Here is a 144179-nt window from a genome sequence, read left to right as displayed (position 1 = left end):
AGAAAGTTTCAGTAATTAAGAGTGATGACAAACAACATACAGTGCTGAAGTCATATTAGTGAATTCTTAGCCTCCTACTGATCACTGAAATAATTAGTCCACTGCATAGGATTCTGGCCATTGACAGTGCTATACAAATATATACATATCATAGGGAAATCCTTGTTGTGAACAACATACGTGACTTCTCTGTGTTTGGATGAAAGTAAGAGGCAGAAAATACACTATCAGTGTTTTATCTGTGCTTGTTTCATGGCCCCTGCATTCCATGGAGTTCTTGAGTAGGAGTGGACCTCAGCGTGGAACAGACCTGGGCTATGTGGCAGAGAGGACACACTCAGAACCAGGCACCAACTGATGAAGGTTTTAACCTCTAATAAAAATAGATACCTTTCAGGAATAACTAAACCTGGAAAGTTTCTGTCCAATAAAGAGAAAGAATGCCACAATAAAGAGAAAGAAATACAGAATGCAATCATTATTTACCTTTTCACCTTTATGCCCTTTCTGGCCTGGCAAACCAGGTACTCCTGGTAATCCTGCTTCTCCCTGATTTTAAAAGAAAACAAAACAAAACAAAAATAATCAACAAAGAAGCATATCCAAAATATATAATTGGTTTGAATACTTTGTCTTAACTACAAAAGCCTAACAAAACAAATGGGATGGAATAAATATAGCACCACATTCAAGAGGATTTAAAACAAGTAGTATGTAAAAAGCAATCTATTCTGAAGTAAAAATATTGACACTATATTTACTCTAATACATTAGTAGCAATTCTCATTTTTACTACTGATCCTTGCTTTTTGTTTGTCTTCATCCTTCAAAATCTTACAGCCTCCTGAAACTGTAATTTAAAAATTAAATCTAGAATGTACTGTTTCATAACTGTAAAATACAAACACATGCATTATAATAGTCTAAGATTTTTTATACAATAGTCTACATATAATATATGATATATAATAGTCTAACATTTTTTAGTAATTATAGAGAGGAACTCAAGTGCTTTCTTTTTTTTTATTATTATTTTTTAAATACCTAGCAGAATTAAGTAGAATAATGAATTAAAAAGCAATGGGAAAACATCATACTTTAGTTGGAAAGCAGTGGCATCTGTCTCTAGATTCTTGCTGTGTTCCTGGAAGAGAGTATATTTTGCTGGCATGAACAGACTCTGGTGATGAAGTAGTAGCAAGTAATCTATCCTCATGTGGGCACTAAAATAAAAACAAGATTTGTCTGATTTTTGGTCCACTGTTGTTAATAGATGAATACCAGCCAAATGCTATTTTAACTTACTTTGTTTTAATATTACTGCACATACCATGCTACAGAAAAGCCACAACTGCCAAACAAAGGAAAAAGCTGTAGTAAAACGAAGTCTAGATATTATGATCCTTCTGTACTGAAAACTGTCCTGGTCAAAACAGAACTGACTGCCTCAATTCTTTCTTCCTAAAGAGCCAAACATAGGAAGAAATATTCCAGGAACTATAAAAAAGTGAAAGCAAAAGATGAGGGGGAAAAAATATTCAGAGGCTCTCATTAAGATGCAATAAAGTCTCCCGTGAGCCTTCTTGTCAAAGAAATTCTGACATGACTTACTTCTTAGTGTAGAAATTTGTGATTAAGGAATAATTATTTTCCCTAAATTACGAAAAATTTAGCTCTTACGATTGGTAAGGGAGGTAATGAAAAAGAATAAAAAAAAGTGATGCTGAATTCAATATGAAAGTCATCAACAAGTACTCCATTATTTTTATACCTTCAATATAAGACATGCAAGTGAAACAAAGAGCTTTATTCTTCATAGCTGAAGGAACATTTAGGATGCTATCAATAAAGCATATCCTTGTTCTTCTTATGTTCATGTATAGTTCGGGTTTATTTTTTCTTTTCTGTTTCTGTATAATAACGGCAGATATTTTTTTCCATGTACAAAGTAAAACTTACAGAAAAAATTCATTCTTTTCAATTAGCCATGAGCCTATAAATTCAAAAGAAAGCCTGTGCTATGAACAGGAATATATTTTGAAGTACGTTTGAACAAGAATTTATTACTTAAAATTGAGATTTCCTTAGGTAATTTAGATTCAGTCTCTTTTATGCTTCTGATCACCAATCAGTTGTCAGTTCCCACAAAGTATTCTCAGTGAGTGAAGATCATAGTGCTCATGGTCTAAGAGAAGCCTTTTCTGAGAGATTGTTCATAACTAACAAACCAATATTTTAACCTGTTCGTTGTTTTGTTTTGTTTTTCTGAGGGATTTGCTTTTCTTTCCCTTCCCCCCCCCCCCAATTCCCATCCAAACAGGCTTAATTCAGCAAAACAATCACACATATAACTACTAGCATTTCTGTAGACTAAATGAACATTTTCCATTATGTACTATAATGAAGCTTTTGCCAATCACAATACATCTGTTTTCCCATGTTTTCCCATGTCATAATATTGAAATAAGGGATATGCCCTTAACACCATCCTGTTTTTCTTCTCTTCCACTGTCACATGGAGTCTTTCATGGGCTTTCTTTGTTTACCAGTTATAAAGCTAAAGCAGATACAACAGTTATTAAAGTAGCCTAAATTATGTGAAAGTGATGGCAGTGAATGTGTTTCCTGCTCTCTGAATCTTCCTCAATTACTAATTAAACAATAATCAATGTTAAGATAGGCATTTAAAAAGCACTAGCAGCACCTAGTGCCTTTTAATGAAGTTCCACTAAGCCATTTGATTCAGTGATAAGAAACAATGCACCTTGAGTCCAGATACATTCATTTTCAGAGGTTGAACACCTGAGTTGGACACTTTCACTGAAATTTCTTTACAACACATTATAAAGAGAAAATTAAACATTTTCTTTTATAATACCATTTTTACTTTAACAAATAACTTACCAGGTCTGCAGATATGTCACAACACGTATCTTCTGTTGCAACTTTTGGATTACAATAAACTGTTATGCGGTAAAGTTCAATCTATTAATAAATAGAAGAGAAGACATTAATATACAATATAAAAAATGTGCTATGGAATGTATTTCCAAATTTTTGCACAAGAAACTTTCTCTCTGAAACAGTGCATATTTCTGAAAAACTGCAGAAATTGAAAAATCCCACAACAAATGCTTAATTCCTCACTTAAGGAACAAACTCCACAAACTTTCAACTGAAACACGCTTTAGATTTCATTTTTCTTCATGTAAATTGCAGTCCTTTGTGCTGCTCTTGCTATGACTACATGGGCATTTTAGCCCAATGGATCTTCTCTGCAAATGTTCTTTTCAGGAGTGTAATGCAAAGGTTTGACAAGTTCTATGTAATATGTAACTTCCATCACTTTTGACAGGCCACCTGGACCTTGCCACTAAACCACCCTAAGAGAAAAGATGCTGAGCATAAGATTTCTATTTTACAAATTCATAGTGGATGAACAATGTCTAATTTTAACTAGTTAATCTTGCACTGTCCAGCTTTTACACAAGTCTGTAAATATTAGAGACTAAACCAACTTATTCACAGGAAAGTCTTGGAAAAGCCTAATGTCAGAGAATAGTTTTGCTACAATACACCTTCTGCAATTCTCTTTTTTTGTTACTTGCACTTGGCACAGAGAAAAATGGTTATGAGTGCAGGATTTGCTTTGCTGTCTTCATCAGCTTTACACCCACAATGTTTTTCCCGCAAGTGTGGAAAACTCTACTTCCAACTTTTACTTGGGATTATCCAACCTCTGCCATTAAATAACACAAGCTAAAAAGCATTTGTTTCTTTTCCTCCATGCTACTTGGAAATAAGGGGATGGTACATACAAAATTTGAACTCAATTTTACAAAATAAATAGTAGTATGAGCTTGGCCCATGAGCATCTCACAGAACTGATTCCTCTTACAATGCTAGCTTGTAGCCGCAGTGTACTGTTTCCATCTCAAACTGTATAAGGTACATAATATAACTGAAGCATTCAAATGGCCACTATAAACTTCAAGCCAAATGCTTGAATCTTGGTAATGGAATGTCAGTATACTTCAATCAAACTGCCATTTCCTGGAACTTCCCAATCACTTGCTCTGATCTCTCTATTCGAGGAAACAGGAGAATATTTATGGGACAGAACAAAGCCCATAATATTAAGGGACTGTCTTGAGTAATTCCACATTGCCCCATTTATCTGCAGATGAGGCAACAGCTTGCTTTCTTCAGGAATACCCCACAACAGCTCGCTTTCCTTGCATTTGAATTTCATTCTGAAGATCTTGTCCACTGTCTTTTGATAGGAAGGGATGGAGGAGAGGGACTACTTCACAACTGCCAGCTGCACCTGCAGTCAGTTACTTGTAGCAAAGGCTGCAGGAAATGTACCTTCATCCACTTCCTCAGAAGGTTCGTCTTAGCAGATACTACAGCATTAAATATTGTTTAGAAAAAAAGACCTAAGGACTGTAAATTAAGAATTCCCACTGAAAATTAATAACCTGATTTGAATCCTTCCACCTCCCCCCCCCCCCCACATAATTCGTCACAATTGTTTCAGTAGAAGTATGGATAACACACCACTTGAATTTTTGAGTTTTTCTTTGGTACTACTCACATCCACGGGCTTATCATCTGCAGCACGAGAAGCAATCAGAGTCCTTCCCTGAAAGTCAATGGTGAATTTTTCATCAGTCTGCTTTCTCTCAATTAAATTACAATCCAAATAGAGGGAAATGATCCCCGACTGCACGCTAATACCAAGTTTATGCCACTGCCGATCGAACAATGGATAAATTTCTCGACTCTTAAAAGTGTAATGTAGTATATTCCCCTGGGCAGATTTGGTCATATACTCCACAACCTTTTTTGAACCATCCAGAAGCACAGAGATCTGAAAGCAAGATGAAATAGAAGAAATAGAAGAAATGGTCAATTAAAGGTGAGAATAGGAGAGTTATACACTTTTACAAACTATATATAATAAAAATACTCCTATTAAACACATTGAGAAGGAAATACGAAGCTTTCTTTTATGTAACTTTTTAAAAATATCAGCTATAAATCAAGCATGCCTTCTACCCTACTTTGCAGTCTTAACAGAATAAATTTCCTTAATTTTTTGTCATTCCTACAATTAATTATCAACTATTTCAGAGTAGTCTGCCTATTCCATGTAAACTATAGCTAAATTCAACGGTAAAACATCTAGTAAGTTATATTTGTCATATTACATGGGGGAAAAAACCTATAAAAACTAAATAAAGGATAAATAAATCAAAGACAACTCCAACCTCGGGAGTATCGCGCCGATTTAAGATTTGCCATATATACCAACGCTCTTTCTTGGTATTTCGTCGTATCCGGAACGTAGCAACTAGAGAGTATTCCTCAGGTAGCCCATTTGGAAATACTTGCCTACAATAGAAAGAAAAAAAGGGGGGGGAAGGGGAAGAAGAAAAAAGAATCTTCATTATTTTTATGTACAGATCAGCATTTTTCAAGAGGAATGAACAGAAGTAATACCTGGTGAAATCCAATCTCGCTCCCATTCAAAGAATTTCACTGGCTTCAGTATTCAGAAACGTTACCTCCTACTTCCTCATGCTCAAAAGTGCAATTCAATTTATTTAAAAGAATGACTGAAAAATTACCTAATAATTTCTCTTTTTGTTTTTCTTTTTGAAATCATAAGATACTATAAATGGATGTTGTAAAACAACTGTTACAAAATCAGTGCCTTACATAAACAAACTTTAAAGCACTACTTTCCCAAAATTTTTCTTTTTTTTGGTACACTGAAATAAATTTTCCAGAGAATTTGTGGAATAATTTGTGAAGGATCTGTGGGATAATCTTCATCCTTGGATGCTTGTGAAACTCAGCAGGAGATGGCTCATAATAATATATTCTAACTTGTTGGTCCTGCTTTGAATAGCAGATTAGATCCTGTAACCTCCACTGTCAATGACTTGGATGTTTTGAATATTAGAACAACTGAAGCAAAAATAAGGAATATCTTTCTGAATGCATGTCTTGCTATGCTCAATTTCATCTTCCCATTTTTACTTGAGATATGCCTCTAAAAACAGGTCTGACTTGCTACCCACATCACAGAATGTGGCACAACACCACTTCTGTGAACTTCTGGAAAAGTTTGCATTTCAAAAACATGTTATTGAAATTACTCTGCAACTCAGTTGTACAGATTGGTAATTATTAAATACATACTAATTCTGAAATAAATTAAGATGGTGTCATCAATATTTTGTTTTTTGTTTTTTGTTTGTCCTGATTATTTATTTTCTAAAACCGAGGTGAAACAAAACTATATAAAGTGTTAACACTGATGGTTTTTTTACATCTGAAACAATGAACAACAACACTCCATGTTGCCCAACTAACTGCAACCAACTAATTACACTGCAAAAGGTATGCCATAGATCAGAATGGAGGAAGCTTGAGAGCCCCACTCAGAAAAGAAAAAAAAATTACTCTGGTTTTCATCCCCTGATCATTTGAAGTAAACGAAACTACAAATGGGATTATTATCACACAGTAATGTGCTATAGAGGAAAGAGAAAACCACCAGCTGACAAGACAATAACTGCACCACCATCCTGGAAGGCAGGATCACTTCACTTAGGATCTCAGGAAAAACGCCCTCTGTCAAGAGAGGCCTGCTTTAAATCCTCCCAAAGAGCTTCTTTATTGACTAACACCTCCTTAAAGTCCTTTATCCTGGAATCACATTTCTTTGGCATATTTCCATCACCTGATTCCTGTTTTGATCCCAGGACCAAATTGGCTGCTCTCCCACATTGTCAGCAGACCCATACGCATTGTTGCACAGTTACAGATGTTTCATTGTCAAAAGGCAAGGCAGAAGTGAACAGGATCTGCAGTACTTACATCTAGATTTCATCCTACTCCATACTTTCTTTATGACATGAGAATTATCTATGATTTCTTACAAAGTATACCTTCACTGAACATTACTGAAACACAAGTGCATCTCAGTAAACTATCTGATTGTAGGATTGGCCCTATGGTTTACCACATCTTGGGCAGACTGAGGACATGGCAGCTCAGGTTTACAGCTGTAATTTACACAGGACATCTGGCTGTAGAAGCATCTGTTTAGCTCTCCAAAAACAATCAGCATTCCCAGTTAAGTTCTTTATTAAGAGACACGTGGGAGTTCATATTAATGGGCAAAGGGCAAACAACTGCGGGAGGGAAATAAACAGAAGTCTTCATCAAATGAAAGGAGGAGAAACCATGATTGGTATGACATGTCTACAAAACAGACGGAAGTAATTTCTGGACTTGCTAGGTATTCTAGTAAATACGGAACACTTCTTTTCCCTTGTCTCCTATTACTGCAAGCCTCCCTGATGCTTAAAGTGTTATCTAAACAAGTAATGGTATTAATCCTCTAAAGTTCTGTTTCTTTCACAATATTCTCAAAAACTGTATGAGTGCAAATAATACAAAGTAACCTATGTGAAATTTTTATCAGATTATTTGAAAGCAGAAAAGTTCTCAGGTACAGATCAGTACTATTAAGGAAGAGTAGGAGTTGATTCACCATTAGAGCTGATAGAGAAATTTGCTTTGGGAAAAATGAAAAAATTACAAAAGGTTAAATTAATTCCCAGTGGTACTACGATAATTTCAGTGAAGTCAACTGACGAAGGAAAGAAGTAAGTAGAAACAGACCAAGGATAAATTTAGATAGATTAACAAAATAATTCACTAGCTCAGGAGGCCAATGGATCCAGTCTCCTGCTCCGAGCAAGGTAACTTGAAAATCTGCTCCAATTACTATGAGTTTTGTCCAGATGAGCTTTGGAAGTCTCCATTGACACAGATTATTTTACTCATCCTCTGGGAAATTTGCTCCAGTGCCTAGCCATGCACACAGTGAATTTATCTTATTTTAACCAATATCTAGCAGGAATTTCATTTACTATATCTTGTGCCTATTGCCTCCTGACCTTTTACTATGAACCTTTGATGGGAGCCTGTTTCTGGCCTCTCTATAACATGGATGTAGGGAGCAATGAGGATCCCTGAGGTTCCTCTCTCCCAGACCAGACAAGGTCAGCTCTCCTGGCTTCTCCTCACATACCATGGGTTCCAGCCCTGCAAAAATCTTGGGCCTCCCACTGGATTCATCCCAGTGAGCTCTTCTCTGCTTTCCTCTCCAGGGAAGCACTAAATTGGACACCAAACTTCTGATACAGTCTCACAAGTGACAGTGATCTCTTTCCCTGACCTACCAGACCTAATCTGGAGGTGTTAGTCGACAGCTGGCTGAACATGAGCCAGCAGTGTGCCCAGGTGGCCAGAAAAGCCAATGGCATCCTGGCTTGCATCAGAAATAGTGCAACCAGCAATACTAGGGAAGTTACCATCACCCAGTACTGTTGAGGGCACACATTGAGTACTGTGTTCAGTTCTGGGCTCCTCACTCCAAGAAAGACTATCATGCCCTGGAGCATATCCATTGAAGGGAAACAAAGCTGGTGAAGGGTCTGAAGCACAAGTGTTAAGAAAAGCAGCTGAAGGAACTGGCGTTATTTAATCTGGAGAAGAGGAAACTTGGGGGAGACCTTATACTTATATACCTCTACAATTACCTGAAAGGAAGTTGTGGTGAGATAGGTGTCAACTTCCCAAGTAACTAGTGAAAGGACAAGAGATAATGGCCTCAAGTTCTGCCAGGGAAGGTTCAGGTTGGATATCAGGAAAAAAATTATTCTCCAAAAGACTGATAATGTATTGGAATGGGCTTCCCAGGGAAGGGGTGGAGTCACCACCCTGGAGGTGTTCAAAAAATGCTTAGATATTGCACTAGGGTTTCAGTAGGTGTGATGGTGATAGGTTGATGGTTGGATGTAACGATCTTAGAGGTCTCACCCAACCTTAACAATTGTATGACCCTATCTTCCTAGGATGGCTGAAAATGTAGTTAGCCTTTTCACCACAAGGGCACTCAGCACTGGCTGCAGCTCTTGTTCTACGGGGCCACTATCTGAGCAGACATTAATCCAGCATGTAACATCCTATGGAGAGAGTCCTTCACAGGCACTGGACTTTGTGTTTGCTTCTGCTGAACTTCCATGAGGTCTCCACTAGCCTGTTTCTCCAGTTTGCCAAGATCTTTCTGAATGGCAGCATTGTCATCAATCACTATTTTCAATTTAGATTCTATGAAATGCTGCAAAGAATTTTAGATTACTAAATGAAATTATTACAGCATGGTTAGAATTGATGTAAACAAATAGCAAGTCAATACTGTTAGATAAACCTATACTACAGGTATAGTACACTTCAGAAACAAACAACACGGAATACCACTCTTGGCATAGAGGACAGTCTAAGACCATGCTTTACAATTACCTGCACAGTATAATGCTAAATACCACATATTTTATATAGAACTATTGTATACTGAAGACCAAACTGAATAGAAACAATATCTTTATTCTCCAATTAGTGTTTCCATTGTTTAACAACGCAAACAGGCCTTGCTTACCAAAATAATTAAAGGATGTTTAAAATACATGCTTTACATTCAGCCCTTCAGTCAGATAGTGAATGCTATGAGGTAAAAAAACAAATTGTAAAATACTCAGAAAACAAGCATGCTATCTATTACTATATGCAGTTTCCTCTAGGTTATTCTTCCTTGAATGACTTGAATTGAATGAAATAAAACAAAAATCATGTATCTAGCTTTGAAATTACACAGGTACAGATGATCAGTAAAGTGGTATAGAAAAATTTCAGTATTCCTCCCATTATATCCTCTACTCTGTAAGGCTCAATTATAGACTTTTCAGAAATACAGACAGAATGTATATGTTCTAAACGATAAATATAAAATGACAACTGATAGAAGGGGAAAAAAGCTGGAATAGAAACATCAATATAGAATCTCTTCCTCAAATATGAGAAAAGCAAAAAAAAAAAAATCTCAGAATATTGAACTTGAACTTCAGTCTTTGAATGTTTAATATGCTGTTTCACTCGGTTGCATCTGTCAACATTTAAAAAGGATTGATATGAAAAACTAACAAGGCATCACCAGCAGAGTAAAAACGATAAAGAAGTAGCATTAAACATTAATGAAAAAGACAAAATCAAGTTGTTCCGCATGTCCACAGATGAATAAGTATTTCCTTAAGTTTTTCCTCTTCCTACAAGTATTTCCTACTTGCTCTAATCTATGTGGCACAGTGAAAAGAGCAACAGAAAAAAGAAGAGAATAAGGGTGAAAGAAACCTGAACCAAATTCACCTAAGAGTCTACAGATGTAAAGCACAAATATAGAGATTGCTAACTTAGGTTAACACTCCCTGTTATCTAAGCCAAAAGCAGTAAGGGAAATAACAGGTCTTAAGTAAGATTCAACATGTGCTCCAATGTTGCAGAAACATGAGTAGTATAGAAAATATCTAAAATAATCTATGAAGAAGAGGGCAAAAGAGAATTTACAGGTTAAAACAAACATGTAAATATGATCGTCAATCCAGGGGATGCTTACAGGTTTTTTTTTGGATGCAAGTGCTTGAATTATCTGCATGATCAAACTTGAGAGAAAAACTTTCACAGGAAACATCCTTAACACTGAGATGAGAATCAAGTTTCCCATTCCTATTGCGCCTTCTCAGCTCAGGACAACCCAAATCAGGTATTATTCCTGGATGATCTGGACTACTTTAACCTTCAAGAGTGCTTAACGGACCTTATTCCCCTCTTCTACACTGAAGCTGATTGTGACTACTGGGACTGTTGAATTCAGTGCTGTCCAAGTCCATTACGTGCAATTTAAGCATAGACAATGGCTTAGGCACCTCTGGGATTACAGGCATAGCCAAAGCATCTCTATGCACTTCCAAGCTAGAATAAAATTTGGGTGGGAGCTAAATGCCTGTTCTGCTTCAGCCATGGTGCTTCTGAGCTTTACTGGAGCTAATGTCCAGATGCCTAGGAAAATTTTGTCCCCAAATGATTCATTTTAGGTGGCACCAGGGATTAGGTGGTGCTTCAGAACAGACATTTTGAATCATTCTCTGAGACTCAGGCGCCTGAAGTCTGACTAAATTACATGTTGGGTGGAATTTAGACAGTTTTAATTTCTCTCTCAGTCTGCATTGTCAGTAGTATATAATAAAAATAGGAAAGTTAATGAATGGAGCACTCTGTTCTCAAAGCAAAGCACACCCTTGGTGGAAACTGCTGAAAACAATTGCAGGAATTACAGCACATGAACTGAACTCATGAACTGAATTTCTACCACCCTAGCTTGCTGGATTGAGGTGTACTGTAAATTACAGACAACCCAGCTGCCAGACTGGGGAGGGAAAAGAAAACAAGAAGGAAAATTGCTAACGATACAAGAATGTAGATACGTTGCAAATTCAGGTGGCCAGGTTTATCATGATATTCTATAGGCTGAAGCATCAGGTAGATACATCCAGAGCAGTAATAAATAAACAGTGATGTCACAGCACCATCCATGTGCTGCTCTATCAAACTGTATACTCTTAGTTGCAAAGAGTTTTGTTGCATTCTCCTCTTTTTAATTGAATAAATTTAGCTATAGTTTTCCCTAAAAACAAGTACAGCGGTGCAAGTACAGCACAGACCATAAATTATTAGATTATTAGAAAAGTATTTTACATGAACTTAGCAATCATTTTTGTGCATACCTTCTAATGTTTGTCATGATCAAGTACTGATAGATTTTTGACAAAAATACTTGTTCATTTGTTTCCTCAGAAGTTCTCAAAATCTCTGAAACCATCTGGTTCTCCTACTGTTACCATACTAAATGAAGTAATTATGAATGAATTAACTGTGTATTCACTGTGCTATAAACAGTTTTAGTTCTATCTTGGTAAAGCAGCATTGAGTTACCCATATCAAATTTAGTAAGGCAATCCTTTATTTACCTTTTGTTTTTATTTTTAAAAAAGCACTAATGGAAAAGTAGCATCTATTTTTAAGTCTTATGAACTCTAATTGTTCCGTATCAAATGAGAATATACTACAGTATACGACAAACTTCCGTATTTACAAGTATCAATGAAACCTCCAGCCTGCTGAATATCTTCCAGGAAGAGAAAGATGAGCCAACTTACATTTCCTGAGATTGAAGTGAGAGATGTTTAGAGTTTATGGCAAGACATATCTTTTCCAGCTGACATATACCATTACCTGCTATATGTCACTTGTAACATGACAATGTTACAATAATTTGGAGACCAGAGCTCAAGGAGTTAGTTTAACTTTCCTATCATGGGTGATGACTTATGTAGCACTACATTCTCTCAGATTTTGAAGTCTTAACCTTTTTGTGTTCACTAAAGGAACTCAAGCTGAGATCAGTTATGAAGAAAAAAGCAAAGTAATCCAAATTTTAAAAATCCATATTATTCTCAGTATTTTCATATCAAATTGCTACATTCCTGATTCACATTTTCTTGCCTAACTTCACTAGTACAATAGAAAGTGGAAATTGGAAATAACTGCCTAAAAAAATTTACCTATTTCTGCCTATAAAGGGTATTATAAATTCTTCACAAATAAAAGTTAAGAACAGCTGTTTGTCACCAAAAATAAGAAACAATTTCCCTCCCATCCATCTTCCTCAAATCACACTAAGATGCGCTGTACAGTTTCATGTTACATTAGGCCTCAAGTTGTTTTCATATGACACGTTATATGATGCAACTTAAGGGAAACTATTCAGACAGCTTAAGAGTTATTAATTACTTAGGCAGAGAACAACCCACTCAGAAAACGTACCACTGAATGCAAAGCTGCAGATTATTTTTACACTTAGAAAGGATATTGACGTAAAATTTTATAAACTTTATCATGTTTCTGTTTCTGTCTTCTGAACAGGTAAATCAACTGCTTATTTCTAAAACATAAGTGGTTTAGATTTATTAATTTATTTTGCTGAAAGTCCATGTTGTTATTAAGGAAATTTTGAAGGACATTTAAATAAGGGGAAAAAAAAAGTTTGAAATAGAAATAGAAGACCTATTAGTCCTAATCAGAAAAGGTTTTCCCTAGTCTTTCCAGCAGTATTCTGTAACCTTATTTATATGAACTACCAACTTCTAGTAGAGTCAAAAGCTTCTCTTCCAGTGATTTTAAAGAAGTCATGCTAACTACATCTGCTTTCAAGTTTGATCAATTTTTCAACATTTCAATTTGTCTGGAAAAACATCCAGAAGTAGTAATAGCTACAGACTTGTAACAGTGAAAATGCAAAATGTAACTTCTTTTTTCTCATTTTCCCAACTAGAATTTTGCAGACTGATAACGATTTGAGATTATTCAAACCAACATTTTGTCTTTTGCAGTCTTGTGGAAAGCAACTTTCAATACTTCTAATGCAGTTATAAATACATTTGCCTTGTTCACTTTGGATATATTTTTCAAGAATCAAATAGGTCTGAGAGTAATACAATAAACTTTCCTCTCATCTGGAAAACAAAACTAACCCCATATAACAAATATAACATCTTATTAATAAATATTAAGAAATTAAAAATATGATTAAATACGTTCAGAAAATGCACAATAATTTTTTTTCAAACAGCATGTTTCCATTTCAAAAATATGACACCTTTTTGAATGCTGCACACTAAATTAGGCTGCTCTAATCAGCAGTAAACATCTCTCCGTGTTAGAGGAACACAAGGTGACAAAGAATGATAACTAGTGAACATGGTGATGAGAGATGAAGAAGGTAAATGATGAAAGCCAGAGCCTGACTAGTTGAGCAAGCTAAAATTTTACTCAGAAGACCTCATAGCCTGCACTGTCTCACAAGACTCACAGACTCACAAGTCTGCACTGGCATAGACTCAAGAAAAACCAACGCAACAGAGTGGATCCAGTGCATACATTGCAGTAAGCTGTCTTCTAATGTGCAAAGCCAGTAAAGGAAACATATTTTGTGCAGGCATCGAGATATTTCTCTAGACACTTTTGAGCTAATACAACTTCAAACAGCGTAGTTACTTGTGATTCAGAAAGACTAAAGTCAATCTATATGATTTGCTCAGGTCTCATACTGACTATTTTTCTTGGGATATGATCAGAGACAAATAAACATACTGCTGTTGGTGTCTGAGGAACTGAAAATTCCCCAAAATCTGCTTTCTCCTACTCATGCAATTACATGACTCTTTCTGGTATCCCTCTGCCTCGTGCTCTCAAACTGGCTTTCAATCTGTCAGCATCACTTAGTGACAGAGAAACATGCAGGGACTTTCTAATGTTGGTAGCAGAAAGCAACCAAACCCACTCTGTTGTTCCAGTTCGTTTTTCCATCCCAATGCCTCACATATATGTGCTCATAGCTGCAGAAGTGTGGTGACACCTCTAGAGCTGATACTGATGCATCAGCAATTTATATCTTCAGTTCCACCTGCCCCTTCTCACAAGGAAGTTTCATTAAGAAGTTACATGCATCCTACACTTTTAGAGTCTTGACAGTAATTCTACAAACACAAAATGCCCTTTCATGAAACATTTCCCTGTAACCCAAAGATGCTAAATTTGTTCACATATGAAAATTTAAAAAGTTATGTAGAGATTCCTCCAGTACCAGCATCCATCTCCCTACCATTGTGAAGCCACATAGAAAATATAAAATAATTCAACAGAAAACTGTTCCTTTGCACTCTTATCATCACCTGTCAGGAATAATGTTCTTGTTAGGTATACATCTCTTTCTTCTTTCCTTTCTGTAGCTAAATGTTGGAAAAAAAAAAAAAATCTAACTGGTTCATACATAGGAGCACAGTCTTTTTGTCCAGTACGAATGTCTCAGAAATCTTAAGTGCTTTCCTTTTTCGGAGCCACATTAGTAAACTGATAGCGTCTATAAGAGAAGCACAGAGAGCCTGACAAAGTTTTTGCAAGTAATACACAAAAACTGAATAAAGCTTTTGTTTCTCAAGGAAAATATGAATGGTTGAATTTGAAGAAATGTAATGAACTGTCTATTACATAGATGGATTCTGTGCTAATTTAGTCTTTCTAGTTTACTCCCAGAAATGGAACAAAGATAACAGATAGTTATTAAAAAAGTCTATTACTTGGCAGTCTTTGAATTGAATGAGAGATTAACTTCTTAATGTTAAATATGATTATCTATGGTGGACTTCAGTTATTCAGCTGAGCAAGAAACCCTCTGAAGATGTCACAAAAAATAATAATTACTATAACCTCTGAGAGTCAACTGGCAGCAAAAAATTTTCTGCATGCATTGTTATGTGCTTCTCACACTGAAGCTGAACAGATGATGCACATCATACGCTGGAGTAGAGTATGGAAAAAAGGAACGATGCTCCTTTTTCCTTGGCCTGGATATATTTTTCACTACAGGACATAGAAAGCTAACCATTCATTTTTCCTTGAATATTTTCACAGCCAATTTACCAGCACTATTATACAATTTACCAGATTAACTTGGGTTAATCTGCTCAAGAAGAGCCTCACTCTGAGAACCTTGCATTGTACCTAGCATTCACATGCTAGCACTGTGAGAGCTACCTCATATTTCTGCATGACCTTGTGCTATCCAACCTAAAGATGTTGTTTCTTTATAACTCTCAATTTCTAGCTGTTTAGTCTCTCCCACTTCCATCCCAAACTTTTGCTAGTTTTTAGCAGTGAATCAGCGGAATAAGTTCTAGTGAAGTGAGTTACTGATTACATTTGAAATAGGTTCACCCCTTCCTTTTCTAGTACATGCTGCCAGGTCCTAGACAACCTGGGGAGAGGAGATAAGACAAAGCATCTCACAGGCTAGGATCAATAACATGAAAACTGTGGGTGGTGATCACAGTGAACATAATATGTTGGCTGGTGGTGGAAAGGGAGAGCTAAAAGGAATTATGTGTGGAATTAAGCTGAGTGAAAGCAAAGGATGTTCTTTTTCCTAACCACTTCAAATAATGTCTTGGATAACTATCCTCCTCCTCAGCACTCAGTAATGCCTACTAATAAATTCAGTCCAGGCTGCAGCCGCAAGCAGCTAAAGCGTTTTTGAAAAGACACAGGCAACACTGAAGATACTGCAGCCTATGACATTGTTTGAGATGGATACGCCTGTCCATCAGAATTCTCCCCAAAAAAGAAAGCGTAAGGGGTGAAGATTATATTACCAACAGAAGAGATTGGAATAGGAAAGGTTAATGATACCAGATACCAGAGGACTGACCCGAAATAAGTAGCTCTGTCAGCTGCAAGTGTGAAGGTACAGAGACAGAACATGCCTTTGCTTTAACACCCCCTACATACAACATGTCTAGTCTATGAATATTTAAGCCTAGTGTTCAGCTTATAATTTCAAGGATAAATAATGAGTTGTTTTTTTACAGTCTGTAAAAAACAGTAATATTCATGGATTTAAGTGAATGAATCTGAAAATTAAAATCAATAATAAATCTGCATCACATAGAAAGACCTAACAGAATTTTAATAAACTGGAGATGAATACTTCTCTGAAGTCCCAGGACTCTGATTGAAGTCAAATAAATTAAAAATAACAACCACCAACATAAAGTACATACAATTTGTCCTACAACTCACACTTTCTGTAACAATGAGATTTTAGCACCTTGCAGATTAAATGGGGTTAAAATATATCAAGCTAAATAAAATCAACATTGCATTACTATCTGCTGAGTCATAACCATGTTTAACAGGATGGGCTGTGGACTCGCGACTTGCCAACCCTGGGACCATCTGACCCAGCTGGGAAATGGCCAGGTATTCTCTTTAAAGGACTAGGAAAAAAACAAAAAAGCTTAAACAGTGACAGGGTCTTGCATTAGACCTGACACAGAAGTGTTGAAAGGAGACTTCATGCAGTGGTGACTGTGGATAAATGAAGCAGGTTCACTCTCTCCTTTATTTAGGTTTTTCTTAATCATCACATTAAAAAAAGCCAGCACCAAACACGCATAGAAAGAATACTGGATGTTACAGAGCCCTTCTCAGACTGGGGACACAGGCCAGATGCCTTATATCCAAATAACTAAGTTTGAGATACTGTGTATTTACAAATGTCTCAAAACAGTGCAGGCTCCAGTCTGCAAAAAACCTTTTATTAAAACTATGCATGTTATTCTGTTAACTGTAGCTTTATTTCATATTGAATCATCTGTGCCACATCTGTGTGAAGTTGACAGAACTAAAATAAAAGCTAATTTATTTTTTTTAATAGAAGGACGAGACTGAAATCTTTACTGCTGATTAAAATTCCATAAACACTAAATTATTTACTACAAACCACAGTCTAAACTGTTAAAGACTTACAACAGTAAAGAAAACGTCACTGATATTTCACAGAGTAAAAAACTATTCCATATAAGCATTTTCAATGTTTTCCTAATTTTAAAAAGGAAATACCTGCTCATAGTTTTATGACAAAATAATATCAGTATTATCATTATTGAATCACTTGAGTAATTAAGTATCCAAAGTAATGAGAATCTGTATTCTTCAGGTAAAAAAAAAAAGATATTTCTAACAGCAGAGTCTACAACTGAAATACACATTTACTTCTGTACATATTTATACTTAAGAGAAGCCCACGAGCAGAATGGAGAGTGACTTTTTTACACAGTCTGATACTGATAGGACAAGGGGGATTAGCTTTAAAAGAGAGGAAAGGCAGATGTTAAGAATAAATTCCCTACTTGGAGGCAGAGATCTCCGAGGTCCTGGCACAGGCTGCCCAGCAAAGTTGTGGATGCTCCATCCCTGGAGGTGTTCGAGGCCCGGATACATGGGACCCCGGGCAGCCTGATCTAGCTGTTGCCAACCCTGCCCATGGCAGGGGGGCTGGAACTGGATTGTCTTTAATGTCTCTTCCAACTCAAGTCATTCTATGACTGCATGAGAACAAAAATCAAACTGTTCACAGAAGTTGCAATTAATTGCAATACTAACCAGTAGGATACTGTTGAAAAAATAATGTAACATTACTTATTATGTGGATTCATATCAGTAGTGAGAACTGAAGCAATGAAGTAAGGCTGCGTTGTAACTCTCCAGAACTACCAAGAACTCCAACCAGTTAATGAGTCATGACTTTCCGTGAAATCATATCAGCTATCTTTAATCACAAAGTGTTTTTTGTATTCCTCTTAATATTTTCACAACAAACCAGTCTTAAGCTTATGTAATTTCCTGGCAGCATAGCCTGCTTTCACACACTAATACAGTCATTTAACATTTCCTAAATGTAGAGAAACTTCTGCGAAAAGAGAGTTAACCTATGAAAAATAAGAAATCATGCCCCTTTTTGAGTAAAAATGCCCCCTGTCCCTTTTTGAGTAAAAACAATTGTCTGATAGCATTTCTTGTATTTAACATTTTCAGACATTAATCATATGCAATTTAATTACTGAACTACCCCTACATTGTATCTTCTATCTATTTTGGTCCTGTTCTGGTGTATATTCTACCAATGTCTCTGACCACATGATGATTCTTATGAGCTACCACCTTTATCACATGCTGTTCACATAATAATTGAACTTCCTATGTTAACCTCCTATTGTCAATTCCCAGTAACTAACCAGACTTCCATACTTAAAAAAAAGCTACTTTCCACGAAAGATTTGTTTCCATGTAGTACCTTTACCCAGGAAGTATGAAAACATTATCAATCCTGCAGATATCAGCTGCTAAATGTCTATCTTCCACATCAATAACTTACTGCAGCAATTGCAGATGCTACACTCCAGCAAAAGTACATCCAGCATGACGAACGCCCAAGTACAAGGTTGGACCTGGAAGTACACTTCTTACACTTCTCACTTCACATTTTGACCAGCAATTCCTTTTATAATATTCACCAGGAGCATATCATAGAATCATACAATCCTTAGAGTGAGAAGGGACCCTAAAAGGCTGTCTAGTTCAACTCCCCTGCAGTGAACAGGGATACCGCAGCTAGATCAGGTTGCCCAGGGCCTGATCCAGCCTTGCCTTGAAAATCTCCAAGGGCTGCGGCATCCACCATATCTCTGGGAAACCTGTTTGTGGGCCCCATCATCCTCACTGTAAAAGATTTTTTCCTCATATCCAACCTAAGCCTACCCTCTTTAATCTTGAAACCATTTATCCTTGTTCTATCACCACAGTTCCTGAATGAAGAGTCTGTCCTCTATCTAGCTCTAGCTCCCCTTTAGATACTGAAAGGCTGGTATTAGGTCACCTCAGAGACTTCTCCAGGCTGAACAGCCCCAGCTTTCTCAGCCTGTCCTTGTAGGAGAGACGTTCCATCCCTTGGATTATTTTTGCATCCTTCCTCTGGATGCGCTCCACCAGGTCCATGTCTCTCCTGTACTGAGGACTCCACATCTCGATGCAGTACTCCAGGTGGGGTGCCACGAGAGCAGAGTAGATGAGCAGGATCACCCCCTTGCCCTTCTGGCCACACTTCTTTTGATGCAGCCCAGGATATGGTTGGCTTTCTGGGCTGCAAGGGCACACTGCTGACTCATGTCCAGCTTCCCATCCACCAGTACCCCCAGGCCTTTTATTGGCAGGGCTGTGCTCAATCCTTTCACCCCCCAGCTTGTACTGCTAGTGAGGGTTGCCTTGACTCAGATGCAAGGGCTTGTATTCGGACTTGTTGAACCTCAGGAAGTTCACCCAGCCCCACTGCTCAAGCCTGTCTATGTGTCCATACATTTATACATGGATATGTATACCAGCTATATTTCCTTTTTTATTTAGGTTCATAGATTAGTTTAAATTGATACTCATTTAACCTTCTGAAGTGCTTACTTAGAGATGAAGACGGATTCTGTAACACAGAAGTAGGGCAAGTGGAGATGCTATCTATATGGCCACTTCTCAAAACTAACCCAAGGCTGCAAAGGACTCCGTACAATTAAACTCCAGTTGATACCCAGCTCTCCAAGCGAAAAATCCATGGCATCAATCATAGAGTTCATGCAAAATTAAAATAGTATTTGTAAATATTTGGTTATTTATCTTCATCTGTATGTTTTATGATTAGAAACTGCAAAGAGCTAAGCACACAGAAATGCTAGAGGGCAAAAGTCTTTCACAAGCAACTGGAAATAAATGAAAATCAGTATAATGATAAAAAGCACCAGGGAACTTTACAAGAGCCCATAAACTATTTTTAGATAGGAAGGCTAAAAATCGAGGAGTGAGGTGGGGGAAGCGGATGATACTTTTTATGACATCTTTAAACTCCAAAGCACCAGTGTAGACACAGCTGTATCAGCACAAATATCTTTTTGTAGGTACAATTTTAGTCACTGTGAGAAATGCCTGACAGCGTAGCTCATGCAAACTACATTTCTCAAAGCGTTAAATCACAAAAGCCGCAGAATAAGCTCTGATTTATAACAGGCTTTTTTTTTTTTTTCAGTCTGTTGATAAATGACTTATGAAGCACATGGCACCACTGCTGCTGCTGAAGAAATTATATGCATTTGACAAAGGCACTTGAATTCTCTCAGTACGATCAGCCAAACTAATAAATTATCTTTCAATCTCTACTTCTATCACACAACATAAAGGAGAAATAATCTATCATCAGCTGCATGCATTATAGGTAGTATATTTCATTCAGTTTTGCATGGTTGCTTGTAACATCGCTGTGCATGCCAGTATTTATTCTTGGCGCCAACAAAACTTTAAATTATATTAATTTTGCAACTGTATTTTTGGTCTTAGACCATTCTTACTGGAATTCTTATCAATCGCAGTTCTCTTTATACTTAGTCTGCAGCCTCTTTATTAGTTCATACTATTACCTTGCCCTAGACTTTGGAGATTGTTTAAAAAAAAAAAATCCAAAGGAAAAATCAGAACACAAAGCAATATCACAAAGGCTTTACAAGTCAACTTGTCTAGCAGGGAGAAAAAGATGAACTCTTTCAAGAGTTCCCCACAGTAAGGCTTCACTTCAGGTTCTCTTTAGCTAGCATACCAGTAAGTTAAACTGCATCCAACTTTTTGAACAAAGATCATCCAGAAGTGTCCAGGTAAATTGCTTTTGTTGAATCTGAAAACTAATACCACAATAACTTTGTCTAGCAATTGCATCTATGACAGTATGCTTTAATCTTCTCTATCTGATCCAATAAGGAACATTAAACACAGTTTCAACACTCATAGCAGATGAAAATAAAGCAGAATTCCATACAGAAGTATATAGGAAAAGTAAAATTGCTCGGATACAACAGTTTTGTTTCTTTTAAAACAGAAAAATAGAGCAGAGTTGTTTTCTACAGAGCAGATTAAACCATTCATTGGAAGATACAATTTCAGCATTTGCTTAAACTAACCGCAGGCTGCTGAGAGCAGGAGTTGCATGGAGTCCCTGCGTGCCCCTCTCCAGCACTGCATTCCCACTCCTTCCCCTGTGACTAACTGAGATCTCACAGCCACTGTGACAGCCAGTGGCCTCACAGACCAGTGTGACTGATCCTGGTGTAAGACAAGGCCGAGAGCAGAAGAGAAGCACCCTAAAGATGAAATAAGTTTTTTTTTCTGGCAAATAATCTTGGCCAGAAAGATCTTAGGAGGAAAAAAAATATCTAACACTAATTCAAACTGAAATACATGTTTTTCAAATTAAGGAAAGCTTTTCACGTAAGGAAATTAAACTGCTTGGCTATTTGGTCATTCAGTGCTTCTGTGGTTTCCTTATTGCTTATCTGAAGTTTCATCCTAAACTGTGAAGCACATAAGTCGTCTGGATCCACAAAAAAAATACTTGTTGGTCCCCAGTACACACATTATGGACAAATCCTCTTGAGATCCACATTTTCCAAAGACTCCTTCCTTTGATCTCTGAGAGCTTTCCGGCCTGAAAACATTGCTGGGAGATTTAAAAACAAAAAACAAAACAACAACAACAAAAAAAAAACACAGACAAAAAAAACCACTCAAAAAATCCAATCAGAACAGTCTGCCTCATCCAACATTGCCTTACTAACTCAACCGGTAAGATGCTCTTCTGCCTGGGGAATTTGCAAAAGGCTAAAAAATTCAGATTTTCTACAGTCAGTGGTATAATTAAAATAGTTTTTGCTGATCTTTGTTCCTTCACAATCTGCTTTTAATGTAAGTATTAAATACTTTTGTCTATATTCTTCTCCTTTGCTTGTATCTGTCTTTACTTTTGCTTTCCTGACTCTTCCTGCACAACAAATCACATGTTGATTATATAATTCAAACTCAGCTCAGCATTTAAAATCAATTAGTGTCTGAAATTTAGCTTTGGGGTTTTTTTATTGTTATTTTTTAAAGCTGTTGGCAGAGATCTTGTAAATTGTCAGGTAGAAACAAGCCCAAATATGGAGAAAAAGGAAAGACATTGTGTTATTGTTCTTTAAAAGAAGCACAGTCCTATCTTTTTTCATCTCAAGAGGCAACAGTTTTCTTCTTAGATATGAAAAGAAGGAACTGGTGTTTATATGATAGGAAAAGCTCCAATATGTTTTTTTCAATTGTTCAATTCAATTTATAAAATGCAGTAAGTTTTCATGTTTCTAGAAATAGATACAAAATATATTATTTCAGTACCCTTAAGCAGAATTGGAGGGGAAAAAAAGAAAAATAAATTATGTCACCACAGCTTCTGATCCACTATTTTGGAAGACCCAAAGAAAGCATCAGGATTGATACTAAATTCAGGCTCCCACACTTGGGTAGTAAATTCCAGAGACAAGGCCCTTTTCTTGAAAATACCCTACAACCAAAATACCAGACATTGCAATCTTAGCGTTGTTGGCTCAAGCAGCTCTAATGATCCCAAATAAATACACGATATAGGAAGGGAGAGGTGGCTTTTCCTAAATAGCTATTTAATATTTAAATAGCCGGAAGGCTAACAGGATTTCAAATAAGTACATAAAAGCTAGTTAGCATAGCTATAATTACTGCTACCACACAGAGGTGCCATCTCATCGCCATTCTAATGCTTAACTGGATTATTATAGAAATGTTTGATGAAACCTTTTAAAAACTGTCAAACTGCATAGCTAACCAATCTGTATCACATTTAAGAAATATATATTAAAAAGTAGTGTACATATATACATATATATATATATATACACATAGATATTAATATTTTTCAAGAAGATGGCTGAACCAAAATACACGCAATACAAAGCAAATCAGAAGTCATACCCATGTACATGTTCAATGATGGCTGAATTCTATTGTGAATCACTGGGCTTTTTTTTTTTTTTTTTTTGGAGAAGGAAGTCATAGAATCACAGAACAGCTTGGGTTGGAAGGAACCTTAAAGAACATCCACAGTTCCAACCCCACTATAGGATGCAGGGCTGCCACTCGCTTGTTTAGGCAGCCACACAGAGATGGGTGCCTTTGGGAGCAAAGTGCTAGCTATAAAAAGGCTTCTACAAGTGAGCATAGAAACTGACTTGCTACATGCCAGCTGGGTTCAGGAAATTTAACTCTGTATTACAGATACTGCAATTTTAAAAGTTTCCATCGAAACCAAACAAAACACATTCATAGATACTCTTCTATCGTTTATTTCTGTTTTTAGCCTGGAGAGGACTGACAAAAGTGGTAACAGTACTTCTGCACTTGGTAACTAGACATCACTAAAGGGTGAAAATACTTTGTCTGAAACACAGCCCAAGCTGCAGTCACTGCTCTTTCAGCAGCAATAAGTGACAGCAGTGCTGATAGCGCTCAGTGGTCCAAATACAGTCAAAATCCAAGATCTTCTCATTATTTTAGACCAAATGTGGAAGGATTCCTAAAAAAGTCATGAGTAATTAAATTGCTGTAAATCTGAGAACATTCTATCAGCCAGCTCCTGCAATCACATCAGTAAATTAATATGATTTAATCAAACCAAAATATAAAATAAGAAAACAATGACACCGTTAAGATTTCATAAGCAAGTGAAACCCATCTTAAAAATATTCTGAAACTCAGATGAAAGCAATTTACTATTTCCCTTTTTGGCTTTGGACAGAAATTGCAGAGCAGAAAGAATGGGCCCACCAGCAAGCCCAGTGGGCACAACCAACACCTGAAACACTTTCAGAGAATGACAGTGAAACTACTTCAGCATCTCACTTATTACTCTGAGACAACTAAAGAGCAAAGCCCAGTCTAAGAGGCCTCACCTCAGAAGTCCTGAATATTGCCAGCAAATCTGTGAGTTGCTATCTGCATAGAACCTTGCATGGCTGTCAGTGGGCACAAAGCCAAGCTAACATACACTGCATAGGCAGCATACATTAACCTCTAGCTAACAAAATGTGACTCCATAATGCATGTATTGAAATGAAATTAAAATATTTAGTATCATTATTATTGAATAACTAGATTGTTTGCATTTCTGTATTTTAGAGTTAATTTCTTTAGGATTCAGAGGCTCACATATTCCTGACTGAAGTAATGATGCATACTAATGTTCACATAACAATAACAATATATAACTAACAGTATTTTAATTAAAAAGTCACTCATACTGAAAATATTCACAGATTAGAATTAGTTACATATATGGAGCATAAAAAAATTATCCACCTCCTACCTTAAGGCAAAACATGAACAGAATTTCCTTTCCAGAAAAGATAAAGAAATTAAACTAAAATTCAGCATAAATAGACATAATCGTTTTCTCAAGCTGACACTTCATTGTAAGTTATTTACAACATATAAATAGGTGCAACACTACTCCAGGTCCATTGAGAAAAAATTAAAATGGCATCACACAAGAAAAATGGCACAGCATAGCTTGCTATTACCCACACTACGACTGAATGAATGAAATGCAAGAGGAGACATACCAAGTTACTTGATACTTGCTAGTCAGCTTAATCAGATACTCTGAGTTTCCTGCATGATGGATAACAAACACTGCCCTTCTACTTACTGCACACCACGTCTACTAACATATTTTCTGAGACAGAACGGTCCTAAAAAACTCTGAGCATCTAATAACACAACTGCCCTGGAGCTACACAATCTGAACAGAACCAGGAGAGGATTTAAATAAAATAATACGCTTGAAGATATTGGACATGGATATCTGAGATAAAGTAGATTATAAAATTATGACCAGGTATTTAAGTTCTTGCTTCTTGGTAAACCCACAATGTCAAAGACTGACTTTGTACTCCTAACTGCCATATGCCCTTATTTAAAAAAAAACATCAATAAAACAATGTCTAAGTTCAGAAGATAATCAGAAGTACTATGAAGAAATACTTAAAAAAGGTCTGAATTCTTATCTCAGTAACAAAAAGCTGTTACATATACAACATTTTAAATAAAAAAGTAAATTCTTAATTATGAAATGCATTTCCCTCTGAGAACAGATTTGAAAAAGCAAAAGCAAGGCTGTGCCATTAAGAAATAAGATTTAGAGCAAATTCTGTAATATTTTCAGCAATGTTAAAACACTTCAGCTCTTTTATTTTTTGTTCAAAGTAATTTGTATAAAAGGTGTCATTCCAAGGGAGCTGGCAGAATAGCTCATGTCGTATATTATTAGCATCAGTAACGCAATATTGTTTTTCAGTCTAACTACATTCAAACATCAACACTTATGTTCATTTCGGCTTCATCCAACTTTCAGTTATCATTTCAGCTTCATCCAGCTGAAGCATCTATTGGATACTGATTTTTAGGGGAAAGGAAAGACTTCCACTTCAGTTTTTCTCAAAATATATATACAGAAGAAAACAATGGAGAGGAAGAGGAATATGAGAAGCACAATAAAAAGTAGTAAGGCCAAACCACCTGCCCTCCAGGCATTCCTTTAACTTGGGCAGGGAACAAAGAATTTTGGGACATTGGTACTTGGGAAATAAAGGAAAACTAGCCATTTCCATTTTCCCTACTTCTGTCGCAAAGAGTCATCTTACTGTCAAAAAGATGAACAGATAAACAACAACAAAAAATAATCTGTTAAATTTCTCTCCCACTCATAAGGAAAGTAAAAATAGAAGCATTCTTGCTTTCTACCGTATTTCCTTCCAACTTCTGGGAGTTAAGGCTTTGCTAAGCAGCAGCTATCAACCATAATATGACTTCACCATTTTTTCATTGCTTTCATTAATAATTGCTTTTGAAAGACGAAATAAAATAACACAGACATCGGTATTCAGGCTTATTAATAATAGCAAGTAAAGAACTTCATGTTTTTCAGTCTTACCATCATGGATTGGACAGCTTCAAAAATATCAAACTCTTAGGAATGACTTTCCTCCAAAAAGTAATATGAATTAAAAATAAAATTCTTTATTCCATTCTCTTAATTTTTATTTTCTTTTATTCCAATTTTGTTATTTTCCTGGAATTTCATAAAAAAAAATCAGCTTGCATTATGCATTTTTGATTATACACTTAGCTCTACTCAATTTCCTATTTCTAAAGAAGAAAAATTGTCCCAAATTTTCTGTTACTGTCTTGATTTTCTACTTTTCTATATTCTTATTTTTATCTCAAATAATAGTCCCAAAATAAATCTATAAAAATCTGGAAGAGAGGAAGATGCTAATTAGAATAGAGCTCTGTCTGCACCAATTTTTTGTAGTCATTTTTCCTTCAATAGAAAACAAAATATACTAGAAAGTGCAGTTATGATATAATTTTAAAGAATTACACAACCCACAAATTTAATATTTACAGAATCCAATACCTTAAAAAATAAAAAAATGACTATAGTAAACTAGAAAAAAAAAAAAAAGTTATATTTCTTCAACCATTCTTCGCTCCCGAGGATTACTTTAGTGTCTGGGCCTCTCCAATTCTTCTTTTGACTTTCTCTTTCAGTTCCTGATCTTCTGGTGCTCACATCACTTTTCCCAGGATCCAACCAAAGGGGAATTCTGAGGGCTTGGGTGTATTTTTTCCTTACACAACCAAGAGTCAGAACTCTTGCACCAGAGAATACCCAGTACTCAACACAGTTGCTTCCCACATTATCACAGGAACACACTGTACTGAAACTGCAGTACCATGACTCAGAGCACATCACAACCACGAAGCTCTGAAAAGATTCTCTTCACTGTCCAAGGATGTGGAACTTGAAACTACATTTCTAACCGTATCTCACCATTTCCTTGCCCCAGCGAAATCTTAAGTCTTTCCAGTTCCATTGTACCTTTGTACCTTGTCCCTCTGCACCTTCCTTTTGACTTTTCATGCAGCTTCAGCCTTTCATCCTGTGTCAGAATAGCACACTACCAAGTTTCACCTCTACACTGAGTACCAGCCATTTTGTTGGTGAACAAAGGAAAGATGTAAAAGTCACTGAAAGGACACAACTATAAAAACAGCGCTTAAGGAAACAGTGACTCATTTTAACCCTGCAAACATTGAATTTCATAAAGGGAAGACTAGTAAACACTTCATGTCATACTATGAAACTTATCTGTTTCTTTTGGTTTTGTCGACCTTTAAATATAAACAGTAGAGTTTTCTGTATTCGAATCACAGGTTGAGAACAATACAATTCCAATTGACTCTCTACTAGATACTTCTGGTTTTCAGAAAAGGAAACTTCTGAATCAGACTGCTTCCCAAAATAAAAACTGTAATGGATGCAAATGCCTAAAAATTGACATACTTATCTTTCTGTGGTATCCTTGGATATATTGCTTAGTGTTCCAGATCATAAGTAGTACCCACTTTGAGCTCCATCTATTAAAGACTCTAGGATGAAAGCAATACCTTACTTACTTTGTTTCTCTGATGAGAGGAGCGCTTCCCAGTTTAAAACAGACTTTTACCCCTCCACAAGACGTTTGTCGCAAAGAAAAGCTTTCTGTGAGATCAAACCCTGCAAAGTATGATACACTGATTTAGTTTATTTTTGTTTTAATCAACAGAAGAAACTATCACTGCAAAATTCACACAGTAGTTGAAACTAACTTTGCTACCTGATAAATGATCAGTTATTTCCTATTATTATTTGCACTGCCATTAACAAAGACCATTAGGAAAAAAAGAAAATGGAATGAAGCATGTCTTCATGAAAAGAAAATGGAATGAAGCATGAACTTCAACCAATAGTTTCCAACTTTAATATCACTTTCCTAACAACAGCTGTTTTTGGAGAATGATGATAACAAGTTGTATGATGTTTTTTAAGCCAGCAGCATTAGAAACTATCTTTATTTCCACTCCTAGTCAATGGATTTAGGTATTTTGCTCTTGATATTAACTGAAACCATTTACCTGAAACATCAAGACTGTCTCTGTTGATTTGCTTGAGATGATGAATAGCTGTTTTCATTAAAGGACACCCAGAACCTTGAAGAGAACACAATTTAAAATCATAAAATTCTATCAAATAAAAATGAATCAGAACAAACCACCATGACAGTGACAGTCACAGTAACAAGAAAGATTACCTGGTTCCTTTATCTTTTGAACATAGGACATAAATTACAAAATTTAAATGACAGCAGTAATATTTCAGATTTCATGTATACTTCCATTAATATAAGCAGACATAAATTTTACCCTGTTTTAATTCAGCTGTTTAGGATTGATGCTCATGCTGTCATGAATGACAGCAGAAGTAAAATACAAAGTTCTTACTAAGCTCTTTCCATCCTCAGTAACATATAAAAGTAGAAACAACTAAGTTCTTGTTGCTGTTGTTGTTTCCTCCCGGTTATATCATCAGGAAAATTCTTTTTCATTGTAATATTTTCTCGATCAAGAAACATGCAACAGTAAAGAATAAATGCACGATTACCATGGCAATAATCAATTGTTACTCCAGCGAACATTAATTTCAAAATGTGGATTAACAAGGATATGAGCATATCATATAATGAACAATGCAAGCAACATTTAGACTTTGAAAAAAGTGGTTGAAAATTAAGCAGCTTTGCAGGGGATTAAGTCTGAACCAAAGTATTTAGGTAAACAAACAATGTTCTATAAATTTGGAACATGGTAAATTCTAAGGTTATCTCCAGCTAAATGCTTAGAATAAACAATGTGTTATTATACTGCATTCAATTTGCTCAAAGAGGTTTTTTTTTTTTTTTTTTTTTTTATAATATTCAGTGGAATACACACTTTTTAAGAAGCAAATACAAAGAAACATTCCTTTAATGTATGAGTCAAAAATAGGGCTTTTTCTTCAAGCTTTTTAAACAACACAACTAAATTCTAACCATGAAACAAACAGGATTTGGCCTATATGCTTATTAAGCTCAGATCTCCATGAAGACATTTTATGCAAGATGAATCAAGTGCCACTTGATACCACATCCTTGATGTCTACACTACAATCTACAAGAAACATCACCTATAATTTGATTTATTTCAAAGGCAATAAGGCAATTTATTCTTTTCTTCTTTCGTGCTTATATGTACTTACAGAACTAAGCATTTTACTTATATAGATATATATACACATAGGAAGAAACTTTTATGAGAAATAAGAAACATACATGTTGAAAATAATTGTAACTCCCATCATAAATTCCCTTCCCCAAGCAAAGGATGCAGAAGCATTAAAAATATTAATGCAAAATCTCAGAAACTGAAATGAAATCTTTCATCACTCTTGGACTGGGGGAAGCTTTATGTAGTGTGAAATGCATTCACTGGAATTACGTACTAACATAGCAGTCTGAATACACCACTTACTATACACACGCTAACGGTACAGAAACAGGTTCACCTTAAATACTCCGCAATATACAAATCTGATATTTCAATCATTCATAAAGATTATTAAGCTTATATTTTTCATCCATAGATACTCTAGAGCTATGAACATTTTTCCTGTAGATTTATAGAAGTATAGCTACAATAAGCATGTTGGTGTAAAGAAAGCCTGTTATGGCTGAAGGCAGAGTAGCATGCATACTCTAATAACCATTTTGATGAGGGTTTTTTTTGTTTGTTTGTTTTATTTTTTTAAATTAACATGAAGACTGTAGGAAGATTCTGTTTTCAGCTGAATTACTCTACAGTATTTACAAGAAAAGCAGCCAGATACAACCTGTTTTAGATTTTACTTCAAACTGCTATGAAATGTGCTCTTTTTCCTCCACTGTTAACTTTCATGAGGGATGCGGAATTTATTTTATTCCCACCAGCCACTTTCCTACAACTCCAAATAAAGAATAAAAGCCTTAATTTCTGTTATCCAGATGATAGCAATGATTCCTTACATGCCACAGACTGGACTGTGGACCTATTTTTATCAGTTTCATAACAGTCCATAGACAGGCCATGCAAATGTTATTTATTTGGTTGTTTTCCATATCCTCAGATAAACTGAAAGAGTTACTATCATTTTTCTTCCTGTTTATGCTGCTGGTACACTCTTTTTGCCTAATACTATTTCAGCAGAGAGTTAAGACAAAGTCATAAAATATTAAAATCCAAAAAGCTCTCCATATCAAGACTCATAACTGTAATTGCTATAGATTGATGGAAATTCTTTCTATAGTTTGTGCAGTCAAAAAGTTAGTCTCTTCCAAGATTTTTAGTACTGCTGGCAGACTCTTAAATTCTTTGGCCTGAGACAAAGCAGTCAGTTTACACATTCAGCCTGTGGGTTACTGAATTAGAAGATTCACATGAAGGCATTTAGGAAAGAAAAAGAATAAGACAAACCCCTTATCAGGCATACAAACCACACACAACTACCACCTCCATTATAATACATGAGTGCAAAACTAAGGTAGTAGTAAAAATAACAAGCTTAGATTTATACAATAGACTCCTCCACACGTGGTAGAACTGAGCTTATATGGATAAGCCCATATTCATATTATTAAGCCCAATTCATACTATGAGAATGGTGAAACTGAAGTTGAAGTTAACATACCTATAAATTAACTAGATCTTCCCATACAATAAATTGCAGACTTTCATCCTTAGAAATCACTGAAGTCTACATAGAAAGTTATTATAAAAATCAACATAATCAATTCAAAAACACGTATCTGTGTGGGTCAGGCAGGCCTATCACAAATTATTGCGATCATCTTGTTCTCCACTGAGAAGCTAACAAGGAAAACATTTTTCTAACAGCTTCATACAACAAACAAACAAACAAACAAAAAAAAAAAACTAAGTTCAAAGTAACAGGGTTACATCTACATTTCTCTTCTGTAACATGCTCGTCATATTCTAAGTTCTTGCTATGATCAGAGCCCTTGCTGAAGCTCAGGATAGCTTCCCCCTGAGTCCCATGCTGAACACTGATTTCTATGAAAATTGGGACACTGGAGACTCTGGTACATGCTTCACACTTACACTGACAGAAAGCAATGCACATCTGACTAGGAACTGTAGCTTCCAATAGGCACTCTTGTTTCCCTAAGTCAGGAGTAATCTGAAATATCTAGATTCACTTTATGATTAACCTAGCAGGTAAACACCTGTAAAGTTCATGTTTAAGTGAAGTTTTCAGCTGCTAACACCACGTACATGCACATTCTGAGGGCACTGATGTTTCTATCAGAAAGCAGAACTGTTCAAATAAATGTGGCCTAGCAGCAGAAGCCCCAATTAGCTTACATACATTTAGCCTTACATAAAGCTCTATCAGAAAATGAAATGTCATTTTTTTCCTTCTCTTTCTGTACTGTAAGCCACTTACTACTTATTTGCGTGACAATAGAAATATTAATAAAACCAAAGGTGGGAAGAGGACGAGAGACTGAATATATAATTTCATTGATACAGGAAAGAAGTTCAAGTCCTGGTGACTATTTAGACACTTATGTAAATAGCATCACAGCTTTGGTAGCAGGAATTAAGAAATCTGAGTTCAAGTATTAGGATGCCTAAACTACACCTTGGAAAACTATTCTTTCATGTGGAACTGAAGGTAGTAGAAAAACAAGACTATATTTAGGCGGATATCTTGGCTACAGGAGTTATTTTTCCTTTCTCTTGCTTTCCATGAATAAATGGGCTGATCTAGTGTACAGGCTTTTCTCTGAGGGAATGTGTAGTTGTTTCCCTTTATGGTTTCAGTTTCTCTGTACTACTTACTCACTAGCTGAAGAGTCTTTCCACAGTGTGCAGGCTTTCAGGAGCCATATCCTTCCTGATACTCAAAGCTCCTTCTTCACTGCCAAAGAAAGCTTGCTATCTACCCATGAATTAAGGAATCCAAGGGTGGCATAGTCATTTAAACTCTGCAACGCTGACAATAGGTTATGAATCAAACTTTAAACATTCAGTCTAAGAGTTTAAACACTCATGGTATTAAGAATATGAACACGTTTCATATGAGAGTGACTACAGAGACTTTATCTTGATTTTAAGAATTATCTAGCTGCACTAAAATATGAAAACTGAAAAGCTGAACCAATCTGCATGCCTGAAACCATTCACTGTATTTGGGTTAAATTGCCTATCTGAAATTATGATCTAGAGCCAATAGATTTGACAACACATTCCATGTCAAAAGGCAATGGAAATTCACCATGACTGGCAGTCCCAAGACTTTATTTATGCTACATTTTTCATGGGTTACCAAATGACTTTAAAAAGGATTGATTATATAAGAAAGCTGAAAAAGCAACAATGATCTGGGAATGAGACAGAGCATTAATATTCTCAATATGGAGCATTTAGGAATGATCAGATTAGAACTTCATGTGTCATTCCAAAAAGAGCTCAAGCCAAGAACTCCCAACAATAAAAACTTTCTGTTATGAAAATACTCCTGAAGTCAGTTAACAAATCAGACTGTGGAATCCTTTACCTTCAGTTCACCATATTCTATCATTGGAATGTATTAAGTGCTTCCTTCTGATGAATGATTAGCACACCAAAGCTTCTGAAAAGTGAAAACTGACAGAAATCCTTGCTTAGAGCCTAAGGAGAACCACTCCAAGAAGACCCGCTCTGATGCTTTTCCCAATACTAGTATTTATTCAACAAAGTATCAAATCAACAAGTCCCACAGTAGATTCAGAACGCCTTCTCAGCAGTCTCTTTCCTATGTGTATATACAAATTTATCCTTTCTCTTGCAGGAGTTTTCCTTCCATAAATGTACTTATTTTTTTCCCTCTCTTCAAATCAAGGTTAGTTTTTCCTCATTCTGAAGACTATCAGATTCAGGATGATCCAGAAAGAAATTTTAGAATACAAACACAATAATCCAAATATCTATCTAAATGAGCTTTGCCAGAAAAGAAAAAAACATTTACATTAGCCTAGTGAGAAACAAACGTTACGCATACACTGCAGGAAAAAGAAGAAACCTGGGCAGGTCCTGAAGGACAGAAGCAAATCCATTCAGAACTGGTACATGGGAGAGAATGAAGGCCCAAGAGTTGGTTGATGAGTGAAATTGAGAAATAGAGGAGACTGGATATTTCTCTCTTCTTCAAATATGCACACAACCAATTTGTAGGACTCAAAAGAGTTTTGCAACACAAAATACTGAGTTCCACTGAATGACGCAGATTTAACAACAATCAGCAAATGCACCAGCACCCTTTACCACTGGCTTTGCAAAGGCTGTTCTTTCTCATCTTCTGCTTTCTGGTCTGTAACTTACATTTCATTCTGTATGTTTTCTACACTTTTCAGCCTCTACCGAAGTCTTTTTCCTGTTATCACCTTAAAGCTTCACTCAAAGTTTATTCCCTGCTGTTGGCAGACCCACACATGCTGGCAGCTATCTACTCGTTATTCTTCACCATCTGCACGTATCACCTCATCCTGCAGAAGCCTCTCTCAGTTGTACACATTTAGTTGTTCTCAGGAGAGGTTCACCCCCTCTTCTTCACATCAGTGAAGTCTTATTGGACCCATACTTGATCAATTTCTAGCCATCAGGTTAGGCTAAATTTCCACCTCCCTTCTAGCTTTACAAAAACAAACTTAGAACCTAGTTCAGATTTACTGTTCACAAGTGGTTCAGCTTATCTGTCACAACTTGTATGAAAGGCTTACTTTTTCCTGAGATATCTTTTCATTAGAAAAAAAAAAAAAAAAAAAAACGTTGCAAATGTATCTATTTACATCATTAGGGAGCATTGTGCTCTCATTTTCTTCTACTCTTATGTAAAACTTCCCTTCTGTCTACCCACTAGGTAGCAACAAAAGAGAAGACAACCTATTTTGACTCTTCCATATGATCAAAGAGGATAATCATGTGGCCATTCTCACTTTCTTTCAGGGGTTAAGAATAACTTACTGCTGAAGAATTTAGCTTTGCTGCCCTAAACACAGAAGGCAAAAAGTGACTCTAACACAAAAAAGTGAATATAACTTAAAGTTATATTCAGATTCTTCACAATGTATTAGTGGAGTCCGAAGCCTACACATCACATTTAATAGTTAATGAGTGGTAGTATTTATTGTCTACTGGAGAAATAATGTGATTATTATGCTAGAAACTGACTTTTACATTACTGGGGCATGAGTTTCAAAGGTGTTGCAGAGATACAAAGCTACTGTGTATATACAGATCCTATTATCTTCCACCAGCATTACTACAAATACATTTCATCTTCTGCAAAAGAAACAGTAACTTTTAATCTCAGTCTAAATAGTAATTAATACATTCTCCTTTCCAATAACTGAAGGAAAATTCTAGAAAGTTAAGGTATATGTTATGCTGAGCACTTCTAGAAAACTGACAATTCCACACACAATGTGCTTTTCAAACAGAATTTGACGCTTCACCAAGTGTGGTGAAGTAGGAGTGTAGCAGAACAAGATAATGTGGACAGTGAGAGAGAGAGAGAGGAAAGTGGAGAAGCATAAGAGTATTTGCAGAAGATGGGCAACAGCTTTTACAGTAAACAATTTAATTATATTCTTCTTTCCTACTGTTCCCTTTCTTAGGTACAAGATCTTGTCTCACTGTATGTCTATGAAGCACATGACGTGATTTGAGGATTAACTTTAGGCTAGGTTAACATGAGCATTAGGTTGTTTAGATCAGTGTAACCACTTATCTACAATAAAGCCACATGATTTTGTCCACATAAGTTTTGCAAGCCCTGATTTAGAATCTTGCTTTCTATAGTAAGTTAATTTAAAAAAAAAAAAAAAAGAAGAAAAAAAACCCAACTCTTAGGAAGTACAACTGCTTCCAAATGTGAATCTTTCAAGCATCTGAAACAGAAAGACTGCTTGTGAACTGCTTCAAATTTATACATTATCACAAAAAATTGTTTAAAAAATATATATATTTTCTAGATTTGTTTGTTTGTATTTAATTTCCCATGTATTGTTCTTATTTGTCTACAGGCTGAGTATCAGAATTTATGCCTTTGGGCAGTGATGTGAAAGAAAAATAGGAGTACCTGTCTGGTCACTGACAGCCACAGCAGTAGAAGCAGGGAAGAGCAGGATGACTGCCATGCAAAGCCAAACTGTGCAGGATCCAATGCACTTCATCTCCCCCCGGACACATGTGAACAATCAGCCACAAATCTGAAACAGAAGATAAACATATTCAGAACAATCTCTGCTTCTCTCGAACTGTAAGGAAAAGGGTAAACCACTAGTCATATACAAAGCATATGATTTATCTATTTTGAGGAACTATAAAAATAGACTGAAGTAAATTTAGAAATATTCTTTCAGTTCTCGCTGTGAAGGCAATTATTATTAGTAATGACCAGTTTTACTTTTCCCCTGAGATCTCAGTTTTAAATACCCTAATGTAACCGGTGTCACTGTGCTGCCAAGAGCTGCTGAGCACCCAACCATCACACTGAACAAGGACAACGTGTTACACCTGCATGTGCAAACAAACAGAAATACGACGCTTCTCCTTGGCACAGAGCACCCAGGTGCCTGGCACTACCTGTGCTGAGTTCACAGGTTAAGCACCACAGAAGCACAATCCAGCTATAACAACTCGTCCTTCAGGCTCTACGCATATCAGCTTTTCTCCAAGCCAACTAACTTCTAGAAACACATGAATCCAATGAAACACAGAAAGTGACAAATACTCTTTTAACCACAACTTGTGTTAAGAAAAGCAAATCCTATACGTATACTTCAGAATTATCTTTGCGAGACCTCTCAGCAGAGCCACTCTCAGTCACATGTGCTGACACTGACCACCCCACCATTAACTTTCCCAGCCTCCTCAACAGCAGCACGGTGAGCACACTTCAAGCACCATTATCAGTTAATTTCCCGCACCTGCTTTACGAGCACGGAGCTGCGGTGCCAGCCCTCGTTCTCTGGAGGGCTCCTGCAGGTCGCTACCTCACGCTCACCCCCCGCAGCTCCGCGCTTGGCCACCCGCTCCCTCTTCACACGGCGAGCACACCTGAGGCTGCAGGACGAGCTTCCTGCAGCTCAAACTGCAACGCGAGGGCGATTCAGTTTCTCTTGGACGAAGTTGGGTTCGGCTGAAGGAGTTGTTTTCGGCACGCCTCACGAACTCACGAACGGGCGGACACCGGGGGCGTGCGGCCAGGGGTTGACCGACGCCGCGGCGAGGTGGGCCCGGCGCGGCACCGGGCAGCCTCCACCCGCCCCCTTCACCGTCCCTCCTTCAGCCCCGCCGGTGTTCTGCCCAGAATCTGCCCGTTCGCCCGGCCCGACCAGCGACGGGGTAGGCATCCGCCGACGCTTCCTCCCCCAAGCGCCGCCAGCAGCACACTCGGGCCGCCGGAGAAGGTGGCGCGGCGCCCCCGCTGCACGAGGGAGCCCTCTGCCGCCGGGCCCCCGGCCCCGCCAGGTGCGAGCGGCGCACGGCGCCGGGTGCCGGCATGCGAGCGGCGGCTCCCGCTCGCCCCGTCCCGCGCAGGGCACCGCTCCTGGCGGCCGGAGCCGGTCCCGCCGCGCCGCCCCGCGGGCAGCTCCGGGCGGCGGCCGGGCCCGCGACGCTCCTGTTCGGCGGCGGCGAGGGGCGGGCAGGTGGAAGGCGGCCCGGCGGCGGGCGGCGCTCCGCTCCCCGGCGGGTTGGGCCCGCTGGCGCTGCACGGTGCTCCCGGCGATGGCAGCCGAGGAGCCCCGAGGCTGCCCAGCAGCGCTGCCCTCCTGTAGGTTTGCCGTGCCCTCCGCACGTGCCGCTGTTGGTGGGGACGGTACCGGTGCCGGGATGCAGGCCGCTCCATGCGAGCACAGATCAGAACAACGTACAGAATCACAGAATCACACAGAAACACACACTAACAGATAGGCTGAAAAATGTAAATACGTACCCGCATGGTTTATGTATAGTACTGTGCCGAATTACAACGGTTTATTTTATTTTTTTTTTTTCGTAAATTACTACAAATGTACCGGGACTGCTTTCATTAGCATGCATCTGTAATCGCCCACAGGCACCCCTACAGCTCAGGCTGATAACAGCACGTTAAACGCTTACTGTGCGCGTTTCTATTGGATGTAGTTAATATGACTAAATCACCAGCAAACTTAGCTAACAATTCTGCACGAGCACCAAAAGAGGAATACTGAAGCGTGCGCGCATAGGTAAGTTGTTCAGACAACTCATTGCGAATAGCGAGCCACTTACCTTTAGTTTCTATTCCAGCTCGTCCCCTAGTAGTACAGACATGCCCGTGCTGCTGCGTGCCGAGGAGTTGCGGAGCGTCTCCGGAGCGCGGTGAGGGGCTGCAGCGCTGCCCTTATCAGTCACACGCAGCGTGACCCTCCCACTCCACTCGGAGCTGCGGGACGGGACGGACGGCCACCCGACACACGCTTTACACAGTCGGATATCCGAGGGGCAGCGACAGCACGAAAAATGTTTTCTTTCTACCCCCTCCCCTTCAGTTCTGTGTAAATTAATTTACCGGAGTATGAGCACGCAAATAAAAGAGTATCTGGCTTTGGGCTGTAAAGAACAGATTACATACATTAGCATGCTGGCAGAGGCTGGCTATTATCACTTAAACTATATAAAATTAATGACGTGTGCTTATACTTACCATAAATTTAAAATTTGTTCAACCACGAGAGCATGCCTATTTACGGCACTGATGCTGCAAAACGCAGCAGATTACTGGCATTTGTCCTGCCTTTCTAAAGCCATCATTTACAAATCAGAATGTTCTCTCACTGCACTATCATCTGTCTACAATAAAGCAGTGACATTGAGGGCTGCCCCTGGATATGCCAAAGTGTACTTTTCTCAGTTCTGTGTGCTTGTGGCAGTTTTCTTTATTGCATTTCATGAATGTAAACCAGACAGAGGGATAGAAAAATAAAGTGACAAGATATACATACACAGAACACAAATTCAGAGCTTATATAAGCATATATCATTTATATATATTCAGGACACACATTATCTCCTATTGGAATAATTTTGACAGGACAAAAAAAGAAAGGTGGTGTCTACTGAATGAAGGGTAGTGAACATCAGTTTAGATCAGCTGGTTTTATGGTCAGCAGACTTTAATGGTTAACTTTTTCGCCTTTTCCTTCCAGCAGATTTTCACCAGTGTTCCCACAAAGTGCGTCAGGATGACAAACCACACAGAAAGTCATGAATATCTCTTTTTGGTTTAAATTTCAAAGCAGTTGTCCTTTTCAACATAGCATCAGAAGAGAAAGATGAAATTGCAGCCTACGTGTGCCTTGTAGGGTTTTGAATCCAGAACTTTGCTAGGTTGGTACTGTGACTTTGCGTACATCACACTTTTCACTTACTCCTTCATTTCCTTCTGAAAATTATGGAAAGTAAAGCTTCACCACCTCGCAGGGCAAGGCTCCAGCTCCCAGCCGTCAGTTGCAAAACTAGCTGAGCATTTCCTTTGCTTTGCGACTGCTCATTTGATAAAGGCTGCAGTGTCAAGACCTAATTCAATGTTTCAAAAAGAGTTTTGAGATCCCTCGTTGAAAGACCCATTGTAAAAGCTCAGCTCCCAGTGAAAGGCATCATCATTTTTTATTTGAATAGAAATGCATTTCCCATTGCTCTTTCAAGTTATTAAGATTCTTGAAATCCTTTTTCTTTACTTCATTTTACATACCCTAAATATATGAATCCAGCTCTTATAACGTCATTAATCTCAATGATTTATATTCTAAATTAGGTAAGCTATCTGACTGTGCAATACTTGCACATAGAATCTGTTCATCTCTTAAGGAAACATTTTTGCTCCTTGGAGCTTTAGTATTACTCAAAACTTCAAATTCTAGCTTAGTTTTCATTGCTTGTGAAGTAATAATGAAACATAACCCCTTAATCAAGGACATTGTTCCACTTATTGTTCCACTTAACGAGCCAGAGACGCTCCAAACATAAAATCAGAAATACCTTATTTGGACTATGTCAACTTCAAAACACTCCACATCATTATGAAAGTATTAAGAAGAAGAAGAATTAGAACCTATTGTAATGTTCCCTGACTAATACTGCTTCCTGTACTCTGGCCCAGATTTTCAGCTAAATGAGATTATGCCAGTTCACGTAAATCAAAAGAATTACTCTGATTTATACTGGTTAAGGAGGACTTGGGCATTGGAGACAGTAACTGTATGTATTTACAGAGAATACTTCATACTGACAGAAACAGTCCCGAATGACCAGTGATATAAAAATTGGGATCAACAAAAATCTTGCTGCTCACAGAACTCTGTTCAGAACCAAAAAAAAAATCTCTCTCTCCTGCAATACAAGAAGCCAAGCTGCAACTCACAAAACTTTTTGTTCTCATGCACAGATTAAAAGCGTGAACCAAGTTCACCTGCAAAGTTGATGGTGAACTGCACAGAAAACACTGTCTATAGCTAGTTCTTCTCTCTGTTCAGAGCAAGCACAGAAAATAGCTGATGAGAGAATGTGATCTGAAACATCGTAGCAAAGGGATGCTCTACTATGCTACCTGTGTAGCAACACAATTTTCTAGATAGCTCTGCTTAGCTGAAACTCTCACTGGCTTACAGAAGACAGGATCAGTCCCAGGTACAGACAAGAGCCAAGGCAAATAGACCAAAAGAGAGAGCCTAAGTTTGATACTTAGCACAGCAGTGTAGAACACATTCCACCTCCTGTGCTGAGAGTGAGCTGCTTCACTGAACAGCTTTAACTAGAAGTGCAGCTGCAGGCAAGATACAGGGGAAGGGAGGGAGAATTGGGGTAGGGGAATGTGGGGACAGACGTATTTGTTCCAGAAAACTTTTCTCTACTGCTGACAGTCACTTTCAGCTTTTGTTTCTTTTTGGGCACTCTTAGATATCCAAAAGAGCCAAGTCACATAGCTCATTCTTGTCTGTTTGGTGCTAACAGATTTGTCTCCATCTTGTTAGACCCACATTTTTAACTTGTGCTGCTTGTGACAACACATATGCAGGAATGAAGCCTAAAGCTCTGACAATTCTGAAAACAGGAGTACTCCACTTGAAAAGGTTTCTAAAAATATTAATTTGAGCCTCTGCCTTATTGCACTATTTTTCGTTTTTCTTTTTCCTCCTTTGTTTTTTAAACCCACAAGTTCCTTGCAAGATGAACCTTTCTGCCCTTTGCAAGGTTTGCCAATCAGTCACGACAGCTACATTGCACTGAAACTAGTAAAATGTTCATTCTTGAATTTGTTTGTAACTTCTGCAGTGAAGATAAACTCATGCATAAGACCAAATGTCAAGTGTCACCATCTTGTGTGCCTGACACAAGGCCTTGCTTTCTGTTACGGCTATTTAGAAAACTACGTATTCTACCTACAGGCTTTTTTTTTTTTTTTCGTATGAGTGGATTATATTTTATTTATTTATTTTTACTCCTGCCAGCAGATCTAGTTTATTCAGTTTAAGCATTCTTTTTCTTCACCTTGTTCTCCACTGACAGAGAGTTTGAGTCCTGAAGTATCTGTATCCTGTATTTCAAGTTCTGGCAAATTGAGCAACATCACATGAGAAGAGATGAAGGTTTCTAATGAATGCCTGAGCAAGTAGGGCTTAAAACTGTTTGAGTTCTTTGTCTTTAAGAATCTGGCCCTGTAGTTTTAACACATCCCAAATAGATTTGGAGACATGTCAAGCCATAATTATTCATACTGAAAAGATTTGGGTGAAAACAATTCATTACATAAAACTTTGTACATTCCTAAAAGCTGCCTTCCCTGTCACACAGACAAGCAGGGCTTCAAGATGTACTCTCTGAAAACAGGCTGATACCATCTCAGCAACACAGTTACCTTTGATAGATTTTGTATTTTTGGCCTAAGGTCATTTTTCTACTGTAAGTTTTTGTAATTCAATATATTATTTAGTATATATCATTGTCAGATACCACTATTCCAATAATTATAGACTATAACTGAGAAAGCCATGGATTGTAAATGCATTTGAATAATTTTGCATGTGAAAATATTTCCTCACTAAGTAGTTGCAAGATGTTACTTTAAGTTGTTAGGGCATAATTAGTTCCAGTGCCAGTGTGGAGTCAACAACTAACTATCAAGATTAAGTTCAATAATCAACAAGGTATCTCTAGATTCCACTTATCAGGAAAGGGAAGAAACCAGAGCAGTTCCTGGCTAATCCAAGCTTCATCAAAATGCTGAATTGCTTGGCCTTGCTCCAAAATTAAATTAATCCGTCGTGTCCAAACCACATTCAAAGTGCCAAAAATAAAACATTTAGAGACTGATGCTAATGCTACACTTGATACACTATACAGCTAGGTTTGCTTTAAGAACCTTCTGTGTGTGTAAATGCTGGCCATTCTAGGAGCTAATGGTTAGTTTGCATTCCTAATGAACAGCAAAATTTCCATGAATTGCAGTGTAGAAATATACAAATAGTCATGAAATAAAAGATTCCATGAGATTCTTACTTTTGATTGTCATTTCCCATGTTTTCCATGAGTGCACAAGTTCTCCAGCTCCCCAAAATACATTTATATACAGCATGACGTAGGATGTTGACTTGCAATGTGTATAGGTCAGTAGGTTATTTTAGAGGGCACATAACAGCTAGACTTTTGGGCTTGTACTTCTGTCTCGCTTCTAGCTGCAGCCTTTACATGCTATTGAATTGAGAGTTCTTTAACATCTGAGATCATAGCTAGTTTTAGGCAGACAAGCTTAATGAATCTCTAAAATACTGGGTTAAATATATAACGTTTAAATCCTGAGAAATCCTCCTAGATGAAAGGCAAACAGATCTTATTTTGACTTTCCAGATTCTTGTGCCCTCCTATTCAGCACTAAATACAAATAATTGTAATTTTATTGCTTTGTTTCCTTACAGTACTGAAAGTGTGCATCCAAATAACAATGGTAAATTGCTCTGCATGAATTCAGAATCTTGCACATTAGTATGATTGCAGATAATAGAATAAAAATGGTCATCACACATCAGTCTTGCACAGGCAAATTTATAGAAGTTTTTTCTGAAAAATTTGAAATCACTGATAACATGACCTAAAATAATTTCATTTTTCAATGCAATATTCTATATTTAAATACAACTGTAAATAAATTAAATACAACAATAGCCGGACTGAAAGGACAAAACAGCGTGAGGCAATGACTAATAACGAGACTAGAAATTGCACAGACATTTGCTTAAAGTTAAAATGGAATTTTACCTGACATTTCTTGGGTTATCTATACCCCATCTTCCTGAAGTTTAAAAAAAAAAAAAAAGCATAGAAAGTACAGACTTCTGGCCTTATCTTTGCCTAAAATAAAGGCCCTGTAAGCCTATGAGACCAATTGGTTGGTTTATAGAAACTTAAATTCAGCTGATACTTTTTATTGCTGTTCTTTACCTTCCTTTTTCTAACATTTGCATTATGGCAATTTAAATTAGCACATTTCACAGCTTTATAGCTGGCACATAGGATTTCAGCATATTCATATGGAAATACTGAGTCCAAATCTGTAATGTCCAACACAGCTAAAACCCGGTCTTCATGTTTTCAATTGAGAAGTGGTTTTTAAAGCCTTTATAGGTACTCCACACTAAAACAAGCTACATGATGTGGTTTACATTTGGTTTGTTTTGGAAAACCACTTTTCTGCTTTTCTCATCCCTGGTCAGTTGTTTGACTGCACGCATGCTTGTTTCTTATGCAATACAGACACCACCAACAAGCATATGCTTCCTCTGGTACAACTAGAGTGGATTAAATATAAAAGAACGAACAACAACAACAACAAAAAAACAGTTTTAAGTGTTCAGATTATTTTTCATTGCCTGTTTCTTTGTGGAGCCCATAAAACAACAGAATGCATGGCAAGCTGTTTGTATCATGGCAGTGTGGTCATAAGCAACTATTTATCTATCCACAAAAAGATGAACTACGCCTTTTAACAAATTAAGGACCTAAATATTTTAGCACTGCTATTCTTAGTGTTGTTTCTCTTAGCTTGTTCAGACTGAACTAATGTCATACTGAATTCTACAAATCAAACCTATTTCAAGTTGGAATAACTCCACTAAATGTTTTGTACCACCGCACTGAGCAGTATGTGCCAAAATTTGTTTCTGAAATAGTTATGAAAACTTTACAAATTATGTGATAAAGCTACAGACATTCACCATTATTAAGTATCAGCAATATATTAAGAATAGCTTTTACTTTCATATTTTTATATATTATAATCCGAAATACATTAGGACCAGATAGCACTAAACACTGCATGTAATACAACTCCAGTACTTTTTTTTCCTTTTTTATTGGCTTATCAATACCACTGGAATTGAATGAAAATTATTTATTTTGTTGTTGCTGTATCACTATGTAAGTATTTGGCTATTTTATTAGTAAGTTTTCTCTCTGCATTTCTTTGACAGCTGTTTTGGCTCCTTACTGAAAATCCAAATGCTCACACATGCTCACCTATACACACCCAATTCCTCATTTACATATCACTTCAATTTTTTTTTATTGTTTTCCAAAGGCTAATAAGACATCCAGGCTATTTGAATGTCATTATTAAAGATAGACGTAATACGTCTAAAAAAAATCTAAATTATTTAATGATTTGTAATCTTTCTATGCATCATGTATTGGTTAGTATGACAGTCAGGAGCCGAGGCAATAAATTATCAAAGGAATAGGAGCTATTGTTCAGACAGCAGAGTCTCTTTCACACTGAGTAGCCAAATGGGTTGGTTTGAATTCCTTTCCATCTCTTTGATGGAGAGAGTAAAAAATAAGCTAATTTTGATTACATCAGAAACACTCACTCTTTTGGGGCAGGTTATCATGCAACACAGCTGTTCTTTAGGTGTCAGCAATTTTAGGGTCCTTTATTTTTTTCCCCTTTAATAACAAATTGAGATATCAGGGACATAGTCTATGGTTAATTATACACACATAACTGGGCATAGGCATTAAACAGACACTACTGTAGTGAAGGGGAGTAAGCTTTTGATGCCTAAAGAATCAAGTAAAATCAAGCCATATTTTTCCTAGCAAATACTACAGAAATACCTTCTCTTTCTGTTTACTTGTTTGCTAAAATGTCTTATAAGTTTGAGATAGTCAAGAAGCACCTTTAGCAGCCATTTACTGAAAACTTGTCAACACTGATATGAGGAGGAAAACCACAAAACATGAAAACAGAAGAAAGACACTTCACTGTTAAAAACAACACAAAAAAGCCCACTGATCATAGCTTTATCAATTTCATTTCCAAAACCTTGAAAACAAAAAGTCAATATGATAACTTACAGTGAGACATTTTTTTTAACATCTTTGATAAGCCTCCTCTAGAAATGAAGTTTCAACATTTGCTTTCTTATTGCGTCTCCCCAAAGACTGATACTAGTCCCTTTAATTACCCTGCCTTCTGCTTTCAGATTTGCCTACTCAGCACTGAGTTGTTCTCTCCTCCATTACCTGCAGGAGATTATTGCCACACAGTTATGTTCTAGATTCCCACTGGAAAGAATGAGGAAAAGAGAACAGTAAAGTCAGCCTAACCAAAATGTTTCCGTCCTACTGCAGATCAAAGATAATAATTCAATCTAAATAAAGGAAGTTATCAGTATTGGCTTTGCTGATATCAGTCTGTGCTTTGCCATGAACTGGAGCTGTGACAGAAATTCACACAGAAATTTAATTTCTATGCCTCTTTTTTTGCTGTTGCTACCTTCTAGGAGGACTGGAGACTTCAATGAAGCCAGGATCTCAACATACAGTACTATTAACATTTCCTGTCACCCTTAGAAAGAAGGCAATAAGAAACAAATATGCCAGAATTATAGTGCTTGCTAGAAAGACTTTTGTGGATCCTAGTCTGTGCTGTATTTAGCAATAATAACATAAGATGAATAATAATGAAGATGACATAACTTTGCAACCCAGAGATAGGAAAAACATTGTTTAGAAGCTATGTTCATGAGCTTCTCATCTAGACTATAACGGTCATTAAAAATATGGTGAAGAGAATACTATACTATTATTATGATATTAATGTGGCTTGTTTTGCTTTCTCAACCATTGCCACCCCCATTGTATGTAGATTCCTTATATTCTTCTCCCACAGTGGTTGCTGGAGTTCTTGAACTCAGACCTCTAGACAGATCCCTGGTGATCTAACCAGCTGTGTACAGGTTAACTGATGCTTTGTTTAGCTGTTACTAATACTACTGTTACTTAGCTAAACACTATGAAAAGCTAACACAAGAAAGGAAACGCCATTTTTTTCAGCAATTTTTTCAGCAGGAAAAATATTGCTATCAATGGATTTTCATGTCCATGGTCTCTGTACCTGATCATACCAGCCAAGTTCATGTGGTGGATTTACATGCATGTTACTCAGGATTCATCTAAGTATAAGATGAAATATCTAAAAGCAGATTTGATAGAAACTTTAATGAAATAACTCCTTAAACAGAAGAAACTCAACCATATTACGTGAAACTTATAAAAGTGTTCAAAAACAAATTTACTCATAGCCTACCGTATCTTTGCAGGACAAATCTTTCTGGAAAACCTTGTGGTGTTCAGTTGTTACGTAGATTTCAGGGTCCTCCAAGTCTTGCAAAATCTCTTCTCCTAACTGTTATCTCCAAAACTTGGGTTTCACTCTTTTTGCTGCTCGAAGCCTTCCTTGACTACACCTTCATGTTTCTTGTGATTTCCTCTCTGTTCCAGCTTTGTCCTAGTGAAGTTTCTAGATCTGTGCAATCAAAATTACTTCTAGAGAAGAATCTAGGGGTCCTGACTTGGCAGCTTTTCTTCCTGGTTATACTTTCCATCAAAAATATTTTGCCTCTTAAGTGGTATCCAGTCATTTCTGACAAATGCAGTACTTGTAGATGAGTGATAACTTCCCTTCTTCAGAGAGATGTGATCCAGTTTTAAACCATATGGATTTACAAGGATTTTAGGATGTTCCTAGAGTATGAGCTGCTGCATTAAATGTATTTATGGGATTTTTCTTTCTTTTTGACATGTGCTTTTTTCCCCACCCCTCAAACTTCTTCTGAAGCTCCATGCTTCAGGTTTTGGATCACAATATGATTCTGTAGTGATATTCAAAGGCATAAGTCTTACTTCCATATACAAACTTAGGCTATCCCCAAACGTTCTACTGAATAATCAAAAAGGATTGAGGGGGGTTTACTTTGTCTTTAGTTTACTACAATGCAAGATTGTTTATTTTGTTCTGCTTTTTTTTTATTTCCTGAAACTATTCCAATTCACTGACATCAAATACAGGATGCTTGGATGCCAGAAGCAAACATAATGACATGGTTATACCATAAATACCATACAAAGTAGTAACACAACTGCATTACTGATATCTAGCATTTCTTTCTGCTAAGCCCTTTTTTTTTTTTTATTTTTAAGCTATCACTGTGTGCTGGAAGCTATCATTAGCTTTCAAAGGGTTAGTTTTCCAAAATGCAGTAAGCCACTCACTAAGTGCAGCCCTGCAGTATTTGTTTCTGCACATGTAACCTTACATTTAATTTCACTGCATCACCTTTTTCCTGTGCAACCTCAGTCACCCTACAAAAATGAACATTATTGCCTACTCAATCATTTTCATGTCAATGGCAAGTTACTTGCAGCTTTCCAGCTGAGTGAAGCTAAGCACTGCACTCTGTTTAATGATGTTTATCTAGAAGTAATGCGATAGTTTTCCAGCAAGCCAGCTGAGTAATCTCCAGTTTTCAGGGAATGTTCTAACCACATGCAACAGCTTTTTTTTGAAATTGAAAATCTGGAAAGAGAAAAGTAGGACAAAGTTTTTTTGAAGTTGCTTAGCAGTGTCTTCACTTTCAGCCTAACTTGTTAACTGCTTTATTTTGAAACATAGTCCATCAGTCATTAGTACCATTCAAACTTGCTCTCATACTAGTAGGTGTACAAAGGCTTGTACACAGTCTGATTCTGAAGACAGTCACACTGGAGGCCCTCAAAAAAACAGTATTAATTTATCTAGAGTCCTTGTTGTAAAGGAAAAAACTGTTACTAACAAAAAAATACTGATTCTTTTAATAGATTTATTTAAAATTCTACCCTGTGGATTTTAGGTATGCTTAAAGAAGGTGCTTACATTTTACACACATTTGTAAAGCATACTAATTGTTATAACTACACCAAGAGTCAGCAAAACTCATATCAAAATAGAATAAAACGTATGTACTATCATCTACAACACCTAAGGCTTTAAAAGTGATCCAAATGCTGTCAGTATAAAACTGAACTGCATTCAAGCAAAGATGACAATTACAATCTATATGCTTACACAACTGTAGCAATTGGACAGATCAATACAATGGGAAAGTCATTGCAACAGAAGTGTGATGATGGAAGAACTGGCACAACAGAGAGGTCTTAGAAAGGAATGGAAGACTGCTCACCCATATCAGAAGATTCTAGTTTGTAGGGGAAAGCTTCACCAAGGAGGGATCTCCAGGGAGAGTTCCCTCCCCAGTGGCAGTCAGCCCTTAAAAGCGGTGCAGCCAGGCTCCACCCCTTCCTGTCACACAGGTGAATTGCCTTCAACTGTGCTTCCAGAGCTGACCAGGTCCTTTCCCCAGAGGTTCAATCAGTGGTTCAGGCCATGACTCAATTACAATACCACACAAAATATTTAAATGTATTTACACAGTGAGTATGCTATTTAAAAGAGAACAGAAATGAAACAATTTCTGAAAGATCAGCAAGTGTAATTTGTGCTGGGCAAAACAAGGTGAAAAATATATACCTCCTAGATGACTAATAACATTGTACAATATCTTCACCTTGAAGAATATTCAAAGTATGTGGAAGATGAACTGACAATATTATAAGCAAAATAAAAATAAACAACTGATGAAACTAGGTGAGGAAGGGAGCAGTTTGTCAATGTGAGTACTATTTGGTAGCATATGATACAATTAACATAGCTGCAGAACATCTCTGACCTTAAGAGCTTCCAAGGACAGAAAATCACAGAATATCCCAAGTTGGAAAGAACTCAGAAGAAACGTGGACTGCAACTCCCGGCTCATCACAGACCACTCGAAATTCAAACCTATATCTGAGAGCACTGTCTAAGCACTTCTTGAGCTCTGGCGGCTTCAGTCTGTAACCATTGTCTTGGGAAGCCTGTTCCAGAGTCCCACCACCCTATAGCAAAAAACCTCTCCCTAACCCCCACGTAATGCAGCTCTGTGCTGTTCCCTGATGTCCTATCACCAGAGCACAGAAATCAGTGCTCGCTTCTGAGGGACAACAATACAAAAGATAGCATGACCTCTCCAGGCAGTTAGCTACACTGATATACTGTCCTCATGTTGAGGAGGTTTTCCCTTAAATTCACTTAGAATCTCTCTTTTCAGCTCATGCCAACTGTCATTCTCTTACCACATACTACTGAACTGCTTAGCTTTGTCTTTTTTATAACCTTCTTCTACATGCTGGAAGGCTACTTTATGTCCTGAAGACTTCTCTTATCCAGGCTGAAGATATTGACCTTAAGTCTTTAAAAAATCTCTAATGTATTAAGTACAGTGACACAGAAAGCAAATTCTTTAAAAATTGTATTTGCTCTACATATTTACGTAGCAAATAACGAACAACACTGATTTGACTTTCAACTCACATAGGTGCTTATTTTCAGCTCTTCTTCATGGCAAGATTTCCAGATTTCCACTTGTAATTGACTGAAAAAAAAAAAAAAAAGAATTGTGAAATGTCTTGTTAGTCTCTGCAAATCAAGAGTTTGCTGTAGTCATATGTATCTACAGAAATGGAGGTTTTAATGATGGCACTGAATTACAGGCTTGAATGCTTTGGAAAGCAATGGTGCCAACAACAGTAACAGAGCTTGACAGATAGATATTAAGATTTGGATCAACACATTTTAGTTTTGAAGAGAACAGCAACACAGATTTCCATTAAAGTCTCCACATACTTAATTACAAAATCACTCACATCTTACAAGCCAACTCCTGAGGTTATTGCTATTCTAAAACTTCTGTGGAAATGAAATAGTTCACGAAGTAATGACTTGCAGATTTGGCTTCCACTGAAGTCTCTGGCAAATATACTTACATTGGGCATGGAAACAATTTTGGAGAACTACAATATGGGAGCCCTCTGGTGGTTAAAATACTAAAATGCCCCTAAAATGCCAATCACTTAAGTAAAAAACGTCTCACAACACTGGATGTTTATATCTAAGAATGATGCATCTTGTGATTATTTCTTAAGACTTGTTTAATTGAATTACCTTTAACAAAATAGCGGATTTACACATTGCTCTTCTATAATTCTGTTTCTCCTTCTGTTCTCTTCCTGTTTTTCTTCTGTTCTCCCTTGTAATACTCATGTTTGGCTGGAACTTGAAGAGAAAAAAATTCATGGTCAGGAAGGAAATGAAAGAGGAGGAACGTGTAAAACTAAATTCTTGTCAACAACAATAATTAAAGAAACATTAATTTCTCATGTCTCCTGTTTCTATTGCCAGCAATAAGGAGCTTTAACACTTAGTTAATATTAACTCTTAGTTAACATTATCTCTTAGCTTGAAGCCCTAACATTCCCTTGAGTCTTGTAATATAAAGATTATTCAGTATTGAAAATTCTGGGGTGAGTAAAGACTGACATTTTCGCTCACTTTTTTATACACAAATTGCACATAGAGAGCCATTTGGATACTTATTTGAATATTTATTCTTGCCCACTATCTCAGGACACTCACCGTGTAGCAAAGGGATTAGTAGTTGGTTGTATTCATACTCATCCATAGCCAAACAATACCTGATCCTCAAGGAATGAGGGAAATAGTAGAAAGTAGAATAGATTGCTTTTCTGCAAATTCAAAACTACAGTTGTAACTGCTTTTACGCTACTGCAGATCAAAAAGCCTAAATGATAAAACTTAAAAGTCAGCAGCCATTACCTCATGCCATTCCTCCTTTGTGTGAAATTACCCTACTACTCAAACCTTGGTGAAATTACTAAGAATAACAATTCCCTTCACACTGCCCCAAAAGTTACATCCTATCTAAATATAGTTGCTGAGTGGCATTAATCAGTGACTTGTTCAGCTAGGAAGGGATGTTTGGGTGGGAACATCTTGTGGAATCCTCCTACTCAAAGCAAGGTCACACTGAATCCAGATTGTTCAAGGTTTAAATCCAATAAAGAATAAAGAAATCTTCTCTACTGCTTAATTACTCTCACATAATTTTTTCTTTCCATAGACTGGTCAGATTCTCCTGTTTCAACTGCTGTCTGCTGTTTCTCCTCTCCCAGACATGCACCACTGACTCCATCTTCTAGATGGCCTGTAGTTACAGCAGCCTGCAGCCAGATCTCCCTGTAAGCTGCCTCTTCCCAAGCCAAGTACGGTTCCCCTCTCTCACACGGCCAGACCTCAGTCATCATCATCACCCTCCACTGAACTCACACCACTTTATCAACGAGTTTTTCATCACATAATTAGTCACAAACTCTTTCCATATGCAAGCATTAAACTTGTTGTTTTTAAATCACTGTGGGGGGTAAAAAAAAAAAAAAAAAGGAACTTTCATACTCCTAGACATAGATATAAGGCTCATTTTGGTGGTTAGAGATGAAGCTCAATTCCTCACTGCAGTATAAAAATCACATTTCCCATGCTGTTAGACAACCTTTATTTTTTCAAGATCCTTTATACGGACCATATGCTAGGTTTAAGTAGTGTAAATGGCTTCGAAACAATCTTCTGAGCAAGTGGAAAGTCATCTTTCTCACTAAGATTATCCCCTAACTCTGGTAAACAATCGAAGCTCCAGCCTTCAATGAAATCCCAAGGACAGCTACACTGCACTGGAACTACTGAAAGATACTAATGAGAGGGGTTGAAAGACTACACTGACCCTTCAGTGCCAACAGCAAGCTCTTTGGAAAAGAAGGAAGCTGAAGAAGTTTCCTTTGCATATCTTCACAGCCTCTGGAGCTCCCTGGCTGACACTGAGACTGGTTCAGAGTGTTTAACAGTGCTTGATGGACTTCTCATCCATGAGTTTCTCCATTATTTAAAAGAAATCACTGGCATATTCTCGGCACTCAAAGCATCCCAAGTTAAGATTATATAGTTGTTAAATCATATCAAGCAGGGTTTCTGTTCTGTTAACTATTCTGCTTGTTACTCTATTTTATGCTCAAATTTCTTGTTTTAAGAATGACTGATTTGTTTTCTACTGTTCTATATGTTAGTCAGAATTTTGAAAATTTCTACTGTTTGTCCCTAAGTAGCATCTTTCCCAACAGATTCCAAATCTGGTCTTCTGTGTGTATAACTTACTCCTTATTTGTTATTACACTACCCCCAAATTATCTCAAATTTCCATTTTTTGAGATAGATAGACATCAAAACAACTCACAATGTTTGTGAAGTCTAATAATAGTTTGGGCTGCCTATTCTCTGTGTTTCTATAACTATTTACCTTCTAAACAGAACGTTAATGCTTCTGAAAGCCAAAACAATTAGCAGTGTCGCTATTAAATTCCCAGGGGCAGAACTGAATTCACTTTCTTGATTGATCTCTGCCCAGTTTCCTCACTCTATTCTGGAAAAATCCAAATACATGTTCTCGTCTTGGTTGTTGTTCCTACATACATAGAATTAGAAGCACCTCCAATAATTAAGTACAAATATGCACAAAACAACAGCTTGATATTCTAATCTGATCAGCCAGTCAACCTCAGTTCACGGACTAGAACAATGAGAAAAATACAGGATGAAATCTTTCTATTCTGACTAAAAACAGCTGGCCACGTTTCAGGAGAATTCAGTGGTTCACGCATTTCTGCCTATAAACTTCTTCTGACTGTGGAAGTTCACATTGCCTTCATTGTTATCAGCTCACACAGGGTTGTAATTTGCATATGGGAAAGGCAATAAAAGCTTTTACATTAAAAAATTATAAATAAATAGAAAGACATTGACCTTGGAAGCTCCTCATTTTTACAGCCCTCATTAAAAGGAATGTTTCTGACCTACACTCTATCTCAGGCATCTCTTTTGTCCTCAGACATTTTTACTACTCCGTTTTTGTTCAAGTTAAAAAAAGTAAGGATGAAAACAACCTTTATAAGCATTATTGAATATTTCTTGGTATTGTATTAAAAGAAAAACTGCTCCAAATGCTTCTGTGTATTTATTCCAAGTTATAACTAAAATACGTATTTATGTTCATATAGCATTTCTCAACCTTCTTGAAGATAATCCCTACACCAGTTATAAAATGATAATAAAATCTATTCCCCTACTTCAGTACTACCACAGCAAAAACAAAAACACAGCTTAATACACACATTCGTTATTACTTGTGACAGTTCTATGCTGTGGTAAGGAGTTCACTGATCCCAAGCTACAGCAGATTGTAACAGTAGCAATGGTTTTGTTGGGAGGAGCACTGTATGTTTACCTCTTTATGAATATTTTTTATGTTTTCCCTAGATACCACAAAACATTGAGAAGACTTTTTTCCCCCCCAACTCAATGTAAACATTTATTTTTCCTTAGTGTGACATTTCAAAAGCTGTTCCTTTTCCTAGATTTGCCCAAAATAAGAACTGAGCAGACTTAATCCAAGTTAAGGTAAAAACTTTTGCAAGGTTCATAAAACTACAAACCTTCCCCCTTGCTCATTCAATCCTCAGGCATTGATACAACAGTGTATAAGTAATGAAACCAAATAAAGCTTAAAGGGAAAATGAGATTTCTGTCCTGAAATGCAGTCTGGAGACATTAGCATGATTAAGGTAACATTCTAGCATAAAGAAACAAGGAGCAAAGGACACATACTATTCTGTACTAATGAAAATAAACACTCTAGGCCATTCGGGGGTTGCTAAAATACTGTTTACTAGCATGCAGACTGACAAATTCTAAACTTATCCAAAAATGTTTTTCTTCCTGGGCAAACGGAAAACTATAGAATGAGAAATACATCTTAGTAGCGTTTAGGAAGAAAAACAAATCTGTGTAACTAGTTAAATAAGGGAAAGTAAGCATCAAAATCCACACTTACAGAAGGAAAGCTGCTAGTATTCACCTAATACAGAATGACTTTATCCAAGTTTAAGAGCTTTTAAGAAAAAACTGACTAGTTTTCATTGTCAGTGGTTAATTGCATGTACTTGTACAGTATGAGGCTGAGTGCATTCTGTTCCATAGGGCTTACAGGCATTACTGGATTCTAAGCCATGCAAGACCAAGAATATTATACCCTCAAGCACAAGGCTGTGATACATTTTTGTCAAATAGTGCTAACCCAATTTTTAGCAATTTTTAACATTAGAAAAATTACATAGAGTTTCTCATTTAGAGGATTATAAATTATGAGATTCCCATTAGCCCCCACACTTTAAGCCCCCCTGAAACTTGTAGGATTATCAAGTGGGAGGAAAGCAAGTTGGTCAAGTGAGAAGGTGCACCTGTTCTCTTCTGGTATGTACACTATCTAGTTCAAGTATGATACTAATCCCTTGTCCTGGTCAAAATGAGCACTGTATCATGTTTCATATACTTAATTTTCTATGATCTCTCCTCTTCTTTCACAGTCTTTTCACCACATGAATATTAATAAGCAGACTTGCTACTCAAAAGCAAATTTTACATGTAAGTCATCTTGTGTAGTTTGTATTTCTAACTACACAGAAAAAAATGGATAAAAAGAAATCTAAAACTTTTACTCTTCATAAAATGAAATCTTTATAAAATACAATTTTCTGCAATTTTAAGACTTCCAGTGAGAATTTATAAGAAGTCAGTTAATTATTAGCCTACAGTAAGGATGAGAAGTCCACAAGTCCACACAGGCATATCAACCACAACTAGCTGAAGAAAACTTCTCCAGAAATTACCTAAGTCCATTTCTTATACTATTCTCACCACGTAATCCCAAACACAATGTCTTATCCAAGCAATTCATAGAACTACAGTTCTTCAGCACATTCTCAGAGCTTACTGCACCTGATGGTATTTCGATGATGAGCTTTTACTCCTCCTTGCTCTTCCAAGTAAGAGAGGAAAAAGTAAATTTCTGAGCTTAGGCAGGAAGAAGCACATCCACTACTGGAGCACAGAGGAGAACAGCACCATGTGGACAACTACGAAGCTTATTTCATAAGACATGCTAGTTTAGCCATGATTTTGAAAATACAGCATGGACATCCACCAGTGCAGTTGAGACTAAATGTATAGATCATTAGGATTCCAAACACTCATGTCACCCTCACTCGTACCATCAGCTGTGAGTGAATCAGCAATTTGGGTGTGACTGAAGCCACTTCACTGGCTGGTGTGTATCACAACACTTCCTCCTCTTGAGTAGTAACACTTCAGAAAATTAGGTCTGGTCTCCTATTTGTATGTAGTGAAGATGTATCCTCTGCATCAGTGACCAGCTGTTTCCTCTCAGATTACTCAACTCATGGTAATAATCTCCTGTTAACTAGTTTCTTAATCAGTCTTAACAATAAACACACCTAACAGAGTTTTATTCTGTGGTTGCTTCTTTTCAGTCCTGAAATACTAAGGCCTAAACAGTAGGCCTCAAACCAAAGCTGACCTCTAGATGAATCTCCCAACCCAGTGTTACATATCATAAGTGTCTGTTCATTAACAAAATATGATGATCGTTAGCAATATATGCATCTTGGACAAAAAAAGTCTCATTAGCAAGAGACAGAGCTTAAAGCGCCATGAGAACGTATGAACCAACTGCCTGGTTTCTCCTTGAGTTCTGGCCAGGCTTAAGGTGAAATCCAAAGGCAGAATGAAACCAGGTGTTTCTACCTAGTTGTCAGATAAACTTATTTATTCAACAATATAAAAGACAGACCCCCTTGTAGCAAAGTTGGAGACTGCACCCATGAGTGTACGCACTGTATAAGAAAGACCTCCCAATTGCCAGGAAAGGCTATCTAAAAATCCCCACTGCGATCAGGGCTCTCCAGATCTAGATAATAGTAAAGTATTTGTGCAACTGATGATGACAACAATCAGAAAGATCAAAATGATGGAAAGATGAGGCAAGAGGTTTAGTGACAGACAGAACAACACAAGAGAAAGATGGTATAAAATAAGGAAAAAAGACTACTCACCTACCTCTAAAGATCTACACTCATTGGGGAAAACTCCCCAAAGGAGAGATCTACAGAAAGAGATCCTTCCCCTATGGCAGTCAGTCCCCAAATGAAGTTTAAGAGAGTTGCAGCCAGGCTCCATCCCTTCCAATCACATAGGTGAATTGCCTTCACCTGTGCTCCTAGGGCTGACTGGGTCCTTTCCCAAAGTGCTCAATCAGTGTTTCAGGCTGTGAGTCAATAATTCCCATACAATGATGTATCTTTCTTAATCACTATTGCTATCCTCATGTAGTAATGGTAATGTGCGCTGCCTTTGCATTGCCTTGCTCTGTATTACTCTTGCTGTACCATTTCACTTACTATCTCATTGCTTCAAACTTAAGTAAAGATAAACACGCTTTGTTAACTTGGTGTCTGCGAACATCGTGCTGACCTCGTCCACTGGCAGAACAAGTCCATGACATATCAGTGCAATTAAACTTTTTGGGTTTTTGCTGACACCTGCCTCAGCACAGCCTTAGGAATATCTTTACCTACATTACTGAATGTGCAAACTATGAGCAGAAATCAGTAAAGGAGAAAGCTAGTGTTCTTTCCTGGAGAATTTAATCTTTGTCAAAGTTCAGTGAGAATAAATGAATGCATACCCTCTTTTAGTTAGGGTCTTCAAACTTGCATTTAGCAAAATAATGATGTAAAAGAAAAAACAGGCTACATTCTGTTTTCTTGTCATTAATAATCCAAGAAACAGAGGTGCAACTGAAATCACTATGAACAATAACTTTGATGTCCTGTCCTCATTTGGGTTTTGAATCCTGTGGACTACTTAACAGATTGTAAAACTCTAGCTAGATCTGTGAGACAAAACTCACAGACTTATAAAGTACAATGTATACAGAGGTATACTGTCAATACCAGACAGCAAAGAGGTATAAAGATGATGCATAACTTTCTGAAGTAAAATGTAGGTGGACTTGAGGCTCTACAAAAAGCAACTGTCCTGCAAGCAACTAAGATGGCTGCAAAAGACAAAATGTCAAGGACTGTCTAAACAACATATCCCCAAAAGTTGTCCTGTCAATGGGCATTGTGAACTTTCCAAAATTCTTCCTCAGATGTATCCGTGAGCAACCTCTTACAGAGCTCTGTGTGAATACAGCCATGAGGGTTTCCCTAGTACTGACTGAAGATGTCATATGGTGTTTGGGATTTATAACCAAACAGCTTTGATAACCTGCTGATATTCTAGTTGTGTGTGAACAGATTACAGAGAATCAAGGTCTTCCCTGTCTCTCTCATTGTTCTGACAGTAAATAAGTCAGGAATGGGCAAGAAATTGAGAGGACACTTACAGGACCCTGACACAAACCAATCAGAAGGACATTGCATACTATATTACAACACACTCAGTAACTACAGATTTAATCATTTGATGCATAGACATATGAAACCATTTTCACGGAATCCTTGAAGGCCTTTTCTGTCATCTAATTAATAATAGGTTAGTGAAGACAAATTACATTTTCTACTAGTGAGAAATACATATATATATTACTGTTTGTTAAGAAATTACACACAGTCTTAACTGTCTTAGTTAACCACATTAGAAAAGATTTTTTTTTGATCATACTAAAGTTGCTTTTTTGGCTTATTTACTAATATATGTTAAATATTTATGTAACCAATTTGGTCAAAACATGATGTTGTGTGGTAGGATGGACCTAAAGCATTTTCTTTTTCACAACAGTCTTAATTCTAACAAGTTATGGGTCTCCGATGTTCACTATTTCAATATTTTATTGATAAAGGTATGCAGCACTGTAAAACTCATAAAATCTTTATATACCCCAAAGGCAGATTGCTTTCCTTCCCATTTGGGAATAGTTTATTTTTAATGCTGTTCTTTAAGTTTTTAATTCTTCATGGGGCCTAGGTTATTTCTGAATTATAACATACATATTTAATAGTAATGATATCCAGGGGAAAAAAAAAAATCAGTGTTGGAGATAATAGATACAAATAATTAGTAAGATATATTAAATACATATATAATAGTACATGCACAATATATTTATCATTTGATATTAAATAGACAGTAAGGCATTATCCAAGGTGATGTTTTCCTTCTATGTGTTTTCATAGCTGAAAAGGAAAAAGGACTGAAATGCTACTTCCTGTAAACTCCTATTTCTTTAAATTATAAATATTTCAATTATTCACAAGTCAGGCATTTCAGTGCTATTTGCTGAAAAAAAAGAAGCTTATGTGGTGTTAGCTAGGTATTTCTTTGAAAACTGACTATCAGCACATCATACAGCATTTGTAACAGTAAGGACTGAAGAGACATTTAACCTAACAGTACTTGAACGGCTGTTTTGTGCTCTGCTTTTGTCACATTCAGACCATGTGCATACTGACCATATGCACACAGAGAAAGGAAATGCCTTTTTGCCTTTAATTCTCTTAATCCTGAAGAACCTCTGTTTAAAAACAAATAAAAACAAAAAATAAATGAACATACGCTATGCATGGCTTGTGTACTGACTCAGTGGAACTCTTTCTGAAGTCCTTCAATAGTCACTACAGAGAACCCCTGAGTTCTGATATGTATTTTCAGTGAACATTATCACTTAATCATGGATTAAGTCACCAAAAGCCTGACACACTCTTGTTTCAGTTTATGACTGCTGATTCCTTCCCCCAGCATGCATCATGCTGAAGTGCTGTCTCCATCGTTTCAGTTACCTTTCTGCAGGAGCTGGCAGACTGATGTCCAGTCACACCAAAACCACCTCTTTTCCAGTCTGAACAAGCCCAGCTCCTCTGCTGTATCTTCTCACAAGGCAAATGCTCCAGCCCTCAGCATCCTTGGAGGTCTTCCTGAATTCACATTAGCTTATTAATGATTTTCCTGTACTAAAAGCTTATAATTGGACACAGTATTCTACATGTGGTCTAACAAGTGCCCAAGGAAGAAGAGAGTAATCCCTCCGGTTTACTGGCTGTGCCTCTGTTGGTGCAGACCAGGATGCTGAGGGTATTCTCTGCCACTGGGTGATGCTCTGGATCTTGGTCTTCCCAGCAAAACTGATCTCTAGCCAGCCTGGATTGTTGCACAGGGTATTTTCTTTTCAAGTGCAGGCGTTTGTCCTTACCGACTTTCCTACGATTCTTGTTTGCCCATCCTTTTGATCTGGTCAGTACTGCTGGATCAAGCATATAACTAGTTTCACCTAGCTAGTGTGCACAACAGCATGTGTGCTCGAAACACGGGACTCCCAAAACAAAGATAACAACTTTCACTCCTCGACACACCTGCTTAAGCTGCCAAGAATGGAACAGACTTAGCCTTCAACATTTCTTCTATCTCAAGGGAACATTAGAGTGGAATGATAAACACTATACTGAGAGTTTTAGGAGTTTGTCTGGAGAAAGTGTGGGAAGGCCATTTTCAGGAACATTGATTCTTTTCATCAGGAGACATGCTAAGTAAGACCCCACTGCCTCAGGTAAAAGGAAAAAAAAGGACGAACAAGACAGGAAAAAGGATGGGACTGATAAGGGAACCCAGATGGATTGGCAGGCATCCTTCACCTATTTAAAACCCCCATTAGAAAACTCCTACAGCTAGTGATCCTGGGCATGCTCTTTGACTGGTTTTAACAGATAAAAGCTCTCTGCACATAGATCACAGAATTACACTAAGTTTTTAGAATTACACTATGCAGAGTGAGGAAGCAGACTGACCTCTTCTCTTACAGAATCTTAACTAAGCTCCTGAAAGCCACAGATCAACACAAGAAGAGGTATGAGATTTATATCAGCAGAATAACCTTCTAAAAGAGGTAGGAATGTAACAAGCAGTTACATACATGAAGTCCATTGATATGACATTTTTAGTGGACAGACTGTTGCCACTTTATTTCACCTTTTTACCCATTTAATTGTAGCACACAGTTATTGTATGTACCGTTAACCATTATAGTTACTGCCTTGCATGTTCACATTTGGGTGTTGTTGCAACAATATTTTGTAATTTCTACAGTGACTTTGTATTGTTACAACTGCCTTTAAGTAATGATAATACAGAAGCAAAGGTTAAGAGCATAGAGGCTTAGCCATAGAAATACTTGAGAAATGAATGATGCTAGAAGGACAAATGAACTGAATTAGAAAGATCCCAGTGGTCAGAATTGAAGCAAATGAGCCTCAGTTGTCCAGACGGTGAATGTCCTGTGTGTTTAGATATGGAATAATCTCAACCCCATTACTACTTGATTCATAGATGCTGTCACATTAGTATCTTCCATGCTGGCCTGACAGCAAACAGAAATGCAGCACATGTCCATTGCTCTGGGGGAAGCTTTCAGTTCTCTGGTCCCTCCAGCCACAGGTCCCTTCTCACAAAACTACATGTCCACCTCAACCCTTGCTCCAACCACTCCATGCACAGTTTAGGAGCACCATCACACCCCTCTCACAGAAAACTGGAGCCCAGCAAAAACTTTAGTCACTTTATAGGAAAGCTATGACACCACCAAGTCACCTAAGAATGCCACATCAGATGCCCTAGAAACAGTTTATGGGTTCCACTGCACACTACCATCCCACAGTTCTCACAATAAACTACAGATTAGTAAAGACACAAGGCAACTTTTGAAGCTCTCGCAACCACTCTTGGCACCAGATCAGCACTCACTGTGTGCAGTTTTGGGTGCCACCATGTAAGAAGGACATAAAACTAGTGGAGAGCATCCAAAGGAGGGCTGGTGAGAGTCTAGAAGGCAAGGTGGATAAGGAACACTGAGGTCCCTGGGTTTGCTCAGCACAGAGCAGAGGAGCTGAGGGGAGGCCTGATGGCGGCTGCAGCTCCTCACAGGGAGCAGAAGGGCAGCGCTGAGCTCTGCTCTGTGTAACAGCGACAGCGCTGAGCTCTGCTCAGTTTGACAGCGACAGGGCCTGAGGGAACGGCATGGAGCTGCGTCAGGGGAGGGGCAGCTGGGAACTGGGGGCAGGGTTTGTACCAGAGGGCGGTGGGCATGGCACAGGCTGCCCGGGGCAGTGGGCACGGCCCCGAGCTGCCGGAGTTGACGGAGCGTTTGGACAGCGCTCTCAGACACAGGGTTTGATTTTGGGTGGTGCTGTGTGGAGCCAGGTGTAGGACTCAGTGATCCTTATGGGCCCCTTCCAACTCGGGATATTATTATACGATTCCATTTTAAGGGTGGTTTTCTTTTTGATTCAAACATCGAATTTACTCGATACCTTTCGGTCCCACTCCGTTCAGGTGCCACGTAGATCGCCCTGCCCCGCCCCGCCCCACAGAACACCAGCCTACCGCCCGCCCGGCCCGCGCCGGTCCCCATGGTGACGTTACGGAGCGCTTTAAAGGCCCCGCCCCCAGAGGCGGGCTGATTGCTGCTGACGGAAGCGAAGATGGCGGCGGCCACATCCGAGCTGCTGACGGGATGGTGCCTCTTCGGCCTCGCGCTACTGGTGAGCGGGACTCTCTCGGCCCGTTTTTCTTCAGCTAGACCTGTAGCTGCCCCACTCAGACCCTGTGACGTCTCAGTATCTCCCTTCTTTTTTCTTTTCCGCCTTTCTTTGGGACAGGTTTTCCCTCTTTCCCCTTCCTTGCGTGAACATCAGCCCTCCGAGTTCCCTCTTAAACTTTACTCTCACTCCCCTTCCTTTCCCGCGTTCGCCCCGGCTTGGCCCGGCTGCCTGCTCTTCATCCCCTGCCCTGCTGCCTCCCGGCCGTGCGTCTGCCTCGCAGGGCTGTTGCTGTCTCGGGGTGTTCCTGATAAAGGCTATGTCGTAACGCTGTAAGTCAAAGCAGAGCCTAGAGGTGAGGGCGTGTGGCCATCCAGTTCTCCTGCCTGTATCACTGGCACTGCTTGGTGGTCGTGGTGAAGGTAAAAAGAGTGAATTGCTATAATGAATCTGTTGCTGATGCTCAGATGTATGAGCATCCTGATTGTGGAAGTGTAGGAGTGTAGGATTGTTTGATTTGGAAGGAACCTCAAACATCAGTTAGTTCCAATCACCTGCTCTGGGTAGGGCTGGCTCCTACCAGCTCAGTACCCCATCTAATCTGACCTCGAATGCTTCCAGGGATGGAGCACCCACAGCTCTCTGGGCAGTTGTGCCAATGCCTCACTGTCTTCAGAGTAACAAAAAAGTTCCCTCTGGCATCTAGTCTAAATCTTTCCAACTTTAGTTTGAAACCGTTCCTCCTTGGCCTATCACTGTCTATCCATGTAAAAAGTTAATTTCATTATTGTTTGTATTCTCCTTTGAAATATTGGAAGGCTACAGTGTGATCTCCCTGGAGCGTTCTCCAGACTAAATAAGCCCAGCTTCCTCAGCTGGTTTTCATAGGAGAGGTGCTCTAGTCCTGATAAGGGTCTGACTTTAGTAGCTGCACTCTGATGTCCTTGGTATTCTAGTCATAACTGTCTTCCACTGTGTTTTTCAGGCTATTCTGATTTTCTCCTGGGTTTATGTGCGCAAGTATCAGAGTCGGAGAGAAAGTGAAGTGATTTCTACCATAACAGCTATCTTTGCATTGGCAGTTGCTCTAATTTCATCAGCATTACTACCAGTGGACATCTTCCTGGTTTCATATATGAAAAATCAAAATGGTACATTTAAGGTATGTGCTTTTGAAGATGTTAATTGCTTCTTTGAAAGAAGCAGCTCTCCTGTGTTAACAATGTTTCTTTTAAACACTTGGGCATATCAGGTGAACAAAATCTCTACTAGTGCTGGTGCTGTGGTTTCTGGGTACCAGCAGTGCAAATACTGTGCTTTCCTCTGTTTGTTACTTGATCTGGATTTCAGTGTTATTACTTCATGTGACTTTGTGTAAGACTTCCCAAATGCTACGTGCTTCTAAGTACTTACTCCTTTTTTTTTTGCCAAAACTATATATGCTACTTTTTGCCTGTACACGTTTTCTTTTTAGTACATTGTAATGGGATGCTGTAAAATAGGACTTGTGTACCCCCCAGTATTTAAGAACTGATTTGCTTATTAGCAGCTCAAATTTCAGTTGTTTTTGCAAGAATTATTTTATTTTGATTCTGAAATACTAACATAATGGGTCTGCATAAGTCTTATTCTATCTGAAATGTTGAGTATGAGATTCTATTTGTAGAGGTTATTAAGCTAGTCTTTCCAGGGCAAGCTGGAAAGCCCCTTAAGGGGGAGTGTGTTTGTAGGAGAGGGTGTCTTACTGTGTATCTTAGTATATTTTGAGATTTGCAATTATTGTTTTTATGCCCTTGTAGCAAGACAGCTGAGCAATTTTGGTATTAGAAGTGTTGCACAGTAACCATGTAGCCCTTTTGCAAGGGAGCAGTAGTGCATGCATGTAGTTGTGATTATTCCTACATATGCTGGAATACACTGAGCACAACAGTTACCTAGAAGTAACCTACAGATTGAGTCTAAAAACCAACACTTAACACCTTTTTTGGAAGCAGCAATTATTTTTTGTATTCATGGTATTGCTAAGCAGGAAAACAGGTTTTTGATTCCAGTATTGGTCAGAGAAACTTGGGAATTGCCTTGTAAACTAAGTTTGAGTAGTATTTACTAAAAATTACTCTTGAAGAGTTTGGCTGTTCTCTTTGACAGTATTGTATCTTGAGTAATAGACTATAAATACATACAGTTAGAACTGATTTGTTCTGGAAGCTTGCTTGTTTTGCCAGCAAGCATGTAGGAGAGGAGAACCGCACCCCACTTTGAAGACTTGAAATTGCAGTTGGGCATGCAAGACGTCATGTTATGTGATTTACAACTCAAATATTTGAAGTGTGCTTTTTTACAGCAGTAGGACTACTTGGATGTTAACATCACTGATATGTTTTTTATTCTACTGATGAGGCAATACAAGAATGGGGGAGATGGTGAGAACCGTTATTCTTGAAATGCACACGTTCTTGCTGCTGAGTGAAATTAAAGGCTATGAGCTTTCAGTTAGCTTAGATTGAGTACTTCACAAACCTTGCTGAGCTGTTAAAAGTTAAGTCATCTCCTTAGTGAAGTCCTATCTATTTTATGGTAGATCCTTTTCAGACTATTCTGTTTACTTTTTTTGCCTCCTGGGAAAATCATGTAGCTATTAAAAACAAAATAAGAGGGGAAAAAAACAAACCATACAGAGAAACAGAAGACAAACCCATCTTGAGATTCCAAGCCTTCTTATTCTAAGAAGTTAGCTGAGATAGTGCTTCCTGTCCTGATGTAGGAATTACTTGTGAAATAAGTTTCTGTCCAAAATGTTCACGGTAGCAGATATGGCTGACATGCTTGTTTCTAATGGTACTTCTGACAAAATTGTGGCTGTGTCTCACTTCTTGTGGTAACACACTAGAAGATCTATGATCTAGATGCCAAGTTATTTTTTTTTTTTTCTCATCTAGCCATGCAATGACTTGCATTACAATCTTTGGTATTGTCTTCCTGTTGCTGTCTAAGCTTTGGATGAGTCTAATGAGTAGAATGTCAGCTTCATCTGCCTATGATGAAACATCATGTATTGAAACCTGTGATGTGCCACTTTAAGCTCTATTGAGATGCATTTGTTGAGAGTGGAACAATCTTCACTGGGGTACTTATGAAATTCTTGCTGGATTCCAGCAGTAACAGTAGAAATTGAAAGCCATTCTCTCAGCTTGTACTCCTTTTGTTTGGGGAAGTTAGCTGTTGTGGTTTGAGTAGTACTATTGTAGTTGAATACATTAACATCAGACTAACTGAACACAGCTATGGGGGGAGCAAGGGAGATGCTTCTGACTCATAATAGTAAGGGAAGCAACTGTTTTTCACTAAATTTTTGTGATTATAATTAATATAAGCTCCCTCAAATGCTTTTTGTTTCAGTGTTTAGGTAAACTGGAACAGAATTTTCAAAATTACCTTTACATGGCAAACTTTTACTAATTTTTTTTTTTTACTTCAAATGTTTTTGACTGTATTTAAAATCTCTAGGTTCTTCAGTGTGGTTTCAGTTAAGGAGTAATTAAGAGTTGTAGCTTAATTTAGGCCATCGTACCCATTGCACATACTTAGAGTTTGGTTCCTTCATCTTACAGGTACTTTAAAGATGATATGATGTATTGGTAAATATAAGGAACAGAATGAAGTACAGCAGAACAGTGTAGAATGTGTAAATTCAGCGGTTCCTAAGGGAACTTGTCATGTTTTCATCTTGAACTGCTCCTGAAGGCAATAGTGATATCTCACCTTAGTCTGTTTGTCTGCTGTTATTCTGATGCATTTGCTGTGTATCTTGTAAATGTGGGCCCTAATGAATGGAGGAGAAAACAGGCTGGACCTAGAGGCTCTCCTGATAAGTTAGTCCTCAGCGGAGTCCTCTGTGTGCTCATCCAGTAAATTTTCAATTTGACAAATGCTAGTGCTTTCGCTAGTGATGTCAAAGCTCTGCTCACTAGGTAGCAGTGTGCCTTCTGACAAGGATGGCTGCTGTCCTTAGCTTTTGAGATGTCTCGGGGGAAGTTATGCTTCTGAATTGCTGACGAGGTGTGCATAAAGATAACTTTCTGCTGAGAATAAAAATTCTTACTTCCTTAGTTTGTGTGACTCTTTAAGTAGAGCATCAGCAGCTGAATGGAAGCTGGTGTAATAGCTATGCTGTATGTATAAGCTAGCTTGCATTGTAGACTCTTCTTGTGCAGAGTTGAAACTCAGGTGTATTTATATGCTGTGGTGAAGGAGATTTTTGTATCTTTACTATCCTAATGTGAGATGGCATCTCTATTTTGGTATGCTCTAATGTATGCTTCCTATTCTATTACTGTGGTCTGGTACACAACTTAATTCAAGCAACAGAATTGAAAATAATAATGTTTTAATGTTCTACATCTTTGTTATCAACCTTAGTAATTCTTTTCTGAAGTTAGAGGAGGAACTGTTTTGGTTTTTAGCAGTGAAGTCCTACTGTACTTCATTTAATAGCTCTTCTTGTACAGTGGCTGGGCCACTTGAGCAATGACGACTAAAAGGTTTTCTTGGTGTTTTCTGATGTCAGTTTTGAATATCACATAAAAAAAAAAATCTTGCTCTTATTCTAAGATCCATTTGAAGGTGAGTGCCACATGTTACTGCATTTCCCTGAGGCGTAATTAAAGCAGCACATTTTCTTTTTAACACTTAGCAAATTAAACACATTCATATTCTGTGTGAATATTCTCAACTTATTACTGTCAAATTCTTTAATGATCATACAAATGCCTGGAATTTTTTTTTTTTACTGAAATGTTGTTAGGGACAGCCTCCAAAGACTGGGCTTATTGTGTATGTAACAAGCACTTCACATTAGGCAATGTTACAACTATCCCTTCTGAGAAAATATTTTTCATGCTTTCTTTTTGCTGATTAGGAAAAGTGTACCTAATTTTTTTACTAAAAACCCATTGGTTAATCATTTAGACTTAGACTTACCTTTTGCAGTCTTAAGCAGCATGCTCTCTTCTGTATTACATATGTACTGTATCAGTACATGTGTTTTTATATTTACTGAAAAGACTTGAATTTCTCAATCTGAATAAAGTGGGAATTTAAAGTATAGGAATTTAACAGTGCCTGATCAGGCTTTTGGAAGCTTGCTTCAGTGTTTATAGAATTCAAGACTTGTATTAGGATTACATTTCAATCTCATAATCTTCACTTGGGTTGAAAGGGACCTCAAAAGGGTATCTAGTTCCAGTCCCCTGCTGTGAGCAGGGCTGCCTCCTACCAGCTCAGCTGCCCGTGGCCCCACCCCAACCTGGCCTTGAGCACCTCCAGGGATGGGGCATCCACTGCTCTCCAGGCAGCTGTGCCTGGGCTTCACTGCCCTCTGAGTAAAGAATTTCCTTCTAAAATCTAACCTAAATCTCCCCTCTCTTGGTTTAAAACTGTTCCCCTTCCTTATTACTGTCAAGCTGTAAAAAGTTGATTTCTCATTTTCTTAAATGCATGATTCTTTTGTAGCGTTGTTAATTAAATACAGTAGGAGCAGAAACTGTAGTATATAGATGTAGTCAGAAGTTTGCTAATAACTACTTGAAGAAATAGTTTTGATACCTTAAGCTATCGTTACAAAATCAACCTGTTCTTCCTAATTTGAATTCCTAACAAAGTAAATGCTATGCAGATGTCACTCTGTCCTTCTTGACTTGCATCTAGAAAAAAAACCTTGACTGCATAACCTTTTTCTGGAAAGATGTTCCCAAACTGTGATGCCACTACTGTATCAGCCGAATGTAGGGTTTTGGGGGCTGTTTTCTATCAGTTCCCAGTCTTAGTAGTGTTTTTTATTGAGAGGAAATAACTTCAAAATGAGCTTGTCACTGATTTGATTGCAGCCTTCCCAGTGTCTGCTGCAAGATTCTAGCAGTGCAGACAGAGGCTAGAACTGAGTATAACTGTATTTTCAGTTGGGCAAGTGGGATGCTTCCAGTGTCCCCTGAAATGCAGCACGTTCTTAATCAGATTTGTTAGTGAATTAGTTCAACTTAAATTTCAGTGATTAAAATCAACCAACTTGGTGCCTGTATGGGAACTGCTGAATCATGGCCTGAACCTCTGATTGATCACCTGATGCAATGAGTCAGCTTTGAGAGCACAGGTGAAGGCAATTCACCTGTGCTGCTGGAAGGGGTGGAGCCTGGCTGCCCTCCTAGACCCATTTAAAAGCTGACTACCGCGGGGGAAGGATCTCTTCTGGAGATCCTCTCTTTTGGAGTTTGATAGTGAGCCCAGGATATGGCTAAGTATTCTATCTATTCTCTTTTGGTATAATAACTGCTTAGCCAAACTCTGTGGTGTATTTCATGATTATAACATCTGTACATTCATTGGTGATACAGTGCTTAATTCTTCTCTTTAGGCATTTGAAATAAGTGTGGGTTTTTTCAGTTCTTTTAAAAGGCCATTTAAAAAAAATTCTCTTCTATTTGATGTTAAATGCTTTTATTCTTTATTACTAGGACTGGGCTGATGCTAATGTTTCAAGACAAATTGAAGACACTGTACTTTATGGATACTATAGTAAGTATTTCTAATGTTCTTCCTCTGCAGTTAATAGGATCCATCATTTAAAAGCTTTCATGCCTTCACTTAAAACTACTACAAGTCATACTGGATAATTTGTATTTGGTAACACAATACCCTTACATTTAGACCATTCCAGTGAAGATTTTGCATTTGAGAGCCCCTCTAGAAATGCAGATGTATTTAAGACCTATCCAGGAAGAAACTAATGGCTTCTGTTTTGTAATCTGTTGTTGACATGTGTTTTGTGTTTGTGTATTTAGAGATCCATTTGGGGAAGCCTTGGCTTTTGTATAATTTTTATGGCACTGGATATATGCGGAAGTGTGAAAGTTGCATCAAGTGTCCTGCTAGTGCAGCTATAACTAATGGGACTTTTGTATATATTCAGAGTCAGAAACTACCATATACAAAACAAAGAGCTACTCTAATTCACTGTATGTAGACTACTTCAAAGATGGTATTCCTAAGCAATACTGAAGCAAAAGGTTTAGTTAACATATACTTCATAACATTCTGATTCACTGAACATGTGTAGTTTTAAATCAGTGCTTTCAGTTTTCCTCAGGAAAAGCTTTTGGTACCAGTAAAGATATCTTAAGAGAAATGCCTATGACAATTGAAGTGAAATGACTACCTTGGTCAATGATACACATTCAAATGAAAAATAATTATTTGCTTTTATTATTCAAATACTTGGAAGGTTGTAGGTTGGCTATCTTGAGTACTTTTTTTACATCAGAAAATAATTGATTCCAAATAGATATATTTTTTTTTAAAGTAATAGAATATGTATTGCCTGATGGAGATGATCACACAAACAAGAATCAGTAGTTTCATGCTTAGTGAAACCTAAAAGTAGAAGTTATAAGAAACTGCTGTGGCTTTAACTGAGCTGTGTGTGAATAGAAACTGTGGAAGAAATTTTTTTTTACTGTAGAACAGTAGAATCACTTCCTGTATGCTTCCTACTCCTGTTACATTGCTGGGGGTTTGTTTCACAACTGATCATGTGAATTGTTTTTAACTCCTCTCTGCTCTGTGTAGATCTGTAAAACTGAGGGATGAATTTCCATAAAATAGTTTAGGCTAACAAAGGTATTAATCCTGGCCTGGAGGACTGGGGAGCTCTTTTCAGGCCACAAATGCCTGAAATCAATTATGCACTTGAAATCAAGTGTGTAATTGATTCAGACTGGTTACTTTCAGTTTATTTTTATTACTGAGTAACTTAAAGAATATATCAGCTTGGATGAAAATTATAGAAATAGGAACTCTTACTTATAAAAGTTCACATGAGCTTTTTCACTTCAAAACAGCTAGCTAAATTGTTTTATAAATATAGAATTTGATTTTCATAGTTTAGTAACTGCTATTACTTGCTTTCTATTAGGATTTCAGCTAGCATTGTTCTCCCATGCTCTGTATTGCTCCTGCAGCAGATACTTAGGTAAACTTTTCACTAGAGGAGTTTAAAAAGGATGCTTTTTAAACTTTCTTGCTCAAGAACTTAAATCTTATAGGTTGGCTTGTATGCTAATTACATCAAATTAAGTTGATTTTAATTTTATGAAGAAAGCTTAACTACTTTTGACTTCTATCTGAAGTGCTACTAAGACTAAAAACCCGATTGGATATATCTTTTAGGTTTTAGTTTTACTCAACAGTGGCTACAGGTTCTAATATCCTTTGCTTTTATCTACATTACGATACAGTGTTCTTAGGGCATTCTCAAACTCTCTAGTTCAGGATTTCTGGAAAACTGCCTTTTAAATCTGCAATGCAGGAAGCACAGTACCTGCTTAAGCAGGTGATTACTTGTAATTCATATCTGACATTACCAAAGAACTTGGTTTTTTTCATTTGCATTTAAAATTACATTCTCATTAAAGCCAGGTATTCAGGGTGAAGCCTCAAGAACCTTGAAGCCTTTGATTTTTGGTCTACTTGCACAAGTCTCCTTGAAGTTCTACAGGACTAATGTTTTATTTCACAGTATATCCTCCAGATGGTGGTAGAGATTTAAAGATGTTTTAAAATTTTTCTTGAATGACTTTTTTAATTTGTCGAATTTCTGCATTTTTAGAAATACAACTACTCTGAAGTAGTAACTTCTCAGAAGATGGCATCATTCCTGCATAAAAACACAACCTAATGACTCTCTTGGCTGTTTGGTCAAGTCTCATTTCACTGTACTGCACAGCAGGAAAACTGAGAAGGATGAACTTAAACAACTCCTGTGACACAATTCCATTTTTCTCATATCTTTTAATAGTACTTGGTGTTGACATCTTTTAAAATAAAGAGATAACCAGATAAATCTCCTTTTGTACCTAGTCCTAGTACTATGCATGTGAATACCAGTAGTACTTCCTCCAGGAAGTGTACTACTAGCTAGCTATATAGATCTTCTATCCCTCTTACAGCTCTACTGCACATGTGATTTAAACTGTGGGGCAGTGTCTTAAACCTACCAACTGACTGTACTCTGGCACCTCTAATTGTAGCGAGAACTTGGAGACTGGTTTGACTGATGGATATCAAGGACTGTTTCACTGCCTGCATTGGAATTTACAGAGAAACCTGTCACTAAATCTAGAGAAGTTTTTTTTTTTTGTTACAGATTTGATAGCCTTCTTTTTCATACCTAGCTGATAGATTGCTTGGCTTGATTATTTCTATAAAAGTGGAGTTGTTGTGTACTGCTAGAGAGAAGAATGAGGTAATTTTGAATTGGGCTTTTGAAATGCCTCTGTTTTTGAGGTGAATCTAAAAGCCTAGCTTAGGAAAACAGTTCACTGATTGCTTCAATGCTGTAGTGGCTTAGTGTATTATTTCTCATAAAACCAGCAGCAGTGGAAAGGGTCTGCCAGTACTTCAGTGATTGAAGTGTGATCAGAGGTTGGCAGATGCTGTAAAACAGCATGTCAGCTTGTGTTTGGAAGGGAAACTGTTTTCAGAAAGGTTTATAGTTGGAAACCACATAATGACTCTTTCCTCTGTATGCTGGGAATCAGGCTGAAACAATTCACAGTAGCTTTAGAGTTGTTCTGGTGCTGTTCTTGTAGTAAGTAAAGCCTGATTATTAGAATCAGCCTGGTGTTTGGTAGTGTTTGCTAAAGCATTCTTAATTGTGAGGGGATGACATCTTCATCTTTCTGTGAGACAGACCACTTGACCTACATGTGTTAAGTGTCTAATAACTGGTGTGTTCAGGACTGTCTACTAAATGCTACTGCAGTATGAGTAGGTTTTACATTTTAGGCCAGACTACAGGGTTTTCCTTTCTATTTATTAATGGGCAGTACCTTCTCAAGTCTGCAATAATTATTGTACAGTGGTTCATAAATTTAAAAATCCACTGAAAATTTACCCAAAGTTTTTAGTGCAAATTTTTGATATTGCATTATTGACTTAAAGACCTGGACTTCCAGGAAGCAATAGGTAGAAGTCAAACACAGCTATATGTTTTCGTAGTTTAATTTTAGCAGAAGGCTAAATGCTGTGTGGAACTGGCTAGCTGTACAAGACAAATGCTGTGGAGTGACATTAAAAAAAAAAAAGCCCCGCTTATAAGGATGGTGTTTGAGAACTGGGGTTCTCAAAATAAATTTCTTGATTTGTCTAGCTTCAAACAAGTACTGTGATGAACACCTGATGTGTGATAGTTTGCTTGTTCTTAACTGATAGCTATTTGTCTATGCAGTCTTGCTTAAGAAATGCTTTAACAGATCTTCTGTTAGATATGAGACTGTTTTTGGGAAGGAATGTGTATCTTTTAGGTCTTCTGAAATACATTCTAACTCGTTCTCAGTGGAAGTGAGGGAGTGCATAACAAAATACTGTTTTAAGCATATTAGTAGCATTTGTCTTATGTGGTACACCAGTATATGCTGCCATCTGGAAGAGCAGATGGTTTGCATGATGGGGGAGACTTCTGGTCATATATGGTTCTTGAGCCTACTGTAGTTTCCAAGGGATCTGAGGGAACTGTACTTATTTTGAGTACTCTGCATGAAATCTTTCCACACTTCTCAAGTATATTGTGATTTCTTTTACCTAGTATATTTTGCAAGTCTTTGTTTCTTCTAGCAGTATGTGAACACAAGTAGGAACAGTAGTAGGTAAGTCAAAATATTATGAAGGGAATATTGTGATAACTTACTTGAAGGTTACTACCAAATCTGACTCTAATTGTTGTCTTTGTATGGATGTGGTATAAACTGGAAGAAAATAACTCATAACTCTGAGGATTGCTTAAGCTTCCCTTGTGACAGGAATTGTCATTGTGCTGGCTATACGATGACTCTCTTTTTGAAGTGGTACTGCTTCAAGTTTTGGATACAACCCAGCAAAAATGCTTTGAATCAGAAGTTGAACCTCTGCACAAGATAGGAGAACAAATACTGGTTTAAAACTGTTGTGGATAGACATGAAATAAGTCAGACAGTTATGCCCCAAGGTCACATAGGGGGGAGTTGGGGGAAGGAAATATTTATCACTTGCTTGACTGTTTGCTGCTGCAAAACTTGTTTTTTTTTTTTTTATTTAAAGGTTAGATTTCCAGGGACTGAATAGCCCTTTTAGTGGGTAGAACAACAGGCAATTAGTTGCTTGTCTTAAGTGACTTCTTTGAGCTGATGAAAAGTATTAATTTCCTAGAACTGTAAACAGTACAATTCAAATATCAGATCAGTCTGCTCTCCTGGGCTGATAGGAACTTTACCACATCTTCAAGTTTCCTTTGTAGTGTAATGTAAAGAAAACTATTTTTCTGCTTTCACTTAACTAAATAAAACTTAGGAAAAGAAGCTTTACTTTAGGAGATATAAAACTTTCTTCAATGTTTTCCTCTCAGGTGTTTTGAAAGGTAGTTTTAAGGCTTTATGTGATAAATGAAGGGTTTTCCTTAAAGTGATTTTGCTTTGGGAAACCAGAGGCAAAACTGCTTTTAAACTTTTTAATGTTATGGCCCTGCAAAGTTACTATGGTAACATGGCTTTTTGACAATGTACTAGTGCATGTAAATTTACCTTCAAGTTGTAGTAACAAATTTTGTCTGGAAACGAAAGCTAATAACTCCTGCAGAAAACACTTAGGCTGAAGTTAAGGGCTACGTGCCAGCAGGGAATTTGTGATGGGCCAGAAATTCTGGGTGTTGAGCCTTGTGTGTAGGTCATGTCTCAGAGTTCATGAGAAGTATACAATTGCAGCCAGCGAATACTAGCCTCAAACTTTAATTATTTTTGGTGAAGCATTAGTTGAAGAATGAGGGATTTAAACTCATGGCTGTGGGATAGAAAGCTGCTGCTGAAGTTGACTGTTACTCAGCTTAGCTGACTGCTTGTTGGGTAGGCTTATGAACTGCCTGAAACTCTCAGTCTGTGCCTATGTGTTTACTAGTGTTTCCCTGCAGAACTCTCAGTGTGAGCCATTGTAGCTACATGAGATTTCTTACCTTCATGACTGAGTTGGCATGAAAAGCTTTATCTGCACCTGGAATTATCTTAGCTCTATTCTTGTAGTCAATAGCATGTAGTGCAAGAAAGTATCACCTAAAGCTAGATGTTGCCTTGAACTTGAAGTGTGCTATTCATGCCAGTAGTGGTCCAGTTTCCAATGGTGTGCTTTTTTTAACCTCTCTGCTTGGGCCAGTGGCATTTGCAGGATGTTTGTGCTTAGCTTGTCAAAGTTTAGAAGTTAGTTGAAAATCGCTTTGACTCATAGAAGTGCTAAAGTTGGAAAGAGGCCTCTGGAGATCATTTAATTCAACACTTCCCTTTGCAGCACAGTTTCGTGCAAGTTGCCAGCTTAATTCAGAGCATCTCTAAGAGTGGAGACTCTTCTATGCATTCAGGCAGTCTGTCAGTTTTCTAAATATTTTAAAGTCACTGCCATATTAGTATCTTTTCTGTCAGTGTGGTGAGCTAAGATGACCCAGCACAAGGTATACCATACTGGAGAAGATGCAAAGATATGTTAATATGACAGGTGGATGGAGGAGAGAGGAACTGGGGCTACTCCTTATATCAGAGGTATTATGCCACTTGCTGGTCACTGAGGTTCTTGTAATTAAGCAGATGGTCGTGATTGTTTCTTCTGCTATTGATGTGAGATGCTGATGTACTTCATTGTCTGCTTCAAGTGTTTGTCTAAAAATAGTTACACCTAAGTAGTATTTTTAGCTTTACTTTTACAGTACATAATTAAACTGAGTATTTAGTCTTTAACTTGGAAGCATGATCCAGCTCTGTAGTGGAGTTTTTGCTAATTCCATAAATGAGTCAGGAATGTTTTTTTTTTCCACATTATGTTGTAAAGTGCAGGAGACAAATCTAGAAGCCCTATCCAGGCTGAATGGTGCTTTGAGCAACCTGGTCTAGTGGGAGATGTCCCCACCTATAGCAGGGGGTTGGAACTAGATTATCTTGAAGGTCACTTCCACCTCAAACCATTCTTTTGATTATAAGCAATTCACGTTGTGTAATTCTAAAGACAGGGGTTGATTACTGCAAAGAAAAATCTAAACTCACCATTTTTCTTAAGTGAGAGAGAAGTGAAAGGTTTTCCATAGACTGGGGGAGGAGGGTAAGGGAAATGACCTAGAAAAGGCAGATAAATCTTCAGTGTCCATTTATACTTACTATTTCTCCAAGTGCAAGTGTAGTTGCTTGTCAGTACTACATAGCAGCATCAGTCTTGCTGCTAGCTTGTCTTCAATGTCATTTGCTTGCTTCAAATGGACTATTCTGAGTAGAAAACCTGTAGGTGTAATGAGTATCCATGCCTCTTTAGGAAGTTGAAAAATAAAGCTGCAGAAGATCACCAGGCTTCTGTGACTTCTTTAAATATCTGATGTTGTTTCTGCTATTGGACGATGGTACTGTGTTTGATGTACTGTTGATCTGACCACGTTGTTTTGTAATCTGTGCAGACTGTTACAGCACAGTTTTTCCTCAAATTTGTATTGAGAATTGCGAAAACAACAATAGTTCATGAGTTTCTATAAGGTTTTGCTTATTAGTCTTCCAGTAGTTTAAAAGCCAGCACCTTCTTTAGAATGTGTAAGACTTGAGTTGGAGTTATGTGTGAATAGCATCAATTTAATATAATTCAGAGTGAGACAGCCATTGCAATCAGGCTTCCTCATCCTTCTATGGGTAACATGGAAACTAGCTAGATAAATATTGATATTCTTGTTTGTTAACTATCTTTTTCAGTTTATTAGTTTAATCAATTTGTCAAAAACTCTTCTGTAGCTTGTCTTATTCTCTTCTTTGAGAAGCTGTATTTTTGATATTTGTCTGAGTTCTGTCTTTAAAGCTGATGACAGCTACTGAAGTAACCAGTTAAATACAATTCCATTGCTACTAATTAGTCCACCCATTAGTTGAAGGATTTTGTTTTTTTTCTAGTTGATGGAAGTGTTTACAAAAGGAGATGGGTAGTACTTTGCCTCAAATTACTTTAAAGTCAGCTTGACATAAGAGGGATTGTTGGGATCTTTAAAGGTTTTATTCTTCATTATGCCTAATTTTATCTCCATTTTTCAGAACTCTACTTCAGGTTACATAAAAGCAAGTCTAAACCCTTCTGTATTGTCTTCTTGATGTTGTTAAACCAGTATGGATTTCTCTTCCTGATCTGATAAATTCCTGGTTACAGTAATAAAATGGGAACATTGAGAACTTCAATTTGATTAACTATGGCTTCACAGAAGGTGAAGTGATTTAAGCTTTCAGTTAGGCTAATCTGGACTGTAATTTGCTTTGCTTAAACTGGCAATGAAGAGAGTCTTAGATATGTGAACTTCAGAGTTGTGAAATCTAGGATGTTAAGAGCTTTGAAGTATTCTATTTATAGCTGCTTACACTTGGATCTAAATTTAGTTTAAATGTTCTGGAATGCAAACATTATCTTGAATGTCTTGTATATTGTTTTCATGTAAGCGGTTGGGTGTGGAAAAGGAAATGAATTTGGAGGAATTAGAACTACTAGTAGCAGTGTGTACATTCAGTGTGAATTGAATACATTGTCATCTTATTTGATTTTTTGAATTACATGGATATGAACTGTTTATATAAGAGAAATGACGTACTTAGAACTACTATAGGTAGTTTTTCAACTTCCTTAACTGTAGAAGTTGAATCTGACATTAATTCAGCTGCCTTTATTTAGTGCACAAACTACTCCAAGTATTCACATGGTCATGAAATTGAATTGCTGTGTGTTCAGTGCAGGTTTCTGGTTTATGGAGTCTTCTGACTTGAGCCTAAGCTTGTTACTTCACTGTTCTAGTTGAAAGGTAACACATACACAGCTTGGAAGTCTGGAATAGATTAATCTTGGAGAAATACCGTACTATCACTTTTCTGGCAACTAACTTGCCAAACACATGTGACAGTCCTTAAAAAAAAAAAAACTAAACATAATGCTGTTGATGGCAGCACTTGAAAATACTTTTTTAAGAAGTGTTTTCTGTACTGAGTTAAACTTTGGATGTCATACTGTGTGATGCTCAGATGGTTGTGCTATGAATGGCTTCTCAAAAACTTGTAAAGGCTGGGTGAACTACACTGCAATTCAGATTTAAATATCCAATTAAATAAGCCTTTGACAAAAATAGTTTAGCTGATGATTAATTTAGCTGATTGTCTGTATCAATTGGTAATAGTCATTTGCTATATACTGTAGAAGATTAAAATAAACTGGATGTTAGTCAGAATAACAGAAGATGTCAGGAAACAGTTTTATAACATAAAATGTACATGTCCCTTCTTTTCTGAAGACTAAGTAAAAACAAATACATGATAGTTAATAAATAGGGGTCAGTCTCTAAACAACAGCAGTTCAAACTCAAAGGTATTTAAGCTTAGTGTCAGAAGCCTGGGCTGAAAATGTTACTGATGGTGTTTCTAGGCAGTCCTGGTGTTTGCTGTAATGGTAGCCTTATTTCGCTTTGTTCATAGGTAATTCTTTTAGGTATGAATCTTTCTTGACCACCTTGAAAGAAACCTGGATAAGTTCAGTTGAGTGAGTTGTGGCTGTGTCATATATATATATAAATTATACTGAAGTTAATAAAATAAATGTAAACTTCCAAGCAGGGTGTTTTCTGTGCTTGCAGCGACCTCTGTAGGATGATTATTTTGATATTTAATGACGATTGTAAATTCAAGCAGTTACTGGCACAGTGCAGCTTGTATTTCATATAAAGAAAAAATTTTTGATTTGTGAGGCTTGGTTCCTGGAGGCAGTCACAATATTGAAGCATTTTGTGTACTGCTCTAGAACATCTGTGAATGTTTTCAGGTATTTAGAACTGAATTTTGTTGATGGATGTGAAGATTTGTGAACAAACCAGAAGCTGTTTGTTACTTGGTATACTTGGGTGCTCTGAATCTAGAAGATCTGTAGAATCTGTATGTCTCATCTGTAAGGTGAGAGGCCACAAAATTAAGTTAGTACAGAAGACAACATATAATTGTTATTCTTAGCTCTTCCCTACTGTGGTAATTCCATACATCACCTGCATGCAGGAGAGTGATTTCTTTTAGTCTTTTTGTAATTGCTGCATTGAAGATTAATCTGAAATGGTTAGCCTAAAGAGTTAACTGTGAAAATGCTTTGGGTTAATAAAGCAGCAGTAATTTACAGGCCAGACATTTAAATTTAACTTTTCAGCATTTGAAACTGAGCTCTAGAATAAGAAAGCAGTCTTTTTATTCTTTTCTTTGGGTAACTATGCAGTGAATGAAGTGTCAATTTGACTTTGTATTTTTACTAAAATCTTTCTTATAGCCTTATACTCCATCATATTGTTCTGCGTCTTTCTGTGGATACCATTTGTTTATTTCTATTATGAGGAGAAGGAAGAAGATGATGGCAACACATGCTCAGTAAGTTGTCTATAGCAAAGCATTATGGGGCAAGGGAAGTTAAAAATGTACCAAAAAGATTAAAAAAAAAAAAATTTCCTTAATTTCTGGAAATATCTTTGAATGGGTTGTGACAAGGATTATACTGCTTCTAGGGTAGAACTAAATCTGGGTATGTTGTTGCATTTTGTGGATGTAGATAGTAGTAATTTAATTTAAGCTTGTAGTTGGTGATATCAGTACAGTACATGGAAGATTTTTGCCGTGGATGGTAATCCAAGGAGCACAAATGCGTGCCATAAGCTGTTATCTCCTAAATTAAAGCAAGTATTTACTTAATCTTTTAATCAATAATCATGGTCACTTTCAAGTGCATTCATTTCGTTTAACATGTGGGAAGGCTTGTAATTGTGATCATAATAAGCAACAATGTGAAATATCATTAGTAAGAGTTTACTGAGTTTATTATTTTGAACAAGTTCACTATGGCTTCTGGCCAAGTTTAAGATGGAAGCATGATTCAATGTCATTGTTCATGGTACTCAAGTTACAAGCCTATTCAAGAATGTAGTTCCAAGTCCAAGTAATATACTTAATTGTTTTGAATTCCTTTTGTAAGTCACCTGTAGTGTTAATTATGTCTTGTAATTACTGGTGGGTAAATTCCTTTGGATTTATTTTACATTAATATATTAACTTTCTTTGTAATATACAGCAGGTTAAAACTGCGCTCAAATATACTCTGGGATTCATCACAGTTTGTGCAGTTCTTCTCTTAATTGGGTAAGTATTTATGTATTGTATAGTAACAGGTGATGTAATAAATAGAACCCTAAATTGAACTTCTTTCTGTGGAAGATTAAAAGAGGAGATTGTAATGCACTCAACCTTTATAATCAATATGTATCTTATCTCTATTAGGAATTAAATACTGTGTTGTGCATCTGAAATGCAAGAGTGGAACTAGAAGCTAAAATGATTTTTTTCCTCAATTGTGGAGGTACTTAGACTTCCAAGTTCTGCCTTCTTGTGCAGTATAAGCATATCTCGAGCATGATGGCTGCAACTTTTATTTACAACTGTATTGGCATCTTAATGTACAACAAGGGGCAAAAGATGTGCTTTTAGTGTTTACTGTCTTCATGACCAAATGCTTTCCTGGATGTCCTAAATGAGCTTTTTAAGAATATAGCAGTCTCCCATATGGAAGTGCTCTGTGGAAAAACATAAATATAGTGTGGAGTTGTACTTGACATAATGATTCTTTGTACAATGAAGGTTTTATTAGCATTTGTTTAAAATGTAGTCATGATAGAATATATGTTAAAGTGATCTATATTGAAGTACTAAGATATGAGCTGGAAACAAGTTACTGCTCTTTATTACATGCTGTCTTATTTGAGAATTGTTTCTAGTTTGGGAAAAAACTTTGAATTAAGTTTCCAAGAATTCTAGTGCTCTTTCAATTGAGGGTAAGTTATTGACTATTATGAAAGGTGATGGAGAGGAGGTTCATCTAACTTAAGTCTAAAAATATTACTAAGTGCTCTGACAAAAGCTGTTTCTTTCATCATATACTTGTACTACAGGTGTACTTATAGAAACTTTTGCAGTATTTTATTATACAATGTAGCTTATACATTGTATAATACTGTACAGGTACAGTATACACTGTACCTGTAGTAGGGGTGTCCAGTCTATGATTTTTTGGAGTCTGTAAGTAGGTTTGTTCATTTCAAGTAAGTTGGAACTCGGTTCTTTATGTCCTAATTATCCTCTGCTCTTCTGCTTGTCCCTTTTAAAATATGCAGAATTTGTAAGCTACCGCGAGTTCTGTAACCCTCTTCTGGTGCTGTGCTATGTAACAGTGAGCTTGTCTGCAAATTAATCACAGCCAAGCACTATAGCTTTAAGCTAGTTAATGAAAAAATGCTTCTCCAAAAATTTGGATTCAGAATAGGCACTGATCTAAATCTGTTGCAGGGAAGCAGAACTCCTTTAGATACCAGCATGCGATGTAGAATTTCTGGTTTGTAATCAAAAGGTTTTTTTGCTTTTACAAATAAGAGGGTACACACTTTTTAAGTTAATTAGGTAAGGATACCATCCTAACGTCCTGGCAATGGTTAAGAACTTGTATTACTTGTTTTGCAGCAACATCCTATTATTGACTTCAAAGGAAGGTTTAAGACTGAGCAGCTCAGTTTTGGAATTGAATAAAAACTGTACTGAGGAAAAATGTGAACTTCAGTCCTATCACATAATTTTGGGTGTTTGTAATCTGAATGTTTTATGTGCATTTTGCTATGGAGGAGTCTTGGAGTTGGTTCACTGCCTGCTCAGCAAGGGCAAAGAGCAGTGTAAGAAGTCCCAGTGCCTTTGGAATGAGCTAAAATTGTGTTGGAGCTGAAGCCTCAGCATGAGAGGCTTTATTTAATGTGGGACTGAAAACAATCTGAGACAAACTGGTGATAGGAGAGTTTTTTTCACTGGTTTTAAGAGTTAAGCATGTGGTTAGGATCAGATCAACATTAAAGCAGATTGGAATCTTATGTATGGGATTTAATGTTAGGAGGCTAAGCTTAGTGGACTAGGATACACTTCTGTATAGGTGCAGTAGCAAGAGGTGCTGCAGTATTTCCTGTTAACTTGCTAGTAAAATAAACTTATAGTCTGTATTGTTCTTGTGCTCATATGATTAGTGGCTTTTATGAGAACAGAAGTTTTCTTGATTGATTTAACAAATTGTCTGTATTATTAAAGATCTATATGTAGCTTGTCTCTATTAAAGACAGATGTCAAGTGAAGACCTTCTCTTTCCTGTTGAGAGTTACTCAAAGAAACCATAAAAGCTGGATTAAGCCTGAAGTTTAAGGGTAGCTTAGTCTTGGATAATTACCTTCACTATGTCTTTGTTTTTAAAAATGTTCTGTTTCAGATAATCCTTGTTCTGATCTAAGTTGATGTCACTCAGTGAGGATTCCTGTGTCTGAATTGTTAAATGAATATTTGTATTCTAACTGTAGCATCTTGTTATGAAGCATCTTACTGTGGCAATGATGTGCGTATCTGAAGTAGCACTCGGTGCATAATTTGCAGCATATCACTGAAAGAAAAGCATAAGGAAACAAATTTACTGGGATACTCAGAACAAAACTTACTTGTAATGCCCTTCCTGTCTTATATTTGTCTGCTTTTAAAATATATAGTTTATCCCTGGAAGTGTTCATGGCTAGGTTGGTTGGAGCTGTGGGTGGCAACCCTGCACCTGACAGTGGTCTTAAAACTAGATGATCTTTAAGGTCCTTTCCAACCAAAGCTGTTCTATGATATCATGTGCTGGAAGGCAGAGAGCTTGAGATACTACAATCTACGTTAAGGCATGTCTATACAGCAGCCTCTTTTGAATTAAAGTATTTGAGTCTAATGAATATTTCAGTCTAAAAATAGTTTCCTTGACTATCAGTGTTCAACATGAAACTTGTTACAGTAGCTTTCTGTAAGTAAATACTTTCTGAAAACTTAAAGAAATAGAATTATGTAGGTTGCAGCAGAACTCTTTAGGAAAATAGTTTAAAACTCCTTTGTTTGAAATTGGCTTGCTAGAAATAACACCTAGTGGTGATCTTTGATTTAAGGATCAAAAAAGACCTCTTGATACCTGTGTGGTGCTAGATCTGCCAAATGTTAATAGTTTTAAATCACTTCTGTTCTACAGCCTATTCCTTGATTATAATATTCTCAACATGTTTTATGTTTTGAAAATTTCTTTTGTGCCTGGAATGCCAAGTGTAAGACAACACTGAGCAGTTCTGTTCAGTTGCATTAGCTGAGTTCTCAGTTACACCTGTGCAACTGTGTATTGGCACTTGTACTTTATTATCTCACTGTCAGTGGACTGATGTAATGTGCTGGTGGTAGTTCAGTAGTTATTAGCATATTACTGTCTTGTTCTGTTGATAGCTACTATGATCCATTAACCATTTATGTAACATAGCAAAATAGTTAAGACTTCTGTTAAGTTTTTCTTGCTTAATGTTTGTGAAAAATTAACCTGAATTGCTCTGTACTGCATTGGTGTAATGCATGAGCTATGATTTAGAGTTCCTTTGGGGACTAGAATAGAATCAGGTCTGTAGACAGCTAGGCACGTTAACTGGTCCTTGCTTTTGCTGTGACTCGTGAAGCTAGAGCCCAAAAGTCCAAGTGGGATTGTCTTCTGGCTGTTTGGCTACTAACTGAGGGACCCTGTTCAGAATAAAAGCAGATTCCTGCTTATTTGGGACTGAAGTGTGTGAATTTCTTGCTACTGCATTCTGTAGTGAGGCCTCCATCACTGTATGGGACTTGAGAAGGGGTAGAGTTGTAGACATTTATCTCCTTGTCAGGATTTACCTGAATCTTCATTGCGGAGTCTCTAATATGGGTTACTATGGATTCTACTCTGCTTATTAACTTTTGACTTTGAGGTTTGTAGATAGCAAACAAGAAATGGAATGCAGGAGCATTGTTGTAGTGGTAATAGAAAAACACAGACAGGAAGTTTCTTTAAATACTTGGTGTGGGAGTCTTGAATTTCATTCTAGAATTCATAAATGGGGGGGTTATAAGATAAATTGTTTCAGTGATGCTTATTTTTAAAAAATACAAATAGGCTAAACAAGGTGAGTAGGTCAGATTAATGTACCTCTTAATGATGCTTGAGTGTAGGATCCTTTCCTCACTTAGGAATGGTAAATGGAAAATAATTTGTTCATTGACCTCATACCTGACTGTGCACATGATCTCTGATCTAAACTAACTGTATGTATGGAATGTGAATTAAATGAAGTATTGCCTTTAGAATTTGTTAAACTTAATCTCAAAACAATTTTTCTGCAGGGATAAATGTATTTCCATTTTCTGAAGCTGGAAGTAAATTTTAAATATTTGCCTTGCTAGGATAAATAAGACTCTCTCTTGTTCTAGTGCTTTTGTTCCTTTGGATATTCCCAACAAGAAGAATTCCACAGAATGGGAGAAAGTGAAGCTGCTTTTTGAAGAATTTGGAAGCAGCCGTAAGTCTGAGATGATTTGTCCTGAACTTTGCTTTACCTGCTACCAGTTTATTCTGGAATGCTTGCCATTCACTGAACAAAAAGTAACTTTTCTGATGGTGACTATTTTCTAATTTGTGTCTATCTGTTCCCCTATGGTTATTCTTCATAGTAAAAATGTTCTAATTCAGACAAAAATAATCAGAACAGTTCAAGTATGTAGTGGGGGATTAGTAGTGTCAGCTTTCATTATTGTCCTTTCTTTTTGAGGGTTTTAATACTGTCTCCTATGATATTTCACTGTGGAGGGACTTGGTGGGGTTGGGAAATAGTACTTCCCATAGAGTTCTCACTCATCACAGCTACAAGTGTTACTTGGGTACCTTACAATCAATGAGCTTCAGTTCAGTCAATGTGTATCTTGTGATATAGTAATCTTTAGTTGGGTTAATTGAGATATTGTTGGTCATGGTAAGAGTGAGAATATTTCACAGACAAGAGTCTTATGAGTTTTTGAGTCTCATGAGTTTTTTTCCTCTTCATTCTTCTAGTGTTAACCCTCTCTAAAAATTGCATTAGAATTGGAGTAGTTCAGTTGGAAGAGACCTGCCAAGATCATTAAGCCCAACTGCCTCACCTCTTCAGGGCTAACCAAATGAGAAAGTATATTAAGATGATTATTCAGATGCCTCTTGAACACAGCCATGGGACATCAGTCACCTCACTAGGAAGACTATTCCAATGTTCAAGCACTTCAGTGATAAACTTTTTTATATCTAGTCTGAACCTTCCTTGGTTCAGTGTTGATGACAGTATGAGTGGCAACTGCACAATTCCAAGGATCATCAGTTCCTTGTCTGTTTCCTTTACATGCTTGATTTTGGCCAGGGGCTCCATGTTCATCCACACAGGCCTCCTGGCACACCTGCCTGACTTGCTTCTTGTTCAAGTGGACTGTTCTTGAGCTCAAAGAAGATAATCTTTGAATATCAACCAGCTTTCTTGGGACCTTCTTCCCTCTAGGGCCAAAAATTTGCTCCCCTGAAGTATGGAATTATGATCTTACTCTTTGCTTTACTTTTCTCAGGATCCTCATCTTTTCTGTCTCATGGTCACTGCAGCCAAGGCTGCCTTCAGTCTTTGTATCACCAGTGAATTCTTTCTTTTCTGAGTATGAGACTTAAAGCACCCTTCTTCCTCCCTCATTTCAAGTAAGGAGGCTGTCACTGATGCTTTCCAGAAGCCTCCTCAACACCTGCTAGAGAAATAAGTGTTTGAAGTCCACTATGATGACCTGCACCTGTGAATGTGAGGCTACTTACAGTATGTCCATGACATGCTAATTCTGATGAATGGTCTTGTCATCTGTAGCTGTCTCCAAAGCAAAACTTAACTGTTTTTAAAACTGAGATGGAAAGGAAATGCTAAGACCAATGTAAGTAATATGGAGTACTGATGTATGCTGGTGTGAAAGTAAAACCTCAGTGGTTTTTTTTTTTTTTTTTCTTTTAGATGTAAGGAAGAACTTTTTCTCTCAGAGAGTGGTCAGGCAATAGAATGGCTGCCCAGGGAGGGGGTGGAGTCATGGTCCCTGGCAGTGTTCAAGAGGCGTCTGGATGATGTGCTGCATGATATGGTTTAGTGCTAGTGGTGGCAATGGTGATGAGGAGACAGTTGGACTAGATGATCTTATAGGTCATTTCCAACCTTGTGATTCTATGATTCTATGATTTTCATACAAAGTGAAGCTGTCTTTAGAAAACTACTTCTCTCTGAAATAGATATATTCAGAGCCTGTTTCCCAGTGTAGGGTCTTAAAGTTGTCATGAACAGAACCTGTCTTCTTGATAAAGTGTATGTTGAAGTAAAAGGGTCTTAATAATTACAGATTTAAGGTATTGTCACCTTGCTGTATTCTTATGGAAATACTTAGGTAAAATCATGCTTTGAATGAAGTTTGTGCTTTTTCATCTAGAACCAATAAATACTTGTTACTGATTCTGCAAGAAAGCTTTTTATTTATTCAGTGCAATATCTAATTCAATCAACTTTACCTTAAGAACAGTTAAGAGCTTTCATTGAGAAAGCAATATGCCATTTATGTTTCTTGAATGCAGTAGAAATGGGTAACAATGAGTTGGTAGAGAGTATTGAATCTGAGCTTTCCACCTACAAAAACTGAACCTACCTCCTGCTTTACAAGATTGAATTGGTTCTCCTGTTATTGATAAGGAGTTCTGTTTCTGCGTGTCTTGTGCACTCCTTTTTATTTTGGGTAATTTATATGCAGAAGATGTGTAGGAGTATCTTATTTTTGATTTCAAGTACTTGTCTGTAGACCAAGTAAAGTCTTGAGACAGCAGTAATTGAGAGTACAAAACTGTCAGTTGCTCTATTGCTGCCTCAGTAGTACTACTTTGCTCACACATTAATTTCTTTGCAAGCTTTGGAATGTTTTCTAATTTTTGAGCTGCTGATTCCATAGCAGGAATAAAATGACAAAAAAGTTTCACTTTAGGAGACACTTTAGTTTGCTGGAGCTGATTCCAGTGTGCTGCATGCACTCCTAAACTTGTGTATCTACTGTATACCTCACCCGACAGTCATCTGTTACTGCTTATGTAAATGTAGCTGCTGGACAGGTCTGAAGATTCATAATACTTAACAGTGTTCCTTACAGGGTTGTTGATAATGAGCTCTATTATAAGCTGTTCACACAAATGAAAGGGGTAGGGAGGACAAGTCCATTGTTTTGTCATAAATTTTGCTATCATTTTATTTCTCTTTCTGAAGCAAGAGAAGTATTCTGACAGTACAGAATGAAATACTGTTGCAACCATCTTAAATAGTTTTTAGGAACTAGTTGAGCTCAAGATAAAAGCTAACTTCTCTATGCCACCTTGACATCAGTTAAATTTTCAGTTCTGTAGCTGTTTTTGCTTTGAAAGTATAGAATTAATGTTTATTTCTGGCATGCGCACAAAGATGCTGGATTGTGATGTGCAAGTCTGGATTTGGTTTCTGACTCTACTAGCATTTTCCTGTGACTAATGTTCTTGGATTAAGCAACAGTTGAGACTGAGGGGCCTGAGATCTCAGAACACATCTACTTCAATCTTCTGCTGGAAGCAGGAAGTTGCAAGTTCATGTTGGGCTGCTCAGTGCTTTGTTAGCTAGCTTTTTTAAAAATTCCAAAGGATGGAAGCTCTTTCAGTTCTTGGTAGAAAAAACTTAATTATCAAGCGTGAGTATGCACACTGTCAGCATTCAAAGAGCTTGTTAGGAATGAGTTTGGTACCATTTCTTTCCTTGTGCCTTCTAATTTTTTGCGTGATAGCAAGGCAGTAGCAGCTCTTTGGTTCTGTGACTCTTTTCCAGTTTGTATCTGGATGTATGTGGTCTGAGCCAAGCTGAGGCCAGCAATCTGACTTGTTTGGTTACTTGAGGGAGCTGTGCTTGACTGATTCTTTGAATAATGTTTTGTTATGAGAAAGAGGGGATAACAAATTTGAGATGAACCATCCAGGATGCATGCTTGCATTGTGGAAAGCTGTCACAATACTCTATGAATGCTAGAAACAAGTCTTGGATGGAGGTATTCAGATGGTGGGAGCAAGTTCATCTGTGGCTATTTAACCATTTACTGAATGTGTTATCTTCAAGCTTCTAGTGAAGGAGGGATTGCTGTCCTGCTTCTTGCAGTAGTGGAGAAAGAGCAAAAAGCTATGCTAGGTGAAATTCCTGTCTGAGTTAATACCTGGAAGCTACAGTTTTCTTGTTTTACTTTTCTTGTTATGAACTGAAATGTCAAGAAATCACAGGAAAAGTTCTCCTACCTTCTATTGTAGGAAATTACAGCAGGTATGTTTTTTTGTTTTTGCAGATGGCTTGACTGCTCTTTCATTTTCTATTAGTTCCTTGACTGTGATTGGAATGTTGGCAGCTATCACTTACACAGTAAGTTATTGTGGAAACATATCAAGTCTTTATATTAATAATGCTTGCTACTGTCATGGACCACATTCCTTTGGAAATCCATTGTTGTGCCAAGTAGTTTGAGCAGTATCTTCTAGCTGTCTTTGTCACTGTTTGAAATTTTGTGGAATAACTTGATGTGCAATGAAAAATCGGAAACTTTTCTTAAGTCACAGAATATCAGCCAGTTTTTAGTATTACGGTATTAAATTGTAATCAAGATGAAACTTTGTGAGTGTGAGTTTTCAAAGCCTAATATTAACTGCAAATGCTGGTATGAATTCATTGCTTTCTTGATAGATGTTAATCTTTTAAGTATGCGCTTGCTAAAACAGTTCTTTCATTGCAGCTTGACTAATAACATAATAGAACCACATAGTTTTCCTAGTGAATTCTAAGTGGCTCAGTAACAATAGCTCAGAATAAAATTATTCAATTATCTTGAAGTGCTGCTAGTCCACAGGATGTTCTGTGGCAGCTTGTCAGGTGAGTGAACAAATCTATTGCAGAATAAGGATAGAGGAGTGCTATTCATGATTAAGTAACTGGATAACAGGGTGAAGTGCTTGCTAAATACTATCTTTTGACTTCTAAATAAGTCTAAATTTAGTAAAAAAAAAAAAAAAAAATCATTAGCTATGTTTTGTTTTCTTTATATTCATGATGTTCAGCTGACATAAGTTATGGCAGGAGCATGGGAGTCCATTCAGTATAGTGGTGTGACTGTCAGAACACTGACAGCTCAGTTATGATCAGGCTCTATGCAGTAAGTAGGAAAGCAATTTGGTTGACCAACTAACAGTAGTGCCTAAGGTGAGCTGAGTTGCTCTTAGTTCTTGAAGTGCTTACTTTGAACTGATTCATGCACCTAATTAAGCCTTTTTGTGACTGACATAGACCACTAAATGATTCAGATGAACTTGCTAACATCTAGATAATGTGCTGGTCAACAAAAGTCCTGGATCCTTGCTTAGCCTGTAATAATGTGTCAGCTTTTGACTTTATTTCCCTTAATTATGGAAGGAAAGATTAATCTCTTGTGCTCTACGCTAATGTAACTCAACATTTAGACTTTTTGACCTTCAGGAAACTGAACTTAAGAATGAGCTTGTCACTTGGGAGAATATCCTCAGTGTTCTGCTTCATTTGTGTACCCGAGTGAGGGTTTATTAAATGAAGGCTATTTCGTTTTAAAGAAGCTTATTATTGGCTGAAGCATATACAATGTTTTGATAAGTAACATTTGAAGGCTTTTGAATTTATTGCTAGTATTTCTACTTAGTTTCTTTCTTACTGTGTCACTGATGTGGATTTATTTCCAGTTTTTAGGCTCTGCTTAGCTGTATTTCATGTGCTTCTGCCCTCAAGGCGAACCGAACCTGGAAATGTGAATTCTGCTTAATGTTCAGTATCTCCAGTGTGCTATGCTGTGTAGGTTTTCAAATGATGACAAAAACTTGTCCTTAAGGCTGTTGCCTAATTTTACTGTGTTTAGGACTTGTAGAAATACCGATTAATACATGAAGTTAAACATCAAACATGATAAATAACTGCCTTTTAATAATCTAATTACTGATTTTTTTAGATTAGTTTACCTTAAACTTTGAGCTATGTGCACAAATATTTGGAGCACAGACTAATTGATTTTGCTTGTAACTGCTGTATTAGACTCCTAAACCATCACTTTTTTCTACAGCAAGGATTATGATGTGATGGGAGAAGTGAAGGAACTCTTAAAAAGGCTTAGAGATGAGTTTACACAGTCTACTTTTTTCAAGAGTGCTGTTTATCATTTCTTGAAGGCAATCATAGAATCGAATGCAGAGACAGTGAATTAATTTTGATACGTGAGTGAACTGAAGTGTAAATGCATCACTTTCAGTGAAAGTACCTAACAAAGTCCATGTTGTTAGAGTTGGAGTAGGAAATGTTTTTTGTGCTCTTCATAGCACTTTGCTCACAGGTAGTTATGGTAACGGAGTGACAATACTGTACTAAGTTTGCCATTCTTTGGACAACTGGAGCAATGGTCTCAGTGACATGTGGGTGTGATGTGTCTAGAATTAGATTTATGTTGTGGGCTGTGTTTTTCTCAGTGGAAGGACTTAATGTAAAATTCAATTTAGTGGAAAATTTGTGTGCTGTTATAATTTCCTGAGCCTCAGAGAGGCTAATAAGAGAATATCATCTTACCCTATACCACTTTGGATTACTCCAGACACTACGATTGGAAAGAAAAGTATAATTCTGAAAAGAATAGCTGTTCTTGCTGACTACCTAGATCAGTGTTTTATATGGTATGTTTAAGTTAGGGTTTTCTGTTAACATTGTGTTAAATAAATAACATCTAGATTTAAAAAACATCAGTACTCAGTCAAGTGGCATGATGTGGCATCTGTAATGCCTGCCTGTGATTTTAGACATCTAACAAATAACTAGTTGAATACCTGTATTTTTGTGCAGGCTATTTATTACATTTCCTGGAGATGGCAGGCCTTCCTGGTTAGTCAAACTACTCCTTTGTGTAATAGGTGGTAGATTCTAAAGTCCAAAAGGAATATCCCCTTCTGTAAAGGGAGCAGAAGAACAAAGATGCTTACATAACTTGGCGCAGATGTTTAGCAGATGATGTGAGAAGGATGGAGAATAAGTGAGAACATAAGGGAACTCTACTACCATGTATTTCTAAACAGAAGTGATCTTAGATGTTTTGTTCTTCCTCATTAAGAGTCGAAGCTCTGCAAATACAGGTAGAAGTTATTGTTCCCTGACTTCTAAAAATCCTCAGACTTTTCTACTGGTAGTTCTCTATTTTGTGCTGTTTAAAAGGTATGTGGTTGTAAAGAAAATCAAGTAGAGATGCTGATGTATCCAGTCTTCTGTATACTCATTCCTATTATTGTAGAGAAAAATTCTATTCTATGGGAATATCTAATAAAGGCTGAAGTGTGTGTGTGTGTTAAGTGATAGGCTAGTAAATGTTTTCGTACCTAATCAGTATTGTAACATTAAGTGAATGCTACTTAAGGTGTTTAATACATAATTTATCTAATCAAACACTAACAGTACTGCTTTACTCTAGGATTGGGTTATAGCTGTTCTAAAGTACCACTTCTGTGCTGTGGTAATATGCAGTACTCAAAAAAGTTAAGAGTATTTTTATTGGCACCAGGAAACCTTGAGTTTCAGTAGATACTGAGATTTGAAGCTTTCTCTCTGGAAACATTCTTCCCTAGGAAGTAGTATTTTCTCTAGGCTGTAAATGACTACAGTTTAAATGATGTAACTAACAAACTTACTGTGATGACTAATCCACTTGAAATCTATTTTAGTACTACTGTCAGCATTGATCTGGTATTCTGGGCCTCCCAAGTAACTATTGATTTAATGTGTTACTTGTAAATCTGTGGTGAGCTATTCATGCAGTAAAGAACAGACTTGCCACATCTGGGATGATGCTCTTTGGGGTTATAGGGGACACAAATTGAAGCATCACGCTGGAGTAGGATTGCTGATGGTTGCAGATTTGTGATGCTGACTGTGGTGAGAAGATGGATAATAATGACATAGTTTTGTGGCTTTCATTTTCTGTGTCTTTGAATATCAAAATCAATGCAGTAAACTTACTGATGAATGTGTAGGTTTTTTTTTTTTTCACAGTATGAGAAAGATGGAACATTCACACTGAACTGTAGGTTTCACCCAGGCTTCTAACTGTAGGCTTCTAAGTGGAATATTATAAAATGAGCTGATAAAGATCCTTAAGTAATTTAGCAGAGGGAATTGCTAAGTCCTGCACCTTGGGAGGAATAACTCCCAGATGCCAGAGGCTACTCAAGGCCACCCAGGTGAAAATCAACTTGGCACAAAAGGGTATGGAGGTCCTGGTGGATGCCAATTTGAACGTGAGGGAGTAATGGACATTTGTTGTGAAGAAGGCTAATGGTAGTCTTGGCTTCATTAGGCTGAATACTGCTGGCAGATCCAGGATCAGCACTGGTTAGGTTGTTCCTCAAGAACTGAGTCCATTACTGGCTGCCTCAGGGGGAGAAAGACGTGTACTGGAGAGACTCCAAGAAAGGACTACCAAAATATTGAAATGAGTGGGGCATCTCAGCAATGAGGACAGGCTGAGAGAGTTGAGGCTCTTCAGTTTGGAGAAGGGAAGGCTCAAAGGGAAATCTCATCCATGTCTATAAATACCTGAAGGGAAGGTGCAAAAATGGCAGAGCTTTTTTTTTCCTGTAGTGGTCTTTTCTGTGGTGCCAGGACAAGAACTAGTGAACACCAGCTGAAACACAGAAGTTTCTTTCTGAACGTTAGGAAGTGCTTCTGCATTGTGCAGATGCCTGAGCACTAGTGTAGGTTGCCCAGAACAGTTGTGGAGTCTTTCAGGTTGGAGGTCTTCATAATTTGCCTAGCTGTGGTCCTGGGCAACCTGCTGTAGGTGTATCTGCTTGAGCAGGTCGTTGGAACAGAGAATCTCCAGGAGTCCCTTCCAATCTTGGGAATTCTGAGACTCTGTCTACATTATGGGCCTGTAGGATTTACAAATGTTCCTAAGGGTGGCAGCTGCTTTGTTAAGGCTAAAAGCCCAAATAAATGAAAAACTTGTTGGGATGGTGTTCTTTTGTTTCACTTAACTGTATTTGTTTTGCTGTTATAACCTCACCTAAACTATGTTGGAAAACGATTCAATTCTTTTATAGCTGTTTTTATACAAGTGATTTAGTTTTTTACCATTTCTCTTTTAATCACTACTTTTTATCTACTGCTTTTAAACTACATTGTGTGTCTTATTCATAAACAGTATTCAGTGTCTTCTGAGAAGTAGATAGTTCTGTGTTCTAGGAGTCATGACTTTGCAGGACTATGTGCAAAGCTATTCTGTGCCAGAGAATAGTATCAACTTGTAATATGAAATGCAGCACTCGGTACAGAAGAATTCTGTAAGAAATGTGAATGATTTTTAGGGACGCTCTACAAATCTGTGACCTTGATGATTTATACTGATAGCTTTCAATGTCTGTAGTGTGAAATATAACAAGAAAATGATAAATTAGGACTGCAGTGCTTTGTTTGAAATAGTTTCACAGATGATGTAGTTTAAATCTATTTTCATTAATATGTTTTGCATTGAAATGGTTTTACTTTGCCTTAGGTATTAATACAATAATTGTTGTCAGCTTCAGATTGCTATTTGAATTCAAAGTGAATAACATATTACTCACAGAATGATAGGCACATTAATTTTTGAGTGATCTTGTGCATCTCATTTAGCATGTCCTTGAAGGATGCTTATAATTGGCTTTGTAATTTTTCCAAAACATTTAATAAGCATTATTTGATTTCTCATGGAATTGCAAAGTGATCTCTTCTCCATCCTGAAAGAGGAGACATTACAAAGCTTATTTTTGTCTGCTGACAAATTTAATGACCTTCTCACAAATGATTTTTGTATAGAGTAAGATCTACTTTTCTTTCAATTGGCTTTTATTAAAGGGGAGAAAGCTTAAAGCCTTTTGTAATCTGTCCAACCTTAAAAAGGAGTTGTTTACTACTGATTTTCTGTTAAGTAGACTTCAAACAGTTATTGAGAAACCTATGAATTAGTGGCATTTATGGTCATTGCTACTTAATTACTCCAATGCCACTTCTTAAATGCAAAAGAAATGTAGTTATTTGATTTGGTTCACAGAGAAGCAGTCATGCATAAGTAGAATAGCAAACCAATTTGTTCTTTTGTTTTAACAACCTGATTGTTACTCCTGGAGAACTATGGAAGTTCAACTGCTGAATCAATGGCAGTTTTCTTACTCTTTCTTATTCAGATTTTTTGAGATTACACTTAATGATAATGTGCTGCCTGATAAAGAGATGCAGAATGTGACAACTGGGCATACCAGCTATGTTGAGTATTTCAACTGATTGAGTTAACTTTTTTGAAGGCTGTGATATATCCAGCAAGAGCAAGCTTGCTGCACATGCTGTGGAGCAGGGGCTGTCGTCTTTGAACATAAGCTCCTTGGTTTATGTGTCACATGAGCCCTTCTTGTCTTAGAGTCACTCATTCTCCTGTAAGGTTTATCTTTTCAAACTGTGGTAGAAATGAATTTTTGTTAATATGAAAAATGAAAGTGAATATATTAAAGCAGAATGATACTGTCATGATGAGTGTTGCAGAAATGGATGACCCTTGCATTCAGTAGGGGCAGTCTGTTCTGTGCCTTGAAATCTTTAACAGTGTTTTTGAAGAAATTCATATGCTATAGAAACTGAATCTTGAATACTAAAACTTCCATGAGAGAACTGAAGCTTACTGGGAAACATTGAATATTTTTGCAAGAATAGAATGAGCATTAAAAAAAAAAAAAAAAAAAACACTATAAACCAAACAGTCCATGAGAGCATAAAATCCTTAGAGTTTGAAGGGACCTTTTTAAGGTCTAGTCCAATTCCCCTGCAATGAACAGGGACATGAACAGCTAAATCAGGTTGCCCAGGACTTGATCCAGCTTCACCATGAAAGTTTCTAGGGACGGAGCATCAACTGCATCTCTAGGCAATCTGTTCCAGTGCCTCACCACCCTGACTGTAAAAGATTTTTTTTCCTTATATCCAACCTTCTCTAAATCTACCCTCTTTAAGCTCGAAGCCATTTCCCCTTGTTCTATCACCACAGACCTTGCTAATGAGTCTGTCTTCTTTTCCTGTTGCTCTCATCCTGTCCTTGTAGGAGAGGTATTCCATCCCTAGGATCATTTTTGTGGCCCTCTTCTGGATGCACTCCAACAGGTCTGTCTCTCCTGCATTGGAGATTCCATATTTGAATGCAGTACTCCAGGTGGGGCCTCAACAGCACAGAGCAGAGGAGATATAGCCTCTTCAGATATATTTAAGTTATCAGACTCTCTTTTGCTCTTCACAACCTAGGAAAGAGCTAAACAGCTTCCTCTGCTTTTCCCTTGAGTTTCCTTGTAGAAGTCTTGGAATTCTTTTAAGTTATGATCTGTTCTTGTGAGACTGTTGAATGAGTTGGCACAGAAGGGTAGAGTGTAAAGTTAGTACATTGAGGATACCAGGCATCTGGAAAACCCCATTGGTGGACAGCAGTCTGTTTAAACATGTCTAATAATACTTAAGTGTTGTTGGCTCTGTGACTTGCCTGTGCCATATCTCTGTCCTGTGGTAGACTTGGTTGAGAGGTAATGGCCTCAAATTGCACCAGTAGAAGTTCAGGTTGGATTTTAGGAAAGATTTCTCAGAAAGGATGGTCGAGCACTGGAACAGGCTGCAAAGGGATGTATTGGTGTCACCATCCCTGGAGGTATTCAAGAAACATGGAGATGTAGCACTGAGGATCATGGCCTAGTGGGCATAGTGCGGGGGTGGGTTGACAGTTGGATGTGATGATCTTAATTCTCTTCCAACCTTAATGATTCTGTCGTGAAGCACTGTCACTGTTTCCATGCCTGATTTTTGTCTTTAGAATGGTAAGGGTAGATAGCTAGATACAGAGACAGAAAATGTTTCACTGTTTCTTGTAGAATCAGAGATTACTCTAGGGAAGAAAAATGCAGTCTAGGTGTTCAGAAAAGAAAGGAACAGTTTAAAGGAAAGGTGCTGTATTAATGTCTTGTATACAAGCTTGAAAATATTGTTGTGATACAGCAGTGTATCATGTCTAAATCTACTTATTTGTACTAGCTTGCCTGCTCCAAAAGAGGCAATGCTGATGAGGCTGCATTGTATTAATGCAAAGTAACATTATCGTTCAGTTGTCTGTACTTAGCAAGTGCTATACAGGAAAAAAATAACCTCAGTGCAGCTTCCCTGTTACTTAAATTGCTTAACGTAATTTGAATAAAGTGCTAATAACAAAATATAGAATACTTTTATACAAAAATATTTTTGAAGTGGAGTTTTTTCTAGTATCTTCATACTGTAGAAATCTAGCTTATTTAACTCCTCTGTCTTGAAAGCACTGTCCTAACTTAAAAGTGCACGTCTAACAGGCATCTATTTGTGTTAAGGCTGTAGAATTGCATGTTTTGCCTTCTGTGGTCGTGCTTTCAGCTGATGTCTTGAAACAAGCAGTTATGTGAAGGTGGTAACTTTGAATTCTTTTTGTCCATTTAAAATTGCAGTGAGCACTTACCTAGCTTTTCTTATGCCTACTAAACATTCATACAGTAGTACAGTAGACTCGAGTATTTTAATTTGGCTTTTTCATGCAAATTCACTAGAGGGCAGTGTTCTGCAAGAAATGTTTGTCAGACTAATTTGTGTTTTGCACAAGATTCTATGTATGTGTATATACACACACCTTTTAAAACATCTCAGTGATATGAACCTGTCAGATAGGACATGTCCTTTCTGCCATGCTGTACAAGTACTTCTTGTAACTTAAAATCACAAACATAATTCTTAATATTTAATGTACATAACAGTTATAGTGCTGTTTGTGTACTAAGATCAGAATCCTTATTTTGACAGTTGAACAAAATAGTTGTAGACAGTGAAACAATCAGCTTAATAGCTGCCTTTTTTCAGTCAATTTTTCACAACCAGCTTTAAGTCCTTTGACTTTCCTAAAGATAACTGCTGCATTTCAGAGTTTTTTCCTATGCTTACGACAGCCTGTGGCTGGTCTGCTTGCTTACTAGGTGTTTCTACCTTCATAACATGCTTCAGAAGTATTTTGGTGCTTGTGCAATTTTAGAATATTAGATTGGCAGTTATGATTCCCAATGGCAAACCTCTCTGGGTATCTTTAATATCAAGTATTTATCCTTGAAGGTACTTGCTTGTTGCAGCTTTTGTAAATGGGATTTTTATGACTTAGCTCAACTGCACTTTCTATTTTGTGGTTATGAGTCACTATTAACTTACCTGATAACTAACTAGTGAGACAGTAATGCCTTATGTAGCCATAGTCTGTGGGATTTTGGCAGCTCTATGGTGTTCTAAGATGCTGAATTTACAAAAGGCAGGAGTAACAACAGCTGCTTATTTCACAGAATAACAAAATTGTAGGGGCTGGAAGACACCTCCAGAGATCAAGTCCAGGCCCCCTGCAGTAGGCTGCACAGGTAGGCGTCCAAGCAGGTCTTCAGTATCTCCAGAGAAGGAGAATCCACAACTTCCGTGGGCAGCCTGTTCCAGTGCTCCATCACCTTATTGTGAAGAAGTTCCTTCACATATTGGTGCAGAGCTTTTCCATTTTATGAGCATTTCCCTCTGTCCTGTCCCCACAGATGGCTGAGAATATTTTTTAATTTGAAAATATTTCATTTTGATTTTTGCAATGTGAACATTGTAGCCAGATCCCTTGTTGACAGGGTAGGAAGGGAAGGAATGAAGGAGGATTGAAGACTAAACAAACTGAAGTAATGCTAATGTAATCCCTGAAGTAGTATCTTAGTGCTCTCTGAAGTACAGAATAAATTTGCGTTCTGTGATGCAGTGAGGGAACAACTAGGATATGATTTTTATTGTTCTTCAGTGCCTACTGATATTACAGTATAAACAATATTGAACTAATTGTTTCACTTCTATGAATAACAGACAAGTTTGTCTTCAAAATTCTTTACTGTTTAGATTTGTTTAGAGGATAGATGTGCTTTCTTTTGTATAAGTTACTCTTATCTGTTAGAGCTGGAAACCACCTACTTCAGGAAATCTATGAAGCTTTAATATATTAAACTTCATCTATTTAAAGATGCAGTATGTATTATCTGTGGGCAGACTATAAAATCAGAGTGAAATGGCTCTTTAACATTGGTGCCTCTCTGTACTTTATGGGTAGTAAGCTGTTAGGATTTAAAACTTTTTTAGCTCTGAAGCAGATCAAAAGAGGTTTTCTCTTATATGAATCATTTGTGGGGGCACAATAGGAGAGAATCTTCTCTGAAATTATTTTTAGCCATAAACTTAGTTCTGTGACTTTTTTTTTTTCCCTCCACCCCCCGCTTTAAAATGAGACTTTTGTTAAATAATGCCTGATTTCACTGCTTTGATAGCACCCCAGAGACATGGAAGACCTAACCTTAAAGCATGTATTATCAGATTAAAGACGTATTATCAGGTTGAACAGTGTCTAAGAACAGATTCAGTTCACTTTGAAAAACTAATGTGGAAATACCATATGCTGTAATTACTGGTTGTATTTGAATGACTGCTTACTCATCTTTACTGCTTCACTCTTTAGGGGGCAGTTCTTCTCACTGACCTAACGTTTCTAGGCACAGGTTGTCTAAAAAGTCCTAGAAACTGTTGTTTCATTGGTATAAGTATGCGAGAACTAACCGTGTTTTATCAATTTGAGTGTAAATTAACATCAGCTTGTGAGTGTTAAAACTTTGTTCAGGGCAGGCTTATTCTGCAGCCGAAAGAGAAATGCATCCCTGGAGCAGAATTACCAGATGCAGCTGAGACTTGATATACCACAGAAGATGACTTGTCCTTCTGTCTTCATTCTATATATCGATATCTTGAAGGACCAGTATGTCTTACCTTTCCCCAATGATCAGGGAATTTGATAATCATCTGTCAATATCTATAACTAGAGTAAGCTTGATGTTCAAGTATATAATTCACATTGGGAACAAAACAAATTAAGTTCCTTCAATTTGCTGCTGGCTTTTTAGAAATGTAGGCTTAAATTTAGAATTCTGATTTATATTCCAATGTTGTCTTCTGTAGCACTTTTTTGAAGAGCAGATGGAAGTTTTCTGATGGAATCAACTTGTTTCTAGTCTTAGTTTGTAAAATTGTGTAAACCTACTGTCATAGCAATCTCTAAATGTGTTTCTGTAGAGTGAGTCTATTTGGCTACAATTGGGAATGGTTTGGATTCCACAGTGGTCTTTACTTAGTCTTCATTCTGGTTAGGAATTAAGATGGTATGCTTATATATTAAATTATTGGGCAGCCAGACTTGAGTGGAGTTTGCTTGGGCTGGTATGGATCTGTTTCCCCTTGTCTTGTCTCCACAGACCAGTGAAAAGAGGTTTGCCATGTCTCTTAAATGTGTAGAGACAGGCAGGTGGGAAGACTAGGCTAACGAGCACAGCATTTATTCATGGTGAGATCTGGCTGACAGAGGAGTGATTTTGCTGAAAGGACCTGCAAATCCTTATAAATAGCCAGCTGAATGTTAGCTGGTGGTATGGCAGCAGAAAGGCAGTGTCCTGGGCTGTATCAGCAATAGAGGGATGATGACTCCACTGTATCTGGCACTTCTAAAGTCATATGAAGTCAGTATTAATGTCTCTGTTTTAGAAACTGGAAAATGGAAGCCCAGCTAAGAGAGAGTTTCTGGGGAGGCTGCTTTTCTGCTCATCTAGATGGCAAAGTAATTCTCTAAGAAGATTACAACTGTCCAGATGCATTGGCCCAGATTTCCCAATGGAGCTGACTCTAGTCTATTCATTTCAAATTCATTTCAGAATCTGAAATCTTGATCTTGTGTAGACTGACTTGTGTGTTTGTGTAGTTGTGTTCAAACCAATATGCTTTAAAAAGCATGAAATTGCTTCCTGCTGTTATGAGCCTGTGATAGAAGTTGTCTTCCAGTGTATGTCTGTGTGTATTGCTCCTATACTTAAGAAGCTTTAATGCAGGAACTGAAGTTGCAAGCTGCCTTTTGTGATTAAGGGGAATGAAATTAAACTTGATTTGCAAGTCTATAAGAAAATGTTTTTAATATTTGGTGAAACTTCCCTTGGAATTGTTGAGTAATGTTATTCGTAGAGCAAAGCTGAACTTGAGTTTAGTGGCAGATACTTATTGTGTAATGACTGTGGAATTCAATAGTTAATGTTTTTTGACCAAAACCCAGGAGTTTAGAAGTTTTCAGTAGGTTATGGTTATAGAAAGTCTTATAATATTCTGAGGGCTTCTGGAACCTGCATAATATTTATAATGCTTTGCTAAAATATTAACACAATTGATTGCTTTAGGATGTGATTATGGAAGGGAGAGAACAAACCAGTGATACCTTACAGCTACAACATACAGTAGGCTTAACAGGTGAAAACATGAGTGTCTGTTTTCTTTACTTTAGGCTTATGGTATGTCAGCATTGCCTCTGAACTTGATTAAGGGAACTACCAGTGCAGCTTATGAACGTTTGGAGAACACTGAAGATATTGAGGAAGTGGAGCAACGGATATTAAGGATTAAGTCAAAGGTATCGACTTTACTGTTCTCAGTTACCTAAGTATCTTTTTTCTTGGTTAGCTTACTAGTTGATGGTCATATTAAGTAAATTTGTGTTCCAGACAAAACTAGCAAGCAAGAAGTGATTAGCTTGCTATTTTGGAGTTATTTTGAAAGAAGTATGGTTAGTAGTCTAATAGAGACTGACAGCATTTATTTTTTTAGTCCACCAGCTGCAGTTGTTTGTACTTTGTTAATAATGATGCTGAGGAGCTAAACTCAACCTTCTCCAGTCCTGTTTAGATATATCGAAGGCACATTTTGTAGGGGTTAATAATATTAACTTCACTTAGCTTGCTACCAGTTAGAGCACCTACTCAGTGTAGTTATCAATGCTGGATACTTGCCATATAGAACTGCCATGAGTTTAGGTTAGATTCATCAAAATATTAATCATCTTTATGAATAAATAACAGCTCCAAATATTTTTGCTTCCTAGTTAATGTACTTTGTTGTTATAAAACATTTATTTGTGAAATGTATATGAATGGAAATCAGTTCTGAATCCTAAACCTCTTCAGGTTGTAATACCATTTGTAAACCACTGATGGCTTTGCAGCTCACTATGGTGTTGTGCATTATATAAGACAAAAGTTCTAAAGTACAGTGCAAGCTGAGCAGAGAATATTTCTCCTGTATGTACAAGATCCCTCACCTTTTTCAACCCATTTGAGATAATGGTTTGATTAGTAATCTTCCTAATCCTGAGTCATGGTTTGTTGTAACTTAATCTTTTCCACCCCAGCACTTTAATTCTGGTAGTCTCTATTCTGGTAGAGCTGTTATGTGAATTGAAATACTGGATTCCTAGCAGTGTTGAAATGGTTCTGACATTAGCACTTGGCTACCTCTATGTAGTGCAGATCCCTTAAATGCTGTATGAGTATTGTGTAATGAAATCTAAAGAGTAGTTTTCTATGGTATAACTTGGAAAGCTGTGGGCAATGGCTGGGGCAAAGGCACTTCTCTTTACTGGAATAATGAGAATAATAAACCCCTGGAAAGTCAACTATTTCTTGTTGCAGACTATTGGATTACAGAAGTTTGCTGGTACCTTTTGTTAACTAGATTTCATCAGATAATTAGGATCAAAAAGCAGGGTGTCTTTGTTCTAATTATTTCTGTATTTTCATCTAGTTATCAGTAAGAACTAATTTTCCATTATTTGAGTGATGGTCAAAATTGTGCCTCTGATTAGTTCCGAACTTCATGGTGTGAATTTTATGTCTAAAGTGATTTGTTGTAATTCAATAAGCAGGGTATCAAGTCTGTTTGTTCCATTGATTCAGTGTTCCCTGATCTTTTGCACTACTTTTCTGATAATCAGTGCAGAGATGGTCGACCTCTATCATCAAGGGATAGACGAGCTGTTCAACAACTAGAGGAGAGACTAAGGACACTTCGAAGGAGAGAGAGGCATCTAGAAACCATTGAGAAAAGTTGGTGGTTGAAGTTCTGTGAAGCCATCCGACCTCTGAAGGTAAAAAGTTGTTATGCTTTTTGTGCATTAGGTTGCATGTGATAGCTTTCAGCTTCGTTCTTTTGATTACTCTGAAATAAATGCCTCTTATTTTTGTGGAAATTACAACTACTAGAAAGAACACCATTTGATAGAGCAATTTCTCAACTACAAAACACTATTTTTCAAGATAGCTGCCACCATAAGCTATGCATTTTTGTCAGTGATGAAGAAGATCATATTTGCCATGCTTGTGTTTAAAAACAAACTGTGCCAGTGCACCAGCAGAGGTAATCTACTGTTGCCACTCCTGATATGCACCACCCACTGCCTCTCTGTGCTCACATCTGCTGTTTGATCTTCCTGTATGTTCAGTAGGTGTCACTGAATGCCAGTGGTTGCAATTTTTCCGCATGGAGGAATTCAGTCACACACCTTTGCTTCATACACATGTCCATGTCAGATGTTTTGTCAGACTGCTGCTCTGCTGCCATTTGTCACACAGCCACAAAATATAATGGAATATTGTGGGAATGTTTAATCTCCATTGTTATACCACCAACACCCACCTCTGGCACTGTGGGCCAGTGTAATAAAATAGGAAACATTATTTTTGGAGCAGCCCTCAAATGAAGTTCATCAATTACCATGTTGAATATCAACTGCTTATTATTAATATAATACCCCCATCAGATGCTACAGAAAGTAGATGTAGAAAAATCTATATTTATGTAGCCTTATAATAATGTACATCTAAATAAAAACTTAGGTATCTAATTTTACAGGCAGTATTCCTGTTTTTTTTTTTTTTTTTTGCAGCCTTTAAATACAAGCATAAGAAATATAGGCATGTAGAGTTGCTGTAGTTTTGTGTAACCCTAAGTGATATTTTTAATATTGCAGAATGTAAAACTGTAAGAAGGCAAGTCGCTTAATCACTAAAATGTAAGATCTAATGTTTGGCTAAGCTAGTTAGTTTGTTTGGAGCTAATAGGGGCTTTGCTATTTGTTGTCAGCTTGTTCAGCTGTTTCCATTATTGACAAAACAGAAAACATTAATACTTGGACTGCTTCTAGATCAGACTTGCATATGCTTTATTTTAATCACCTTTTGTTATCCTGCAAAGAAAGTGGTTTGTTGAAAATATTATATGGTGTTAAAGGTGGAATATAGCTGCTGTTTATTCCTCCTGCCTTCTCACTTAAGAGAATTCCAGTAGCATGAGTTTGTTTCTTTATTTCAATTCTGCTTCCTGTTCTGCAGCTCTTAAAAAAAAAAAAAAAAACACACAAAAACTGGATAGCTGCTGATTTGAGTATTGTGGTCACCAACTTTTGTTTTTCATATGGTAGTTTCTCACAGCTGCCAGGCACTGACTGAGCTTTTTTCCCCACTGTGTCTGCAACAGGATGAGTGTCCTGCTGTGGATCTGTTGGAACAAGCTGTATCCATGATATGCAGTTTCTAGCTTATTCTTACAAAATACACTTCTGTAGTCATCTGCTAGTGAAGCCTTGCCACCTGCATCCAGTATACCAGTCTACTATCTGTCGCAGGCTTTCTGTAGCCTATGTATGTGGATAAATGGTATATGTAATGTGTGCATATAGGACCTATTCAGAATAGCAAGTGTCAACAATCCTCTAGGTCAGTTTGCTTTTAATGGTTTTTACAGAAACAAGATGGACATCTTGTGTAGAGTAGTAGAATAACACTTTGAATAGATCCCTGCAGCTAAAGCCTGTTTACAGTCTTGTTAAGGGTAATTGTATGACTAACAGGTTGTTGAAAACATATCTTGTAGATATATTTACCTGTCTTCTGGCAAAGGATGACTGGATTACAGAGGTGGTAATTCTGTGACCAGAAAACCCATACAGTGTCAGAAATGGTTACTTGTAGCCATGTTGGAAAACAAATCAAAGGACTGATACTTCTTATAGCTTGCATTGTAGTCTGTGCTGTACATGAGCAGTTAATGTTAGAGTGGTGTAACATTAAAAACAAGATATGATAAGGGAATGTGAAATGTACTACGTTGCTATAGCAAATTTGGATGTTACTTTTTTTCTCAAGCGTATGAAAATATGAAGAAGAATCCTTCCTTCTTGATAAGTCAGGTAGCTTATATTAATCAAAGTTGCTTGTAGCCAGCAGAAGAGAGATGTTGACAAGAATATATGCATTTTGATTAAGCATCCTGTGAAGTAATTGCTTGATCAATAGTAAACTAGATACGTAGAACTTTTCTTGATACTCAGTCAGTGTAAAAGACTGTCACTGTGGTAAGTCTTTGATCTTAGTCTTTTGATCTTAGTTGATATATATATATACACCTATTTTAGAAGGAAAAATACTTCTGTGGGACAGGATTGCCACAGTGTTTCTTAACAACTGTAGGGTATAATTTTAGCATTACGTTGGCCTGTACTTTATAGAACTGAAGATGGCTGTAAGCATTTAGCTCTGCCATTGCTGCTATTAATGCTGAGTAGATGAAATTGAAGTCCAAAAGATTTCAGTTTGAAACTCGTAGTGGATAACTTAAAAACTACACCAAACCCTTTCATTTGAAACAGGTGTCTGTAGCTCTTCACTTCAATGGTTTTGATGTTTCCTTTGATTGAAAGTAGCTTGTAGCTCCTTCAGCTTTCTACATTAACCTTACATTTGAGAAATGTGATGGCCACACGTAGTGTCTGTTGTACTTCAGTAATTGATTGTATTCTCATAGGATAGTTTACAATATCACTAGCTACACAGATTATTGCTTATGATCAGGATGGTTTTCCAGTGTTTTTTATTGTTTCTGTGGTTTTATCCTCTTATTATCCTCAGTGAGCTGCTGATTTAAGAATCCCAGACTAAAACAGCAGAGCTGCAGATCAGTAATTCTTCCTGGCAAATTTTAATTTGAAGTAGGGTGCTTTAAAGCATATTACAAAACTTGTTTACTGTGACTTTTCCTAAAGCTGTCCTATGAGGGTTGTAATGTCCATCATTCTATTATTGTCTCAACTCTTGCAAAACTGTTTTACTGTTACTTCTATAGTAACTGAGTCGTCTCCATATAACTTTTGAATGGTTCAAATTAGTGGCCTTTATGAAGAGCAGGAAATATTTTTATAGCCATATGTAATAGTCCTGATCAGTGTAGGAGTTCTTTAAAGTCTCTCAAACTTCAGATTAAACTCCTCATGTCAAATACTAGACATGGGAAAGTGCTATTTCTGCTTTGTTTGGGAGGGTGAGATTTATGGGAGTTGTATTCTATCAATTTCAAAGGCCTCTGTGTTCAGAAATAACACTTGGGTTTGTTTTACAGCACTAACTCAATGTCTTCGCTCAGACTTCTCACTCTTTGTGTATTGTCCTTCTAACTCTTAATTATTTTTGTTACGTTTGAGTATCTATTGTGAGTTGTTCAAGAAAAAGCTTCATATTCTCCTGGGGAATACATTTTCTTTACATGGATTAAAGAAAATTTTGCAAATCAGATTTGTTTTACTCAAAGCTATATAAAGGTGTATCAAACTCAGAACAGAATATACTGAGTTAGAAATGACTCACGTGAAGGTGTAGGCTTTCAATTCAGACAGAATGAAGATACTGGAAGATCCTGAGGATGTGAGTAGTGAGTGGCATGGAGTTATCATTTAATGTCAAGCTAGTCTAGTTTTTCTACAAACCTAACCTTTCTTGTCAGAAGAATCTGCTCTAGCATGTGAGATCCCTGTAGGCTCATATCCTGAAGGAGATAGGTGCCTTCTCTGAATGTGAATAGCTGTTCTACTGGTCTTTTCTGTAGATAGCAGGAAAACTTCTACTCTGGTGCCTGGAGTACCTCCTCATTTTTCTTTCTGGCATTGGTGCTTGTAATGCTGTTGCTCACTTCTCATTTCTTTCTATTCTGACATCTTCTCACAATCACAGAATAGTCTGAGTTGGAAGGGACAGTAAGGATCATGAAGCTACAATGCCTCTCCCACAAGCAGGGCCACCAACCTCCTCATTTAATACTAGACTAGGCTGCCCAGGACCCCATCCAACCTGGCCTTGAGGACCTCCAAGGATGTGGCATGCACAACCTCTCTGGGCAGCCTGTTCCAGCACCTCACCACTCATAGTAAAGAGCTTTTCCCTGACATCCAATCTAAATCTTTCCTCCCTCAACTTAAAACCATTTCTCCTTGTCGTGCTGTTATCTACCTTTTCAAAAAGAGTTGATTCCCCTTCTGTTTGTAGGCTCCCTTTAGGTAGAAAAGGCTGCAATGTGGTCACCCTATAGCTGCCTTTTCCCCAGGCTGAGCAAACCCAGCTCCCTCCTCCTGTCTTCATAGGGGAGGTACTGCAGCCCTCTGATCATCTTTGTGGCTCTCCTCTGAACCTTCTCCAACAGCTCCCGAATTTTACTGTTTCTGAAATGGTTTCCCAGAGTTGCCATCACTGGCTGCTGGGTTTAGCTGTGCTCTGAAGTGAGGCTGTTTGGAGCTGGCTGGAACTGGCCGCTTATTAGAAGCCAACCCTCCAGCCACTGCACTCTCAGCTACTTGCTGAGATAACATGTAACACAAATGTAACATAATCATGTTACATTTGTGCCACTGCTTTTTTAACTATGTTAATAGACACCAGCCCTGAGAGATTGATTGCTCCTCTATGTCAACAGTTTACGGGCAGGTTCGGCCCAGTTCTGTGGCTAGCAGGGTGGAGGGATTTTGCAAAATTTGTGCCTCTGGAAAAAGGAAACGGGGGACCCCCAAAATAATTACAAACAGTGGCAATGATCTGAGGAGAAACAAACTAATTTACTAAATATATTATCGAAATGCAAGATAGCACACTATAATAATATAATTAGAATTGAAGCCAATAAATCAAATATAATGAGAGAGAGAATGTCTGAAAGGTGGATAGGCCTCACCACAACGCTGAGGTGAGATGCGCAGTCCAGTTGAGCAGCAGGGAGACTGGCGAGAGCCGGTGAAGAAGATGAAAAAGTGCCCATCAGGTGACCTTGCCAGGAGTTCTATCTCCTTTCCGTGACCACGAAGTCCTCTGTGGAATGTAGTTCTCCTTCTCTTCTGGGCAGGTACCCAGGACTTGAGCATTGCCAGTTAAACTCCCAGTGCCCCACATGATGTTATGATGTGGAATACCAAAAATCACAAAACCATGACATTCCACCCCTTATTCTACATCACTGCATCATGCTTAACATATACAAACAATAATTACCAAACATTAAACACAAGCACGTGCAAACCTATATATGGAATTACTGACTGCACTCCCCCAACATCAAATTCCCTTGTGGTACACATTGGATATCCCTTTTTCTCTGCATCACCCACCATGTAGACCCAAGTCCCTGGGCGAAAACAGTGCTGCGAAGAGGTTTACCCTTCCTGGAAGCTGTAAAGACCCAAACTGCTTTTCCTAGCATGTTCTTTACATGTACTACAGGCACCTTATCTCCCTTGACAGTATGTAGGGAGCCAGCAGGACCATCACAATTGATCAGTCCTCTAGTATTGACCAACCAGGTGGCTTCTGCCAAATGCTCCTCCCAGTGCTTAAATGTTCCGCCACCCATTGCTTTCAACATGGTTTTTAACAACCCATTGTAGTGTTCAATTTTACCAGAAGCTGGTGCATGATAGGGGATATGATAAATCCACTCGATGCCATGATCTTTGGCCCAAGTATTTACAAGAGAATTTTTGAAATAAGTCCCATTATCTAACTCAATTCTTTCTGGAGTGCCATGTCACCACAGGACTTGTTTCTCGAGACCTAATATGGTGTTTTGGGTGGTAGCATGGGGTACTGCAAATGTTTCAAGCCACCCAGTGGTTGTCTCTACCATAGCGAGCATGTAACACTTACCATTGCAAGATCATGGCAAGGTGATATAATCAACCTGCCATGCCTCCCCATATTTATATTTTTGCCATCGCCCTTCCTCCCAGAGAGGTTTCATCCACTTGGCTTGTTTAATTGTGGTGCATGTGTCACAATCATGAATAACCTGTGCAATGGCATCCATCATTAAGTCCACCCCTCAGTCTCTAGCCCATTTGTATGTTGCATCACAAAGCCATGACATTTTAAATGTTTGTTTCTTTGATATTGGTTTAAAGTCATGGAACAATTACCATAAGCTGATTCACTTTTTTTTTTTTTCCATTGATATGAGTGCCACTGTAGGAAATAACTGGGCAGGCAAGGGCAAGTGTTCTAGCTTTTTGTTAGGGACACACACCTGTTCCCATGTCTACTCAGAATGAAATTGTCCTAAATTCCATGATCGTCTCAGTAACATCCAAGTTTTTCAGAGATCAAACAGTTTAGCTTCCCAGACTTCTGGGAGCAGGGATAGGATGTAAAGAGTTCTCTGTATAACTCTAACAAGGATGATGTTGTGGGGGGGTGCAAGAAGCAGCACATGCTATACACTAATGACTTTGTAATGTCTACAGTCTTGCATGAAAACGTGGTTCTCTTTTTGGCAGTTCCTTGATACATACTCTAGGATTAGAAGATCCATGCAAATGCTTACAGTTGATGAGAGAAGTGGCATGAGTTCAAGGCAGCAGATCTGCAACCTACTCAGTAGCAAATGTATTTTGAGTACAAGTAGGAGTTAGGTTAGTGTTTTGCACTTGATTGTTTTAGAAACTGATCTGACAATGGAGCAGGCCTGATTAAAGTGAAAATAATAATAGAGCTTGAGTTGTGATAGCATTGAGACCTTGCTTACAAAAATACTGTGGTGTAGAAGTGAACTTAATCTTGTGTTGAAAGCTTTGAATTCTTTTAATATGAATTAAAGATTGCTTTTTTCTTTGGATGATAACCTTCTTCAGTTCCTCTGTATGCTGTTTGGCTGAAACCCAAGTTGTTTTTTGCCTGATCTAGTAGTCAAAGCTTTTTAGTACCAGTTTAATAAATAGGCCTGTTAAAAGAACAAGAGGTTCTGTTTAATCAAGTGCTGTCCTTTGTTTTAAAATAGAATGTGTTCTCAGGGGTTTGAATTCCTTCTCATTTGTGCTGTGACAGAGCAGAATTTAGAACCCTTGGTAAATTTTCATGGCTGTATCTAAAATATTTTAAGAGAATCCAGTTGGCTTAAACTAGTAGACAGCAGTACAGCTATACTAACCTGCTCTTAATTTAACTTCATCAGATTGCTCTTCAGCTGATAGAGATTCAGACAAACTGTGTAAGTTGCAAGCTTGCCTGTGAGTCTCAGTGTTAGTGTTTATTAATTAGCTATGTGCTGATTAATAGAAGTGAAGCCTTGGTTAGTCTATAGGGCAAGTTATAAGGTATGGGAAGAATGTAGATAACATGAGGTTTCTTACATAGAAGATCTGAGTCAATGGCTGCTATGAAATTACATGAATGTAAGTTGATGTTAATTGTGATTTAGAAGTCTTAATAGCCCTGTAGAAGCATCAAATGAACTAAGGGAGAATTGTAGGCCTTTAAGTTTGATAGAAAAGGCTTATGTTAATGCAACTGGAGTTGAGGTTAAAACATGAGAAGAAGTGCTTTATCAATTGTTTATTCACTTAAGTGTAATGCCTTGTTTCAAAAGACATATGCCAGAGGAAGTATGGATATATCTACTGCCTGTAGTTAATAGGAAGTCATAAAGTAATGCAAGCTTAATGTTTTTTTTTGTGCTTCTGTTTCTTGAACAGCTAATTCCTAGTGAGAGTTTACTGTGGAGAGATACGATCTTAAAACATTCCGTTCTTAGTTTGTACATCAGGCAGTTTTATATTGGTGATCCAGGTTTCCAAGCAAAAGCTTACTAAAAAAGCTTTCCAACACTTCAGAAATATTAGCAATAGCTGATAATTACAGTGGTCTGTAGCAGTTATTTGTACATAACTATTCTTCTGATTTGTTAGCAAAATAAGAGCAGTGGTTGGCTTTTGTCTGTTTAAAACTGTTGAACAGGTTAAATGACTTCCCTTGGGCAGCTGAAGGAATATAGAACTTTGCTTCTAGAACTCTCTAGAGGAGAGGTTATCTGGTTATTTTGATGTGTTAATGTCAACTTTATCATTTGTCCTTAGATGAAAGCATATCTAAGTATGGCAGTATTCAAGTTGCATTTATATTTTCTTGAAACTCAACTCTTCTACTACTGCAGTAGTTGTTTTCTTGTCTGTTCAAGTCTAAAGATCATTTCAAAGGTAAATTCCTGGGTAACTCAAACCTATGAGTTAAAATACTCTGAAAGCTGCTTTCTGTAACTTGAGGTTTGAAAGCTACTTTGAAATAATAATAGCGGTGACTGAGGACATGCAGGCAGAAGCAAGATGCAATTTTAGCACATAGGCCTGCTTACTTGAATTTTACATCAGTTCATCGAACTGATTTTTGTCAGCATTCCTCCAAATAGCTCTATGGAAGAGAGCTCTCAACTGAGAAATAATTGTACCTTGTTTAAATGGAGCACACTACTGGATGTGGTAGTGCAGCAGTGGAAATATACTTAATGCCCAAATGCCTTCATATTGTGAAGGTTTTCCATTCTATATAACAAATATTGATAATACATTCTGGTGAATGTTATGTTCATTTAATGTAACATCTGTGTTCTTAATGGCACTTTTTTGACATTTCTAGACTTATTGAAAGGATGTAGTGCTAAGAGATTTAGCCTGAAAAGGGTAGATTTCGATTAGATCTAAAGAATATATTCTTTACTCAGAGCGTGATGAGTTGTTCAGAGAAATTGTTGATGCCCCCTTGAAATGTTCAAGGTCATGTTCAATGGGACTCCAGGCAACCTGAAGGTGTCCCTGCTCATGGCAGGGGATGTTTGAACTTGATCTTACAACCCAGGATGTACTTCAACACTTGACTCTGAGCTCAATGTATCTGCTGGACAGAAGTGGTTCTCGTCTTGGGTGCTCATATTTTTGAATGCTGGACATAAATCTTTTTACCTGAGTAAGCGTTTCTAGTGCTTCTGTCAAATCTTTACCAAAACTATTTTTAACTGCTTGTGGTCTGAGCTCCAAGATTGCTAGTCCTTTATTGGAACTCAGACAAGTTTTGTTATTTTATCAACTGCAGGCATTTTCAGTTTCATTGTAAAACGTTTTTGCTTCCAGATTGTATGGGGAGTATTCTTCATCATTGTAGCACTGCTCTTCACTGTCTCTCTCTTCTTGTCAAAGTAAGTAAATTTCAACACTTTTTTAACTACTTGATCTATGCACTTTCTCTTCTAACATCTAACTCAGTTTGGGGTGATTTGCTTCAGGAGCAGTTTCTTTCCTATGATATATTTTTATAACCAGTGCTGCATTTTTCATTGTAATGCATATTGAAATCAAAATGTGCTAAAACAATCAAGGGCATGTCTCAGTTTAACTGCATGCTGCTGAAAACAGTTCTGATGTGGTAGAGAAATCATGAACTTTAAGCAAACTTTATTAAGACTATGGATCTATTGAGTGCTTGAATGAACTTAAGTGTGTAGGTACTTGCTGGGCTGGTTAACAGGTGTTTTTCCTTGTGGTAAATGATATGTAATGTGTAATCACGTACATTATAATTGTTTCATATAATTGAAAGTAACATGGACAGCTACAAAGTAGAGATTTTAATGAAGATCGTTACCAACACTTGAAACTTCTGGTTAAGTTTCTTTAATTTTTCAGACTGGGCAAATAAGTTATATGGCCTGAACTAAGGAAGAACCAAAACATTGAGGAAATAAAGAAATCAATATAGATTTCTTAGAATGAGTGCAGTGAGTTTTATAGAACAATGGGTCTATATACGTATGAAACAACTCTTAATCTCTAGGCTTAGTTCAGCTTTTTTTTGAGCTGCTGTTTTAAATTTAACAACTCCTGAATAACCATAGAGCTTACCCAGTTTTTCTTAATTTCTACAGTTTAGACAAAGCTCTACATTCAGCTGGCTTTGACTCTGGATTTATAATTTTAGGAACCAATTTAACCAATCCATTGAATATGCTGCTACCTGTTCTTCAAACAGTAAGTAAATTAATTGGTGATGTACAGATATAAGGAAGTTCCTCTGATTATTGAAGCTGCTAAAGGACATACTGTACTTCTAAGTAACTTAAAGAAAATTGTCTAGATGTGTTCTATAAAATCAAGGCAGCTTTTTTACTGATGATTTGTTCTAGCTAATGGATGTAGAATATGAAGATCTTGGGTTGATGAAAGTCATCAAGAGAAAGGTAGTGCTGGAGGCGAACTTTGATCGGAAAGATGTAGTTGCAGTGTTGATGATGGTTGTCACACAAGTTATTACACAGAGAATAACAGCAACTTTTTTCATGTCCTTTTTATTTATGTATGTTTATATTTATTTATTTATATTTGAGTTTTTTTGTTTAATGACTTATGCCTCTTAAGGGAAATGTACCTCAATTTTCAATGTATTTATTACATCCTGTAAAGATATACTATGTTCTGTGCAGTTAGGCATGTTATAATACTGTATTACTCTAAAATAAAATGTGTTTTTTCTTATGTATGAACTCAAGTAGATTTGGAAGACAACATTTCCACATGAATTTTACAAACATGAAACAGTAATGGTTAAACTAACGAAAGGGAAGCGTTAATTGTTAGTAGTTCAGTTACCCCTGAATTCTGTCCATAATCACACTGTAATGGTTTGGTACAAAGCATTGCTTACTCAGTAGTTTCAAAAACTATTAACCACTACAGCTTATCGCTGGGAAAAGCAGTGTTCAGCGGTAGCGTTATCTTTAACTGTTAAATGCTGTACTCAAGTATGTTCAGAAATAATCACACGCTTATATAGTTTTAAGATTAGTTTTGTTGCTGTGCTTTTTCTGTTCTGAAAGTATTTTTAAAAAGCAGGTATTTTGTGGCCTGAAAATAAGTGAAGTTTTAAGTTAAGAGAAACACTTAGCTAGTTTCATAAACTGTAAGCTCTGTTAACAGGAAACCATACTAGCTCTATTTGGGGAGACGTACAAAGCTTTTAAATGACTTACTACCTCAGATGTTTTAGATAAAGCTAAGTAGTTTCTAAGTGGGGGAAGAGCATATCTTCTACTTAAAGATCGTTTTGTCATTTCAAGTTCTTGTGTGTTTTTTGTTTTTTAGGTTTTCCCACTTGATTATATTCTTATTACAACTATTGTTATGTACTTTATCTTCACTTCAATGGCAGGGATTCGAAATATGGGTATTTGGTTCTTCTGGATAAGGGTAAATATCACTTAATTTTATAAAGCAAACTATTAATGTCTGGGAAATGTCCCATGGAATATTTTTAATGAGTAGTTATGTACTGCTTCTGAAATACAGAGATGCCACAAATGTTATTTGTATCTGTAATGTGTGCTAATAGCATACTGTGCAACTTCTACTGTTTTGGAAAGCTACTCTGTTTTGCAAGCTGTCAGACAAGACTGTTCTATTGTGATAAGTAATAGACAGTTGACTCCTTTGGTATATGAAATCATTGGCTTCTGACTCTTTGAAGTTGGAGCCATGTGATTTTGATGCACTGAAATATTAATAAGCTTCTTAAACTCAGAAAAGTGGAGTCAAGCTCGACTTGATTTTTATGTGGCAAGACAGTTTCTCTAATTAGATTGAGTGCAGTGATATACCGTATCTAAGTATGTGCAAGTAGTATTACTGTATTTAAAGAAACAGCATAGCAATCACACTTGTGATCCTTGGCTAATCACTTCCCCTCTTTTGCTCCTACTTTGCTTTTACCCACTGATACCCTTTTCTGTGGTGATATCCCAGAACTGCAAATGGTGACAGTAAGTTTTGGCAATGTGCTGAGACTTGTTGCTGTTTTTGGTCTTCATCGTTTACTAGATGCCAGTTTCTTTTCTCTTATGACACTTCATCTAAGCCTGTGGGCATCACAGTGGAGTAGGGTTATCTACCGATAGCAGCAAGGGATTATTTTCTTCTCTGGAGAAGAAAGTGGAGAAGATGCAGCTCCATCATGCACAGTTGTTTTCAGTACTTAAGAATACAATCTCATGATTCCCTCCTCTGGTTTTGTCTGATTAGAGAAGCAATGATAGATGACATTACACCTTAGCCAGAGGATGCAGTACTTCTTGGCAAGCCATAGCACTGCTTAATAAATGTGATAAGCAACACTATTTGTTATCTCACTATTTCACTATTAATTGTTTTAGGAAGCTTCCTGATCTATAAATGCTCTGGATCACTGGTACAATTATTTTGATTAAATAGCTACGTTTAGAACTTCATGTAAATACACCTGAAAATCTGCTTTAACTCACTGGAATTAAGTTGCTGGAAGAGAATTTATAGCAGCTTTCCAGTAGAATTGTATTCCTCATTTAGGTTGAGGAGAAAATTGATTATTTATTTATTTTTTTTTACCTAAAACCAACTTGATTTTTAATCATTAGCTCTTGTATGTTTTCTACTTGCAGCTTTATAAAATCAGACGAGGAAAAACTAGACCTCAAGCACTATTATTTCTCTGTATGATACTTCTGTTGATAGTTCTTCATACAAGTTACATGATCTACAGTCTTGCTCCTCAATATGTAATGTATGGAAGCCAAAAATACCTGGTACAGGTAAGATGCCACGTGGCATGTGTTTTTTATTTACAAGTTTAGTCATACTTATGCAGATTTCTCAAATTGGGCTCATTCTTAGCTCTTAAAGAATTTTCTAGTCAGGTTTTTTCAGCTATTACTGAAACTGCTTGGTACTGCATAAGCCTAAAATGGCTGTACTGTGTATAATGTCACATAATTCCTTGATAATCTCTACACAGTGCCAAACTTTGAATTATGCTTCATTTCTATTGATAAGAAGCTGCAAGCTTCCACTAGATTTTGGAGATAACATGAGTGATTGAAAGTAATGCTGCTTTCCACAGTTAATGTTCTCATGTATATTTGAGATGACAAAGATATAGCCTTGTACAGTAGAGGATATTCAGAAAGCATCTGAACATGCACTGATTAATCAAGTGTAAGGATCAGTTTTTTTTCAAGTTCTAAAACAGTTTGAATTGGAACAGGAATATTTGACTTTCCAGTAATTTTCTTGCAAAACCATCTTCTTCCTATCTTGGCTATTTAAGTACTATCAAGTATATTGGAGGCTATCATCTAACTCTTCTACCAGGTTGTAACTGTATTCAGTATCATCATTCAAGCCTAGCACTTAAATGGTTTCTTCATCACCAAGGATGAATTCCAAATTCTGTTCATGAAAGCATAAGACTTACTCTTAGATACAAAGTATTTTGCCCAGGCTTTCAAAGGGCATAACTTGTTCATTTCTTCTAAATGAAAGCAGAATTTTTTTATGTGAAACTAGTCTTAAATGATAGCTTCTTTATGTACTGTTCAAAATCTAAGTCCTTCTAAATGCATAAGTTCATCAAAGCTTCTTTTTTTAAAAAATAAACTAGTACTATACTGAAAAATGCTTATTTGAGGGAATGTGGGCTAACTTTATGTATTTACATAGAGTAATAAGACAATTGATGGCCAGCCAAAGAATGTCACAGCATTTGTAGTGAAAGACTGTGATGCAGATGCACCTGAAGGTAAGAAACTTGTTTCTTGTGTATACAGTAATATGAAGTGTGTGCATAGGTGTAATAGGGAGCTCAAATTTTTTACTTTGATTTTGTGTTCTAATGAGATTTTAACATACAGTTATGTCCAGAAAACATACTACTGACAACTTACTGAAGTTTAGTAGAAGCAGTTCAATGGTGTATTGCAGTTAACTTTAGTCTATGTTTTAATATGTACGTAGAAGATCTTAATAAACTCAAGGCTGTGAATAGCTTAGCATTTTAGCATCTGAAATGTCATAGTGCATGTTTACTATCCAAACATTCAGTGAAATATTCTGTCAACATTTGTAATGTACTCAAGAAAATTAAGATCTGAACTTCTTAGTGCCAATTTGCAAATAAAGAGAATTTTGCAGTTAAGGTGTAAGTACAGGCTGTTCTGTGAGCAACAATACTTGAAGACCTTGACATTTTAGACTATTGTCCTGCAATTCTCTTAATTTCTCTTGCATCCAGTGTTATTAACCATCCCTTTTTGACTGCTGTTGTACTGTAGATAATATGGAGCTGTGAATAGTGACTGGCAAGCAGATGAATAATGAGGGAGCTTTTCCTGACTTTTCTATGTTTTGCGATCAGTTTTTGAGACAGTTTCTGTAGATACCACTCTTTCTTGACACTGGCCTTGAGCTGGGAATTTCTTTAAGAAACCTAGCTAGCCAAGCTAATAATCTGGACTTTTTTCAGCATTTTCTCCTTTTTTCTTTTGCCCATAACCAATTCTTGAACCATTTGAATCAAAACAGGTGCTTCAATATTGATGCTGCAGTTTTAGGCCCCTATCAATTTTTGATTGTTTTGACCTTATTTAAAAGAAGTCAGCTCAGCCAAAGATATATGGCCTTCAGTATGGTTCATGTTTTTTCGTTGAAGCTCTCAGTTGTTTTCTCTGTCACTTTCAGCTTCTGTGTAGTAAGTTGAATTGAGTATGCTTTAATATACTTAAAAAAAAAAAAAAAAAAAAGGTGTGTCTAATCGATACAAAAGATAGACAGTGCTCTTAAGTCTTCTATTCTCACCTTACCAACATTCTGTAAGTACTGAACCCCGACTTCTGGAACATCTTAGCGACTCTTCAGCTTCTGTTCTCATTTGTGTTATTGGGAAGGATGTTAATTTTAAATGTTTGTAGTAGTGAAATTAACTGGATGTATGATCTGTTCTCAAGTTTTTGATCTTTTGCAGTGTATTTCCCATGTATGTACTCACCTCAAATTTAATATATTGGTTTCTATTCATATTTCTTTTGTCATCTACCATGAGTGGTGGATTTTTCTAGACTCCACTGAAATAAATTGTTCATTCACATTTTTGATAGCTGCTTTTAGCCATAATGTAGTCTGAGATGCTTTGATATTTTTTTTTAGGGATGTAATATTCAACTTGTATTGAAACTGCAATACTGCTAAAATTAACTCTTCTGTGGCAGAGTTCAGAAGAGTGAAATCAGTTGTCTTTCAAAATGAGATCACATAGAAGTTCTTATAGATCTTTCTTGTAAGCAGCTTCTCTGGTTAATACTTGCTGGAAGAAGAATGTACCCTGTCATTGATAAGCTCATTAGTCTTGACTTCTCTGGAGAAATTTGGGTTTGATCTTAATCAGACTTTGCTGTTAAATTTAAGTGAGATTGGGCTGAGAAGTAAGTTTCCTAAGTTCTACCTGTAGTTGGTGACATTCATAAGTACTTTACCTACTATGATTTTTTTCCTAACTTTTTTTGTGCAATAGAAACAATATAGCTGATGCGTAAAGCTTGTTTTCTGATGTGCTTGAACACAAGAGTTGGCCTGTGTAAATGAAATGATGGCTTTAGTTTATTAACATCATTGCAGTGGGTATCTTTGAGTCATGCTCTCCTTCTTAATTGGAAAGAGGAGGTGCAGGGATTGACATGCTGTCCTGTGCGAGCCTAATCTAAGTAGAGGGTGAGTTAATTTTTTTAGATGTGAACACTAATGTGATCCAAAGGGTATAGTAGAATTCTATATCTATAGATGCAGTCAGGTTGCTAAGGTCATACTATAGATGAAAAAGTAAAAAACAGTAAATCTGTTAATGAAAGCCATTCACTATTTCACCTAGTTGACTGGGCTGCATTAAAAAGGTGAAATGTAGTACTTGCCTATGAAATACCTGCTATTTTAATATCTGAAGGTAATTTAGTAGAAGAACTGGTTCAGATCTATGTGATAGCTAGAAAATGTTATATGACATTTGTATCAAAGTTAGGAACTGGATTTTTAATGTTCTTTTTATAGGAATACTAGATGCATAGTAAGCACAGATGTAATGAACTTTAGAAGTGGTGACAAGCGCTTTTTTTTTATTGACCGCTTTGCTGCTAGGGCTTTATCTTTTGAAAACCACTGAACTAGAGCTAAGTGCAAATATTGATTTGTTGTCTCAGTGCTCATTGTATTGTTTTTCTTGACTGAATTCATTCTGTTTTTCCTTAAAGCTATAACCTTTTACTGATTGATAGATACACCTATAGCTTCAGCTCAATTTTACTGAATGCTTGGATACTGCAGACATCATGACTACTATATTTACACTATTTCTCAGGTAGTAGAAAAGATTGGATCTTGTTTAAGCAGCTAATACTCAAACTTAAGTACTGTTAAAACTTAAGTATTTGGGACTGTTTTCTATATGTGCTTGCTTCATACTGGCGTTCACTTCGAGAGGTATGATTGTCTTCCAAAAAAATGCGATGGATGAAATACAGTATTAGTACAGAAAAGTAAAGTATTTAGACTTAAATATTTAATTTATAGATTCAATTACTGTTTGATTTCATACATTAAACCTTGTTATTTCTTTAAATTATTTATGAGGCAACTTGCTGTATACTGGATGCCATAGACCATGATAGCACAACCTCAGACAAATAGACAAACCAGAAGTAATAGAAAGAACTATCTTCTAACTCAATAAAAACACTTTTTCTTAGTTGTGCTTCAGTACTTTGTGCAAAAGACTTGTTCTGGTTAATACACAATTTCTTGTAAAGCTTTTAAAATGGTCTTTGGGACTGTGAATTGCCTATTTCTTATATGCAAAACAAACATTATTTTTGTTTGCAGTTGAGCAAAGATCTCATTTGTTGTTCTTAAGGACTAATGCTAGCCAAAGTGCTGGGTCTACAGTTCTTAAAGGTCAAAAAAGTCTTAATTATGTGATTAAGAACTTTGCAGCTGTACTAATGAACTGATAATGTGATATAGGTTAAACTCAACTGGTTAACAGGGCTTACTGTAAATAATGTAAATGAATAATGATTGAACTGAAAGCTTTAATCCCAGTCTTCCTATCCTTGATTGTGTGATGTTATAAACAGTGTCTGCCTCTTGTTAGGTCAGAAGTCATGAAAGCGTTCGTATAATACAGGAAGCATTGTTCACTTTAAGTGTATAGCATGCTATGAATAATCTTGATTTGGATTTTCTGCTTCACTTAATTGGAGAAATGAGGCTTTTCTGAGGTCTGTTAAATGCTGGGCACAGTCTATCTGCTGAGATTTTTCCATAGACCTGCGCTGACTTGAACTGTTATTTATGGAGAGAAATGGCAAACAAACAAACAAACAAAAAAAAACATCTCAGGCTTAATCTGAGCAGACCTTACTGTGCTCATTAGGTATGTGTTTTCTTCTCAGGCTGTCCTGTCATCTGGAAGTCCATAAATGCAGATTTTATACTGGCCTGAATAAATAGATTTAAAAAATAGATTTAGGCCATAAGTTATAAGGAAGTTCCAGGTGGGAATGCCAAACGGGAGTGTGTTCTGTTTATTATTTAAATATAGAAGTCCAGGAGATGTGTGGGGTGGAGGTTGTGTGAAGCTTTCTCATGTGTATATTGACACTTCTGAAGAATCCTAGACTATAGATGACACCAGTTGGTGGATTTAACTGAATTTTTGAAGGCAAAAAGAAATCACAAAGCCTGAACAGGAGGAGGCTTTTAGGAAGAACTTGATCCTTTCTTCTGTTAATTTTCTGAGTGACCTAACCTGGTGCTTTGCCCTCAGTCTCTGCTTATATCTTACACTATGGAACTTCTCCATAATCATGACAAATCATTTTAAGTAAGCACCGTGATGCATGTTTGACTCCAGACAGTCCTATTTATCAGCTGTAATTAGTGGAGTAGCTAAAATTCAATAAATAGTATCTGAATTATCAGATAGTCATGACTGGGCTAAAGTCAGCTGTATGTATGATAGAGGCAGAAGATGTCAAAGGATGGGTACTTGTTTTGAGAGCATCATTAGTGCCAGAATTTCTAATCACATCCAGATTTTATTTAAAATTTGGCATTGGGACACTTAAATTTAACTCTTTAATGATATTCATAACTTCCTTTGTTCTCTAGAGAATAATAAAGGTATTCCAACACTGATATTTGATCTGCTTTTGTAGATGCCTCTATGTATTAACTGGCTATGAAGTTATCCTAAGGACAGAAGTATTTCACGTGAAGGCATTAAGGGATCAAGATCAGTCTGCTAAAATATCAAATGCTTTCTTCAAATCTTTTTCCATGTAGATGGAAAGGATAGGTAAGGTAGAGAAAGTATGAAAATAAAGTAAACTAAATGAGAAAAATTAAGTTAATGCTGAAGGTCAAGTGCTGTAGTGTAGTTTCAGGGAATCTGAGCTAGTGCAAGATGAAGTTGATCCTGTTAAAGGAAGTAGGTTGTTAATCAGAAGTGCTTTGATTAAAGTGAAAGTGATAGTTTACGCTGTTCTTTGATTCCTTGCTTTCTGGAATCTTGCATCTATGCTTATATTTAGGATATTGCCTTCAAAGTTAATACTTATCTTTATGATCTTGAAAGTAGGAATTGATAGCTGTGAGTTACTTTAAATGTGTTCAGAGAAGATTTCCAGAAAATAGCTCTTGCAAATGATCAAATTAAGTCTGTTATTTAAAAACAGGAAATTACATTTGTATGATCTGTGCACAAATACCTCAGGACATTTTTTGTGATTAACATAAACGTCATATACAATTTTATATCTAGTTTCTCTGAAACACAGAATGCACCTTTCACTTTTGCAGGTTGATCGCAATGATTTACTGCTTCCCTGTAGAAGGATGTGATCTCTGGAATTAACATTGTTACGGATTTCAGTCATTGGTTAATGCTGTCTTTTTACTAGATCCATGTCTGTTCCGCACTTAAATATGCATGTATTAACGTGCACTTAATGTATGTTAAATCATCCTTTAAAGCTAGTGAAAAAAGAGATTAATGGTTTTAGCTCTTTGAATCTCTTTAAAACATTTCTCTCTATTCTGTTAAAGGGTGCCAAGATCTGCATATATTATGATTCTGTGTAATCTAAAATAGAAGCTGTGTAGCTGGGTGCTGTTTTTCATTGTAGTGACACAGCTTTAAGATCTCCAAATCTAAAATGATAAGGAAAAGTATTCATAGGCTTCTTCAATGTATACAGAAAAAAGTAATGAGAATTTGCCTATATTTAGTTTAAGTTTGCTCATATTTTATTCTCTAAGATCAAATACCCTTTTTCTACAACTGTCCCAAACTTCTTGCTCATATTTACGACTTTTCTTCCTCAAAAGTCAAATTTAAGCAATGGCTGTGTGACTCAAATGATTTGATAGGACTACATTCTCAGTGTTAAGAAATATAGCTGACTAGTGACTTTACTAGTCAACTCTTTTTCTTTGCTTTTTAGAACAAAATCCTGGAGGATCTAATTGGAAGCCTCTTTAATCTATCAAATCCTGCTAGCACTGCTGGGACTTGCAAGTTTTTGAACTGTTTAATATAAATATAGTGTCTAATTATCAAAGTTGTATGGCTGCAACAATACCCGTATCAGACTGATTCGTGTTTTTTACATTTTCTGTTTCTGTCTAGAGTTATATCAGGTTGAGTTGAGTTTAATTTGCAGATATCCAATGTAAGGTAACTGATCTATAGCTTGAGTTTCTGAAAAAGCAGAAATGGCCTTCTAAATGTTAAGGTGCTCTAAATAGCTTACTTGATGCTTCAGTGATACTGTTTCACTATTTCTTGTTTAGAGCTAATAAGTATTTTTGAAGGAATGTTATTCCATCTGAAACAAGCTTTCTCAGAATTTAGGTATCTACTGGAACACTGCTAATTTCATTTTGAGTGTTTGCAAAAACTTGAATATCTTCCAATGGGGAACACTTAGGAAGTGTTTACTACTGAGCACTTAGGAAGTTGATCTTCCTTCTTTTTCTGCTGACTGTGAGTCATGTTGCAGGTTCTCTAATTCCTGTTTTCCTAGCTGCTGACTCCTCAACTTGTTAAATTTTTTTCTTTGACAGAGTTTGAACTAGCTTTGGAATCATCAGCTCCGGTTGAATAGAGTAGCTTTTGGACTAGAACCAAGCCTGTTCTTCTAGACTTGTGTGGTGTCCATGGTTCCCTTTTAGCTGCTATTTCACTAATGCTCCAGCTAAACGCAAGATTATATCTATATTTTAAGTCTCTAGATGGTTGCAATTTGTTTAACATCTGGGTGATTTATGTCTTACATTTTTGTTGTGTATTTGTACTTTAAAGTTCTGTCAGTTTGAGTGGTCAGAAGCCTTGTGATTCATGTCTCTCTAAATGGAAAGTTATCAGTACTTACATGCAGTCTGATGGAAAGTGTTTTCAGGTCTTTACAGTATGTGAATGAACCAGTTTCCCAACATTCTTTTCCCTATTACAAGTAATCAGAAGTGTGAATTTGTTAAAGTTGACCATGAAGTTAGTATGGTAGTGGTGAAGGTCTGATATTTGCATCAGTGTGAAAGTTGAAGGAACAGTAACTCAAGTTTAAGCAATTTCTGTCAAGAGTCAGCTGAGGGAAAGGGACAATTGGTGTGTGATGCCACTGGTTATTGTAGCAGATGGACTTCTGTAATGAAACCAGAGGAGCAACAGCAGAGGGACTGGATTGTGGCCTGCAAAAGTCTCAACAGCTGCAAGTACTAACAGTACATATGCTACAATAAAGAATAATATGGGACTGATGGTGGTAGCTCAGATGAGATATATGGCAGCTACTTTTCATGTAGAAACTGCTGAGTAACAGGCAACAAAGTCACTTTTTCCTTGTTTAACCATCTTTGATAAAAATTATATTTGTGACTTGTGGCTTTGTTATTACCACTCTGTAAATCTTTCCTTTGAAACCTGAGAAAGTGATATATAAAAATAGTTCTAAACATCAAACTTCAGTGGCAGATTGAAGACCTGGAATAACCTTAACAGAAGCAGAAAAGTGTGTGAGTCTGGTAAGTTGGTAGCTCATAGGTACAAGGTGAAGAGGAAGCTTACAATTAGAAAGTTGTGATAGACTTGCTTACATCTGAGGATGCCTGAAGCTTATTTTATCTTCTCTATCTGAATGCTTTGGTCTGTTAGCAAAGCTGGAACTTGAAACAAGTCCACGTTCTGTTTCTTTAGTGGAGTATTTAAATTTTAATACTTGATCCCTGTTTCCACTGTTATGTGTAAACAAATGTTTTTGAACTGTGAGAAACAGTTGTGTGTCTCAGGATACTTTCCAGGGCTGTAGCATTTCTTCCATCTGGTGGTCAAAAGAGATTCTAATCACTCAACATGAAACCTTACCAGAAGTGAAAGTTTTGCTGTTCTCTTGAGAGAAATGAATTGGACATATCACAGGATGACAGATATGCAAATATGACTATGGCTCTCTTACACTGTTGGATGTCCCTTGATTTCTTACCTACTTGCAATGTGTTTTTTGTGGACCATAATCTTACACATTTTCTTTGTATAGATTAAGGTACTTAGTACTTACTGACCAAAATATTTGGTCAGTTTGGTTATTATAAATTGACTAAATTTTCCTATTTCCCTAGTGAAATGCTGAGTTGCAAGACAAAACATAGTAGTAGGACTTTTCATTATGCTCTATAGCCACAGATTAGCCTATGCTGCTTTAGTGTTTCTGTAGTTTTTCTCATGGTCTGAATTAAGCCATATAACTTGTCTAAGATGAGATATCCAATTAATAAGTTTTTTTTTATTTTGGAGTTTGCAGCACATTATTATATTGCTGAGATATTGCCATATATTTAACAAAAAGTTTTTTCAAAGCCCTTAGTCTACCTTAGTGACATCCTTTAAGCAATGCGCTAAATGGATAGTTGAGTGATTCCAAGAAAAAAACTTTTGCTATTATAGCTTTTTCAAATCAATCCACAGGCTGCTTCATTTTCTGCTGCTGTACATTCTAAGTAAAAAAAAATGTTTCTGTGAGACCACTTTTAAAACTGAGATCTCTGCCCTCTCCTACTCAGTTCATAGGAATTGTAGTGTTTTTCTCATTTTTATCAGAAGAATGTTTATATTGATACAACTTGTATGTTCCAGGTAACACTCAGATTTCCAGAAGTTCTATCAAGCAAGTATTTCATGAATTACTGCATCCAGACCAACCATTCCTGCTGCAGTTATTTACCCTATTCGTCAAAATACAATTTAGCTCTTTGTTTCAGGAAAACCATAGTAAGATTAAGTGCTAGTGCTACAAATGCTGTTTAATGAAAAACTGACTTGGCCTGTAGGAATGTTGTTCATTCAGCAACATAAAATAACACGTCTTGAGTCATATAAGCTAAGTGAAGTATTCAGGAATGTGTTTCACACAAAGCACCATGGGAAGTAATATCTGGAAATGAGTGGAAGGCTAAGAAGAATGTTTGAGATTTCACAGTTGAAGTACTGCACCATGGATGTGTACTAACCATCATTCCATCTTACTTATCCAAGTTTTAAATTACTTAAATTAGGAGCAGTGGCATAGGCCAGGAAGTAATGTTGGTAAGGATGAAATGTATGTTTTCCCCTTAATTACCATTTCTTTGTTGAAATCTCAACCCTTTTGGATCTTGGTAGATGATTAATGTCTACAAATGCATCAAACCCATTCTTGAAACTCAAGTTGCAAGTTGTACTGTTTGCGGCATCTGCGTTCTGCTGCAGAGCTTTTGTGTGGCTACAGGACCCTCTGAGATGTTTTTTGAGTACCTGAGGCCATGCCTTAGATGCATGTATGATTTCTTTAATATGCAGTGCATTCTAACATACACCAGGTTCTCTTCTAAGAGTGTGTTTTTACCAAAATTAGGTCTGCTTGAAATCAGGACTTGACTGTGTGTAGATGACATTATCAGTCTCAATCAGTTTTCCATCCAAAATGTCATGTAAAGTGTTAGATGTTTGTGGTGTCCTTGTACATACCTTGATGTAATGTGGATTATAACTAATTTTGAGCATGCAAGACAGAGATCTGCTCCAACCCTCCAGCAGGATTGGGCAGAGCAGGTTGCTCAAGTCCATCCACTTGCTATAAGTGTCTCCACAGATGAATTCGGAAACCTGTGTGAAGTTGAAAACTTCGCCTGCTGAAATGAAGTTTTACTTGTTATCTGACAGGAATATTTCTTGCTGCAGCTTGTCTGTCATCCATTGTCATTTTGTTGTGCAGGTCTTTTTAAGAGTCTTTCCTTTTATTTTTAATCCCTTGCTACATGGCAGAGGTAGCAATAAGGCACACCTGCAAGCACCTTTACTGCAAGGTGAATGAACAAATCTTCATTATATGCCAGTGCTTTAGCTGTTTCAGTGTTTTTCTGCCAGACTTGCTCCATTGTGCCCCTGTTTCTCTTATACTAGGGAGCCTGAAGTAACACAAATGCAGTTCCAATTAGAGTTGAAAGAAGTAATCTCTTCCTTGGACTTGCTAGCTGTGTTCTTGTTAGTGAAGCATGATTTTTGGTTAGCTTTTTCAGTTGCAACTGCACACTGGTAACTGTGCTTCTGGCTTGTATACTAGGGCACTGGGGCATTTTCTTGTTGACTAAGTAGCTTTTGCAAAGTTGCAGACTTCATGCAGAGTTGTTGTACCTCATCAGTTTTTAGCCTGCACTGTTGCATGGTGTTACTTTGTTTAAGGTGTCAGTACTTCCCTTCTTTGTTGAACTTCAAGGATTATTTCAAGGGGCTGAAATATTAGGTTCCCTCAGAACAGTGTCCTTACTGTATAGTGTATTTGACCTCTGCTATCTGTAATTTCATCTGGGTTTTTACTGTGGCTGTAGTCTATCGGTGTCCAGACCATTAACGAACAAATGAAGCCGGTGTCTACCTCAGTATTATCTTCTCCAAAGAATGTCAGTGTTGTGCAGTTCTGTGTTCACAGCTAGTATCTCTTCCCTAAAACTGTTTTTTAAATCCTTTTGTGAAAGCTCACTATATTTTTAGATTCAGAAATGGTAGACTGTTACTATGACCTGTGCGTTTCATTGCCTAAAATAATTGTGTAGACTTCAAGGTTTATATATTACACATTTCTTTATCCTTACAATTCAGTTCTAAGAAAAAGCCTTTGTTCAAGAATATAAGTAAATGGAGCTTAAGGGTTTAAAACTAATTCGCCAGGATCAAAACTTTCAGTGGATCTGACAAAACATAGTCAACTTCAGGTAATTGTGGCTGTTAGCAGTGTTGCTGGGCATCCTTTGTTTAAGAAGCTGTTCTATTTTGAATCTTGATTTTTGGTTCTGTTGCTTGGTCAGCACTGTATAGTATGCTTTATTCTTAGTGATTAATTGCCTATCAGGCATGGTAGGTTTCCAACCTTTGTTTACAGTGTTCACAGAGATCAAGGAATTGTCAGTAATATTCATGAATAACTATCATTCTTAACAACGTTTTTATCCTAATTCAGGTTATTCATCCACTTATTCTCAATTGTCATTACAGGAATTTAAATGTCGTTACATCAGTGATGTTTTAGTTCAGAGGGAATTAACTAAAAGTTAGTTGAACTTCTGACAGATTCCATTGAGATGTTTTTCTCAAGGTCTAAGTGTTCTAAAATATTTATCATCTATTTAATCCAGTTACTGTAAAGAGACATCTGAAAGTTTTTAGCTGCTTTTAATTGAAGTAACCAGCTGGAGAACTGCAGATGGTGTTGATAATACTACTTGCAATTGTGAAGCACTGTCATGCTAGAAGTATTTCTTGCTTTATCAGTAATGTGCTAAATTATTACTATTCCTCCTTTTTACATATGTACTACTGAAGGGTGTTAAGAGGGAAATAAAAGAATTGATCTCCATTCTTTGAAGAAAAATAGAGAACCAAGAAGGATTACTTTAGCAAAATTACTTTAGCAAAATTCCTTTTCCATTTCTGTTTGCTTTTATTTGATAGTAAAGTCTTCTTTTTCTGCAAGAGATGTTTTACACTTGAGTGATTTGTAGAATGTGTCAGTGTTGTATGTCTAATATTTAATAGCTGTGAAATACCAGTTTAACTTTTTGTTAGTTAATGCTATCTCATAGCCTGTAAGGCAAATAGAGATCAGTGTAGTACACAAAGTAGTAGTTAAACTTAAAACTAACAGAAGAATTTTAAATATTGTTAAGTATAAATCACTGAACTGTTAAAGGACAGGAATTTGTCAGTTTTGATAAAGGTATTCTAGGCACCACAGTTTTGGTCAGGGAGAAGGTCATCTGGGGATGGTCGAGCAGCAGGCCTTCCTGGTGAGGGCTATCCTTAACTCATACTAGTGAGCTGTGGTATGTGGTGGTGGTAAAGCAGCTTCTGGGGAATTCTGATTTGAGGTATTAAAGTGCATTTCTACTGCAGAATCTGCTTTGTTTCTCCTTGTAATTGATAATAATTCATCCAAAAGAGGATGATTTTGCAATAGGATCTGTCAGAACAGCCAGTAATTAACATATCTGTCAAGTATCTGATGCTAATGGATTTACTTACATCAGCTTCTAGTGCCATCTGTATTCATGTTCAGTATCTCAAAATCAAATATCCCTCTCCTGTACCTTTTTGAGAGGAAGTAGCATACTTGATTTAAGTAGGTGGAGTTATTTTTAAAAGCTGAATACCCTCTGAAAGTGCTGAGCTGTTTTCCTATAAGAAAATTGGAATTAGCTGTCTTCTATTTGTTCTGTGTTAATCATTACTATTTGCTTTCCTTTTAGATCAGTGTATTGTTACTCGTACATACCTTTTTCTTCATAAATTTTGGTTCTTCAGTGCTGTCTATTACTTTGGGAACTGGGCATTCATTGCAGTAAGTATTTTGATCTTGAGATAAACATCACTGAAATTTGCATAGTCATACTGCCATTCAGTTTTCCATTTGTTGTCCTTCAGTAAAAGTAATTTTACTAATTTGTGACTTGCAGGTCTTCTTAATTGGATTAATTGTATCATGCTGCAAAGGCAAGAAGTCGGTCATTGAAGGTGAAGTCGATGAAGATGATTCAGACATGAGTGATGATGAACTGTCAGCTTATTACTGTTGATAGCCTTTTGCCTTCAAGATAGGAACATGCAACTTAATATTTTGTTGAAAGTAATATCCCCATGGAATTGCTATCAAAATAAACATCCTTGCACCTGTAAAATAGAGAAAATAAGTGTACTTCCTAACATGAGGTCAAAAAATGCTTGAAAGCGATCACTGTATGAAAGCAAATTGTGAAACTGAATTTGAATAATATAGAGAACTGTTTTATGACATATGTGTAACTTTCTAATGTACATTTTGATAAACTGACTGCTGTTATTTCATAACTCATGTTGTTTCTCTCGTGCTTTTTAAATATTTTCATACCAAACTTACAGAGCACTGTTCTTTTTATTCAAGCTTATAAATAAAATCAGCTAAAATCCTACAAAACAGCTGGTATAAACATTGCTAGAAAAACTTGTGTTGAGTTTTCACTTTCAGGTGGATGCAATTTCTGCATGAGCATCGACATTTCTGGAATTTCTGTTTAAAACTATAGCTGGTAAGAAACTTTACTTAAAATAGGCCAGAGCCATGAACTTGAAGTAGCAAGTCCCTAGTATGTGAATAATGTCCTTTTCACTGTTATCACCACTAAGCTACTGTGGAATCCTCTAATAACTATGAGCTGTCTTTTTGGCCTTGTCAGAGGAAGTCATTAGTATAAATGACAATATTCAGTGTGGTTGTAGTATGTTGGTATAGTTCAGTTCTGAAGATGCTGGCTGCCAGGCTTATAACCAATGAAAAAGTGAAAATCTCAACTTCTAATATTTTTTTCTGTGACTTTTTCAATATTTAACATGGATGTTGCCAACTTGTTTACAAGCCTGTATTCATATAAACATAGTTCTTAAACATATTCATGTCTTTTTAAAATAATGTTAGTTACACTGTTACTGAGCTGTATTTTTGAGGCTGAAAATGTGTCTTCGCATACTCATTGATGACAAGTGAAAGAAAATATTAGTACAGATTTCTAAACTTCTAATGCTAACTGAAGTTACAATTTAGAATATCTCTTTATAAGTCAAACTGACCATTATTAAACTGTGTGGAAATTAAGTTCTACTTGTTTGTGGACTCTTCAAAAATCACAGCTTGTTTTTTTTTTTTTTTTTTTTTTTTGAAATAGAGTATGCCTCTCCTTGCAGTTTTTCAGAACAGCAGAGTCCTGGGAACTGTTGAATTTGAATTCAGTTCCAGTATTGTAAGTCTTTTTAAGAGAGTTGCTTAGTCAATTTGTGGGTACTGGTAACAAATAGTGGACTCTTACTAAAAAATTCATTTTTTTTCCTGTAAGTATTCAGTGCCAACTACTGCAATATCCATGTTGATGTGGCAAACTGGAATGTAGATCCTGATCATAAGCTAAGCATATGTAGTCAAGACTGCTCAACTAATGGCAACAAATTTGTTTGCTACCAGTGAGACATTTTAAAGGTCAGATGAATTCAGATGTTGAGAGCAGGTACTGAAGCTTGATTAGGCATTCTGTGCTCCCTTAAACTAGAATGAGCTGAACTCTATTTAAACATGACCATGGGGAAACTTGCAGTGAATTATTTATAAGTAGTTCAAAGGAATCAAACAGAATGTGGAGCCTGATGCTGGATGTCTGGAAGCTCCCTACAAGCTACATCAAGAGGATATCAGCAATTTACAGCAAATGCTGTTTTGTGGGAACCCTGATGGGAAAGTTAAGTGAGCTAATATAAATAAAGTGAACTGCTCAAATGTTCTCATTTTGTAGCATTCATTGATATTTTCACCAGCACCTTTAACTGATAACACTTTCTTTGCCTGTATTATACACAGGTTTGTTTGCTAGTATTTCTGAATGTAAGACTGGATTTTGCAGAGTTACATCCATTCATTCTCATCTTCCCAATGGGGGAAATGGCTACTTATCTGGGGAAGATTGGCAGGAAGATGCTCCCTTCATATCATAAAGCTGCTTGTGAGCTTTATGCAGTCTGAGGTCAGGATACCTAACCTTTCCTAGACAATTATTGCTCTATTGATATCTCCTGCTTTCATGACTTTCATTTCCCATTTCTAGGTTTTTCTCAATCTATCCTGCTTTCAGTAGGCTGTGCGCAGTAGTACACTGATCAGCCTTTGACCTTGTGGCATTCTTTCAACTCTTGGAGGATTCAGTAAGTACCACCTACTTGACCAGGTGCTACTAAATTTTTACAACTGGTCCAATACTACTTCACTTACAGCTGTTGAGAAGCAGCCTTTCTCACTCCATGAGAATTTGGGAGGTTTTTCAGATGCTTGCTTTTATCTACTGTCACACAAGCAACAAATGATTGTCAGCACTCATAATCTAAGCTATTTTCATGTCGTAGAGTTTCTTTAGAGTTCAATGAATATTTTGACTGCATGCACTGCTATACTATGCGCTGTTGTAATTTTCATGAGTATACACTCAGGAATTCATTTGTTTAGCATTTCTTTCATGCAGTGGAAACTTGACATGTTCAGCAGTGCTGTGCCTTGTTAAATGAGCTGGAGACGCTGATGAAGTTCGTGGTAAAGTCAGCAGCTGGATTTGCTTGTCACAGTAAAGAAGGCTAGTAGTGAAATGCAGTGTAGCTCTGACTTAAAATACGTATTATTAATCAATATTTGTGGCAACTTTAAGAAATAGAACTTCCAATAAAATTTTTCCTTGTTGTTTTGTGCTGTTTTCTGTAAAATACTAGAAAGTCAAGTGATGAATTGCTTTTCCACAAGTTTATTCCTTCTGTGGCTGCTTGTCTAATTTTGTTGATAAAATTGAGTCATTTGACTGTTAGCTGTGAAATGACCATCCAGAGTTTTTTTTTGCAGTTTTGAGCAAGTTCAGCTTTTTCAGATATAAAACAATATTTCATGTTAGATGTTTTCTTATCAAGTTTCAAAGATCGATTTTTGTCTGTACTAAACTCACATAAAATAGTATCAGAATTGTTTTGCTGAGTATATGAATATTTCAGATTTATTTGTGTGAGCTTTTGAGAGGTGTAGTGCTCTGGTCAGATCTAGTTTGTTTTTGTTTTTTGAATCACTTTTGTGTTTGGGGCTTGTGAATGTTTAAAAGCTACTTGTGAGCCTTAAATCATTCTGAAGTATTAAACAATTGTCACCAAAAATTGTTTAATAGAATTTGGCAGCACTGTCTGCTACTTATTGTGTAGTCTACCTAAAACTGCAAAATATAAATACAGTAAAGACTATAGTAGGCTGTTATTCATTTTAGCTAAAATGACACTGTCCAGCAGATTAACTGATGATTGTTAAAATCTAGTGAAAATATATTCCTGCTTCAGAGTGCAAAGCAAAATTATACAGTTTTTGTATTTTTGCTGCCCCTTTTGACTCCTAGTGAAGTTTTACTTTAATTGAAGATGTGAGGTTGATGTCAAGGTCTTAATGGATAAGAAATTGGTTGGATGGTTGGTTGTACTTAGAGGGCTGTGGTCAATGGATCTGCATCCAGGTGGAGGCCAGTCATTAATGGTGTCCCCCAGGGGGTCTGTCTCTACACCAGTGCTCTTCAGCATCTCTCTATCAGTCACCTGGGTAGTGGGACTGAATGCACTCCAAGCAAGTTTGCTGATGAGTCCAAGCTGAGTGGGCTCAGTTAATATGACAGAAAGAAGGGATGGTGTCCAGAAGGCCCTGGGCATGCTTGAGAAATAGGCCCACATGAAATGAATTGAGGTTCAACAAGGCTAAGTGCAAGCAGTCGCTCTTGGATTGGAGAAATCCGAAGTATGTGTGCTGACTAGCAGAACAGCTCATTGAGAGCAGCCCTTCTGAGAAGGACTTGGGGGTTCTGGTGGGTGAAAAGCTGGACGTGAGCTAGTAGTGTGCACCTGCAGCCCATAAGGCCAATGATGTCCTGGACTGCATCAAAAGAGGAGTGGCCGACAGGACAATGGAGGCAATTGTCCCTCTCTTTTCTACTCTCACATAGCTTTATCGAGAGGGTTGCATCCCCTCGATAAAGCACCCCAGCACAAGAAAGATAGCTGTTTGAACAGGTCCAAAGGAGCGCTCTGAAGATGTTCAGAGGTCTTGAACAGCTCTCCTACAAAGACAGGCTTAGGGAGCTGGGCTTGTTCAGCCTTGTGGGGCTCCAAAGAGACTTCATTGTGGCCTTCCAATACTGGACAGGCTCAAGAAGTGGGCCTGAGAGTGCAAGATCTTGCATGTTGGTAGTGGCGATCTCCACTACCAATATAAGATGAGGGATGAAAGGAATGGAGTACAGCCCTGCCAAAAACAGGTACTGGTGGAGAGCAAGATGAACACAAGACAACTATGTGCCATGATCTCAGAAAGCCAACTGGAAAGCCAGCCTGGACTGCATCAGAAGCATGGCCAGCAGGTTGATGGAGGTGATCCTGCCTGTGTTCTCCACTGATGAGACTTCATATGGTGTACTGTATACAGATGTGGAGTCCTCAGCTCAGGAGTGATATGGAGCTGTTGGCACATGTTTAGAATCAATCCAAAGGCTGAAACAATTCTCCTACAAGAGCAGGCTGTTCAGTCTGGAGAAGAGTCTGTGCTGGGGAGACCTGATAGATGTTTTTCAGTATCTGGAGGAGGGCTGTAAGAAAGAAGGGAGCAGATTCTTTAGTGAAGTCTGTTGTGATAGGATAGGGGAAAATGGTTTCAAACTTAAAGAAAGGAGATTTAGATTGAGTGTGTGTGTGTGTGTGTATATATATATGTTAAGGGTGATGAGGCACTGGAATAGGTTGCCCAGAGAGGTGGTGGATGCCCTATCCCTGAAGACGTTCATGCTGGAGGGGGCTCTGAGCAACCTGGTGTAGCTGTAGATGTCTCTGTTCAGGACAGGGGAGTTGGACTAGGTGATCTTTAAGAGTTCATTCCAACTCAAATGATTTGATGTGGTGAGGCATTGGAACAGGCTGCCCAGAGAAGCTGTGGATACCCCATCCTGGGAGGTGTTTAAGGACGGGTTGGACGGGCCCCTGGGCAAACTGATTTGGTGCCTGATTTAGTGGTTGTTAACCTTGCCCATGGTAGAGGGTTAGAAGTTCCCTTCTAACCCAAGTCATTCTATGAACTTAAGGTTTTGTGCTTGAAACAATAAATTTGGTAGGTGGAGTACACCTGTAATAATCATTATACGCAAAACATTCACTTAATTCTTGGGTAATGTCATAGTACAATGAACTCTTTCAGTGCTCTTGCTTTGCTTATAAACTGTCAGTGTAGACATAGCCATTAATATTTTTTGAGATGTCTTCTACTGTTTAGAATGTATCTTGGGGCTCATAGCTATTTTGTTACCTGACTTTCTCAGTGCGAGTTCCTGAATGGTATGGTGGCTTAGAACTGAATTTGAAGAAATTTTGCCCACCTGCAAAAACTATTAAATTGATTATTCCGAAAATACTGATGGCTACTGGCATGCAAAGCATAGTTACAGTTGAAGTTTAAAAAACACATTGAGAGGTTGAGCATAGAATGTAACTTGTCTGTATGTAAGTAGATGCTCAACCTGTTCTGACAGCTCTAGGACAGTGAAGCTTCAGTATGAAAAGGAAATAAAACATAGCTTGTGACATTAAGTAGGGGGAAAAATGATTCATCCCTTCCTGAATTCAAGTCTAAAATGATTTGAAACACGCAAGCTATAGCATTCTTCAGGCTCTCTTAGAGTGAAATTTCCAGATGGAGATCAGTGGCAAGCAATGTTCCTCAAGGCCACTACCAGGACCAATGCTCCTTAATGCCTCCAAATACACCCTCAGAAAGTTTGCAGCTGACACCAAGCTGTGGGGTGTGGTTGACACATCAGATGGATGGCTCAAGCAGTGCGCCCAGGTGAACCTCCTGAGGTCCAACAAATTCAAGTGCAAAGTCTTGCACATGGGTCATGGCAAACCACCACTAACAGTGCAAGCTGAGGGATGAAATGATGGAGCACATTCCTGCTGGAAGGGCTTGGAGGGAAGTACTGGTGGATGGTAAGCTGGATATGAGGCAATAATGTGCCCTTGCAGTCCAGAAAGCCTATTGTGCACCAGAGAGTCTGTTGTGATAGGACAGGGGAAAATGGTTTCAAACTAAAAGAGGGGAGATTTAGATTGGATATAAGAACAAATATATGTGTGTATATATATTTATGTTAAGGGTGGTGAGGTACTGGAACAGGTTGCCCAGAAAGGTGGTGAATGCCCCGTTCCTGGAGACATTCAAGATCAGACTGGAAGCAGCTCTGAGCAACCTGATGTAGCTGTAAATGTCCCTGTTCAGTGCAGGGGAGTTGATCTAGATGATCTTTAGGGGTTCATTCCAACTCAAATGATTCTATGATTCCCTGAAATCATAGTTAAAGCCTAACTTTGCTACAGACTTCTTCAAAGTCAGCTTTCTTATAGATGAAGCAAGAAATGAACCATTTTTTCTGTAAATGTGTTTTTTGAACACAGTTCTCATAAAAGTAATGAAAACACTTCAGTAAGTCTGTTTTCTGTAACATAACAGCCTGAATATTGAAAGAAATTGTGTTTCTAATGTGTCATTGGCTTATTTAGAACTGGCAAATTCTTGACCAACTTTAATAAGCTGTGATTGTTATATAAATTATCTGAAATCTGGGCTAATTTTAGCGTCCTATCCTGCTCAGGAGCATTGCGTGACTGATAGCACTTTTATCAAATATATAGCTCTGAGGAGCTTATTTGTTTAAAATAGTTTAAGCACATCTAACACATCTGCTTTCATAGGTTTCTTTCAGATTCACTTCTAAGAAAAGAGTAATATCCTCACGGGATTAGAGAGAAGAATCTTAGTTTCTGGAGTTCTGATCTTAGACGTGCCTCACCCAGATTGGCTAAGCTTTTCCCTTCATTCACCACCTAGCATAGCATGTGGTGACCTCCCTTCTAATAGTCTATCAAGATTGAGTTGTAATTTTGTTTGTTGTAATAATTTCTGCTTTTTTCAAGAGAGAATATACAGACAGTCTGAAACATACAACATAAAATATTCAAGCAATTTTTGAATTGAAGCAATTCAAAATCCTTAGTGTGAGAATCCATGTGTCTTCTGTAAGGCTGGTCTGTGTACATTCGAAGCAAACATGAAGCACAACATGTGCGTAGTTCCTACGGTAACTCAAGTTTGTGGGCTTTCTGCCAGAATGTATTGAACTTCCTATCGAGGAAATAAAGCATAGATCGATTTAGTAGCTATTCTTTTTCTCTGCTGCTTAAACATAAATTGTGATATTACTGTGAGCTCTACAGAGTTTGAAAATACTTCCACAAGCTGGAATCGCATCAGCTCAGCTGGGAGTATTTCAGGGTTAGGACAGGAAGAAGGATTTAATGTGAATTTTTGCAATATTTATATATTTCCACCACACAGGGGAAAAAAAACAACTTGCAGCATGTAGGCTTAATTATTTTATTAAGCACTTGAAAGATTGCTGGGCCAGGACATTTAATTCTGATGTTTTATCTGTGTGTGATCTAAAGATATTGCTTGGGTCTTGAATTTCTCAGAGTTGTACTTATTCTTCTCTAAACTGTTAGGCTAGAGCAGTGCAAGTCCATATCCATATTGCTTGCTGACCTTACATTCCTTACAAATAAAAACGTTCAAGATATGGATAGCACGTGTCTAGTTTGCATGGAAAATTATTTTTGACATCAGTTAAAATTTATTTTAAAGAGAAATGTTTTTCTGTGTTGAGGTGTGTAGGATTGACTGCGTAACATCTTGCTTTGCCTTAAAAATTAGATTCTTCAAATTCAGTACCTCTTTCTAGTTCATGGAAACATCACACTTGCAATAATTACATGTGAATTCCAGAGGAACTCTCATTTAACCAAGTACTCAGTGTAGCAAGCACTACGTTTTTTTTTCACAAACATCAAGAAGTAATAGTGATAGCCTTTTTAATATCCTTGACTAGAGAAGTATGGCTTGTAAGTTGCACAGATACCAATGTTAGGATTATTTCATGGTCATATTTTAAAAAATGGGGACTACAGCTGTTACTAAATACCTATTGGATTTCCTATCTTAGGTGAAAGGAATATGCTGCTTTGATTTTGTATTTTTCCGAAGTGCATCAAACACAATACTGTGTTTCTAGTTCATAAAGGAATTAAAAAATAAATCTTTTGATGATTGAACAGGCCACAGATTTTTGTATATTTGAAAATACGTTATTGATATGTTAATACTTGACTAAGCATTTATTATTGAAGTCTTCATGCTTCACTAATCATGCCCCTTGTTCTGGTAGGGAGTAGAATAACATGCAGGAGAGGCTGGTATTCAAAAGCTGGGTTGCATCTTTCTCAAAAGCCATCACATCTATAGGAAACTTAATGATAGAGAATTTTTTTTTTTTAGGTTTTTAATATGTGACTTCTAGTCTGTCAGCAGTAGTCCTGTGCTTTTTGAAGCCTATGTAAATGCTGCTTGACAATCTGTTGGAAGATGCTGACATCTCTAGGGAAACTGTGAAGGAAACTGCAGCTTGTCCTGGATGAGACAAAGGCAAGGCGAAAAGACTCTTCCATGTGCAGAATGACAGAATAACTTAATTTGCATTGTGGGGCTCAACACTACCTGTGTTTTAGACAGTCTTATGTTTAAAAGTTAGGTGCTGCTTCACTCTAGACTGTTTCTCTCTGTGGGGGCAGGTAATGCTGTTGGGTGCTGTACACAAAACCAGATTGCAAAGAAAATTATTTCCCTCTTAGAGGCAGACAGGACCTAATGGCTCATACTTAGTTTCCTGGGTTTTGATCTACAAAGGAACTTCTCTGCTGAATGGGAATCAGATCCTTCCTGATTATTGACAGCTAGTACCACTTATCTAGAAATATTACTTTGCATCTTTTATAGGTGAGAATTATTTGTCTGGGGGAAGCTGGACAGGAGCTAGTTTATTTAGACCAGACAGTTGAATTATTTTGAATTCATATCAAGGATTGATAAAAAAGCTGTGGTCAGAACCTAGTCTGAGCAAGCTCTGTCTAAACTTTGAGCCATCTAACAAGCAACAGTGCTAGATTTGAGCTACCAAGTTTCCTGGACATCTGTAGTGAAAACCCTTTCCATCTTCATGAGTACTCTCTGCAGGTGTGTCCAACATCTGATTGTATTAAGTTTGAAATACAACAGGAACTGTACATTCCTTACTAGCTGCAATACTTTTCCAGCATAGGTAAACCATGGCATTGCTGAATTTGAATTGAACAAGCATTTGTTTTTTGTTTTACAAAGGAATCTTCATCACTGTGTTCTTACAGAAAGCACTCTATCCCCCTGCTGTTGAACATACAGATATCAAACTGTTGACATCAGAGAGAAAAAAGCAAAAGATGCAGCTTGTGTAGCCAATTGCTCTGCTGCGTATGCACAGATAAGAGCAGGTGAGGTGCTCTGACTGCAGAGGTGGAGCTCCTGGGTGGCAGCAAATTAAAATTTGGGGTCTTGGAGGTATTCTGGGAGTGGTGATTTGTGTCCTATAGGATTGAAGAAAGCTGCATTGCAATGTAATTGGACAAAATAGTCGTGGTTCATCCCTCATCTCACTGTGTTACCCTGATGAATGGAGGATTTATCAAGCTGTAGGACCAGTGCTACCCATGTAATGTGTGGGGCCCAGCACGGATGTGCAAGACTGCTGAGCAGACAAATGGTGCCAGCTGTAAGTGGTAACAGTAGAAATCTGCATCCTGCTAACAGGAATGCTGCCTTCTTCCTGAGGTGAAGCACGTACACTTTTGCTTTAGAAAAAGCTTCAGATCAGCATCCTGACAAGCTGGTGTTCTCCTACAGTGGAATGGAGAGCTGTTTTCATGTCATTCAACTGTTTCCTTAGATTTCCAATGCAACTGCAGGAGTCATGTGAGGATGGTTCTGTCTTATCCTCTTAGCTATGTGTGAACAGTCCCTGTTTTGACAGGCTTGCTGGATGTGTCTTCACAGTTCCCAGTAAGGCTCCCAGGTCTCCTGCCAAAGACACAGTGATATGTACGTCATTCAGACTTGGCAAATCTGTGGCTGGGCTGGATGAGTAATGTGTAGAAGGGCTGTTCTTCACATACATGGATTTGTCTTAAGAAATGTACTCTAAATAGAAATGTTTCTGTATTAGTGTCCTTTTTTAGGCTACTGCCTGAACAAATCTTCCTAGCAGCAGTGGAATTGTCTGATACGATGGGGATGCCGTGAACTGAAGAGTTCATCTCTGCAAAATACAGGCATGTCGCTCCTGATATTGTTACTCTGAATCTTACACCATCTGTTTTATTCTAGGGCCTTATGTAAAATTACCTGTTTATCTTAGGTTAAACACAAAGCTGAACTCATTATTCTCCAAAGAGGAATTTTTTAGGTTTTGATTTGCTGTGTTGTTTTTTAAGTTGTTTTTAACTGCTTTTTCAGGCTTGTAATCCAGTTCTGTGGGCAAATGATCTCAAAGTGCTGTGAGGAATCCAACTCCATTTTCTGTGAAAATGTTGCCAAATTTATCCTCAAATCATACACCTATTGCCTTGTTTTACTCTCTGACATGGATGTGTCGTTTGGACTCTTCCCAGAACTGTTCTTAGAGTCTCTCTTGCAAATCTTCAGCTCTTCATCTGCAGAGATTATGCTGCAAATTGATGGATGTACTTTTTTATTTCCCATACATTTTATCACAGTTCATGCAGCATCATTATTTTTTGAAATATGCCAGTACTCCTGAATCTGTAATGCTCCTGTGTGAGCAATTGCAGTTATAAAACTTTACATATTGGACTTGACTATTAAATTGCTTGCTGGATGAGAGCTATTCTCTGTAGTGTAATGGATTCAGCTATCGCCTCTTGTTCCCACTGTTCTGGAGAGAATCCTACTTTGTAGCCACCTATACTGACTGTCATCCATATGAAGGAGAAAAACTAACGTGCTCCTGTGGGGGTATTGGCATAGTACCTCTGGAATTCCTCGGCCCCAGAAAGCCTTATCTAGTTTTTAACTATTCATAAAGCACTTTTAGCTATTTACCAATGTGTTACTCTCTAAAGAGCAGGTAATGAGTCCTACTGTTCGCTTCTTAGATGTTCATTTGATTAGTTCTTCGTCATGAGAAACACTACTCTACTGTGATGCTGCTGATCTGACTATAAAAAATTCCTGGGGTGAAAACTATGGTCCCAGGTGTTGAAATTTCTGTTTTGCTATGGTTCATCTCAGTTAGGAGAGAAGTGTAATTGTCATAATGTGGACTCTTCTATGTTTTATTAACATGCAGGGTGATGCGATACATAAAGATGAATGTAAGTTATTTTGCATTTAATTATACTTTGTGTTATTAGAAGTGAAAGATATCAAAAACAGGGAGGGAGTTCCCATTCTTGAAGAAGGATTTTTTTTTTGTTACAAAAATATATTTAAGGAAGTGAAGCAGTGGCTATTTGAATTAAGAACAATCACATTTCCCTTAGGTAAGGAGGAAGTAGGATGAGGATGAAAATGTCATGCTGCACTGCTATAGCAGCTGCTGCCAAAAGGGGCAATTCTTTTTTTCTGCCCCTCTCTCTGCATTTCTGCTGCATCTGGTACTCATCTTATCTGTTCTTGAGCTGATTGATTTGCTGCTGTAATAGCAAAAATGAGCTGTGACTGGCAGAGGGAGCAGGAAGACGCATGGCAAGTGGAAAGAAAGAGCTGGGGAATGAGTGTGGCCACCATTTGCATGATAGCCAGCAAGTTGCCTTTAAGGACATATTGGGATTGTCTGAAGAAAGTTCTTCCATCTTTTGGAAGACTCCAGAAAGACACCTGTAAGAACTGATGTGCTCTAGCAGAGATAAGGAAGGTCCTTTTTCAACCCTACAGGTTCAGTTATCAGGGTGGCTGTGATGCTCTTAGCCAATCTGGACGGCACTTACTCACCTAAGGCAGAGCTTTCTGATCAGCTTTAAGCTGCCTAGAGAAGTCTGATTGCCAAGGGCTTCTTTGTTTCTCGTCCCTTCCCTTGCTCTACCTCTAAATCTTATCATGCCTTAATCTTACCCATTTTAGCTGCTGAACTGGTGACATATAGGTTTGGTGTTTTGTTTTTTAGTTTTTTGGAGCATTTTGCTGTAGCTTGGATTGAATATATTCTATAAGGCAAGCTGATAACATGCTCTTTTTTGCCTGGAGCAACTCCTGTATGAGGAAAGGCAGAGAGACCTGGGACTGTTCAATCAGATGAAGAAAAGGCTGAGAGGGGGGATTTCGTCACTCATATGTTCTCCATGCAGGTAATGGTGTGTAATGGCTTATGTCTTAATGGCAGCTGTTTTACAGAGAGACACCCTGAGGACTTAAAAGGGGCTTCTTCCCAACTCTTCTGAGTCATCCTGGCTGCTGGCTTCCCTCAAAGGAACAGAGGGGAAATATCATGAAACTGAATTTATCAAAGTACTTCATAGCTACCATCAGGCATGTTAATTGCTTCCATACATTCCAATATGAAAGTTCGACCGCTGCATTTGGAAAAAGCATTGAATATCTCAGATTTTGCAGGTGTAAAGTACGTATGTAGTAAGGTGTAATAGATGAAGTATTTAAGGACATTTTCTGGTCTATATATATAGATATATAGGAATGGTTAGTTTCTATTCTGGCTGTTTGTGAAATCCTTTCTTCTGAAAGGTTTCAGACCATAATCCCCCCAAAACAGGGCTGGAAGAAATTTCAGCTGGTCATGTGGACCAATTGGGACAACTTACAATACTAGACAACTATTTGTGCAGTATTATATCATATCTGCTAAAGGTTTTGATTCAATTCCAAGCTAGCTGTAGATAGTCTCTCTCAATGTCTATTATCCTTTCAGACAGAGTTAATCAAAGTGCTTTTCTGCAAATTAAGCTGACATCTTTTTGGTCTGTTGATATGGAAAATACTTGCTCACTGTTTCCTTAGTAATCGTTATTTGCTGTAAAGGACTGTTCTCTTCTTTTTGCTTCCTGATTTGGTCTTTATTTATTTTAGAAAATGGATTTCCTATAGTCCTGCCTTGTAGTATGATTTTTTGAATCTCATTGTGTTCTTACTGCCCCTCTGTGGATTCTTTGACTTTGCCTATGCCTTTGTACAATTATGTTAAAAACAGGACATTCATCAAGTGAAGGGAATAAGCACTACAGTCTTTATTAAGCCCTCGATTTTTTGGCTGAGTTTCTGCTTACCTTCTATTTTATATTCCTGCGTTTTTTTTTCACTTTATTAAGATACTATGGGATAAAGAAAAAGGCTAATAAGAGTATTGCCAAACAGCTTGCAAGTTGTGTTTATTTTGATGAAGTATTCCCAATGAGGATAAACGTGTAGTACAGGAAAATTCAGAGCTTCTTTTCTTATAAGTGTTTGGTCTGTCCTTTTTATGTCCTTAGACAACAGAAGCAGAAATTTAGTCAGCTGCTAGAGTGCATAAAATGAAGATGTAATGCCTGAGTTGAGGGCTAAAAAGGGATGCAGAATGAGATTCAGAAAGGAAAGGATTTCAGTGAAAGGTAGTCCTATAAGCATCAGTAAGAAAATGAAGGGGGACTCCTCTGCTACTCAGAGTTTGAAAGATAATTAGCATGCATTGCTATGATCATCAGGAATTACGTTGTTTTTTTTGTGTGTGTGCCAATGTTTTCTGAATGGGTCATATTGCTAATTGATTTGGAACAGAATTTCTGTAGGTAAGCAAATAATTTAGTAAAAAACCAAAATGTGAGAATGAGCTGCAACTTCCCATTCCTATGTTAAAGAGCATGTGTGTTTTTGTTTTCACATTGTGGCACTAGTAACAAGAAGAAAAGTTTATAAAAAAAAAAAGTGGAAAAAGTGGAAAAATGCTGTAAAGGAAAATGCAGCTGATTTGACTTATTCTGCACAGGTTGAATATTGACTCTAGGATCCTGAAAACCCAACGGAGGAGATAAAAACTAAGGGGTACGTTTAGTAATGCTTTCTAATCTTCTCAATATCCAGTGGTTCATGGGGGTCTTGTCTTTTCTCTCTATTTCCAGCCAGGATTCTTGCTGTTGTGGATACAAAAAATTCTTACTCATTTTTATCAGCAAAGGACAACATCTGTCTCATTCTGCCCTGATTTTTCTGCTTTGCATTTTTGTAATGTTCTTCTATTTCAAATTTTAAGCTGCTGAACGCATCATGACTTCTTGCCTTTTATCTGTGGAAGAATCCTTTTTATCTGTGCTCTTAATATCATTCTTTAAGAATTGGAAAATCTCTCCCTTTCCTGCCATAAGCTTACCCTTGTCTCCTGACTATGCTAGCGAGCAAATTTTTGAAGACTTCTTTCTTAAATTCTGTGCTCTCATTTCTTTACCTAACTAACGATGCATCAGCAGTATTAGTTCATAATCACCTGTGTTCAAGTTTATCTCTTACTTTCATGTTTTCAACCAACTTTTTTCTGATTTATGTGAATGAATTATAGGAGAATATTCCTCTTTGTATTTTCTTCTACTCAAGAGTAAAAAATACTAGGTTACCTCTTTCAAGACTGATGAAGAGTCTGTATTTAATTGTATTTCTGCCCCCTCCCCCCTGACAGCAGAAGTCTAATTACTAAATTATTATTAGATTGAACACTTTGGAATATTTCAAAAGATAACAAAAATTAAAAATTCTAATTCCTCTGGTCTGCCTGGTGGTCTTCAGTAGTTCCTAAATTGTGATGGAAAGCTTGCATTTTCTTTTTCCTTCCTTAATCTCCCTGTTTTTGCTGACTTGGATTAAATGTCATTCCAATGCAGCTACGTGGTGTTTGGTTGGTTTACAGCCCAGATAGAAGAAGGTTATTATAACTTCATCTATTATTTAGACAAGAATAATAGTAACTGGCAAAATAGATATGTAAGGATGTGGGTTGGGTACGATTTTAGGTGAAACTCTCACCTGGAAGATTTATTTCTGGATTTCCTTTTGGACCTATTTAACCATAGCATTGTCTTCAGATATCTCAACTGTGTGTTTTGTCTTTCAGGCTGGTGGCAGTCTAAGCCTGATTTTCAGCCTCTGCTAATCTGAAATTATTCTACGCTACCAAAACAGTCACTAAATAAGAGGTTAACACTTGCTTCTCTTAGTAGAGCCCCCAGCCACGTAGGCCATTTTCTTGCCTAGTCACAGTGGGTTCACCACAGCTAGGAGCTGTGCTTACTTACTGCCTCACCCTTCTATAGTGAGATAAAAAGGGTAAAAAATGAGAAGAGCCAAAACAAGAAGATGTGGCTTGACATGAAGACAGTTTAACAGGCAAAATAATGCAGTGCCTCCAACCAAAGCAAAACTATTACTTTCCATTGGTGGGAAGGTTCAGACACTTCTGGGAAAACAGGATTCCATCAAATTTAATGTTTTTTTGGGAACATAACCATAGTCACTGTGAGTGAACCTCCTTCTTTCCCTTCAGTTTTATATTTCTGCATGACACCATATGGTATGAAATATCCCATTGGCCAGTTTAGGTCAGCTGTCCTGGTTCTGTCCCTGGTAGGACAGCACAAGAAGTTGAAAAGTTTTTGACTTAATGTGAGCACTGCTCAGAAGCAACTAAATCAGTGGTTTATTTTTAACAATTTTTTCAGCAGAAATTGAAAATGTATCATGATATGAGCCTCTTATGCAGAAAACTAACTCTATCCCAGGTAAAACCAGGGCAAATGAAATTGAGTTATTAATTTCTGAGAGGTCTGATACCTGTGAAAGACCAAAAGAAACTGATCTTGTTGCAAACATATGGACTGACTGGCAATGGAATATACCTCATCTGTGCAATAAAACATAACTTGCTATGATTATGCAATAAAACTTGTGCTGGCAATAAAATATGCCTTGGGATAAAACAGTTGTTGGTGACCTGTTCTGAAACTCTCTGTGATCAGATTCCAAGAATCCATAAGGCTTAAAAATGCCTTTTAGCTGTTTTGTTAGCTTTCTGTATTTAATATTTTGCTGTCTGGTGACTTGTGGCTGGCAGGAGGAATGAGAAATGCTTTTCCCTTCAGCTCTGGCTAGTTATGCTCTACTGAGTTTAGAGAACTGCCCAGGAAGTGGTACATTGCTTACAAGCCCTCAGAGGAAAGAGCTGACCCCTTGTCTACTGTATCCTGCCTGAATTCATTAAATACTTTACGATGCTGATGTGTATACTTCCTCTTTAGCCCCAGGATGTACATAGCTAAAGTCTTCTTGTGTGTGTTAATTAAAGTATATCAGATTTTGAAACTGTTTCCCATGGGCACCCTGAGTTTTCTTACAGATGCCCCAGTAGGGCATCCTTGACCCTGGTCAGACTGCTGTATGTCCCATTCTTAAGTTACTGTCCCTATTGGCTTTGCAAGGAGCCAAATGCAATTCAACCCCATGTAAATCTGCACCTGTATTCAATGCTGGAATGTTTGATTGTCATGACTTCTTCTCTAGGTGCAAAAGGGATTTAAAGCTTTTGATAACAGCAGGGTTGCACCATTAAGAATTATTAGTTTGTAAGGAAACAGTTGAATGCCAGCATTCCTTTGTTGCAGCTCGCGGGACTCTGATTTCAGAGCATTTGTTGGAGGGTCACAATCATCAGTGCAGAAATTAAATACATGCAGCCTATTCTATCATGATAGCCCGCTCATCCATTTGTCTCTAGAGCTGCTGGATGTAGCAGATTGATTTAACTCTTTATTCTGAGTTACTGCAGATATGAGGGATGAAAAACAGCAGTTGTTGTATTTTCTGTTTGTATTCAAATGTTATAACCTCAAATGTAGACCCAACTGTTCATAGTGATAGTGTGTAAACAACGCTTTCTTTATGAGTTCTTTTTCTTAAGCTTTTTGAAGGATTTATGAAGGATGACTAATAATGTTCTCATTAAAACTTTTTTCAGGCTTTGAATATTCACTTTGAAGGCTAGTATTATTTGCTTTGTTGATGGGTGTTAGTCAGAATTGTTATGCTCTTAGGTGAAATATGTTATACTGAAAAACTATCAAATGTGCTCAAGACTTAAATCCTGTTACCATAGGAATTCATGAGAGGCAGAAAATTTTAAGTCTTTCGTTTCTTCTTGGAATTACATTTTATTTAAAAATGTAGCAAAACAATGTTTTGTTTCTGGAAAATATTGTCTGAAGGCTCAGAACAAGAGGCTGGACTCATTGCTTTTGAAAAGTGGTATCAGCAATATAAAGTTATCACTATAGGAGGAGAAAATAAATCTGGCTTTTCTTTCTTTTGAGTCTCAGTTCTTTTCCTGAATGCTCTGGTCTGATTCAGAGATTCACAGTGATCTTAAAATGTCATGCAACATTATTCTACACAGAGCTCATGTGGGAATCCATTGCAAATGAAATGAAACTTCTATCAGCTGTTTCTGTTGTAGTTTCTGGATGCAAATCTAAGCTCCAGCTCCTCCTCACTCTGCAGTAAGATGTGCTTGAGCTCATATATGTGCACTGGTTTATGACCAGAGCTTTGAAGAGGGAAAACTGGAATAATTGTATTTCATAGTCTATTTCTAGTCAGTTTTGGATGGATGTTGTATATCATAAAACAAAAAAGCTTCAGAATGTCTGTAATCTAAGATAGTTTCCTTGACCATACGACTGGAAAATAGCATAGCAATTTGCCTTGCCAGAGAGCTTCAGTTTTCAAAAGAAGAAAGAAGACAGAAAAATATCCCAGATTTTTTTAAGAGTACAGTAAAACTTAAAAATAAACAGTAATGACTTGAAGAATCACATGACTGAAGAGATGTGAAAATGATAATGGGACTGAAGTACCTTTCATACAAGGAGAGGCTGAGAGAGCTGGAACTGTTCAGCCTGGAGAAGTCTCATCAATTATACATTATATGTGTACATATATATATAACATATACACTATATATGCATATATACTATATATGTATGTATGTATACTATATACATATATATCTATATGGACATGAGGAAGTATTACTTTTCAGAAAGGGTGGTCAGGCACTGGAATGGACTGCCCAGGGAGG

The 144179-nt window shown here is 37.3% G+C and overlaps 2 protein-coding genes and 1 long non-coding RNA gene across 7 annotated transcripts in view; 1 reads left to right on the top strand and 2 right to left on the bottom strand.

Moving 5' to 3' along the window:
* COL19A1 (collagen type XIX alpha 1 chain) overlaps nucleotides 1–37593 on the bottom strand; it is a 187436-nt gene extending 149843 nt beyond the window's left edge. For 3 of the 5 annotated variants that reach the window (XM_042879207.1, XM_042879235.1, XM_042879244.1), the window contains exons 1-9: nucleotides 36316–36489; nucleotides 35336–35465; nucleotides 28258–28332; nucleotides 27760–27859; nucleotides 5274–5397; nucleotides 4598–4873; nucleotides 2905–2985; nucleotides 1098–1223; nucleotides 487–549 (exon numbers count right to left, since the gene is read on the bottom strand). In XM_042879207.1, coding sequence (XP_042735141.1) covers nucleotides 487–549; nucleotides 1098–1223; nucleotides 2905–2985; nucleotides 4598–4873; nucleotides 5274–5397; nucleotides 27760–27859; nucleotides 28258–28332; nucleotides 35336–35429 — 939 coding nt within the window. In that variant the 5' untranslated portion in view covers nucleotides 35430–35465; nucleotides 36316–36489. Of the gene's footprint in view, nucleotides 1–486; nucleotides 550–1097; nucleotides 1224–2904; nucleotides 2986–4597; nucleotides 4874–5273; nucleotides 5398–27759; nucleotides 27860–28257; nucleotides 28333–35335; nucleotides 35466–36185; nucleotides 36490–37512 lie in introns of those variants that run through there. The other 2 variants (XM_042879227.1, XM_042879217.1) reach the window with 2 other exon arrangements.
* A 9017-nt stretch (nucleotides 37594–46610) lies between these two features.
* LOC122184344 lies at nucleotides 46611–49723 on the bottom strand. Its single transcript, XR_006180536.1, has 3 exons — nucleotides 49631–49723; nucleotides 49001–49061; nucleotides 46611–47131 (listed from the first exon to the last, which is right to left on the bottom strand). It is a non-coding gene; the product is annotated as an uncharacterized LOC122184344 (long non-coding RNA).
* Nucleotides 49724–60913: 11190 nt separating this feature from the next.
* LMBRD1 (LMBR1 domain containing 1) lies at nucleotides 60914–127858 on the top strand. Its single transcript, XM_042893330.1, has 16 exons — nucleotides 60914–60981; nucleotides 61964–62140; nucleotides 67488–67548; nucleotides 77353–77450; nucleotides 78145–78212; nucleotides 82398–82486; nucleotides 86349–86422; nucleotides 98508–98633; nucleotides 99990–100142; nucleotides 109260–109324; nucleotides 110051–110153; nucleotides 111264–111368; nucleotides 112592–112741; nucleotides 113649–113727; nucleotides 125808–125899; nucleotides 126015–127858. Exons 1-16 carry the CDS (start codon nucleotides 60922–60924, stop codon nucleotides 126132–126134), a joined length of 1620 nt encoding a protein of 539 aa, XP_042749264.1. The 5' UTR covers nucleotides 60914–60921; the 3' UTR covers nucleotides 126135–127858.
* Nucleotides 127859–144179: the final 16321 nt, after the last annotated feature.

Source organism: Lagopus leucura, unplaced genomic scaffold (assembly GCF_019238085.1).
Source record: "Lagopus leucura isolate 7727_CA_CO unplaced genomic scaffold, USGS_WTPT01 Super-Scaffold_73, whole genome shotgun sequence".
Taxonomy (NCBI): domain Eukaryota; kingdom Metazoa; phylum Chordata; class Aves; order Galliformes; family Phasianidae; genus Lagopus; species Lagopus leucura.
This window is presented reverse-complemented; position numbering and strand designations above follow the sequence as displayed.

Excerpts from the sequence above, each read along its gene's own strand:
- LMBRD1 (XM_042893330.1), top strand. The coding sequence starts at position 60,922 with ATGGCGGCGGCCACATCCGAGCTGCTGACGGGATGGTGCCTCTTCGGC. Across the intron at positions 67,549-77,352 it reads TGTACTTTATGGATACTATA|CCTTATACTCCATCATATTG; the intron begins GTAAGTATTTCT and ends TCTTTCTTATAG. Across the intron at positions 98,634-99,989 it reads TATTAAGGATTAAGTCAAAG|TGCAGAGATGGTCGACCTCT; the intron begins GTATCGACTTTA and ends TCTGATAATCAG.